General features: G+C 36.2%; 5 protein-coding genes and 1 non-coding gene across 11 annotated transcripts in view; 3 read left to right on the top strand and 3 right to left on the bottom strand.

The window, feature by feature from the left end:
* Positions 1-28813, bottom strand: part of LOC127801963 (protein CHAPERONE-LIKE PROTEIN OF POR1, chloroplastic) — a 37288-nt gene extending 8475 nt beyond the window's left edge. The window contains exons 1-2 of one of the 3 annotated variants that reach the window (XM_052337535.1): positions 28283-28813; positions 12866-13223 (exon numbers count right to left, since the gene is read on the bottom strand). In XM_052337535.1, the coding sequence (XP_052193495.1) occupies positions 12866-13223; positions 28283-28621 (697 nt within the window). In that variant the 5' untranslated portion in view covers positions 28622-28813. The remainder of the gene's footprint in view (positions 1-12865; positions 13224-28282) is intronic. The other 2 variants (XM_052337534.1, XM_052337533.1) reach the window with 2 other exon arrangements.
* Positions 28814-30183: 1370 nt separating this feature from the next.
* Positions 30184-37532, top strand: LOC127802736 (uncharacterized). Of its 2 annotated transcripts, none has more exons than XM_052338738.1 (13): positions 30184-30557; positions 30713-30797; positions 33343-33449; positions 33665-33733; positions 33848-33902; positions 34010-34057; positions 34143-34300; positions 35166-35404; positions 35868-35958; positions 36391-36519; positions 36609-36762; positions 36853-36947; positions 37102-37532. In XM_052338738.1, exons 1-13 carry the CDS (start codon positions 30237-30239, stop codon positions 37285-37287), a joined length of 1737 nt encoding a protein of 578 aa, XP_052194698.1. In that variant the 5' UTR covers positions 30184-30236; the 3' UTR covers positions 37288-37532. The 2 variants fall into 2 exon arrangements, with proteins under 2 accessions (XP_052194698.1, XP_052194699.1); XM_052338739.1 differs by having other exon boundaries at positions 30410-30557; positions 30713-30825.
* Positions 37533-60062: 22530 nt separating this feature from the next.
* On the top strand, positions 60063-90139 carry LOC127801103 (V-type proton ATPase subunit B2). 2 transcript variants are annotated; one of them, XM_052335959.1, is made up of 15 exons: positions 60063-60220; positions 60421-60485; positions 80995-81050; positions 81161-81259; positions 82289-82348; positions 83253-83364; positions 83471-83679; positions 84250-84378; positions 84512-84649; positions 86122-86272; positions 86365-86447; positions 86904-86951; positions 89252-89305; positions 89411-89494; positions 89584-90139. In XM_052335959.1, the coding sequence occupies exons 2-15, from the start codon at positions 60428-60430 to the stop codon at positions 89767-89769; spliced, it is 1467 nt and encodes a 488-aa protein (XP_052191919.1). In that variant the 5' UTR covers positions 60063-60220; positions 60421-60427; the 3' UTR covers positions 89770-90139. The 2 variants fall into 2 exon arrangements, with proteins under 2 accessions (XP_052191919.1, XP_052191920.1); XM_052335960.1 differs by having other exon boundaries at positions 60178-60306.
* A 615-nt stretch (positions 90140-90754) lies between these two features.
* On the bottom strand, positions 90755-114114 carry LOC127801102 (probable hexosyltransferase MUCI70). The gene is made up of 8 exons (XM_052335958.1): positions 113924-114114; positions 113639-113772; positions 113381-113560; positions 96197-96268; positions 95898-96097; positions 92302-92717; positions 91728-91912; positions 90755-91302 (listed from the first exon to the last, which is right to left on the bottom strand). Exons 2-8 carry the CDS (start codon positions 113718-113720, stop codon positions 90929-90931), a joined length of 1509 nt encoding a protein of 502 aa, XP_052191918.1. The 5' UTR covers positions 113721-113772; positions 113924-114114; the 3' UTR covers positions 90755-90928.
* Positions 114115-129440: 15326 nt separating this feature from the next.
* On the bottom strand, positions 129441-129514 carry TRNAT-AGU (transfer RNA threonine (anticodon AGU)). The gene has a single exon. It is a non-coding gene; the product is annotated as a tRNA-Thr (tRNA).
* A 5467-nt stretch (positions 129515-134981) lies between these two features.
* LOC127802862 (RNA demethylase ALKBH9B-like) lies at positions 134982-139606 on the top strand. Of its 2 annotated transcripts, none has more exons than XM_052338928.1 (7): positions 134982-135209; positions 135677-135830; positions 136945-137478; positions 138147-138232; positions 138323-138633; positions 138777-138848; positions 138964-139606. In XM_052338928.1, exons 2-7 carry the CDS (start codon positions 135677-135679, stop codon positions 139295-139297), a joined length of 1491 nt encoding a protein of 496 aa, XP_052194888.1. In that variant the 5' UTR covers positions 134982-135209; the 3' UTR covers positions 139298-139606. The 2 variants fall into 2 exon arrangements, with proteins under 2 accessions (XP_052194888.1, XP_052194886.1); XM_052338926.1 differs by having other exon boundaries at positions 135582-135830.
* Positions 139607-144179: the final 4573 nt, after the last annotated feature.

Below are 144179 nucleotides of genomic sequence, written 5' to 3'. Positions count from 1 at the left end.
GAGTCTTATAGGGCTGTCCCGCTTGAGTCTCAAGTCCTCAACAATAATTTTCAACCATAGCAACTCACATATACCCTGTGCCATTGCTCAAAATTTCGATTTTGCACTTGACCTATCCACAATAATATTCTTTTTACTCCAAATAACTAGATTTCCTCTCAATAAAATGCAATATTCTGTGGTAGATCTCCTATTAACCATTGAGCTTGCATAATATGCATTGATATAGGCCTCTAGGGTAAGTTTAGCACCCATTTTGAACAAAATTCCCTTTCCTAGGGTACCTTTGAGGTAGTGCAAAATTCCCTTTCCTAGGGTACCTTTGAGGTAGTGCAAAATTCTATAGACTGCTTGCAGGTGAAACTCCTTGGGTTTGTGCATAAACTGACTTACCATGCCCACCACATAAGATATGTCCGGCCTTGTGTGAGATAGATAAATCATCTTGCCAACTAATCTTTGACAGGCTTCTTTGTCGGTATCCTTGTCTCCCTTTGCTTCACCCAGTTTGTGATTAGGATCAATCGAGATGCTGGTTGGTTTGTAAGCCATTTTCCCTGTATTGAGATATGAATATCCCATGTCTGGATTGTGCCACTTCAATACCTAAGAAATATTTTAAATTCCCTAGTTCCTTGCTTTCAAATTCCATAGCCAAACATCTCCCCAAGTTGTGTCTCTCCTTCTCATCATTCCCTGTCACTATAATATCATCAATATAAATAATAAGGGTTGTAACTAAACTTAAACCTAAGTGTTTTATGAACAAGGTGCGGTCCCCTTGTCTTGGTTTATACCCCATGGTTTGCATCACCTTGGAAAATCTCCCGAACCAAGCTCTAGGTGATTGTTTCAGGCCATATAGTGCTTTCTTGAGTTTGCAGACTTTAGTTCCAAGTCTGTTTTCACTGAATCTTGGAGGTATATCCATGTAGATCTCCTCCTCGAGATTTCCGTGTAAGAAAGCATTCTTCACATCAAATTGCTGTAAAGGCCAGTTAAAATTAGCTGCTAGGGACAAAAGAATTCTCACTGTGTTCATTTTATCTACTAGAGCAAAAGTTTCCTGGTAGTGAATTCCATATGTTTGGGTGTATCCCTTTGCTCCCAACCAAGTTTTGTACCTTTCAAGTGACCCATCTGGATTATATTTGACTGTAAAAACCCATTTGCAGCCCACCGATTTATTTCCTTTTGGCAAATCCACAATTTCTCAAGTATTGTTCTTCTTTAGGGCCTACATTTCAACAACACTCGTAGCATTCTTTCACTTTTTACACTTTAAAGCCTCTAATAATGTGGTAGGAATGGATGTTGTACGAATGCTTGCAAGAAAGCTTTTATGAGCTGGAGAGCACCTTTGAAAGGAAAAAAAAAAAAAAAGGAGAGATAATGGATATAAGGGGTATGTTGTACACTCCCGGGTTCCTTTTCTTAGGGCTATGGGAAGATTTATTTCTGTCCTAGAATCAGTCTTAGAAAGTGAGTTGAGAGACCTTACCTCATTTCTAGAATCTAGTTCTGATGATAGGTGCAGCCTTGCTTCAGGCTTTGGATTAGTCCTTCTTGCGTAAATATGTGAGAAACAGTTGTTGGTAATGGTCTGTCCCTTTCCAAGGTCATGGGGTTCAAGAAGGTTCGATATAGGAGATTCTAGTTCAGGATAGGCAGGTTGAGATTGGGTTTCTGGTGCAAGGGTAAGGGCAGGTTTTGTAATTGTATGTTAAGGAGCAGGGTCTTCAGGATTTGCAGACTTAGGTAAAGGTTCTGGCATGGGATTAAGTGCAGCTTCAGGTTTCTGCACCTCCAGTGGAAAGGAGGTAAGGAGAGGCTCATCCTTATCTTCCATACTTAAAAGTCTCCCTTTGAAGATAAGGTTGAGAAAAATAGGATTCAATCTCTAACAAAGGTAACATCGATAGTGATTAGAAACTTTTTAGTGGGAGGGTGATAGCATTTGTATCCTTTTTGGTTAGAAGGATAGCCCATAAAGACGCATTTAACTGCTCGAGGATTCAATTTCCCTCTATTATGGCTGTGAACACGAACAAAAGAAATACACCCAAAGACTTTAGGGCTAAGGGGAGATATGGAAGAAAGACCCGGATAGAAGTGAGATAATGTGGCCATGGGCGCTTGAAAATTTAACATGTGGGATGGTAGTTGATTGATAGTGTAAGTTGTTGTAAGGACTACTTCCCCCCAAAAGTGTTTAGACACATTATGCTGAAACAACAAAGCCCTAGTAATATCTAGAAGGTGACCATTCTTTCTTTCTGCAAGGCCATTTTGTTGTAAGGTAGAAACACAAAAAGACTCATGAATAATACCCCTGTGGTGGAAATAAGTGGAAAGAGTATGGTTAAAATAATCCTAGGCATTATCAGACCTAAACCGTTTGATTTGAGCCCCAAATTGAGTTTGGATCATAAAGAAAAAATTTGGAAGGATGTCACTCATATCAGATTTAGATTTAAGGAGAAAGACCTATGTAACCCGTGTACAATCATCAATGAATGTGACAAACCAATGAGAACCAGAAATATTTGGAAAAGTTGGTGGACCCCAAATATCACTATGAATTAAATCAAAAGAAAAAGGGTTTTTGTTATTACTAGGACAAAAAATAGCATGCCTGTGTTGGCAAGTTCACAAATGTCTCAATGAAATTTACTAATATCTAGATTTGCAAACAAAGAAGGAAACATAATCTTGAGTGTGGAGAAAGCAGAATGTCCTAGCCTGTAATGATGTAGCCAAATACTGTCCTTGTGGGGTTGATACTGTTCAGAGAGGTAGGTCAAGGGCTGGTTCCATTTGGGAGCAGTTTGTTTCTCAAATTTGTCAAGGTAGTATAATCCATCTTGTTCCTTAGCACGCCCAATCATTAGCTATTGTGATTAACGAATCATCAGCAGTAGTTATTTTCCTATGGCTAGAACATGGAGTATATGAGTGAAAGAACTAAGAGAAAGGTGTCACATGGTTAATGGTGTCAAACTCTATGATCCAGGAATCTAGAGAATAAGAGAATAAGAATCAGAGGAATTTAAAGCATAAAAAATAGGAGGTTTACTTGAATCTATCAAGGAGCAGTTACCTGAGATAGATGGTTTGTCCAGGTAGTTAGGAATTGCCTCAACCTTTTAATCTCCTCCTGGTTGAATTCTTTTTGCTCTTTTGGTTCATGGATCTGTTCTTCCCCATGTGAAGTGGCCATATTGGCTAGCCCTTGACTCCAGTGCAGTTGTCCACCCTTATTTCCCCATTTTCTACTTGGTAACTTTCCATTTAACTTCCAGCACATCTCCCTAGTATGCCTAGGTTTCTTGCAAAGAGCACACCATAGGTTGTCACGGATCACTTCCTGTGTGTTCAGGAATTGTCTTACCATTGTCTCCATTCAATTGGTCTTTCTTGAATTCACAGCCTCGTCCATTCACCACCAGTGCTAAAGCCTCGATTGGTTTAGGGTGCAGCATTACACCCCTTCTGTTTTCTTCAGCCAGTATAATTGAAATAACTTTATTAAGTGAAGGTAAATCAGCTTTACCAAGGATTTGGATTCTTACCTGATCATACTCCCCATTAAGTCCAGCTAGAAAATCACAAGTTCTGTCTTTTTCTATGAAGGTTTTCAGTGTGGTTGTATTATCACCATTCATCTCAATAACCCGGTAGTGATCTATTTCTTGCCAAAGTCCTTTTAGGAGATTGACATATTCTGTGACAGACTTGTTCCCTTTTTTTGCAGCAATGATTTTGGTCTTCAATTCATAAATCCGGGTTGCATCGTTAACTTTTGAATAAGTTTGTTGAATAGACTCTCAAACTTCCTTGGTAATGGGTAGAAACATATAGGTGTCACTTATTTCGGGTGCCATAGAACTCCATAGCCATGCAATGATCATGGATTCCTCTTCATCCCATGCTGCATAGGCTGGATCTTCCTTCGTTGGTCTAGTCCCTATGATGTGACTTATCTTTCCTTTCCCTTTCAAAATGGTTTGGATCAGTTGGGAGCATTTGAAGTAATTTTTCCCATCCAATCTATAGGCTGCGTGAATCTACTGCAATTCTCCAGAAGGTAGGATCCCTAGAAGTGTCGTTGTTTATCTTGTATCACAAGAGCTAATCCCATTAGTATGAGTAGACATCTTGATTGAACAGAGAAACAAGGCTAAGGAAAGAATAAGAAAGAGCTACGAATCAGTAGGCGCGGTTGCAACAATGAAGGCCGCCACTCGCCAGAAATCGGTCGACAATGAAGACCGAAAAAAAGGTTGCTTTATGGAAGGTTTCCTAAAGCTCTAATACCATGTGGAAAAAAATGCGCACTTCATTCATTTACTTGATAGCCATATATATAGATTAGCTTCCTAAATATGAAAGTGGATTTCTCCTAATTGAGAGATCTTTCCTAATTAAGAATTCTTCTATTTACAGAAATATAGACCTAATTTACTGCTTTAACTTTACAGAATATTATTATCAATCTTCTTGATGTATCCTACCTTGATTTATTACAAATATTCTTGATTTTTCTGCCTTGATTCACAATAGTAACATCAACCAAAACAAAGGTTTTACGAGAGGAGGGGTGGTAGCACTTATAGCCCTTTTGAGTAGAGGAATACCCAATGAAGACACATTTGAGAGCTCGGGGGTAAAGTTTGCTACGATTGTGGGAGCGAAGATAGACAAACACAATGTAGCCAAAAACCCTAGTGGGCAAGAGTAGAAGCGGTGAAATGGGGATAGAACTGTGAGAACACTTGCCAAGGTCTTTGAAAACCTAGAGTATGAGAGGGTGTGCAGTTGATTAAATGGGCAAAAGTAAGAAAAATGTCACCCCATAGATAGTTTGGGACTTTGTTTTGAAACAACAAGGCACGCATAGTGGACAACAGATGGCCATTTTTCCGTTATGCCATGCCATTTTGTTGAAGGGTATCGACACACAAAGATTCATGGATGATGCCTTTAGTGTGGAAGTATGAAGATAAGGTTTGATTGAAATAATCTCGTGCATTATCTGACGTTATCGTTTGATTTTTATCCCAAACTGATTTTGAATCATATTGTGAAAGATCGGAAAAATAACACTCACATCAAATTTTTTCTTTAAAATACAAACCTAATTGACACAGGTGCAATCATTAATAAAGGTGACAAACCAAGTAGCTCCAATAATATTGTGCACATGAGAGGGTCTCCAAATATCTGTATGAATTAGAAAAAAAAAAGGGCTTGAAAGATCTTTTATTACTAAGAGAAAAATGCACACGTTTGTGCTTGGCAAGCTCACAAGTATCACAAAGTAAGTGTGTTGACATTAACATTTTTAAACAAAAACGATAACATGACCCAAAGAACCTTAAATGAAGGGTGACCTAAATGATGATGTTACAGCTAGAGTTGACTATTGGACAACAAAGAAGTAGAGCGAGAAACCTTATTGAACCCACTGATTTTATCTGCCTCTTCTAGATAGTAGAGCCCATTGCCTTCCTTAGCACGCCCAATTGTTCTCCCCAAATTTTGATCCTGAAAAATACAACAATGGGGAAGAAAGGCTAGGCTGTAATTTGAATCATGAAGCAGGTGGTGAACGGAGATAAGATTGGTGGTGAGTTTTGGAACATGCAAGGCATTTTTTAAGGTGAGGGAAGGTTAAGATGAATGTCACCTATCCCTACCACGGTGATGGAAGATCCATCAAATGTGATAATTTCTGAGAACTAGAACAGGGAGTATAAGTGGAGAAAGAGCTTGAGGAAAAAGCCATATGATCGGTCGCTACAAAGTCAATTACCCATGAAGAAGGTTGACTATAATTCACTATAACCATGGGAGGCGAGAGACATACTTGATTGTGCAAATGAGAAGACACTGGGGTTGGTGGAGGTTGTACCTAGAGTTTCGAGAAAGGCCTTCAACCTTTCGATATCTTGTTTATCGAGTCCCACTGTGTTGGAGGATTCCTGGGATCCCAACTCCTTTGATTGAGACATCTCCTTTGACTAGGACAAATTTACCTGCCCCTTTCGTTGTTCGCCATATCCACGATTAGCTTCTTAGGGTCTGCCATGAAGCTTATAGCATTCATCCTTAACATGCCCCCCCCCCCCCCCCCCCCCCCCTTCTTGCAGTAGTTGCACATGAGATTGTACTTGTTATTCTGCTTGGAATCAGATTTTTTACTCACTGGTAGCAAAGTAGTTTGCTTGGCTACAGAGTTATCCTTGTAGTCTCGTATGGTTAACGCTGATCCTTCTACCACTTGGTCTTTAAGCATCACCTCACTCCAACTCTCCTCAGCTTGGATAATGGCAATGGTCTCATTTAGCGACGGTAGTTCTTCCTTGCGAAAGATTTGAACCCAAACTTGATCATATTCCGGCCAAAGCCCATATCCTTTTCTATAAACTACTGTATAGTAGCAACAACATCTTGGTTTTTCATTGGACAGGATTCATAGTGATCCATCTCCTGCCATAGGTTCTTCAACATAGTCATTTACTCGGTGACAGAAATGTTACCTTGTTTGGCAGCCATTAGTTTGACCTTAATTTCATAGATTTGGGCTGAGTCATTCTTCTTAGAGTATGTATGTTGGATGGTCTCCCAAATCTCCTTTGTCATGGATAGAAACATACATGTATCATTGATTTCCGGTTCCACTATGTTCCAAAGCCATGCCATAACCATCAAGTCTTGTTCGTCCCACGCTACGAACATAGGGTCATTAGATTTTGATCTCGTACCAAGGAGATGGCTGATAGGGTTGTCGGTTAGAACTGGGTTCGCGAGACTACTAATGCCTAAGGATGAATGGTCAGACATAATGGCACAGGGAGGTTGATTGGCTAGATTCAGCTAATGAGGTTATGACAACAACAACACTGGGTGTCAATCGGTAACTTGGATGAGGATGGTACTTGTGACGACATTGGCAACAAGGGTTGGTAATGGAATAGAGTGCTTCAAACGGACCGAGCCTAAGAACGTGGCGATGGTGATCAAAGCCCTCTGTTGTTGCCACTTCGATATTGACGAACTCGACTTACAAGAGCACAAAAACCCTAAGAGACTCCTACTTTGAGGGTAGAACGGCCAGCAATGAAGGTCGGAGAGGTAGAACAAGCCAGTGATGAAGGCCAAACAAGAACCGGGCTCTGATATCATGTGAAAAAGGTAATTCCTCTATTGATTTTTCACAAGAACTATATATGCATTGTATATATATACACAAAGAAGATCTAATCACATCACTAAATTTGGAAACTCCTAAGAATCTGCAGTCAACCTTATCAAGAAAAGTTGGCCTAAGATAGGAGGATCTTGGCATATTCTGACAGAACTTGAGATATTCTGACACATACCATAAAGCATGGTTGGTTTCTCTAATTGTCTTGTAAAACATTTCCTTTTTAATCTCCTAGGTATAGAACAAAAAAGAAAAAATACCCCGGATTTTTGGGCATAGGGATGGGCAATGAACGAATACGCTAAGGAGTGGCTTGGTAGTCAACCAAGAGTTAACTTAAGGTTTGGCTGAAGAAAGGAGTGGCCTGTTTCTGTCACCACATGATCCAAAGTTAACTTAGACATCATTTGGAGAAGCAAGTATTCTGCCGATCCCAACAGTCAAGGTTGGCTGTCCACCCAATTGGAGAACTTCTGAATGTTGGCAGGGTAAAGTACCAACTTTGAAAGCCACTTTGGGAGACCAAATGAATGAGATTTGCACCATTTTTGGAAGCATTGAGGGGATTCCAGACTGTCTAATTTGATGAATCTTGGTTAAGATTTGAGTGGGTTTTAAATGGCTAAAGAAAGTGGCCCGAAGCAGCTGAAAACTTAGATTAGAGTTGATTAATCATGATTAGCCTAAATCATTCTAGATAAACCCAACAAGTGCTGCAACCTAGGAGAAGGTTCTAAAACCATGGGGATAAAGCTTGCATCAATTGAGGTGGCAGCCAATGGGTTGGTCATCAAGCAGCTGCTAAATAGCAGCAGGTATGGCTGCCAAAAAGCCATTTGCTTCACCTACGTTCTTAACCTGCTTAGTTAGCCCTATAAATGTCTCTTGCATGCCTCATTGGTGCATAATTGAGCCAGAGAAAGAATAACTTAGAGAGAGAAGGAAAGAAACTGAAGGAAGAAGAGAAGGAAGGCTGAAGCAGGGAAGTTCTGCTGAAAAATATGAAGGAAACTGAGAAAGAATAAATCCTCACTGGCATTAGGCCAGATACTGAGGAATGATGCCTTGCCCCTGCTCTTGTTGGATGATGCATGTAAATATGTTGTGGCAGCCCTTTAGTTGGATTAAAGCATGATTTTCTTAGCATACATTGTTGGTATGCAATGATGTGCTATTGACAATGTCCCAGCCAGTATTGTTTGTGTGGGGGGTTCAAAGCCATATGGTGAGAGGCCATGGTTGCGTTCCTAGTGACAGGCTAGCCTGTGTGAGGGGCTGTGTGGAAGGCCAACAGTGGAAGTGTAAGGCTTGATCCAAGGGGGGTGGCACCCAGGGGAATGACGTTTTGTACAGCGTGGTGGCTGCCAGCATGTTCTGTGTGTATGTTGTGTTCTCATGCGTTGGTATATATTTGTTGGAATTTACACACATGGACTGCTCTGCTCTTCTTACGGTGCATTCTTTCCTTTAGTGGCTGATATTATTTTATTGATTTGTTTCCTTTTCTGCTGCTCTGATTTGTTCTTGTTATTTGATTTATTTCCTTGTATTTCTAGTGGATTGTATCTTGTATAATCTTTCCTTATTGTAGATATTTCCTAAGGTTGTTTAGGTATCTTTCTCTTCTTGGAAGACTTCCTAAATATAGAATTATGGGCCTGTATATATCCTGTAACCTACAGATGAATAAAGTGAGATTGGATTATCAGTTCTTTCTTTCAACAATATTCCTATTGGGTGTCATACCCATGCACGTGTGCATGCTAACCATTTCAAAAGGCAAGTGAAGAAGCTCCAGGAGAGGAAGGAGGTTCCTAAGGGAAGCTAAGAGTCCTGCATTTTGAACTTGAAATTGTGTGCTGACCATGTTTGATACTCTTGTGGAGTTATAATACTCTCGTATTTTAATGGTTAAAGTGTGTAAAGTCCCATCATCATGCATGTCATGGATTCTTTATGATGCAACTGATAATGTTATAGTTGACTCTGCCATTGTTTGAAGTTGAAGTCTACTTTGAGGTCAACTTTGGACAAGCAGAGAACCTTGAAAATGGACCTGGAAGGGAGAAGTCAACTTTCAACTCAACTGCCCAAATCTGAGATCAAATTAGCTCAGATTACCAAATGACAAGTCAATTTTGGAGGTTGACTATCCCAACCCTTGATGGACCAACCTGAACCAGGGTTTTAAAAGCATGCAAAGTGCAACTCCTTCAGAGCTTTTTGTGAACAAAGCTCAGTGTCTTCAGTTGAGCACAGTCAAAATGCGGTCAAGTTTGAGATTTTATCTGGGTTGTGAAGCACTATAAAGCACGCTTTTAATACGGACTGTGGGTTTGTTTAAATTTGTGTTATGGTGTGGCTGTTTGTATCCTTACCCAGAAACAATTGCCATCAGTCTAAAAAGATCTTAATAAAATCAAATATATATTTAAAACATAGGCCTCCAGATTCCTAGAAATGCCTAGACTTCTGAGGGAAGATGAAAAGTTCAGACCTTTAATCTTTTCAATGAAGAGTCAGCATATTCAATGAAGAGTTCAAACCTTTCATCTTTTCTTTTTAATGATTGGTTTTCAATAGTTTTATTTCTTTTGCTTATAAAAGTTTATTCTTTCTTTCATTTATGTGCACTTCACTTCATTTATGCGTGGCTTGGGCTTTGTTGTGCTTCCGAAAAGACAGACCCAACCAACCAGAGGAGAGTCAACTGTGGTCCTAGAAAATCAATCAAGGATTGGTCATCAAGTCCAGTGAGAAAATTACCTCAATTGGCCTTAGGGAAAAGTCGATTGTAATGGTCAACTAACAGATGCCAAAAACACAAATGAAGAAGAGTTACTTAAAAGTCCTTGCTGGGGATGGATAACACAGAGACCAGGGCATAAGGAAAAATGCCAAGACAAAGGAAGATCGGGGTTTCCATACGCACTTAGTGGTGGCCTCAGAAACAATTGTTATGCACCCTAATTCTTGACATGGGCCAAGGAAGGTCATCCCGGACCCAGTGTCAAAGATTGATTCCCAGGTCATAAGAAGCCCCAAACACGCCACACCACCATGAACTGGGAAGTTATGGCAGCAACATTCAAGGTTGGGACAGGGCACCACACTGGAAGCACATTCCATTCAGTTCATCCTATCTTAATTTTATGGGCCATGTAAATGTTAATCTTCCACCCTTATATCTAAGGCATGATTGAAATGGGCCAAAAAGCAGTCTAAGGCAAGCTCACAATCAATACTCATAGCGACCATATGACGAATTTTGGACAAGTCAATTGCTTTGGACTCCAAATTAAGAAATTTGTCATTTTTGACAATCCTTGATTTGCATATTTTTTACCCTAAACAAACCAGATTTTAGCTCCCATATTCCAAGACATAAAATTAAAATATTTAATTTCACTACCATATACCCTTTAAAATACATGTGTTTCACAGAGAAAGCATTTTTACTTTCCCATAATTGTTTTGGCTAACATTTAAAAATGCTCAAAGGTAATTGAAAAATAAAATAATATGTGTTGAGCTAACTTACATAAGTTAAGCACAATAATTCCCAAGTCAAGTATGATAATTCCCTGAGTCATGTTTGATGATGAACATGACAAATCTTTATCAGTGAAGGACTAATAGTTTTGTGTAAAGAAAATTGAAGTTGTAGCTCTCTGAAGGCTTCAAGTGATGACATCAATAACCTAAGGAATCACTTGAAACAAACAAGTGATTGACCAAACATTAGGAGATGAAATTGCATTCTGGACACCATAAGGTGTTGTATCAGCCACCTGATGAATCAATTGAAGGTTCCTGAACAGAATAAAGCTAACTAACCAAGGGCCATACAATAATTTTTGGATTCTAGACTTCATTAGGCCCCACATCAGCTGTCTGTTGAGTCATCTGAAGAAATGAAGGTCAACCTAAGGCTAATGCCCTGTAGTCATCCAAGTCAAAGTCCCAGTCAAAGGAACTCTGCCTGACAATTTATTAGGTGATAGAATTTGGATGTTGGACTTGTTCAATCAACTCAGCCAACTAAAGTTTTATCAATATATGATTCAAAGATTTTGGAAAATTTTAGCCTAACTTGGGACAAACTCAGCTGATGCATCAGTCACCTGTTTGAGGTGCCTGATCCATCAGGCAATGGCTTCAGCCGCTCGCCTGAAACAAAAATTCACATTGGTCTGATGCCACCTACCCACTGAGATGCACTAAATACAAGGTAAGATGAATATTAAAGTTACTGAACGTTCAAATTGAAATCCCATACAAATAGGCAAGCATTGAAGGAGAAAACAAAAAGAAACTACATTCAGTTCAAAATCCATCTCAGTTCTCTCAAGAGGTAGGGCATTTATAGTGATTAGAAAATACCAGCAAAGAGAAAGGTAAAGTGCTCAAAGAAGCCAAATCTTTGTTCAACTTCAACCTCCTCAAGAGAGCACGATACGAAGTTATTACCACTTCAAATCAGAGATTTCTCTAGGAGTTCTTCAAGTACACATATTATTTGAAGAGATACATCTTTGAAACTGATTTGTAACATATAATATTTACTTATTTTTGTGTGTGCATTTTTATTTGGGTACAAATCTGCCTTATCTAGAGGAATTATCATTGTACTAAAAGAATACCACCATTAAGGTGTAGTGAAAGCAAGTGGTACCTTGCTCAAGTTGTTGGGTTTCTAGTGAGTCAATGAAATGCGAGGTTGGGTTTTTAGTTAGCCTGTGAAATCGAGTGGTTGGGTTTTTGGTGAGCCTATGAAAACCAAATTGTTGGGTTTTTAGTGAGCCCTAGGAAACTGAGAGTAAGGGTTTGTGGAGTGAACTAGTGAAAACTCCATTGGTGTGTTAATCCAGTGGAACTCAAAATGTGTTGTTTTAAGAAGTGGGCGTAGGTACATTGAAGTGTTGAATCACTATAAATATTGTGCTTCTTATGGAGTGCCGATGTTTATTCTTCATTGGTTTAGTCTTGGTTGCAAGACACTATTATTTTTGTGCACTAGTTTATCCACTAGAAAGTATACACCCTTTCTAGGTAGAACACACTGATTTTGGGGGGAAATTTGAAAATCAAGTGGTTGGGTTTTTGGTGACTCATGAAAACCAAATCGTTGGGCGTTTGGTGAGTGCAGGGAAACTGAGTGTAAGGGTTTGAGAAGTGAAGTAGCAAAAACTCCATTGGTGTGCTAATCTAGTGGAACTCGAAACATGTTATTTTGAGAAGTGGACGTAGGTACCTTGAGGTGTTGAACCACTATAAATATTGTGCTTCTTTTGGAGTGATGATGTTTATTCTTCATTGTTTTAATCTTGTTTGCAGCACTAGTATTTTGTGCACTAGTTTATCCATTAGAAAGTAGAACACACTGATTTTGGGGGAAAGTTGGAAAATTGGTTAAAATGTCCTAAGAGTCATCACCACAGTGTAAGGAACATACAACATCGACTAGATCATGACAAAGGGCAAACTAATTGATCAGCATAGGGAATCAGCTAAGATAAGCAATGACAATTCTCATATATCTTCCTTAAATCTAGGAAAGGAAAACATAGAAAAAAATCACAAACCAATCAACGACAAAATTCCCTCAAATCTCAATAAAATTTTAAAAAGAAAACCGAAACTTGGTTGCCTCACCTAACTTAATGTTCCTTTTGGTCATAAAGTATAAGGATGCTCCAAAACTAGTGGCCAATATTAGCCCAGGAACATCAGCTGCAGCATATGGTACTGTGGAAGTTGTTGAGGCTCCATTTACATAGCTCAAGACCATTAAAGCTCCATATACTCCTGCTTGTATACCCAAGTCACCAGTAGATGGTGTTTCAATTGAAATGGGTGAATTCTTAACTGTGGCCTGCAGCCATTGAGGAATTGATCCCATCCCAGGAGCATTTACTTTAACATCAGCATAACGTATGCTGCTACTCACAACTTTCCCAGCTCGGCGCTGGGATAAGCTTTGCATAAGCAACATATCATATGCAGCCTCTACCTGAAAAAAATTTAATCATGTTACTTCAACAGAACATATGCATGTCATATTTGAGTAAAAAGCTGACCTGCATGAACTGGACCCTACAATTGATTAAATGCTAAACAATCAGAAAGAAGTTGAAACTACAATCTTTACCAAGTTTGTTTAAATAAGACCATAGAGAAGCATGTGGCTTCAAAATAGAATCTGATATGATTAGGTGGTTACTTGAAGGTGGATCCCAATCACTGCATAAAGTGACAAATGGACATGAAGGTTCGTTTACAGGAGCAAAAGTCATAACAACAACAATCACTAGCTTTAATCCCACCAGGTGAGGTTGGCTACATGAATTGTAGCTCCCCAACCATATTTATCAATGGACATACCTTTTGGAAGCCATTATATCCCTATCCCATGTAGGTTCAATGGTCAATTCCTTGAAACTCTCCTACCCCTCCAAGTTTCTTAAGTAAAGGCAACAAAATTAATTAGAATCAATTCAACAGAAATTAAGATATAAACTACTATTAGGAATCCAGCTACCTTAAGAAGGTCAGACCAAAGAGAATGTAGCAACCTTAAGAAAGGTCAGACCATAGATTGATGAAAAAGCAATGTACCTATCTGAAAAAGACTTTCAAAAGAACAACAATCTTAGACCAAGAAGACATGTGACGTACTCCATGTTCTCCAAGCATGAGGAGCACCCTGAACCTCTTGACAGTTCTGTCCTCTCAAGAATTTAACACCATTACTAGTGGTGACATATACATCTCAAGTAGAGGAAGCCACACATTCCAGCTTATCCCTCTTTCATTAGCCAGACTCTGACCATGTCTGTGGTCCAACCCTTATTTTAAAGCTGAAATTTTACCTTCATCTTATAGGCACCAACCTGATTTCCATACTTCTGACATGAGGGCTCCAACTTTTTTCTCCACTTAGGTCCCCCCCCCGCGGGGGGCCTCCTCTTTCTCAGTCTCACCTAGCCCATAGTTACCAAGAATATCATACGTATCGGGTTGTGGTACCTAATTTTGTGGTATGGAGGGACAGAGGGAGTAGGCTCAATTGGTTCGTTATTTTGGGCCATGTCACACTTTATAGTTGGATTGGTCCTTTTGCTTATATATAAGCAGGCTTGTTTTGTTTTGAATTTGTTTCTTTTTACATGTACAACTTCTGCATTGTACATTTAGTTGGCACTATATAGTCAGACTTTATCAAATTGAGATTTCATTCACGGGAATTAGCTCTGAAATTTATATTATATATTTATTTTGATGTACAACTTATGCATTGAACTGGCTCTATAAATTATTTATTATATATTTAGTTGGCATTCTAGTGTCAAGAACAGAGTTGGCATTGACCATTTTTCCATATTATTATCGAATTAATTTCTGTAAGTTAAAATAAATAATTTGAAAATTTTAAGAAAAGAAAAAAGTACAGGAAATATCAACAGTGGCCTTTTAATCTCTTACAAGCTACTTCTCTTGCAAATAACAACAGGACTTTTAATCTTTACATCTTTCTCTGTTAACAGTTAACATTATAATTTATTATTGAATTAATTTCTATAACTTAAAATAAAGAATTTAAAGTTTTAAGAGAAGATAAAAGTAAAGAAAATATCAATAGTGACCCTTAGTCTACTAAAGGTTTCTTTGCTCGGAAATATCAACAATTATTATTATATATAATTATTATTGAATTAGTTTCTTTAAGTTAAACTAGAGAATTTATAAATATTAAGAAAAGATAAAAGGAATTGTCAACAAGCCTTTTAATCTTGTACAACTTTCTTCTCTTGGAAATATTAATGGACTTCTAATCTTGTGCATCTATCAGTGTTTTTAAAAGCCATAAGTGCACTTAAGTGAAAAGGGCCAACGGAACTTACGTGCAAAGTGCATGTTTAAGCAAAGTGAAGCACATATAAATAAAATAACAGTATAAAATTTTATAAGCATAAAAAATATAAACTATTAAAAAAACAATCATTAAAAAAGGGTTACAAATTTAACAAAAGATAAGATACCATTTTTCATATATATTTTATACCAATTTACAAGTTCATACAACTATAGCAAAAACACATAAGGGACGTATAAAGCGATACAATCTAGTCAGTTGTTGGTCTTCATGGAATTTGGCATACAAACTAGTCTGAACTCTCGGCTTAAAGGATACAAATATGCTAAGGCTTCTTTTTAATTTTTTATTTTAGTGAGTATTCTTTTGTTTTTGTAAAAGTTTGGCAAAAAAACTTATTTTATTTTATTAACACGATTTATAAAGAGGATTGGATAGAAGAATACAACATCAACATATCAAACATTTATCCCACTATGTGGGGTCAGCTACATGAATTCTAGACTTCTATGTGGATTACGCCCCAACAAACAGTTTGTCTAGAATTCATATTTGGATCCGACTAAGTTTTACGCTAGCTATTGGCTACCTAACGCAACCTCCTCCTTTATCTAGGCTTGGGACCGGCAATGGATAACATCCCCTGGCAGAGTAATGATAAAATGAAGTTTCAACACCATCTTCATATGGAGAAATTTCATCGGATAGAAGAATAAAGAAAAAAAATCATCCCTAATCTACAACAATCCCCAATTAATCAACAATCCCTAATTTATAACAATCAGGAATGAATCATCAATCCCTAATTTATAGCAATTCAGAATCAATCATCAATACCTAATTTACTGCAATTAAGAATAAATTATAAACCCCTAATTTACAGCTAATTACATGTTTCCTTCAATATTTTTTGCTTGGTAAATACAATCGAGTTTTCTTTTTTTCTTAAACAAATGTATATATGATTTTAATTAGATCTTTCTAAGATGTGATAAAAGCCTTTTTTGGGTAAGGATTCTATAAAAGCACATACACTATTGCAAAAATTATTAAAAAAAAATCAAGTATATTTCTAAAGTGCTCTTTTTTGCGTGTTGGAACTAGGTAAAAGCGCAACTTAAGTAAAGCAAAGTTTAATCGAGCTCCGCTAACACAGAAAAAGCCACAAGCATGTTGCACTTGATGCTTTGCACTAAGTGTGCTTTTTTAAACATCGATCTATCTACTCTTGCCCCTTCAAAGAATGTGTCAAATCCTAAATATTGATAAAAACTACCATTAATTCTTTATTTTCAAGTAAAACATGTCAAACCTTTCTATATTCCTCTATTCCTTTGGTCAAAAAATTCTCAACATCTTTGGTCAAGTAAAACATATCAAACCTTTCTATATTCTCTACCTTTACCCTTTCTCAAACTTTCTTCATTCCCTTGCCTGCCCATGCTTTGAAGTTTAAACAGAGGGAGAGACATATTCAGCATTATTCCTCAAAATAGTGACCCACACCATCAACAAAATAGAGACCTACACCACTAGAACATACAAATGCAATAGAGCATGCAAGAAAATGAGGCAGGCAAGCTTTCTTTTCTCGTATTTTCTTTAAAACTTATTTTTTAAGGTTCTTCCCTAGTTTTAAATTGTTTTAACTAAATTCATACACAGTATCAGATCCCCATTTTTGTGGATCCGAATTGCATTCCTAGCGATCTAGGGCCGCAAAAGGACCATAATCTGAATCACGGTTCTAGGGAGGACGAGCAAATCCGGTAACGATGAACTAGCCAACCCCATTGACATGGCCTTATGTTAGTAATCAAGGAACTTAACAGAAATCTCCTTCCACATACCTAATCCTCTCATTCTGCAGATTTTAACATTGTCTTAGAAGGACATCTCCATCTCCATTCCTTAGACACAAAGGCTCTGGTTGTATATCTCGACTAATGCCCCTCATCGCCTCTCTCATGCACACAACTAATATCAATTCACTCCTGTCCAGCCTACCGTGCTTATATAGTGTTTACTCAGTGATTGCTAAACTTAGTAGAAGGGCATAATGCTCAAACCAGTCAGAGCTTGCAGGCTATATGATTTCACATGAATGAAAACAGAATTTCTCACTAAACATAAAAATTGTTCTATAGTAGTGCATCTATAACAAGAAACCCAAGCTCTAAATGGAGTTTTCTACACGAAAGAAAATGAATGTGTGAGAAGAAGACAAAAAGAGGCTACAATGAGGAGAGCAGATGGGATGCAAGAAGTCTTTAACAAAAAAGGTAGAGGAATACTAGGAAAAACTTAGTAGATGATACTTAGAGATGCTATGAGTTATAAGGGTTTTATAGAAGATAAAGTTATAGATAGAAATGATTGTGAGCTAGAATTCATGTAGCAAACCTCATATAGCGGAATTAAGGATTGATGTTGTTGTGGTGTTGTTAGAGAAAATGATTGACATGTAATTTCCTAGTTGAGCAATGAAACATCGACTGGCACAAAAACTTTGTAACAAGTACCATCAAAATTTTTAGCATCAGCAATTAGTATCATAAGTTTAATTCTCCTTCAATTTTAAGAGTGCTGATGTGAGCTGGAATCATTTAGAGACAAAAGACTCAAAAGAAAAAAAGGATTGGCTTTGAAAAGGACCACATTCCTTTTGAACCTTCAAGTTTGTCTACTATAGGACATCTGCAAGAACTTGTCACGACCTCAAGGATATAGTAGTAATAATATATTACATGTATGATAGTAGGTTGTACCTTGCTGTATTGTAGTTGTTGTACCTTTCAGTTGTTATTGTAACTGAAAGGTAGACAAGCCTATAAATAGGCTAAATCTTAGAGGATAGAGGTATTATTGAATGATATCAGATTTCAAGTCTTCTCTCTCTCTCCCGATTTCTACCAATTCCCACTCAAAAACCCTAGGTTAAACCTAGTGTCACGAGCCCAAGGATGGATTAGTAATATGTATTATTGAAACAAGCAAAAAACTAAATGCTTGATTAATTAATTCCAGAAGAATAAGGAAGAATATATACACAAGAGTCCCTTATCTTATCTCCTAAAAACTAGGAACAAACCAAACTTAAAATACAAACTCTAAATATAAATTTACAACAACTACTCTACAAGGATAACGACTTATCCTTATCATATCACTCTCCTATTTTTGAATTTCAAATCTTCTTGATCTCGTCCAACACTCCCCCTCAAGCTTAGGAATAGATGCAAGTCATTCCTAGCTTGACTATTAGAGATTCGAACCCAGGATTCATCATAGCTTTGGTGAACACATCTGCAATTTGATACGTGGTTGGAACATAGGATAGAATTATTCCACCTTCATCAATTTCACGCTTTATAAAATTCCTGTCAATCCTTACATGCTTAATACGATCATGTTGCACAAAATTTCTCACAATACTAATAGTAGACTTACTATCACTATATACCCTTGTAGGTTGAGTCAAAGGTATCCTTAAGTCCTCCATTAACCTTTTTAACCAAATTACCTCACAAATGCCTTGAGATATTGCTCGGAATTCTACCTCAGCACTGTTGCGAGCCACCACTGATTGCTTTTTACTTCTCTAGGTCACAACATTTCCCCATACCTTGGTGCAATAACCAGTTGTTGACTTCTTGTCCTCTATAGAGCCTACCCAATCTACATCAACAAACCCTTCAATTCCATGTTCCTTGGTCTTTTTAAGCATCAACCCTTTCCCAGGTGTCCTTTTTAGGTATCTAAGCACATGAAACACAGCATTCATGTGCTTCTTTGTAGGAGCATGCATGTATTGACTGATATTGCTTACCGTGTAGGTTATGTCAGGCCTGATAAGAGACAAATATATCAACTTGCCCACTAGTCTTTGATATCTCTCTTTTTCAATTGATATATCATCATCCTTCTCTTCAAATTTTCAGCCTTTGTCTAATGGGGTACCCACTAGTCTGCATGTCAGCATACCTGTGCCCTTGAGTAAATCCACAATGTACTTTCTTTGAGAGATAAATAAGCCTTCCTTGCTTCTAGTCACCTCCATTCCTAGGAAGAACCCCATAAGTCCCAAGTCTTTCACCTCAAACTCGGCTCTCAGTTGCTCTTTTAGTATTTTGATACCATGTTCATCATCACCTGTTACAATGATATCATCAACATAGACAATTAGTATAGACTTTCTTCCAATTTCTGTGGTTTTGATAAATAAAGTATGGTCAGTCTGTCCTTGCTTATACCCAAGCCAGATTAAGGTTAGGCTAAATTTTTTAAACCAAGACCAAGGTGACTACTTCAAATCATATAGAGTTTTCTTCAATTTACAAACCTTTCCTTCACAGCCCATTTCATCTTCAAAGCCTGGTGGAATTTTCATGTAGATCTCCTAAACTAAGTCCCCACTAAGAAATGCATTTTTTATATCAAACTGAAACAAAGTCCAATCCAAATTTACAGCAATTGAGAGTATTACTCGAATAGAATTGAGTTTAGCTACAGGGGCAAAGATTTCTTCATAGTTTATCCCATAAATTTTAGTGAACCCTTGTGCTACTAACCTTGCCTTATACCTTTAATATCCATTTGCATCCCATGGTTCTCTTTATCTAGGGGTAATTCAACTATATCCCAAGTGTGGTTTCCAATCAAGGCCTTCATTTCTTCCATCACAGCTACTTAGGATCTCTCATAGTTACTTGAATACTTTTAGGGATTTCAGCACTGTCAAGCCTTGCAATAAACGCTCTAAGTTAAGGAGACACTTTTGCACAAGTTAAATAATTGGCAGAGGATATTTGGGATGTTTAACACAAGATCTTACACATTTTCGGAGAGCTATAGGTACTACCCAGTCTAGCCCATCATCTTGAATAGCACCACTGGGTTGATCCTCAGTTTCTTCTATTAATTCAGTCTCGTTCCTTGTTAAATCAGCACCTACTTTACTGTCTTCTAATAAACCATCATCAAGGAAGGATGATTGACCCTGCTGGACTTTAGATAGACCTTTAGGTCTTCGGGAATACACAAGCCAGGGAGGACTAGCAGGTTGTTGAGTTTGAGACTGAGGAGATAGAGGCTGCACAGGTTTAGAGACGGGTGATCGAACAGGAGTTGGAGAAATCAACTTAGGGCCTGCTGCAGCCAGCATCTTATTAGGGATTAAGTCTCCCCCTTGAGAAGATTTTGGCAGTAGGGAAGGAAAAAATGAAGAAACAAGAAGGGGATCAATAGGGTTGGTTTGAAAACCGGTGCGTGAATAATAGGCAAGATCCTCATAGAAAGTGACATCGGTAGAGGTATAAAACCGCCGATTAATGGGACAATAACACTTGTAGCCCTTTTGTGTAGGAGAGTAGCCAATAAAACACATTTTAGGGCTTTTGGATCTAACTTTGTTCGAGACACACTATGATTGAGAACATACACTACACAACCAAAAACTTTAGGCTCAATAGAAGGAAAGAAGGGTGTATTAGGATAGGATTCACAAAGGGTTTCAAGAGGGGTTTTGAATTTGAGTGTTTTAGAAGGGAGACGATTTATCAAATATCCATCTGTAAGAATATCCTCCCTCTAAAATGAATGAAGCACATGAGTGGTGAACTTCATAGCCCTTGCCATTTCTAAGAGATGCCTATTTTTTCTTTCAGCCACAACATTTTGTTATGATGTGCGGGGACAAGAACTTTGATGCAAAATACCATGCTCAAGTAAGTAGTTGGTCAAGTCATGAGAAAAATATTCTCGACCATTATCGGTTCAAAAGATACGAATAGAGGTTTGAAACATATTCAAAACAAACTTGTGAAATCTTTTGAATATGCTACTTGCTTCTAATTTATGTTTTGTAAGATCCACCCAACATGCTCTAGAATGGTCATCAATAAAAGTTATAAACCATCTTGAACCGGAAAAAATAGGATGTTTAGAGGGGCCCCAAATGTCACTATAGATTAAATGAAATGGTTTAGAAGGTTTATAAGATTGAATGGGGTGATGGGCTCTTGATTGTTGTGTAAGTGTACATTGTTCACAAGAAAGAATATGGTCTTTATTGATAAAAAAACTAAGGATACAAGAATCTGAGATAGGGAAAGCTAGGGTATCCTAATTGTTTATGCCATAACATGATTTTGGCATTGGAGGTAACAATTAGGATTGTTTTATTCAAAAGAGATGAGGCTACGGTATTCTTCATCAACCAATAGAGTCCATCTTTTGCTTCAGCACTGCCAATCATCCATTTCGATGCTTGGTCTTGAAACACACAACATGAGGGAAGAAATATCACTCTACAATTCATATCTTTGGTAATCCTACTCACTGATAAGAGATTATAGCTCAACTTAGGCACATATAAAACTGATTCTAGCTTTAGATTTGAAAGACAAACAGTCCCATAACCCACTGCGAGAGATATAGTACCATTAGCCATTGAAATATCAATTGAATCTTTACAAGAAATGTATTCGGTCATATGCTTAGTAGAACTAGACATATGGTCAGATGCCCCTGTGTCTATTATTCAAGCGTCCTTAGGCAGTCTGTGTGTTGTCAATGAGAGATAGGGATTACCTTGTAGAGCCATGGATGCAGTAGGCTAATGTGTAGAGGGGTTGGTAGGGCTAGTACCTTAATTTAGCAATTGATAGAGGGCTTGAATTTGTTCTTTTGACAGATTTAAATCTATCCTACTTCTGTCCTCACTGAAATAAGCTGATCGGGTATTGTGTAATATCCCAAAAGCCCAGAGAATAGTAATATATATCGAGAATAAGTAAGGAAGGAAACAACACCAGCTGGATACCTTTTAGGCTGAATGTAGGCAAGGAACTCCTGAATTAAGTGTGCTTGAGCTGGGGAAGCTCAAGGATGGGTTACCCCCTGAGAAGCTCGCGTAGGCCCATCAGGGTAAGTTGTTTTGGTCCTTCCTATCACTCGATGTGGAATGTTATAGGTGGTATCAAAGCCGACCCTTGGAGAAGGCGGTTCGATGAGGGTGGAGAGTGGCGCCGGGGCTCGAGGGCCTGAGCAAAGAGCGGCTCTTAGCAGGCTTCTAGGATGGTAGTCTCTAAAGAGGAGAAGATCTGAGACCAGTTGTAAGGTCGCATGATGAGGACGTCATGTGCTCAAGGGGGGGGGGGAGAATGTAATACCCCAAGAGTCCAAAAAATGGTAGTATATATCGAGGATAAGTAAGGAATGAAACAACACCAACTAGATACCTTTTGAACTGAATGTAGGCAAGGAACTCCCGGGTTAAGCGTGCTTGAGCTGGGGAAGCTCAAGGATGGGTTACCCCCTAGGAAGTTCGCATAGGCCCATCAAGGTAAGTTGTTCTGGTCCTTCCTATCGCTCAATGTGGGATGTTACATATTGTCTCTCTTGTTTTTAGGCTTCCAGTTTGCAAGTTTACCATGGATCTTCCAACAGGTATCCTTGGTATGATAAGGCCTTTTACAGTGGTCACACCACTATTTTTCCCTTTCTTCTCCTTTCGAGAAATTTTCCCTTGGTTTAACAGTTGCAAGAGCAGAATGTTGTTGGTTTATACTTAGATCACTGAGTTTATGAAGCATTACCTTTCATCGACTTTCTTCTCTTCTCACCTCGACAAAGACCTCCCTGAGAGATGGCAGGGGTTTTGTTCCTAAAATCCTGTCTCTTACTTCATCCAAATCAGTATTAAGTCCATGAAGAAAATCAAATATCCTATCTTTTTCAATCATCATGTAATACCTCTTATTGTCAGCAATACACTCCCAATTTATAGTATGAAATAAATCAATTTCATGCCATAACTCAACCAATATATTAAAGTAATCTATAACACTCATGTTACCTTGCCTTGTTGTCCTAATGGTTGACCTTATTTCAAAGCTTTGGGAGGAGTTCTCCAAGTTGGAATACATCTCCTGAACCGAATCCCAAATCTCTTTCGCGGTTTTGTGAAATAGGTAAGTCCTCCCTAGTCTTGGCTCCATCGAGTTGATCAACCATGCCATTATGGTTGAATTTTCTACTTCCTAAGTGTCGTAGGTAGCAGAATCAGTAGGAGGAGTAGGAATATCCCCCGTGAGATAGCAGGATTTTCCTTTCCCTTTGATCACCAATAAAACATACTGAAACTATTCCCTAAAATTACTACCATTTAACTTGTGGTGAGTAATTTGTATGGAAAGGTTATCGATTGAGGCAATTGGTAGATTCTAAGAAGAAGGGGCTGGAATAGAAGGAGGAAAAGGGTTTGAGGAGCTTGTAGCGGAGGCTTCAGTTAGGGTAGGATTTTGATGAATATCGGCCATGATTTTTGAGAAGAGAAGAAGAACAACGAACCCTTAATGTTGTTTGTCGAGCCTTAGCTCTGATACCATGAAACAAGCAAAAAACAGAATGCTTGATTAATTAATTCCAGAATAATAGGGAAGAATATATACACGAGAGTCCCTTTATCTTATCTCCTATAATTTAGGAGAAGATTTAGGATTCTTTATCTCCTAAAAACTAGGAACAAACCAAACTTAAAATACAAACTTTAAATATAAATTTACAACAACTACTCTACAAGGATAATGACTTATCCTTATCTTATCACTCTCCTATTTTTGAATTTCAAATCTTCTTGATCTCGTCCAACAATTATATGTGTTTCTCTTTTGGTTGTACTATTATGTTGTAGCTATTAGTACCTTCATTTGTTAAGCTATAAATAGGCTAAAGTAGTTAGAGAATGTATGTTTTGAATGATAATTGAATCCTAGGTTTCCCTCTCGAGAATTCTCTCTCAATTCCCTCTCTAATTTCTCTCCCAACTATTCTAATCTCTCTTGTTTCCTTCTTATTCCCTCTCTTTCTCTCTGTGTGTTTGCAATCCTCCCTCTATTCTTGTTATCTCCTCTCTTATAGTTTAATTCTCCCTCTAATTCTCTATGTTCTGATTATTTCTTCCTGATTCCTTCCTATTCAAGCCCTAGGTTAGCCCTAGGTACATGACACCTAGATCCTTGACATTTGGTATTAGAGCCAACAATTCTCAGCTGATTAATCTAAGTGATCCTTAGCAGTTGATCTAGAGTAGCCGATCCTTAGTTGTTGCATTGTGATCTACGCGATTCCAGCAAGCGGTATCAAGAGGCTGATTCAAAACCGATTGATTCACAAGAGTATATTTTTGAGCAGATTGATTATGCAGATATAGGCGATTCTTAACAATTGATCAAGGTCTGGATTTTGAAGGTGAAGTAGAGCTGTTCGATTCTTAGTTGAATTTAGGTCCAGGTGATTACTAGAAGCAATTTCAAAGGCGAATTCAGGCAATTATTGGAGGTAGTTTCAAAGGCGAGCAATGGAGAAAGAAATCAAGGAAGAATGCACTAAAATTAGCCAAAAGCTGGATGAAGTCATGATTATGATGGCCAAACAATATCAGATTAGTCTTCTAGTTGAATTACTTTCTAAGAAATATTCTGATCCAATTATTCAAAGAAAAAGACTAGTCCCTATGATAGTTGGAGATTCATACATTACTCATCCATGGAATCAGTATTCCATTAACAAACCAAAGAGTTCAACTAAAGAAGAAATAAGTAATAAGAAGGACATTGTGAACAATGTTTTTCAACCTGAGGAGCTTCTTCAAGTAAGGTAGTACCACGAGAAGTCAAAAGTCAAAATTGTGGAGAAACAATTCTTTGATTACTTCCAATCTTGAGAATGAGTGTTTTGATTTAGAAAGTATGGATAAAGGAGGATGACAACAATTACAGTGATGATATTGGCAGTGAAATTCATTCTCCAAATAAAAACAATAAGGTCCAAGATGTTCAGAAAGTAGATCTAAAGGAACAACCCGAAAGAGAAGTTTCTAAAGAAGATGCTTAAGATGACTATCTCAGAAGTTTTGATCATGAAATGATTGATTCAGACAATCAATCATTAGGATTGAAGGAAGTAAAAAATCATCCATGTCAAGCAAAAGACTTTACTAATCTTTTAGGCACTATCAAAGAAATCACTGAAATTTCTGTTGAGAGGAAAACAAACAGCATTTTGAGTTCTCCTCATAATACAGATCACTTGTAGAAGAGAGCTTTGCCAAAGAGATCTTTGAGGACCATATCTTACAATTGTAGGAAAATGCAAAAGAGAGAATGCAATGTTAGCTTTGTGTAATCTAATGGCACCTCACACCCAAGAATGGGGGTAAATTGGGTGTTTATAAATTTTAAAAATTTATGGAGGCTTTAAAGAGAAATATCAAAATAGTGAATTAGGAGCAAGAGAATATAAAACAAGGTAAGTAAAAGACACAAAAGATTTAGAGTGGTTTGACTCAATCCAGCCTACTCCACTACTCTAGCTCCCCACTAGAGATTTCAAAATCCACTATAACCTCCTACTTTACCAAATAGGCCCTCTAGCACAACCGCTAGGAATTACAACACAATTCACAAAGAGAATAATCTGAGAGTTAACACTCTCAGTTACAAAGATCTCTCAACAAGGCTTTAACAAGATATTACAAAAGATAAATAGCCTTGGTTGAGAGAAATATTGAAAGTACAAGCACAAGTGAGAAGAATAATAAAACTTGTAAGCTTCTATCACTTGATCAGCCTCTCTAGTGCATCCTTGGGTTGGTATTTATAGGCTTCTCTGGTGCTTTGAATTAAAGAGTCATTGCAAGAGCTGTTGGGAGCATTTAATGCCTATAAAAACTAGTTGTTTAAAAATGTCAGTGAAGAAACGGTCGACAATTTACCAAACCAATCGATAGTTTTCTTCGAGAAAATTGAACCATACTTACGGCTTTGGGCAAACGATCGACTTCTTTAGAAAAATAGTCGATTGTTTTAACAAGAAGTCGATAATATATAATGACGGTCAACATTTTTTGAACTTACGCAAGAACAACCGAGAGATGAAATTTTCCCTATCGACAATTCAAGAGAACGGTTGACTATTTTTGCTAAAAGATTAAAAATGGTCGACAATTGTAACAAACCGATCGATAGTTTTAGGCTTGATTTCATCAACCCATAACAAATAAACAAAACGATCAACAATTTTGCCTTTTAGGAGAGTGTTCATGATTTGGAAAATATTTTGACACTCTTTAACACATTTGATTTCAAAATAAATACAAAAGATTTTGCATACATTGAAAGCGTATATATCCTTTGGCATTGATTGGATTTTTCATTTTCGATTTCCAAAGATAAAATATAATTTATTTTCAAATGCCAAAAATATAAAGTTTTTCATTATCAAAACATCATCAAAGGCAAAACAACACATAACATAAGAGAGAAGAGGGAAAGGCCAAGAAGGAGAAAGAAAGAAAGGAGAAAGAAAGAAAGGAAAAAGAAAAGAGGAAGGAAAAAGAGATGGCAAAGGAACAGTCTAATAAGGATGAACCAGACAATGAAAGCAGGGATTGGATGACGAAATATTGGCACAATTGTTGTAATTTCTTAGGGATAAAAAATCTCTCAAGTAGAGGAGAATTGTCACAACCCCAGGGATATAGAAGTAATAGTATATTACATGTATTGTAGTAGGTTGTACCTTGTTGTATTGTAGCTATTGTACTTTTTAGTTGTTATTGTAACTAAAAGGCAGACAAACCTATAAATAGGCTAAATCTTAGAGGATAGAGGTATTGTTGAATGATATCAGATTTCAAGTCTTTCCTTTCTACAATTCTCCCCTGAATCTCTGTGATTTCTTCCTATTATTTCTCTCTTTGTCTATTCTTTCTCAATTCTCTCTATGTTCTTCCGAATTCTCTCTCCCTTTCTATTCTCTTTCTCGATTTCTATCAATTTCCACTCAAAACTCTAGGTTAAACCTAGATCCTTGACAGAACTTTGACATCATAAAAGTCCCAAAGAATTAGAAATTTGTTACAGGAGTGAGGAAAAAGTATGTCAATAAATATTCTAATCTTAGAACACAGAAGATGATAAAAGACTCTGGTTCAATAAGGGTTGACAATCAGGATCATACATCCCACAAACATTATGTTGGATGTTAAGATAGAACTTTAACTAATTAAGAAGGGAATTCATGGAAATAAAAAATGCACATAAAGAGGCAACTAAACAGAATCCATAGAGTAGTGAAACAACAAACAATTAAAAGACATAATCGGAATATCAAAAATAAAAAGTGTCATAGCATCTTAATAACTAAACACTTCTTGGAAAAATCTTAAGCTGTAGTGAGTCAAGCCTGACAAATTATATCAAGATATCTATTTTCTACCAATGGGGAAATTAAAATTCATTGCAACAACAGACATTTGCCCATCTAAGAAACCAGCTGGCTAAATACCCATGAGTAACTTCCTTGTCAAATAGATAGCACACCACAAAGATACAAATTATTAAGAAATGCTTCACTTTGGTCTCTCTCTTTATGAAGGGGAAAAGATGCTTTCAAGGTTGCATATTACTTTGGGAAACATTACGTTAACTGAATTTTTGTATAACATTCATAAACTGGAAAGGCAAAAGCCCCGCACAATAAAAAATAGTTGTAGAATGCCACAGTTAAGTCATTTTGTATGGATAGGACCATCATTTTCTATTAGTTTGCCCCGAACACTTCAACTGCCTCAGCACTGCATCAACAAAGAGGTAACATGATAAGCAAGGTCTCACCAATTGAGTGAACACAAAAAGGGCATCCCCAATAAATAAGGCTCCCACTTTGCAAGGGTTGGGGGAGTGTTTTCCCACACAATCTTATCCTTGCTTTGTAAAGAGGTTGTTTCCACAATCAAACCCATGAGATAGTCACAAAAAAGTAACCTTCCTGTTGCTACGAGAGGCTCACCCTAACAAATTGAGTGAAATAATTAATCCTTTGAGTTCTACTCCTAATGACAAAGTAGTCCTGCAATAAGCAAACCCGGAAGCAAGCTCCAAGCTTCTCGACCCTAATAGGGGTAACTTCTGCATTCTAGCTTAAATTCGGTATCTAATGTTTTGCCCGCAAGTCAAAAGCCAATAATGTTGTGCAGGTACTTCCATGGTTAAATTAACAATTCTACAGTTCCCTAAAGAGAAGTACGATAACCATCTATCACTCCTTAAACGATCAAACATAACACGAAATTCGCAGAACGAAAACGTCTAATTGAATACCCCAATAACCCCAAAATTCACGCATCCCACCTGTGCAATCGCCTCCTGGTCGTCTGTACAAGTCGCGAGAATCGAATTCTTGGCTCGAACTATATCCTCGAAGGAGGCTCCCTCCGAGACGCCCAACAGCTTCAGAGCGTTCTCCATGGACATCTCGAACGGCGCCGAGTCGTCGGCGCGTGAGCCGGCCAGGAGGACCTGCGATAATGCGCGGCGGGAGGGGGCCGCAGAAACCGCCCCCCACCACCACCGGCGGTCGGCCTTGATCATAGCCGGCGGCCTCCCGACCTGGGAGGCAGCTTCCGACCGGCGGGAGGGTACCGGACCGAGGACGGCGCGGTTGGGCCGGACCGGGAAAGTAGTGGCCATCAGGGGTTGGTTAGGTTGTGTGGAAATTGTGAGGTGGGTTTTGTTTGTGAATGGTATGTACGTGTCCGTTGCCCAGAGGACAATAAAAAGGAGCCGTTAATCAAACCCTCCGAAGCTGACGTTTGAGTACCGTAGCGTAGAAGGGATGAGCATGAGCTGAGCTGACGTCTGTCTGAACCCGAGTCAGGATGGGATGCCTTCCCTTGGCTTTGCAATTTGCACCCTCCAACAAGCACAAAAAATATCAACATGGGTGATGATGCTTGCGCTATCTCTGACAACAAAACATATCGTATCTTTATTATATTATAAATAATTTATTTATTATTTTAATTTTATTTCAAAAATTATCCCTATTTCAATAATACTGCCTATTCTTCTCTCTATTTAACTCTTTATTTCATTTATTTATTAAAATACTTCAATTCTATTTATTTTACCTTACACAAATCAATAATCAAATACACATATACAAAATCAATAATCAAATATATAAATTAATAATTAAATACACAAAATCAATAATCAAATAATTGCATATACAAAATCAACAACTAAATACATAAATTAATAATGAAATACATAATTTCACTTATATAATATAAAATTAATTAATTAATCACAAACCTAGATAGATCTGTTACAATAAAAAAAATACCATTATTGCTGAATCTTTTAATTATGCTCATCAACACCGGCGCTACTATTAGTTCTAGCTTTAATGGTCGTTGAGAGTGGATAAGAGATAATAAGAAGGGCTAGTTATAAAAGAATTGCCAAATGGCTATAGCTGAGTGTTGTTTGAGATAGATTTTTGGATTTATCTCCCTAAAATTGGCTTTCACGTGCAAAATTACTAACTATTGGAGATAGCCTTATGCGTTGGTGATTATTTATTCTCTTTTTCACTATTTATATTTATTATCATTTCCATCATATTTAAGAAAATTTTATGATACACATGAGTATGACTAATCATTATATCAACAACTTTATCAAAACTTAATCCGATGATTAAAATAAAATTAATTTAGTTATAAATATTTATTGAGTTTCGAACATTAATCTCTAATAATAAAAAAGAATAATAAACAATTTTACTCCAAAAGCTTGATTGAAAAGTAAGCATATATTACTCATTTTTTTGTTCTTTTATATTCTAATAAATAAATATATACTTCTGATTTTGTTTCTTCACTCACTTTCTTTCTGCACTATTTTCCCCTACTTTTATCTTTCTCATCGAGAAAGTAAAATTTGAAATATTATTATTAAATTAATTATAAAATGATAAAAATGAAATATCATTTTCACCATTACATATTATTTTATTTCCTTTATATTTTTAAAACCATTGTCAGTATCACTAGTATATTTCTTGAAAAATACTAGAGAGTCTGACGAGTTTATCGAAAGGGAGACGCGTAGAAAAAAAACAATAACCCACTTTATAATTTTACAAAATAGACGGGACAAAATCATCTTTTTTATCAGCTCTTTATAAATCGCTCGGATGACCCATCAAACCCTCCCATATTTCTCAGTTACTTCTCATTCTCTCAATCCCCCAGGGTATCTACTCTCACTTCATTCCCCCAGGGGGAAAAATTAAAAAATGGAGAACAAAAAAGATATTCTGCAAGGGGCCTCTGTGGCCAGAAATCTGGCACTTCATCAAAGACAAAATCTCTCTCGAGTAGCAGTTGGACCTTGTCAGTTGAAGAGCCCCAATAGGCGGCGGATAGAGCACAAACGCAAGATGATGGCCTGTTGGAGGATCACTCCTCCCTTTTCAAGGAAATTCAGAAGTGGGTTCTCTTGCAGGGCGGAGGAGCAGCAAACCCAGTTCAACGATGGAGTCCAGAGCAAGAAGAAGGTTCTGGTCGTTGGCTCTGGCTGGGCTGGCCTCGGTGCTTCTCACCACCTCTGCAAACAGGTCCCCCGTTTCTACTCACTAATTTTTCTTTTTTTTTTCCCGTTGTTTATGTTTGTGCGGATTTACATCTGTTTTTTATGTGATATGTTTGTATGTAAACCAAGTTTAAGTGTGGATGGTTAAAGGTATGAATGGGGAGTATTTTTGGATTTCAGGGATTTGATGTGACTGTTCTGGAAGGTGGGTATGAACTTGGACAAAATAGACTGGCCAGTAGTCCGGATGATTTTGGAATCAGAGGTAGGTGATCATGACTTGCATTCTTCAGGTATTGAATCCAAGTGGAAGCGTTGTTCTTCTAGATGAATATTCAGTAATGTATGCTGAACAAATATCAAATTGATGGGGCTGGAATAGGTGTAGGATGCGTAGATTCACTCGAAATGGGATATGAGCTGCTCGAAAATTGTCATTTGCAATACCTGAATTGTCATGAACAACAACAACAATCCCAAGCCTTAATATTGGCTGTTTGATTAGACGAGTTATATGCTAGTTGTTAGCTACCCAATACAATCCTTTATTTAGGACTAGCTGTAAATAGAAGGAACACCTTCAACACTATTGTGCTGAGAGAATTACTCAATCCACTGGTGGAGAATGCAATACCCAAATTGTTTTTATAATTATAAGAAAACAGTGATAGAGGAGTCTTTCTCACAGTAACGCATTTGTTGTCAAGGTTGATGTAGGAAAGTATAATTTTGATTTTGTAATGGTTGGTTTTCTAACACACGTCTTGTTCTTACACTAGTCAATTGCATGGTTAAATAAAGAGTAATTTATAAAGACGACCACCCCTAAGGTTTACTTTAATTGCAAAGACACCCCTGAGATTTTGGAAATCACAATGAGTACCCCTCTTTTAAGTCAAACGTTAGAAGTGAGATGAAATGACAAAAATACACTTGTTTTAAGATTATTGAAAAAATAAAAGACCACTGGTGGTAGTCAAACCCAATGATCTAGGGTTTCGGCATGAACTCGAGCAATTGTTGGAGTTCATGTCAGAAGAAATTAAGAGAGAGAAAGGGAGAGGAAAGAAATAAAAGGAAGGGGAGAGAGAGAAAGAGACGGGAGAGATTGTCGAACCTAGATACATTTGGGTTCGATGATCTCTCCCATTACAGTTTCGTCAAACCTAGATGTATTTAGTTTAACGAACCCAAATACATAGAGAGAGAGAGAGAGAGAGCTGGTGGTGAAGGTCAATGCTGGTGAAAGGACCCCATTAGCACTGTTTAGACCCATCCAAACCCATTGTGATTTGTGATGGTCCCAAACCCCATATTTGTTAGGGTTGTTGTAGAACCCCAATAGAAATGGGGTTTCCCTTTTTGCGATGGGGTTTTCTCCATCTCTACAACGATCCATAGGAAACGAGAAAGGAGCCTCTGTCACTAGCGATTCATCGGAAACGAAAAAGAAGAAGAGAAAGTAAGGGGGAAAGAAAAGAAAAGAGAGAAAAGTAAGGTGGTGTTCTATTCGTGTTTCAGTTTTGAGTTTTGAATTTATTTTTAGTTTTATATTTTAAGTGTCTGTTTTGAGATTGCGAAAAATATGTTATTTTTGTCATTCTGAAAAATTATTTTTCAAAATAGAAAATTAGAAAACGCATTTACTTTGAAATTTTGAGAAAAATTATTTTATGAGATTTTATTCAAAGTAAATTGTAAATTTGATTCAAAGGCTTTAAACTATAATACAAGAGATAACTGATAATCCAATTGTATGTATATAATGCATTGAAATTACAAAATCCTAAAAATGTCACTGGAAAGGAAAATTAATGGAGAAAAGCCATATTACATATTCAGTTTAGTATTCAAACCAAACAAAACAAAAAAACTTGCATACATATTTTGATTTCTCTTCATTGCTATTTCACAAGATTATTACAACCACATCAAGCTTATAAACCATCAAATTAAAACCAAACCTTATTCCAAAATTGAAACCAAACCTTAAATCTGAAACCTTGAAGAGGAGGAATCGTAGGAGAAAGAAATTGCAAAAGGAAGAAATGACTGGTGAAGGCGAGGTGAGGTAAGGCCAGAATTATAACAGCGACAGTGTCTAGAGGCGGACGACAATGATCGGAGGTGGCGGATCTGGGTTGTCGGTCGCGATGCAAGGGGAGTGATGGCGGGCAATTGAAGGCAATAGTTTGACAGATATGGGTTGTCAGTCGCAATGCTCAACTGTTCAAAGATCGACAGTGGCTCGCGGCGGTGGCAGGAACAGTCGACGACCAAGCCTTGAAGAGAAGAGAAGAGAGAAAGAATAAAAGAAAGAAGAGAGAATGAAGAGTCGAACTTGGATTCCAGTCTTCAGGAAGATGGAGAGCGTTTTCCGCATTTTGGATTCAAATAGTGTGTTTTGGTTGAAAACAGCCAAAACGTGATTTCAACGTTTTGAGTTTTGTGTACAATTTTTTTTGTGTTTTAGAAAATGCATTTTTGAAAATGGGTAAGTAAATGCGTTTTGAGTGTTTTGAAAAACTGAAAATGAAAAACGATATGAAAACAATAAAGAGAACAAGGTCTTAAGGTTTTTTAGTGCATGAGGGTATTTTGGTCTTTTCCAAATATTTAACTGTGATTAACTAACTGAGGGGGAAAGTGCAATGTTATATTAAAGTACAAGGGTATTCGTTGCATTTTCTCAAACGTCAGGGATACCGTTTACAATTATTGTAAACCTCAAGGGTACCAAACACATTTTTCCCTTGAATGAATAATTTCTTTCTGATTATTTTCATTTTTTATCTCTTCTTCATCCTTAGGTTTTTGGTATCCATATCGAAATATATTCAACCTCGTTGATGAGCTTGGTATTAAGCCATTCACAATGTGGACCAAATCTGCACAATATTCAGGAGAAGGATTAGAGGTAATTAATGCCAGTCTACTTTTTAATGCACCAGTCCCACTTCCAGCTAGGGATAAAGGTTATATCCATGCCTTTCAGGTTCTGAATGAGTTGCAAATCCATGCTTTATAAATACCTTTTTGCCAATACTTTTACACTAACTATATAGTTGGAGAATTTAAAAATTTTATACCTGCTATAAATTTAATATGACGAGAAGAGACTGTATTCTACAGGTTAAGTTTCCAGTATTCCAAGAGTTACCTCAATTGCCAACTCCGTTTGGGACTCTTTTCTATACTGAGGTATGTGTTGAATGGCAAACTTATACATCCATGCAAGTATTGCGCAGTGAATTCAGAGGAAAACCAAGTAGCCATCTGATAGATGATTTTGTAATCAATTAAATTGTTTTGCAGTTTGTTCAACTTCCATTGGTAGATCAACTTGCATCACTTCCATTAATGGCTGCAGGTATGCTCTGCTGTAATTTTGTTTTAATTCAGATGTGGTGGATGGGTATCTACCTCAGTACATGTGTTTCTTAAATTCTGTAACTCATTTACATGGTCTGATTGCAGTTGTGGATTTTGACAATACTGACTTATCATGGCAAAAATATGATACAAGTAAGAATAGTTTGGATGATTATACTTAATTCAATATTTTCAAGGATGAACCTTTTCTGGTCATCTAAAAGATTTTACTTTGTAGTTACTGCAAGGGAACTTTTCAGACAATTTGGTTGCTCAGGGAGGCTTTATCAGAATGTTCTTAATCCACTGCTTCAAGTGGGGTTGTTTGCACCGGGAGAGCAATGTAGTGCAGCAGCCACTCTGGGAATGCTATACTACTTTATTCTTGCTCACCAGGTTTGAGCATATACTCTTTCCTTCTTTTTTTTTATCTTCTTCAAAATACTTATAAAATGTTAGATTATATTTGTCTTTTGTTATGGATATATCACACCCTAATCATTTGCAATATGAATCTTGAACTACTGATGCAGCAGCAATATTTATCATGTCAAAAAAAAAAAAAAAAAGGAAAGAGAGAAATAGAGAAAGAAAGAATGAAAAGAATATTATTAATCTATCCAAATTTCATTTATGCAAACCAAGTAAGTTCAAGATTTCTTGCATGCCTTGAATTTTATTCCGCGTCAAATGTTAAATCATTCAGACAAATATAGGGTTTGTCTTTCTTCAGTTGTGAGACAGCTATCCTTTCCTATGGATTTATCTATGAGAAATTTTAAGACTTGCAGAGTGATAATTGCATGCTTACTGACTTAAGAAAGGCCTGGTCTCAATCATTTGGCTGGTTACGTTAATGCTGTACTGTCATTTCAAGAAATATGTTTACCCTTCAAAAGATAAAGAAGAAATTATCTCAAGCGACACAGGAAATAATGATTAATAATAGCAATCTCTATATTTATTTTTGAAAATTGTTTACTATATCTCACAAGAATATGAGAAGAAAACATCACTCATTTATGAGGATAGGAGCATGGATGAGACTAAGCTTTTTCAATAATACTACAAGGCATTAAAAAGCCCAGTTTGAAGTATATATTCGGGTAGGTTCCTAGAATCCATGGACTAAATAGTATCATTTCTATTGAACTTGTGGAAGTTGGAATCACCTTGAGTTGTTGCTTTTACAATCTCATCCTCTCTCTTATTGCTGGATCTTTTCTAGAGAAATTTATGAATTTTTTATTCTTGGTGACAGAAAGATTTTGATTTAGTATGGTGTCGTGGGACGGTTAAGGAAAAGATATTCGAACCGTGGATGGATTCAATGAGAAACGAGGGCTGTAAATTTCTGCAGGGCAGAAAAGTGACAGACTTCATCATTAACGAGGAAAGTGGATGTATTTCTGAAGTAATCTGTGGGAAAGAGAGTTTAAAAGCTGATGCTATAATTTTGGCTGTTGGAATCTCCACACTGCAGGAAATAATCCAGAGCAGGTCTGTTTCATCATGACCAATCTGCATCCAATTTTCCCTATTTGTCTGATAGTTTGCATGTGTGTTTTGAGTTAAAATTCAGAAGTCTTTCTTGCTTGCAATTGCCCAGGGCAAAGTGTACAACCTACACCTCATAGTTTATGAAAACATTTTCAAACTTCTGTATGCCCTCTTCTACTGTGGGCACCAATTAGAATTTGTGCAACATCCAGATAGATCTTTCCACTCTTCAAGTAGTAATTCTTATTTCTTGCTGGAAAAACACTGACATTTATGTTTGATTCTATCAACAAAGAACAACCTGTTATATCTCATCCTATCATAAACCCGCAATTGTTAATGTTTCATACCAAGTAAATTGGATTAATATCTTGGATATTCATCCCTGTTATAATCAACTTTATAGCTTCATTTATATTCTATACATGCTGTCTTCTTTTAACTCGCAGTGAGTTATGTTTAGTGCAGCATTATGTACAAGAGAGGAGTTTCTGAAAGTTCTGAACTTGGGGACCATTGATCTACTCACAGTTAAGCTACAGCTTGACAGGAAGGTGTGTGTAGCAATAAAATTTCTTTTGTCCTTTTTTCCTGGAGGTACTCTAGTTATTCCTCTTGGCATCTAGCAGAAGTATGAATTCAGTGTCTCCTAAATCAAATTAGTTGTTCAACTATAAGAGGACGAATTTCCCGTTAATCAGTTCAATTCCCTGCTCTGCAATAAGATCACATGATAATTGACGAGGATGAATAAAGTAATTGTTGTCTTGCCATGGTGATCCAAACCTTTTTCACCACGTGTGGAATCTATGACTTGTTATGGTCATTACCAGCACCCTGCAGCCATCTCTTGTCCATCAAAACAGCATCCTTGGTGTCTTCTGCTTGATGCTTGGACTCTTTACAGATCTTTTCCTGTTAGTTTGTGGTGTACAGTGCTTTTGGATAATAGAGCTAATTTATCATACGAACTGCATGAGAACCAGGTTAACATTCCATATGTGAGCAACGCCTGCTCTGGATTTGATAATTCAAATGGTTGGATTTTCTTTGATTTGAACATGATTTATGATGAGCATAAAGATGATCCAGCAACAGTCGTGCAAGCTGACTTCGTGAGTACGGCACCTTCTTTTCCAGTCACAAACAAGATATCCAACAAAATTTACTTCACTTGCTTGGCTTATTTATGCTGCCATTACAGTTTCATGCCAATGAGCTATTGCCGCTGAAGGATGAGGATATAGCTACAAGAGCGAGGTCTTACCTTTCAATGTGCATTAAGGACTTTGAGAATGCGACAGTGATCAATAAAGAAATCCAAAGATTTCCAAAATCCTTGACTCACTTTTTTCCAGGTACATATAGCTACTTGCAATCGTTTCCCCAACCATTGCTTTCTTGTTATATCTATCTCCAATTTATTGCCTTTCCATTCTATTTCAAAGGTTCATACAAGTATATGATGCGCGGATCCACATCTTTCCCGAACCTTTTCCTGGCCGGAGACTGGATAACTACCCGGCATGGTTCGTGGTTGCAGGTTGAAACCTACTTTGCATGCTTTCTTCTTTCAAAATTCTCATACAACATACAAGCATGTTGTAGTTCTCTTTTCCTTTGTTATGAGGAGAAATGCCGACCCACCTAGTGCAATTAAGGGTTGTGATTGTTGTTATTGTTGTTGTTATCATCAGGAGAAATCATTTGTCACGGGACTGGAAGCTGCCAACCGGGCGGTGGACTATCTTGAAGAAGGAAGCTTGGCAAAGATAATACCAGTAGAGGAGGATGAGCCTCACATTCAAGCACTGCGGAGCCTCAACAGAAACCTTAATGAGATAAGAGCTCAACTTCCATGGTCCAACTATTTCATCCCGTGAGGCTTAGCTTCCAAACCTGTGGGAATGTTGATCCATAGCATGTGCATATTGATTGGCAATTGTTTTGCAGCTTCATCTGTGACTGTAATTATGTGTTACTTGTTAACTTCCTGAAAAATAAAATTTAAAAAGCTTGTAGTGGTTCTCTCCACCTTAGCTGACTTGAATGTTGATTTTCCCCATCATTTCATTCTCAATGTCTGTCCAAAATTCCCAGACACTAATGGGGATGATTCTTTTCGTTAGCTTGGTTTACCTCCTTAATTAATCAAACACATCATTCTTCCTATCCTGACTCGTCTTAGTTGACCACATAATCCCCATTTAGTTAATCAAAGCGTGGACTATCTTAATTGACCAATCCTACCCTTAGAATAAGTGATTATTAATATCTTAATGACATGCCTTTAAGTCTTGATGGTGGAATTGAAGGTGGAAAAATAACAAAACAATGATGATAAAAAGTAAGCTTGAGGTGTGATGTCACTCTCTTAAAAGGTAGATTTTATCACGCATAATAATAATATTAAAGATGGTTAATCTTTAGGATATAATACTCTTCTCGTACTATAAGTTAAAAAGCAATAATAGTACAAGGTAATAGGAATAATAAAGAAATTAAACCTAATAATATTTCTCAAAATAAAAGAGATAAAAATGTGAGAAACGATGGGAGAATTGTTGATGGACTAGTGGGCTCAAGCTCTCACCATGAAGAGGTATTTATAGTGGAAAATTGGAACGATGGCATTGCATTTCTATTGTCAACAATTTTGTCACTTCGGTGAAGAGATAAGAATAAACAAAGAGGATAAATTGAAACCAACAATGAACTTGGACTTAAGGATGGCTTGCTTCAGCCAAGGAGAAATTCAAGAAATTTGGAAATGGTTAAAGCCAATGATGGCCTAGCTTGCAACAAATTCCAACATCAATAAGATAAGAAAAAATTGACTCAACCAATGGATATCTTCTTGACTTAGTCAATGTCGTATTATTGTTATTATTAAACAATAGTAAACATAAAATTTATAAAACTTTTGAAATATATAAATAAATTTCATAACAATTCTATGATCCAAAAACCAACAACAATTTGAATTTGGTCATTAAGACCTGTTGTTCAACATGCATCTATTTGATTGTTTGAATCCCTGATTTGATCGTCCAAAACCCCAGTTTTATTGACCGAACTCTTCCAGCGTGCAAGACAAATCTCAAACTTTTAGCTTCAATGAATCGAAACCCCAATTTGGTAATCCAAACTTGTCCAATGAGCATAATGAGTCTTAATCTTCTAATTTCGATAGACTAAAAACAACTTTCAAGATGTGTTGTCCTCTTTTTTTTCATGCTTTTCTTATTCTTGATTATCCTCACACCCATCTCTAGCCATGAATTGCCTTAGGTTTTCTTGCATGAAAACCCTAATGGGTCCATTTGATCCAATTGGACCCCACTTGATGATCTAAAACATTTCTCATATAGTCCTATATACTCAATTTTTCATTGAAAATTCTAATTAAAGAATTTAATTAATTAAAGAAAAATTACAAATCATTATAGCTATGGTCGTGAATACTAAAAATTGGTGTACAGAAAGAAATGGAGAACAAATATGAGAGAGAAAGAGAAAGGAATACGATTAAAAACAAGAATAAAATGGCCAATTTTCATGATAGGCTAATTGTAAGAGAGGTGGGTGTTTTTTAAAACACATTAATAATATTGGTATGTGTATTTTAATCAATAGAAATGATAGGTTAAATTTATCTTTTCTCAATATTCTTTTAACAATTTTGAGGATTTACAGTAGTCGTATTACAAATTTACTATCCTTAATTGTTTGTTGCCATCAACTGATACTATAACATTCAAAAATTTAGAGCAAAAGGAGATAAGTGCAATATTTATTATATAAGTTAAAAAAGGAAAAAATATTGATTTTGTCTATTTGTGGTAGAACTGAAAAAGGTAGAAGTGTCATCGATAGTGGCTATGGAACCTATTAATAGGTGGGCTCCTACGGCGATGGGATGGTCCTAATGTCTTCAAGGAACTTCAAGAGGTCTTTTATGGATCCATTTGACCATGGTGACGTAAGATACATTTGATAGCAAAAAGCGCTTTGTAAAAGATTAAAATTGAGTTGAATTGAAATTTTAAAGGACTATAAAGGACATGAAAACTATAACTATGTATAAAAAAGGTATAAACAAAGTTATATGTATATATATAAACTTGAAATTATATACATATATTTATTAAAATATATTTTCCAAATATATATAAATATAAAGAAATAAAAATGTTATATATATAAATATCTTGTATTTATAAATTAAAAAATAAAAAAAATTAAGAGGCATCGCTATGAATAATTTGTTGACAAGCCATTTGGTCATAGTCTTGTAGATCATGGTCCCATCTATGATGGTGTAAGGGAAATCTTTTTTTTTTTTATTCCCTTGGGATGTCTGAGTTTCGTCGGACTAATCTCCAGGATCATGTGACATTCCCCCTAATACATCATTGGATAAATTCGAATGCAAACATAATTTATATACATTTAGAGTTGGACATTCGGTACAATTCATGCAAAATTTGTCTTTCAGCGTTACTGCTACCTTTTAGCTTAATGTTATCTCTCAGCAATAAATTTATCTTTCAAATCGTCGCACTGATTCGAATCCTGATACTCCATGTAAAATTTCAAGTACTTTACTACTACACTATGCCCGTAGGGGCAAGTGCAAGGAAAATCTTCCTTTATACAAAGAGAAAGAAAGAGAGAGATTGGGAGGAAGAATAAAAACAATGGTGCAGATGGGGATTTTTACCTATGTCTACGATAAGTGTAAAGAGAGAGAAAGATGGGGAAGAAGAATAAGAGGTTGCAATCGATTAATGATTATTTTTTTTTAATGTTGGCAAAAAGCCTATCTCTTTTTAGTGAGAGAATGATTGATAGAAAAATGAGGAATAATTTTTTGTTAGGGACATGAAGAGAATTAAAATTTATATAAATTGTTTGAAAAAGGCATTTTGAGTATACTAAATAAATATATCCCAAAGTCAACACAGCGTTCAAACTTCTTTAACTCAACTAAAATGACTTGAGTTAAGAGGTTTGAGGTGTTATCAAATACCAAATTATACTGTTTGGTGTAAACATACCTTAACCCACCACACAAACTAAGGGTTAATGCATATTTGGGATTATCACCCTTGCGCGACCCCCTATGCTCGTGTTAGAAAATGGCGATCGTGCAATCGATGCCTTTGGTTCAATTTCTTTTCGATCCATAGAGGTGCAAACGCGAGCTCCTCTAAGATAGTTCACATGATCGACTTTTTTACGATGTCCCAAGTTGTGTTATCTACCTTTGGACGTCCTTGAGAGAGAACACGAAATTTTTCTACATTTTCATCTTATGAAGTCTCATATTTATAGATCAAAAACCCTAATCATACCATAACAAAAACCCTAAACGTTTTAGGTTGAGTCTTAATCATATTGAGCTGGTTCTCTCTTTTAATTGTGAATTAGGTTTGATCCAAGTGGGTAACCCCTTAGGTCCACCATTAGACTAGATGTAGGATCCAACTCTATTGGGCTACTTTAGGGCCTAACTTATTGGTTTAATTTAAACACATTTCATGGACTTCTTAATTAAACTCTTTAATTAATAGTTTTAGAATTAATAAAATTAATTCTAAAATCCCTACATATCATAGTTAACGCCTAGCAACATACCATGAATACCAAGCTAATAATGAAATAAATGCAAACCTTATCAATTGCAATTACCGTGCAATAAAATCTTTTCATCAGTCAATGTCTTGATTGAATTTAGGGTATGGTTTTATGTCAAACTCTAACTATTCAATAACTATGTATCCATTCCAAATTTATGACTTAATAGGTGAAATCAAAACACCTTTTGATTTTCACCTCACATTGGCCAAGGATTTCTACAATCATGAAATTATAGGAATACATAGGGCATCTTCTTATTTCGACGATAAGTGATGAATCATTTATTGACATTCATAAGCCTTCATATGTGACAAAGCCATGCCCAGTGACAGTATGTTAATGATTCTTTTAGAATCCAAACAGCACCAAGGCGTAACCAGTCAAATATAAGAATACCATGATGTCTCAAGTATAAGGACCAATCTTCATACTTACAACACAAGAATTCCAATTCGACATTGAACACTAACCATTAGGAATTCTATAACAGGTTAGTTCAGTATACTTATTCTTTTAATAACTATTCGCATATATGCATTAGTGTCCCCACACCAATGTCCATGAAATAAGACATTCTCCTGATTGAGCATGCATCATATGTGTTAGTCTATCCGAATTATTAGTGTTCATTCCTAATAACTCTATGACTAGGAACATTTAAGATCAAGGCTTTTAAGGAATATGTTTCATGATCGTCATTTCTATGCACAACCATATTCTATGAGTCTATTTGATCTATGGACTTTGTCAAGTTTAGATTGCAATAAATAATGATGACAATTATTAATGACAAATAAAAACATAATGCCTTTATAATAACAATTGATTGAATAAAAAGAATCACAATGAAAAGTACGATCCTTTACATAAAATATAATTGACTTGTGGGGCATAATACTAACAATCTCCCACTTGCCCTAAAGCCAATTTTTCATGTATTTCAAACCCATCTTCTCAAGATGACGTTCAAGCACTTGTAGTGACAATGGCTTTGTGAGGGGATCTGCTACATTCTCTGTTAATTCAACATTCGCCATTTGAATGCCACCTCGACTAATTATCTCGTGGATTAAATGGTACCTCAGCAATATGTGTTTGGATATTTGATGAGACCTCTGTTCCTTTGCCTGTGCAATTGCACCATTGTTATCACAATACACAAGAACTAGATAAGAAATAGTAAGAACCACTCCTAAGATTGAGATAAAGTTTCTCATCCAAGCTGCTTCCTTTGCAACATCAGTTGCTACAATATATTTAGCCTCAGTGGTGGAATCTGCAGTTGTTTCTTGTTTAGAACTCTTCCAACAAACTGCTCCACCATTAAGGGTGAATATATAACCAGATAGATTTTGTGTCATCCACATCAGATTGAAAACTAGAATCCATAAAGCATTTCAGTTTCAATTCACCTCCTTTATAAATCATGAAAGTGTCATTCGTTCTTCTCAAGTACTTAAGAATCATTTTCACAGCTTTCCAATGCTCATCACCTGGATTAGACTAATATCTGCTTGTGACACTCAAAGCATGTGTGACATCAGGTCTAGTACATAACATAACATATATTATGCTACCTATGACAGAAGCATAAGGTATAGATGCCATCTTTTTCCTCTCCTCTGGAGTCTTTGGAGACATTGACTTGGAGAGAGAAATCCCATGACGCATTGGAAGGAATCCTCTTTTAGATCCTTCTATGTTAAATCATTTTAACATTTTATCTATATATATCGATTGGGACAGACCAAACATCCTTTTGGATCTATCTCTATAGATCTTAATCCCCAAAATATAAGATACTTTGCCCAAATCTTTCATGGAGAAGTTAGTAGATAGCCATGCTTTTGTTTCTTGCAACATACCTACATCATTCCCAATGAGTAGTATGTCATCAACATATAGCACCAGAAAAGTGACTACACTCCTACTGACCTTATACACACAAGGTTCATCCATGTTCCTAATGAAATCAAACAATTTGATTGTCTCATCAAAATGCATATTCTAACTCTAGGAAGCTTGTTTTAGTCCATAAATAGACATTTGAAACTTACAAACTTTCTGCTCATCTCCATTGGATATGAATTCTTCTAGTTGTTCCATATAAATATCCTCCTTAATGTCACCATTAAGGAAGGATGTTTTCACATCCATTTGTCATATCTCATAGTCATAATATGTAGCTATGGCCTAGGTTACACGAAAACAAAAAAGAGAAACATTTCTGATATGAAATGGAAACATGGAAACGAATATTTTTCTAAAAAATAGGCATAAATAGAGTCCGAAACGGAAATCAGGTTCTCCGAGACATTTCCGTGCAACCTTGGCTATGGCAAGTAAAATCCGAATGGACTTAAGCATCGCTATTGGTGAGAAAGTTTCCTCATAGTCAATACCTTAGCTTTGAGTGTAACTCTTTGCCACCAAACGAGCTTTATAAGTATCTATCTTTCCATCAACTCCAAGCTTTCGCTTGTAGATCCATTTACAGCCAATACGTACAATACCTTCACAAGGATCCACAAAGTCCACACTTTGTTAGAGTACATGGAATCCATTTTGGATTTCATAGCTTCTATCCATTTTCCTGAGTCGATATCAAATATCGCCTCTTTATAGGTTCTTGGATCTACATCCAAGAGAAGGTTATCCTCATTACCCTCAACTAAAAAACCATACCTTTTAGGAGGTATTGAGATCTTTTGGGATCTTTGTGGAGATTGTGTACTTTGAGGTTCAATGATATTTTCTGCTTTCACTTGCTGTAAGATAGTAGTTTGTGATTCTTGAATTTCTTTAAGATCTCATATTCCCATTATTCCCATCCAATAGAAACTCTTTTTCTAGAAAAGTGGCATTCCTTAAAACAAACACTTTTTACTCAAGGGGATGATAGAAGTAATATCCAATAAATTCTTTTGGATATCCTGCAAACTTACACTTAATGGATCTATTATCTAACTTGTCTCCTACTGTTTTCTTGACATAGGTAGAACACTCCTATATTCTTAAATATTTATAACTAGGTGTCTTACCAAACCACATCTCATATGGAGTTTTAAACATTGATTTAGAGGAACTCTATTCAGTAAATGGGTAGCTGATTCAAGAGCATAGCCCCAAAAGGATAAAGGAAGATCAACGAAACTCATCATGGATCTAACCATATTCAATAAGGCTTGATTCCTTCGTTCAAAAACACCATTGAGTTGTGGTGTTCGCAGTGGAGTCCAATGGGAGAGAATCTCATTCTCTTTAAGATGATCAATGAATGTTGTACTTAAGTATTCTCTCTCCTGATCAGATCGAATGAGTTTAATACTTTTTTTTGTCTGTTTTTCTACTTCATACCTAAATTCCTTGAACTTTTCAAATGTTTTTGACTTGTGCTTCATAAGATACATATAGCCATACCATGAATAGTCATCGGTGAAGGTAATGAAGAAAAACCACCTCTAGCACTAACATTTAGTGGTCCACATACATTTGTATGGATGAAATCCAATAGATTAGATGCACGTTCCACTTGTCCCACAAGTGGAGATTTTGTCATCTTTCCTTTAAGACATAATTCATAAATTGGAAGTAACTGTAAGTCAAATAAGTTCAACAACTCATCTTTAACTAACTTGTTTATCTTATCTTTGGATATATGACCTAACCTTCGATCCCACATAAAAGCATAATTTTGATCATCAACCTTTCTTTTGTTACTTTGTTGTAAACATATCATGGAATCATTAGTTTGAATAGTATACAAATTATTTGGCAATGCACCAGTACCATATAAAAGACCATTTTAAAAATAAAACAAACTCCACTTAAAATTGTAAAACTAAAACCTTCCTTGTCCAAAACAGGAACGGAAATAATGTTCTTGATAATATCTAGTACATAAAAACAATAATTCAAAACTAACTTTATTCTAGATTCTAATATTAAATAAATTATCCTTATGGCTACCGCAACAACTCTTGCTCCATTCCCAATCCTTAGAGATGCCTCATCTTTATTTAATCTCTTGCTTCTTGTTATCAACTGTAAGTCATTGCAAATATGACTACCACATCCGGTATCTAATACCCAAGAAGCATCATTAACTAAAATGTTAATTTCAACAAATCATATACCTGAATCAGAACATTTCTGCTTTAGTTTTGCAAGATAAATCTTACAATTCCTTTTCCAATGCCCAAACTTTCCACAATGGAAGGAATTTCCTTTTTCAGCTAGACTTGGCTTTGGTTTCTTGACTCCACCTTTAAGCTTCATCTTCCCTTTCTGAGAACCTTTCTCTTTGCCTTGCTTAGACCAATTTTTCTTTGGTTTTGAAAAATGGGAGGAACCAATAAGAATAACAAGTCTTTCCTTCTTCATTGTCATCTTAGCAGTTTTCAACATGTTAAGAAGCTCGGGAAGTGAAGTCTGAAGCTCATGCATGTTGAAATTTTTGACAAACTGATCAAATGAATCAGGAAAAAATTGCAGAATAAGATCTACATATAAATTATTATCCATAACAACATCTAGAGACTCGAGCTTTTCTATTAAGTTGATCACTTTCAATACATGATCATTGATTGAATCACAGTTTGTCATAAGAGCTCTGAAAAACTCTTCTGAGATCTGATATCTCACATGTCGGGTTTGTTCACCATACAACTCTTGTAGGTGCAAATGGATTTTTGCAGCATGCATCATATTCTCGTGCTGCTTTTATAGCTCATTAGACATCGAGGGCATCATATAGTAATGAACATGTAGATCACCATCTTTTCACTTTTACCAAGTGGTCAGTTCCTCTGGGGTGGATTGCTCTAAAACCTTTTTAGGTGGAGACTTATCCAACACATATGTGATTTTTTCAGAATCCAAAACAATTTTGAGATTCTTAGCCAATCCAGATAGTTGGGACAGTCAATTTGTTTATGTTTAGTAAACCTGCAATTGGATTCTTGGCCATTTTGATTTCACAAATCTGTAAAGATAAACATGATCAAACATATAAACATTTAATCAATTTTATTCACATATGAACAAGGACTTTCGTCATAATTGATACTCTCACTATTTTAGTTAAACCTTAGCACCCTCAAGATAAGATTCATAAAGTTTTATTACATAGTCTTTCTAGTGGGTTTGAGATCCAATTAAATTTACTATAAACTCGAATAATATCATCGCTCTTATAGTAATTTTAAAAGGTAGATAACTCTTGTCGATTACATCCCATGTAACCCTCAAATTATTTTACCTTAGATTTACATAAAGTCAAATATTATTGATGCTCTTATGCATATCATGTTAAGTCAACCATCATTAACCACAAGTGTGACAAATAGAAATACCCCTAAATAATATTGACAGTAGTATTGCTATTTATTACCTAATGTGCATCACCATGCATAACATATAATATAGGTTTCCATACTTAGTATGCCCCAAATATTATTGGCGATGCATACCAAATATGGTAACTCCTCATATTATATGCCAATGATGGAAGGCTATGGTGAAATTAAACTCTTTTATTTTCCCACTTTCGACTTAATATTTATATACTTAAAACAACTTTAAGTGAGGGTTTTTAATCCTTCATTTAGAACACAAGACATGCATCTAACACATTAAGGAATTTAATTTATCATAAAACATGCATCTCATACATAATGATATTAACATATAATTAGCATGCATCTCAGAAATCATAAATCCAATTCATGCAATATTCATAGAATTGAATAAAATCTAGATTTGCATGCAATCATCAAATAACAACTTCTTGCAATATAATACCTTAAACAAATTATAAACCATACGATACGCTGCCCCTGGCTGGGGGCTCGGGGGTAATGCCCTCAAACTAAATTTTATAGAATAGAAAATGGCACAACCAGATTTGTGCACCATGTAGGTCATGTTACAGTAATTGATTGTACTTCGTAACCTAATGCAAAAACGATTGTTGTTTTGTGTTGATCATGTCAAAACGTTGTTGTTTGAACATACACAGAATGCTATTTGGTTTAAATCACATAAACCCAGCATTTAGATTGCATCAAACACAACAAACAAAATGCTGTTCGATTTAACTATTCTGATAAAAATTAATTTTACTATTATGATAAAAATGACCCCTTTATATGCATCGGTTTCAAATCTTATTATAAACCGATTACTGAACTTATCATATATGATCATATCACACTAATCCGATGCAAGAATAACCTATCTTAATAATGGTAGAATCGAAACAGTGACAGATTCGTTACTGGCATAAATAATAACTGAATCGAAAACACAGATAACGAAACTATTCAAGGTTCGAGATAACCTGAACACTCTGATACCACTATTAGAAAATGGCGATCGTGCAATCGATGCCTTTGGTTCAATTTCTTTCCAATCCGCAGAGACGCAAACGCGAGCTCCTTTAAGATAGTTTACACGATTGACCCTTCTACGACGTCCCAAGTTGTGCTAGCAACCTTTGGACATTTTTGAGAGAGAACACAAAATTTTTCTACCTTTTCATCTTATGAAGTCGCATATTTATAAAGCAAAAACCCTAATCATGCCATAACAAAAACCCTAAACGTTTTAGGGCCGGGCCTTAATCATATTAGGCCAGTTCTCTCTTTTAATTGTGAATTAGGCTCGATCCAAGTGGGTAACCCCTTAGGTCCACCATTAGACTAGATGCAGGATCCAACTCTATTGGGCTACTTTAGGGCCCAACTGATTGGTTTAATTTATACACATCTCATGAACTTCTTAATTAAACTATTTAATTAATAGTTTTAGAATTAATCAAATTAATTCTAAAATCCCTACATATTATAGTTGACGTCTTGCAACATGCCATGAATACCTAGTCAATGATGAAATAAATGCAGACCTTATCAATTGCAATTACCGTGTAGTAAAATTCTTTCATCAGTCAATGTCCCGATTGAATTTAGGGTATGATTATATGTCAAACCCTAGCTATTCAATAATTATATATCCATTCTAAATTTATGGCTTGATAGGTGAAATCAAATCACCTTTTGATTTCCACCTCACCTTGGCCAAGGATTTCCACAATCATGAAATTATAGGAATACATATGATATCCTCTTATTTCGACGTTAAGTGATGAATCCTTTATTGACATTCATAAGCCTTCATATGTGACAAGGCTATGCCCAGTGACAATCTATTAACGATTCTTTTAGAATCCAAACAGCACCAAGACATAACTAGTCAAATATAAGACTGCCATGATGTCTCAAGTCTAAGGACCAGTCTGCACAATTGCAATACAAAAATTCCAATTCAACATTGAACAATAACCATTAGGAATTTTATGGCAGGTCAGTTCAGTGTACTTATTCTTTTAATAACTATTCGCATATATGCACTAGTGTCCCAACACCAATGTCTATGAAATAAGACATTCTTCTGATTGAGGATGCATCATATGTGCTAGTCTATCAGAGTTATTAGTGGTCATTCCTAATAACTCTAACTCTATGACTAGGAACATTTAAGATCAAGGTTTTTAAGGAATATGTTTCATAATCATCATCTCTATGCACAACTATATTCTATGAGCGATTTATGGACTTTGTTAAGTATAGATTACAATAAATAATGACGACAATCATTAATGACAAATAAAAACATAATGACTTTATAATAACAATTGATTGAATAAAAAGAATTACAATGAAAAGTATAATCCTTTACATAAAATATAATTAATTTATGGTGCATAACACTAATAGCTCGTGCCCTCAATTACGCAGGGGGAGGTAAATCATAGGTTGGGTCTTTGGCCCTTGTGTAGGGGAGGAATCGAACTCATGACCCATTGGACTATACTGACATATCGCTCATCCTTTTGCCATCCGACCTATGCCCTGGGGGCAGGGCTGACGCATACTTGTCCTTGGGCTATGCTAAGCATGTTACTAAGTGTAACATCCCAGAAATTTATGAATGGTTAATAATTGTTAATTTAGATCGGGAATGATTAATAATTATTAATTATTGTATTGTGGTGAGTATTGAATATTTGTGAGTTTAAAGAAAATATTAATTTACTTTGTATTAAAGAGTTGGGCAAGTAATTATTGAAAATTTAGGGTATAAGAGTTATTAATAGTTAGTGTGTAAGTGGTAATTTCTGGAAATGTGTTGTCTAAATGTAAATTTTGGAAGTGGGAAGAAGGTTTCTTTAAGTTTAATTAATATAGTGTGTATATTGGTTGAGTGAAGGCAACTAACGTGGGTGGCACGTGCGCGCGAGGAGGAAGACGAGGTGGCGGGTTTGAGCTGAAGGCCAAGCGCGCGCGAGGGAGATTTTCCTAATTTTCCAGCAAGGAGACGCCCAAAACGGCGTCGTTTTTAGCTGGAGGCAGTGGTGCGCTAGGCTACCACGCGACAGCTTCTGGCGCCTTCTTCTTTTGCCATTTAAACCCCCGACTCCAATGGGTTTTGGGATGGTTTTTGCACAGTAATTTTGAGGGAAATTACAAAGAAGAATGAAGGTGTGGAGGTGAAGAAAATTGAAGGAAATTCAAGAGAAATTGCGAGAAAATTTAGGTGAATTGGAATATAAATAAACAAGTAAGTTGAGTAAATTATGCGAATAAATCTGTATGGTTGGAATTTAATTTAGGGTGTGATTTTACTAATTTTGGTTAAATTAAACTATTTTGCAGCGTATAGTAATCTAGCGACGTGTAGGCCTAAAAACCCTGAAATCTGCTAGTTAAAGGCAAGCTCTTTACTCCCTTGCTAGTCTCCTTTGATTTATGGATTTCATTTCCTTCCTTAACTTGATTTGGTTCAAAAAAATTATTTATATACTTTATGGACATTTATTGTGGGAATTTTATTAAGTTAAATTAAATATGAAACTTCCGGGGCTTAATTCGGTAAGAGCTTACGGGGTATTATATCGCTCCTACTTCCTTGGGAATGATGCTGAACCTGGTTGGGGCTAGGTTCCTAGTGAATCAATTGTGGTTGTAGGTACCTTTCGGCGTGAGTTGTTGTAACCGAGAGTCTCGAGATTTGCTCGTGTGAGTTATAGGGTGTGGGGTACAAAGCTATTGACTGTCTACCATTGGGTCATGGCCGTCGATGACTAGATGTATAGGCGCCAGTTATCAAATGTTATGATAGACTATAGATGGATTGGGCAAACTGGTACCGCCAGACACCCACCCTTGATGTTGTGCGTATCATGATATGGTTATAGTTTCCTGTAGGTGTGAGCGATAGTAACAAGCGGTGTGAGCTATCGTCCGGTGAGGTAACATGTTGACTATTTGGTGACGCTAGGGTGAACCGTCATCGGGCTGAGGGCTACTGTCAACTAGTTGTTCATAGTCACAGATTTTCGACTGGTACCTGGTCACTATCGACCAACTTTACCATTATGTGATATATTGCGTGACATTACAGTACATGAGATCGGGCTTGCATTCATTAGGGGTCATGCTTTGTGTATGGGAATGTGTGCGTACTGGCATAACTCGGTTGGCTTTTTGAGTGCCGACTTGGGTATGATAGGTGAGCATGTGGATTTAGAGCATGTTGCCTGTGTGGGTTCCCATTTAGGCGTAGCATGGCCTGATGTTTGGTTTATGAGGGCTTTGTCATCACGTTAATACTGCAAGAGCCATTGCATTTATTATTTGTTGCATTACATGGTTACTGTTTGATATGGATTGTGGTATGGAGTTGACCCTCGATAGCTATGAGTGGGAGTTGGGCTCCAAAAAGCTATAACTAGGGAACTCCAATATGTGGTGGTGATAGGAGCCTCGAGCTCGTGTGGATCGTGTTGTGGGAGCCTCGAGCTCATGGGCTTTATGCCAGCCAGTTCATGGTTGTGGCAGATTTGTATGCTGAGACTTGGGTGCCAGGATGTGCATTTCTTATGTAGGCCCTAAGGACCGTAATGTGCATTGGTATATATTTATATTGAGCATTGGACATCCTATTGCACGGTAGGGCATGGCATTTTCATATGCAGCATTGCATTTTGTGGGGTGTATTATGGGTGAGGGATGTATTCCCCGCATTACCATTGTTATGTAGTGAGGCGTATGCCGGGTATGGTTTATTTTTGATTTTATCTTTGCCTTGCCTACATTTGGTGGGATGTATTTTAGTGTGGGAGGTATATCCACAGTCTTACCTATATTCTTTTGTTATTCTTACTGAGCCTTGTGGCTCATTTTATTTTTACCATCATTCTAAGTGTGGGAGCTGACGCCGTAGCTAGACCGTTTGGCGTGTCAATCTTAGATGGCTGTGTGTATCGGGCAATCTCGACCGAAAAGATCTTTGAGATGCGAGTTGTGATCAGAGGCTCGGATATGGTGGTTTAACTTATTTGATTGGTTGTTGTGTTGTTATATATGATTAGCCCATGGGTGATATATTTCATGTTCATTTTGCTTCCGCTGTTGTATTATTTTGGGGTAGAACCCCGGCTCATGTATTTGGGATTTTAGCTAGTTGTAACTAAAAAAAAAAAAAAGAGGAAATTTTGGGTCGTCACACTAAGGCTACATTTGGTACGATGAAACGGAAGCAAAGATAAAGGAAAGAGAAAAAAGAATTTTATTGTTATTGTCAAGATACAATAATAAATTTATTTAACAAAAAACATCGTCGTCAAGTCAATTGAGCCTGCAAAAAAGAAAATAAGCAAAGGGTGCAGGGAGGTCCTCGTGAAAATACTTCAATATTAAAGTCAGACACTGAAGATGATGAAGATTGTATTGAAACCAGTATTAGAAGTGTACCTTTTTAGGAATGAATATCTACTTATTTATAGAAGGGTAGGAAGTAATCTTAAGTATTCAGAATTAGGATTCTCACAAATAACATCTATCTTGACCTTTCCTAATATTGTTAGGATTAGAATTCTTATATTTTAGAACTCATTATGATTTGAATTCTTACATTTTGGAACCCGTTAGGATTATGATTCTTATAAATGATATTTATCTCAATATACCAAAATCCTTTTAGAATTAGAATTCCTTATGGATAATTGCTTGTCCTTTTCTTAAAATATTCGGAGGGATTTTTTAATGTCAAAGTTATTTATTTTGCACATTTGCGCAAGACCCCTCCCGAGCAGTTATGGGTAAATTTACACCTTTTAGTCCAAAAAGTTTGTTGAGCTTATTCTTGAATGTTTTGATGATGATTATTGTATGCAAAACTTTAATTTAAGACATGTTAAGGATGCTTTGAGAATAACTCAAGAAATCTTGATATGATTATTTGTTAATATGGTTTATATATGTGAAAAATATTTTATCCTTCTTTAGGATATGATAAATTCTCATATTTCTTAAGAAAATGTTAAGGTTGTGTTGACAACCTTAACATGATATTACATTTTATCTATTTGCCAATAAGATTATTTTTATGTCTTATTTATGCTAATAGGTTATTCAAGTTTTTCAAGGGATATTCTAAATATCCATATTACATAAGTGTCTTATAGATCTTATGGTGTTTATGGTTCTTAAGGTAAACTTAGGATTTGTTAGTTCTATATAATGGCAAGTATATCCCAAGAGGGGGGGGTGAATTGAGATTTGGGTAAATTTTTCGATAACTTAAAAAATTTTGGCTTGTAGGACACTATGTTTCGAAACTTGGGAGTATGTTTCGAAACTAACCTTTCTGCTAAGTATATTTCGAAATATAGATGAGTATGTTTCGAAATCAAACTTATTGGCAGGTATGTTTCAAAACCTAATAAGGTATGTTTCGAAACCTTACTCACTGATTTGTAAATTTTGAAACTCTTTTAAATTTTCAAAAACGATTCTTTTAAAGACATGAACAAGGATAACAACAAGTAGGAATGAGAAATTAAGTATACACAAGATTTATAGTGGTTCAGCACTTGCCTACTCCACTACCTTCAAGCTTTTACCCACTTGAAGGATTTGCAAACCACAATCATTTTCACTAGTAATCAACGACATCAAGGGTTTTACCACGGTTCACCTTAAAACCTTACGCAATGAGTTTTTACGGATTCAACTCAAACCTTACAACAAGATAAATAACACTTTTCTTTTACAACCCAACAATTTGAATGTAATTAAAAATACCTTACCAAATATTTATAACAAACCTATTGGTATGGAGTGAGGAGAGCTTGAAGGAATGAGAGCTTTGGTTTCAACTTGCTTCTCCTTTTTGCACCACAATGTACACCAAGGAATGATTGAAAGGATCTTCCTTGAGAGTTCGTTAGAAAAGCTTCGTTTGCTTGTGCTCATGGCAAAAATATCTTGTAGATGTGTAAACTTGTGTATGCCTGTGAGAGAGTGTTTTCTTATCTTCAAAGAGATCATATATATACAAAAAAGATAGACTTTTGGCTAATTATAACCGTTAGAGACAAGATAAAAGAAGTAGATTTCGAAACATACTTATTAGGTTTCGAAACAACACATTTTTACACAGAGGTTTCGAAACATACTTAATATGTTTCGAAACATATAACCTTTAGAGCTGGATATGCACTGAGAGACAAAATGAGTAGAAAACATCTCTTTAAAAACAAAATGATTTGATTTTATTCTCCACTTAAAACATATTTGAAATTAAATCATCAGGGTATGGGTATAATTTCAAAAATGGGCTTTTAAAATAGCTTTTGAAATAAAGTGCAAAAGCATAATAGATTTTTCAAAATTCTTTTGACAGAGTCAGATGTTTCAAAATATGAAAAGTAGGTTTTGAAACATACTTTAGAAACATGTTTCAAAACATGTTGTACAAGGATACACTATTGACAGAGGTTTCGAAACATACTATATAGGTTTCGAAACATAAGCTTAGTTTTCAAATAGGTTTCGAAATACAACATATAAATTTAGCAAAACTTGAAACCTTTTCAATATATATCTTGAAACATGTTTAGAAACATGGCAGACTGATGTTTCAAAACATGGAAACTTTGTTTCGAAACATGATGCATAAAAAAAATTGAATTTATTCAAACATATCAAAGAGCATTTCAAATATGTATAGAAACATTACAGAATTATGTTTCGAAATATTGAAACATAATTTCGAAACATGATACTTTAAAAAATGGATTTTTAAAACATTTGACCTTTAGTGCCAAAACACTAATCATGCATGTTTCCAAATATGAAAAACTTATTTCGAAATATGAAATTTTCATATGGTTTTTCATTAAACACATTTTCTCATATACCAAAAAAAATGATACAACAAGATTAAGTTTGTTGTCCTAAGTGATCAACATTTATGTTAGGACTCAAAGAGTGTGGGTCACATCAAGTTCTTGTTGTAAATGATCATATATTCATGAGATGGTTCTTGATTTTTTATCCAATGATCTTGGACTGCTTATTTGATATTTAATATCAAATTCTTAAAGTTCTCATGTTTTGAAATTGAATGGAATAACACTTGAAGAACTTATAATGTTGAATGTTTGTTGATAGATAAGCAAAATTATTCAAATATTTGAAAGAATTTAAACTTTTTTGAATTTAGTAATATTTGATCAAGCTGCTGTAAATTCTTATGTCAGATGAATTAAAGTAATAATGCTTTGGATTTAAAATGAGTAATATTCATATGTGTGTATGATGGTTTATAGCTTATAGAATATAAATCATACATATGTTTTGTTCAACTTATATGTGGGTATAATTTTTACTGTAATCGAGTGAGCCAATTTTGTATAGCATATAATCCATTATAAGTTATAATGCATTCGAGTATGTAAAAGTTTGCACTCAACTAAATATACTTTTGTAATCGAGTAGTCATGTCATATCTCTAGTATAGCAAAAGCAATTAAGTACTCATGTTTATAATCAAGTAAATTTCTTTTTATACTTGAGTAATATTCTCTTGTAATCGAGTGAATATATGTTAGGATTTATGGGCATATTTTACCTGAGTGATTGATTTTTGTAATAAAGTAGTATATTTTTTATACTTGAGTAATTATTCTTTTTATAATCGAGTATTTATTGCAAGTTTCGACTAGATTAAAAGTAATTGAGTAATCGAATTTATAATCAAGTATTATTCTCTTATAATCAACTAATTTTCCTTTGTAATCGAGTATTTAATTTATGTTGCTGAAGCTGATTTGTAATTGGTTACAAAAGTTTGTGATCGAGTAAACATAAAAAAATACTCGAGTAATATTGGGTTGAAACTGAAAAATCTAGCCATTACAAGTGTTTTTAATGCACATTTTTTGACCATTAAGACTCTAAATTGACTTTAAATTTTTTCGCATTCTTTTATTTTAATTTTTAAATATTCTAATGATTATTTTATAAGAAAATAATACTGTACTTGAATATTTAATTCTCTTGACAACAAGTATAAAATGAGAAGATGACGAAGAACTAGTATTGGTTTTGAATTTTTCCTATTCCTAACTCAAGCAAAAGAGTCCTCAAAGCATACATCTTCTACTAGTAAAAAGAGAGAGAGTGTTTTTACTTTCACATTCTTTTCATCTCTCTTTTATTTATGAGAAGCTATTTTCATCCTTTGATTTCAATCGTGTAAAAGTTTCTCAAAGTGCTTAGTTTATATTTTTCTCTTATCTTGTTATGGCTAGTGCTTGATTCCTTAAAAAGCAAAGTGTAAAAGGTTTTAGCTACTCCTTATAAAAGTTATTTGTATTCAGTCACTACCGAGCCACTAAAAAGTAGAGGTTTTAGTTTATCTTGTAAAACTATAGTGGATTGTTAAAATCCTTAGTAAGAAGTCAAGGGATTGGAGTAAGCTTATTGAGCCGAACAATTATGAAATTTGTGTATGCTGCATTATATAATTTATTTTATTTCAGCAAATTTAAATTTTACTTTGAGCAAGTGTCATCTTTCAACAAAATTATTATCAATTTTAATACTCACAACAACAATTTTCTAAAACTTTAAAAGGATCAATATTTTTGTATTGAATTTATTTTACATTTATTACATATTATTTTATGTCAATGTTATATTTAAAGTATTAGTGTTCATAGTTTGAAAAAATCTAAATTGTTTTATCCAAAGATTCTTTAAAATCAAGATAAATTCAAATTCACCCATTTTTGGGTGCCTACTTTTTCTTACAAAGTTATTTTGGGCTTTTGAGTTTTTTTTTTTATTTTATCTTTTAATAGGTTTTTGTCTATGACACAACACATATATTCCTTAATTTAGTTATTACGAAGGAATGAATGGTCTATTCTTCCAAAGTGATGAAAAAGTTTCCATCATAAAATGGATGAAAAGGCTTTACATTGCATGGAATGAATAGGATAATGATAAATTCACCTCTCATGTTTTTCTCTTAATTATAAAATGCCACATAGATAAATCAAGACTCAATCATTTTTGGCCTTTCATCAAAGATCAAACCAAAAAGTTTATATGATTATCTTATCCCAAAAAGTTAATACTTAAAATATTCGAGTATGTAAGAGTTTGCACTCAACTAAAGATGCTTTTGTAATCGAGTAGTTATATCATATCTCTGGTATAGCAAAAACAATCTAGTACTCATGTTTATAATTGAGTAAATGTCTTTTTATACTTGAGTAATATTCTCTTGTAATCGAGTGAATATATGTTAGAATTTCTGGGCATATTTTACTCGAGTGATTGATTTTTGTAATTAAGTAATATATATTTTATAATCGAGTATTTATTGCAAGTTTTGGCTAGATCAAAAGTAATCAAATAATCAAATTTATAATCAAGTATTATTTTCTTATAATCGAGTAAAAATTGATATATAATCGACTGTATTTGATTGGTAATTGAGTATTTAATTTATGTTGCTGAAGCTAATTTGTAATTGATTACAAAAGTTTTTTAATCGAGTAAACATAAAAATTATTTAAGTAAGGATCAAAACTACTCGAGCAATATTGTGTTGAAACTGAAAAATCTAGTCGTTAAACTAGCCGTTACAAGTGCTTTTGATGCATAGTTTTGATCGTTAAGGCTCCAAAATGGCTTTAAATTTTTCATCATTCTTTTATCTTAATTTTTGGATATTCTAATAATTATTTTATGAAAAAATAATGATGTACTTGCATATTTAATTCTCTTGACAATAAGTATAAAATGAGAAAAGGGTGAAGAAACTGGTGTTGGTTTTGAATTCTTTCTACTCCTAGCTCAAGCAAAAGAGTTCTCAAAGTATACATCTTCTAGTAGCAAAAAGAGAAAGAGTGTTTTTACTTCCACATTCTTTTCATATCTCTTTTATTTATGAGAAGCTATTTTTATCATTTGATTTCAATTGTGTAAAGGTTTCTCAAAGTGCTTAGTTTATATTCTTCTCTTATCTTGTTATGGATAGTGCTTGATCCCTTAAAAAATAAAGTGTAAAATGTTAGTTGCTCCTTATAAAAGTTATTTGTACTTAGTTATTGTTGAGCCATTAAAACGCAGAGGTTTTATCTTATCTTATAAAAACTATAGTGAATTGTTGAAATCTTGGTAAGAAGTTAAGAGAGTGGAGTAAGCTGATTGAGTTGAACAATTATGAAATTTGTGTATGCTGCATTATTTAATTCATTTTATTTAAGCAAGTTTAAATTATACTTTCAGCAAGTGCTATCTTTCAATAAAATTGTTATCAATTTTAATACTCACAACAACAACTTTCTAAAACTTTAAAAGGATTAATCTTTTTGTATTAAATTTATTTTACACTTATTACATATTATTTTCTATCAATGTTGTATTTAAAATATTAATGTTCACAATTTAAAAAAGTCTAAATTGTTTTATCCAAAGATTCTTTAAAATCAAGAGAAGTTCAAATTCATCCCTTCTTGGGTGTTTACTTTTTCTTACAGCGTTATTTTAGACTTTTGAGGTTTTTTTTTTTATATCTTTTAATAAGCTTTTGCCTATGAAACAACACACATATTCCTTCATTTAGTTAGTACGAAAAAATGAATGGTCCATTCCCTCAAAGTGATGAAAAAGTTTTCTGTCATAAAATGGATGAAAAGGTTTTCCATTACATGGAATGAATCAGCTAATGATAAATTTACTCCTCTTGTTTTTCTCTTAATTACAAAATGCTAGATAGGTAAACCAAGACTCAATCATTTTTCACCTTTCATAAAAAATCAAACCATTATATGTGAAAACCTCTCCCAGTAACCGTTGCCTTCTATCATTTGTCTTTGCCTACTATTGTTGTATGTTGCCACTTGTGGTTGTCGGTCTAGTTTTCTGGCATGTTTCACCATCTTTCATCGTGAACCACAATCATCCTCCATTTTTCATCGCCAATTAGCACAACCCTTTTCCTCATTTGAACTAGATTTAGTCGAGAATCACCATTAACTACCTCTTTTCTACTAGTGACATTACCGTGACTTACTTTTTTCTCTTCCTTTGCTAAAACTCACCCACAACCCTCATCTTTGCAAACTTCTATATCCTTCTTATAAATATGATCGAACCCACCACAATCATTCCCTTATTTTTTTTTTTTTTTGGTTGTGGCACCGTGATCATTTACCTTTGTCAAACCAAATTTGCTTGAAAACCATTATTAGGCCTTTTTGTTATGCCACCAGCAGCACTGCAACCCACCCTCATTTTTTCCTTAGCCAAAAGTCACCATAAACCACATTGACTATAATCTTCCATCTTTTCTGCACAAATTTGATTAAACCCATTGCATCCCACCTTTTCCCTTTCGTTACTGACCACCACAACTGTTAGCCTTTTCCAAACCAAATTTGGTCAAAATCCACCCAAACCTATCCTTCCTCTACCGCCAACACCACAACAAACCACCCTCATCTCTTCCTTCTCCACTATCGACACCAACACGAACCACTCTTTATAGGTTACAATTAAATATTTTTTTTGAAAATTAAATAATTTTTAATTCAATTTTTATTGGTTACGTTTAGCTAAAATGGGGCAAAAATAAATCTTTCCACGTGTACTCAATAAATTACATGATTATTTGGAATTAAAAATGGTTTTTATAAGATTTTTTAATTTTTATAATAAAAATAAATTTTGTATCAAATGGTTGATTTGTATCATTCCATTTTATCAAAATGAATGCGTACTAAACATAATAATATAATAGAATGGATTAGTTATTCCTTTCATATTTGTACCAAATATGGAGATGAACGGAATGAGATTCCTTTCCCATTTCCTTAGTCTTATAGTATCAAACGTAGGTTAAGGAAGTTCCTCATTCATTCATTACAAATGTGATTTGACATAAGTATTTGGCAGTGACCACATCTAATGTATTGGGGTATTATATTTTGGGCCTCAAATTTCGTGTTCGAACACTGAACAGAAGATAATTTAGCAAATAAGGAGTGATCTTGAAAAATAAAAAATATTTGTCGCTCTCATGTTTGCGATTATACTAAGGATCAAAATCTGTACGCTGAATTCCTTGATTTATCTTTTTTGTTGAAATTGTAAGGCCAAACAGCGGGGACGCTCATAATGATGTATTAATAAAAAAAATATAAAGAGAATGAAATAAAAAAAAATAATAAAAATGAATAAAGATGAATATGGAAAAAAATAAAATAAATAAACTTATCGATTTAGTATGACCCATCTCTTATTTTTCTTCTCTATCTAGATTTTGCTAGAACCTAATGTGGGTTTTATTCTTGCTTGTCACAAAATGGTCTTTTTTTTTATTTTATTTTAATATGGGCAAATTGATGGGAAGGGCAAGGAGAGCCACCTCAAGATGACATGGGTGTGGTGGTCGTTTTATGATCTCCAAACCCAAATTGCTTTGGTTTCAAATTAATTTTCTCTTTTATTTTATTTCGCTCACGCCTCTCACGTGTCTTCTCGTTGTGGGCCCCAACAAGCCAGCTATACAGTTCGTGCACCGACAAATGTTATGCGTCCACGTAGGAGGCACCAAATTTATGTTGGCCCGCGACGTACAGGATCGCCACTCCACCTGAGATGCATACATCATACATCATCGCAAGAAATTTCCCCATTTTTTTCCCCTGTTCCACAAACCTATAATTTTAACTCTTATCATTAGATCTCACTTCTCTCTCTCTTCTCTCTCTCCCTCTCCCTCCAACGTTCCATCTCAGATCAAGAAAAGGTGCGTTCCTTTTCAGATCCACTCTTCGATTTGGGCTCAGTGCAATTTGATTTCATCAGTTTGCATGATTATTCGATCGAAGCCTGGTTCACCGTCTATCCTTTTCTTTTGCGGTTACTTTGCCCTAGCCGTTTCGATAACAAGGGCGTGTATATACGCCTACTCAATTGGTGATTTTGTTGTGAACTTTGTGCATTCAGGTTGAATATGGGTGCGGCCACAAACAATGTTGACATGGATGAGGGAACGCTGGAGATCGGCATGGGTATGTTGTTTAGTCTAAGCAAACATGTGCCTGTTTGTGATATTTACGTTATTATATGCGCTAACTTCAAGTGCTGAAGTCATAATTGGAGAGGGCGTATAAATGTGTTTGTTTAACTTTTGGATGGTTAGTGCTCTGTTTTTTTTTGGCTCAGAAGCAATCTATGTATTTGTAATGTTGACTGTGCTCAAAAGTTGGATATTACTGCAATTCACTGTTTAACCATGCGACCAAATTATGCTGGTACCTTGAATGATACCCACATGGAGAAACTACCAACATTTTAATATGTACTCCATAATACTTGGAGACGTCTAGTCACATAGTCAGTACTTCATTTTTTCTTGATAAAGAAAATCCCTGTTGAATTCATAAACCTTAATGCTTCTCAAGCATGGGATGTTTGGTAGTTTGCATCTTATTTGATACTTTATAAAAAGGCAAAACCACTATAACACATTTCTTATACCAACTGTTGTATTGGAAAGAGGAGATTGACACTAGTCCAGTCTATTTTTGTATTTGGATTTCAAACCTTCAGATCTGCATATAGGTTTCTTGCTCTGAGTCCTTGACAATTTCACCTTCATCAACAGGCGGATGAAGTGTTGGCCCAAGTGAAACTCTATCAAATATAGATTTTATAAGATCCCATTTCAGCTTGTGCTAATTCAAACTGTAGCATGCTTTCTTTTTGTTCATTGGATTCATCCATTGAATATTATATTTTGTAAGATCTCATTTCATCTTGTGCTAATTCAAACTGTAGCATGCTTTCCTTTTGTGCATTGGAGCTTGACCATAGTTGTCAAAGGCACAAGGCACATTGAGGTGCAGATTACTGCTTGGGGCCTAGGAGCGAGGTGCAAGCGAAGCACAAGCCTTAGGCACATGGGGCACGCATTTATTCGACATGCTCATAAAATACTTAATACACTATTTTTTTAAATATGTATAAGGTGGTAGATGCAAACTCATAGAGTCATAAGTGATAACCAACTAGCCCTATAATAGCAACTAATATCATTGAAAAAAAAAAACAATTAGTTTCTTCTAATTGCAAAAGATATTAGAGGAAAGAAAAAGTTCTAGCAAATCACACTGCAAAAAACAATTACAGGAAGACAATTAGTTTTTTTCTAATTTCTTTTGCAATTAGAAGAAACCAGTGTTCTAAAACGTGCTGGGCGCCAGTTGGGTGCTAGATTGGGGCTTAGAGCCTAGGTGAGGCCGTCAAAATGCAAGATCCCTCCAATTCAAGCCCTAATTCTGCCTCCCAAAGTATTCATAAACTTCTGACGATGTCCCTTGGGAACCCCTCTGGCGCCTTCGGGGCCGCTCACCATCGGCGAGCCCACTCCAAGGTGAACGTCCGCCTACCTGATGACTTGGATCTTGTCTCCGACCCCTTTAATGGCCCCTCAAGGAGCTTCGACGAGATCAGATCGAAGGATGATCTATTCTGCACTTATATGGATGTTGAGAAGTTCAGATCCAGCTCCGCTGACGGCGGTGATGGTCAGATCAACAATGCTAGTGGTAGCGGAGGCGGAGGGGGAGGGGGAGGGGGAGTGCAGCTTGATCGGGGTCGACGCCTAGGATGTCGATTGGCATGAATTCGCAGCAGCTAGGGGCAGCCTAACGCTTTGGCGGTGCCTAGGCCGCCTTTTTGAACATTGGAAGAAACAAAAAGAAAAAAAAAAAAAAAAATTATGGCAGAACACACAACACAAAAAGTTATAGAAAAATAATTAGTTTCTTTTAAATTGCAAGAGAAATTATAAGAGAGAAAAAAAAGCAGTAGATCACACAATGAAAACATTTGTTTCTTAGCAATTAGTTTCTTCTAAATTGTAATAGAATTAGAAGAAAGAAAAAAACCTTAGAGTAGAACACGAAGAAAAAAACAATTATAACATAAAATTAGTTTTTTCTAATTGCAAAAGAAATTAGAAGAAAGAAACAAAAATGAAGTAGAACACAGGCATGAGTAGTTCTCTAGGGAGTGAACATCACTGCCAGAGGATTTTGGAGAGTGGGAGATCTGGTAAACTCTCTGGCTTACACCGCTAGGTTTGCCTCTCATCGGTACAATAATATGTAATCAAATCAATAAGAAATCAGGTCTAAGATGACAAATGGACAAGAAATAGAGTTTTAACCCATTTATATATACAAAGAATGCACCTAGGCAGCACCTCAGTGGTGATGAGGCTCTGTGGCGCGCCTTTGATAACTATGAGCTTGACGTATGGTTTTGTCAATTTGTAATATACTAACAAGGAGCTCATTTAACTTGACTTGTTATCGATACATCAACGGAGGAAGCCCTAACATATAAATTTGGTGTAGTTAAAATACCTACTTTCTTTTCTTATTCATGTGATGCATCAAGAAGAAAGGTTTGATGATAATGGATTCAATCTTGCTTAGTATATGACAAGCGTCCTTTGAACCAATATATCCTTTGTTCATGTAAGGCTTGTAAAGCTTATATGTCGGCCATCTAATATACTTCGCCGTTGATAGAAGCAATTAAAGAAGTTCCTTTCAAGTGTATTCTACAGATGGCATGGCTGGATCATTGTCACACAACCAACTATTGCATGTACTTGGAATTCTTCTTCCTCTGCTCGATGAGCAGCTTTACTTGAGAATAGTGCCCTTGCACCTTTTAGTTCTTCTCTTTGTACACTTTGACGTTCCTAAAGTATTTAGGTTAGAGTAGAGAAAAGGGATGTTCAATATCCCATTCATACGAGTTCTTAGGGTCATATGTTTTGGTTGTTTATTGTTGGACAAGATTAGAAGATTTAAAGTTAAAAAAGGAGCATGATAGATGGATAGAGGCTGAGGATAAAGGAAGAAGCACACGTTGAAGTTTAAATCAAATAGATAATTCTAAAGTTTAAAGTTTTGTTCAAGTTTTAAAGTTTGATATGTTTCCTAATTTTTAGGAGATAATTCTCCCTAGTTGCTAGGGGATAAATGACCTAAATTTTCTCCTACTTTATAGGAGAAAAAGTAGGATGTAACCTGTATATATGTACCACACATATTCAATAGAAATTTATCAAGCTTTCAAGGTTTTTTAAGCTTGTTTCATGGTATCAGAGTTCTGTTTCGATCATAAATAGCATTGAAGTATTGGCTATTTCGATCATGGCTGAAGCCCAACAAAATCCATCCCTAACCGAAACCTCAGCCACAAGCTCTCCAAGCACCCTTCCTCCTTTTCCTTCTCCACAAATTTTTCCACAATTCCTATTGATAATCACCCTCTACAAATTACTCAACACAAGTTAAATGGGAGTAATTTTAGAGAGTGGTTTCAATCGGTGATGCTAGTGATTAAAGGAAAAGGCAAAGCAGGGTATCTAATTGGTTTTATCCCCACTCCACCAACAACTGTAGCTACTTATGGCATTTGGGAGGCGGAAAACTTAACTATCATGGCATGTGTTAAACAGAGAACTCTAATAAACCAAGAATCACTCAGAAACCTCACCGAATTCAATCAACATTCAAAACAAAAAAGTAAACAATTAGAACAGAATTAAAATAGAAAAAAAAAAGCAAACCATATTGCAACACACACGACATACCCTGGTTCATGCCATTTACATGGCACTACATCTAGCAATCCAAGAAGCAACCAATCCACTAGAATCGTATGCAAAACCAGTACAAGAATACCTCTCTTTCGCCTCTCCTTGCCTCTCAAATACAATACTCTAATAGAAGACAACAAGAACTATAATCACACAGCTCTTTCTCTCGCCTCTCATTGTATTTGATCACAAGGGAATGAAAGATACAATTGATTGATGATCGAACTGACCTCCACACCCAGCTATTTATAAACTAGAGGGGCGAAACTACCTAAGGGAAAATAACTAACTTATAAAAGTCAAAACTACCCTTAGAAATTACAATTAGTTACATTTAAATCCTGATAACTAACTGTTGCCGAATCATCTTTTATTTCTTCTTGATTTCTCCCATAATTCCAGCATTCTATTACTTTGGGCAAAACAGTAACAACATGGCTAATAAATTCTATGGAGCCAAGAATTGGCAGAACATACCCATTCTACATGATAGCAAAGGAGATATGGGATTCAGTCCAAGAGATATACTCGGACTTGGAAAACTCCTCCTAATGTTTTGAACTCAGGTTAGCCATTAGAACAACCAAACAAGGTAATCTCAGTGTTATGAAATATTTTAACATTTTAGTGAAATTATGGCATGAAAGGACATGTTTTATACTGTCAGTTGGGAATCCCCAGTTAATAGTAACAAATACAATAAGATGGTAGAAAAGGATCGTATCTTTGATTTTCTACATGGCCTTAACCCTGATTTGGATGAAGTTCGGGGAAGAATTTTGGGTACAAAGCCCTTACCATCCCTTAGAGAAGTGTTAGTAGAAATAAGGAGGGAAGAAAGCAGGCATAAGGTAATGCTTCAACAACTAAATGATCCTATTCTAAATCATCAGAATTTGGCTCTTGCTTCTGTCAAACGGGGGAGGTTTTATCAAAGAATCAAGGAAAGGAAAAATTGTGGTGTGACCATTGTAAGAAATCCTACCACACAAAGGAGGCATGCTGGAAGGTTCATGGCAAACCAGGTAATTGGAAGCCACAAATCAAGAAGGAAACCCCAAGATTAGCCTATGCTGCAGAGGTTTCTAATGAAACCAGAAACGACACAAATCTGAACCTATCTGAAGAGCAAATCCAAGCCTTATACATGCTACTCAGTTAAGGTACAACTTGATCAAGTTCTCCTAATCCTTAGTCCACAACATCCATAGCCTTGCAAGGTAACTCTCAATACTACTCCCTAATTTCAAAAAGGCTTCCTAAGAATGTGTGGATAGTGGATACTGATACATCGGATCATATGTCAAGTTCTGCAAATTTAATGACTGAATATACACCTTGTAACTCCTCTATTGATATCTCTATGACTAATGACACAACCTTCTCTGCCTTGGGAGTTGGAATAGTGCGTGTTTCAAAACTAAGACTAAAATCTGTCCTACGTGTTCTAGGATTGCAATGCAATTTTCTATCAGTTAGTAGGGTTACCAAGGATATGAACTGTAGTGTAACATTTTCCCCATCCTATTGTTTATTTCAAGATCAAGTATCGGGGAGGATGATTGCTAGTGCTAAGGCAAGGGATGGTCTTTACTATATGGCAGGGGATCTTCCAAATTCCTCTACAAATAAGGTTGTTCTAAACGTAACAACCAATGCCAAAGTCTTGTTATGGCATAAACGTTTAGGACACCCTAGCTTTCCTTACCTAAAATCCTTGTATCTTGAAATTTTCATCAATAAATAGCAAATTTTTTCATGTGAACAATGCACTCTTGCAAAACAGCCTAGATCTCACCACTCTATTCAACCCTCTAAACCCTCTAAACCATTTCATTTGATACATAGTGATATTTGGGGTCCTTCTAAATATCCTAATATCACTGGTTCTAGATGGTTTATAACATTCATTGATGATTATTCTATAGCTTGTTGGGTATACCTAATGAAGGAAAAGTCAGAAGCTAGCAGCATTTTCAAAAGATTTTACAAATTCATTTTGAATATGTTCCAAACTTCTATTCATATCTTTCAAACTGATAATGACCGAGAGTATTTTTCTCATGATTTCACTGACTACTTGTCCGAACATGGTATTTTTCATCCATACACACCCTAACAAAATGGGGTGGCTGAAAGAAAAAATAGACACCTCCTAGAGGTGGCTAGAGCTATGATGTTTACTACCAATGTTCCTCATTTCTATTGGGGGAAAGCTGTCCTTATAACTGCTTATTTAATGAATCATCTCCCATCTAAAACCTTATAATTCCAAACTCCCCTTTTGTGATCTATATCCAAATGCTCCTTATCTATCTTCAATTGATCCTAAGGTATATTTGGGTGCATTGTGTACATTCACAACAATAACCTCTCTCATACCAAATTCCCCAAGGCTCACAAGTGTATCTTTGTTGGGTATTCTCCTTTCCAAAAAGGATACAAGTGCTATTGTACTACCAACTGAAAATTCTTTGTGTCCACTGATGTCACCTTCTATGAGGATCTTCCATTTTATCACTCTAATGCTTCTCGAGAGGTAATTAATGATCCCAATTGTGATCCTCCCATTTCCCTTCCCCCTCTTGATCCTACACTACCAGTTTGTTCTCAAGGGGGAGCATCCTCAGCATCAATTCTTGGCAACACATTGGCAGAACCTATCCCTTCTAATTCTTCTGATCCTCATGCTCCTAATTCTTCTTTTGACTCTCCTATTGACTCTAAGCTTGAGATGACAGTTTCTATCCCCCATCATCCTCCACATTTAGCAGCCAACAACCCTTTGCAGTTTCTATCCCTCTTCATCCTCCACATTTAGCAGCCAACAACCCTTTGCTCGTCTATTCCAGACGACCTAAAGGCCATCAGGAACCTCAGCATAGTCAACCATCACTTCCAGAGGCTGTTCCATCAGAGGATAACACTGTTGTTCACAATACTGACAACAATACTACAAGGGGGGATGATTTGGATTGGGTTGTTCCTATAGCTCTATGAAAAGGGATAAGATCATGTGTTAAGTATCCTATTTCTAACCATTTGACTTATACAAAATTCTCTCCTCAGTTCAGAGGATTTGTTGCAAAAATTGATAGCATTGAAATTCCAAAAAATATTCAAAGTGCTATGAATGATCCTAAGTGGAAGGTTGTTGTTATGAAAGAAATGACTGCCATAGTTGGAAATGATACTTGAGATATTGTGAATCTGCCTCCAAACAAGAAGGTAGTTGGTTGTAGGTGGGTATTTACTGTGAAACATAATGTAGATGGAAGTGTTGAAAGATATAAGGCTAGATTGGTGACCCAAGGGTTTACACAAATCTATGGGATTGATTATGAGGAGCCTTTTGCTCTTGTTGCTAAGCTTAATTCCATTTGAGTATTACTCTCTATTGCTATTAATTTAGAGTGGCCCCTATTCCAATTTGACATTAAAAATGCCTTCCTCAATGGTGATTTGGATGAGGAAATATATATGAAGATCCCCCCAGGGTTTGAGCATGAAGTTGGCAGTGGCAATGTTTGTAAACTAAAAAGGTCTTTATATGAATTAAAGCAGTTCCCAAGGACTTGGTTCAAGAAATTCAGCATGACCCTAAACTGATTAGAGTATAAACAAGGACAAACATACCATACCTTGTTTATAAAACCCACAACAAATGGAAAGAAATCTATACTAATTGTTTATGTTTAGTGTTCTAAAACGTGCTAGGCGCTACTAGACTAACGCCTAGGCCGCCTAGGTGGGGCATAAAAAAATTATTTAAATAAAATTTATATTATCTCAAATACACATACATACATATATGTTCATATATATATATATATAAACAAATCATATATATATAGAGGCTGTATATATAAATCTATCCCTATTTATATATATATAAAGTTATAAATTGATATTATATGTATAATATTATGCATATATATATATATATAAAGTTATTAGCAAATCCTCGGCTCTCATCAGAGCCTAGCGGGGTGATCACTACCATCGTCCACTACAGTGCAACCACAACCCAAGCCGACCCATGCCAATTGGCCATCATCGCTCCTGCTTCGCCGCTGTTCCATCATCGTCTCCTTCTTGTAGCACCGCTAGATCTAGCTATTCCATCATCGCCGCTCAGATCTGGCTGTCAATTGTTAGATCCATCCATTTGATCTGAGATGGAGTCGAGCAACAGACGAGCCCAACCACAGTCACGAGAGGAGAGGATATAAAAGGGAGGGAGAAATCGGGCACAAAAAACACGTCTGGGAGGCGTTGCCTTGGCCGCATCGGTCGCCTAGGTGCCGCTTGGGCCCGATTAATCAGGCCCGACGCCTAAGGGGGTGATTTGAAGGTATTTGCAGTTGCCAGGGGCTGCCTAGCGCCTTGTCGACCGCCTTTTAGAACACTATTTATGTTGATAATATTATTGTGATAGGGGATGATTTGCAGGAAATTGAAAACTTGAAGAAACAGTTGATGGCTGAATTTGAAGTTAAAGACCTAGGAATCATGAGATACTTCGTAGGAATGGAAGTGGCTCGGAGCAAAGAAGGCCTATTTATTTCACAAAAGAAATATACACTTGATTTGCTGAAAGATACAAGAATGTTAGCATGCAGACCTGCTGGGACTCCCTTAGAAAAAGGCTGAAAATTTGAAGAAAAAGAAGATGATACTCCTGTAGAAAAAGAAAGGTTCCAAAGGAAGATTGGTTGGGAGGTTGATTTATTTGTCACTTACTAGGCCAGACATAGCTTATGCAGTAAGTGCAATTAGTCAGTATATGCATTCTTCTACTTGAAGGCATATGAATGCTATGTTTCATGTTCTAAGATATCTCAAAGGGACACTTGGAAAGGGATTAATGTTCCAGAAAAATGAGGAAAGAGGAATTGAAGGCTTTGTTAATGCAGATTGGGCAGGGTCTTGTGAGGACAACTAGTCAACTTTTGGTTATACCAAGCTATGGGGAAATGTGGTTACATGGAGAAGCAAGAATCAATCTGTCAGAACTCAATTTTGACAAGGAAATTCTCTCTCAATTCAGTGGGAATTGTGTGGGAATTGAGGGTTCGAGTGAGAGAATTAGAAGAATGAAGGTATGGAATTTAGAGAGAGAGAGAGAGAAATTTGGAGGGAAAACAAAATCAATACTTTTCCATTCATATCCATTCTGGTCGTAGGGCTTGGTTTATATACCCAGCCTCGGCGCCACATTTGAATTACAATCTCCATTTGAATTATTCCCTAACTACCTTTTGATCTTATTACAATAATACCATTCTCTAACTACCTCCTGCTTTTATTATAATAATACCATTCTCTAACTACCTCCTGCTTTTATTACAAGAATACCCTCCTCCTAATGCTCCCAACTACGGGACGATGACAATTGCCCCCTGCTTGAAATGCTACTTGTCCTCAAGTACGTTAAAGTAGCCCAGTTGCTTGGGGAAATTGCTATAGGAAATCTGGCAAGTACTCCCATGTATTGTTCTCTGGATGGAGGTTGGACTAGCGCACCAACACTTGCGTGATTAGTGCCTTCTATTTGTAGATAACTCTTCTCCCAACAATAGCTATAGGTTCTGCCCCTTGTTGGCTATTCTGGGCTGCTGGAGGTAGGGTGGGACCCATCGGGTTGTTGCCATGGGAAGGTTTAAGGAGTGACACATGGAATATAGGATGGATGGAGGACTCCTCTGGGAGTTGTAATTTGTAAGCAGCCTTTCCCACTTGTTCAATCACTTCATAGGGACCGTAGAACTTTGGGCTGAGCTTGTTTACCTTGTGGGGCGATATGGTTTTCAGCTGTGCTTGCCTCAACTTCAAGTACACCTTGTCCCCAACAGAGAAATCCCTCTCACTCCTTTTCTTATCAGCGAATTGTTTCATCTGGTTCTGTGCATTGGCTAACTCCTTCTTTAGAGTTTGCAACATCTATTGCCTTTGGACCAGGTAGTCATCCATTGTGGCCACTAAGTTATGGCCCCCGCCCAGTGGTAAAATAGGCGGTTGGTACCCAAAGAGTGCTTCGAATGGTGTCATTTTTAGGGAGGAATGATAATTGGTGTTGTACCACCATTATGCTAGAGGGAGCCATTTATGCCACCTGGTTGGGTACATTAAGCACACACACCTGAGATAGATTTCTAAGCATTGGTTTACTCCTTCGTTTGCATGTCGGTTTCCGGGTGATAGAAGGAAGACATATGCAGATGGGTTCCTAGTGAGCTTCTTCCACAGCAAGCTTGTGAATACCTTATCTCGGTCTGAGACAATCACCTAGGGTAGCCCATGTAGCTTACCCACCTGATCTAGAAACGCTCTAGCCACTTCTTGTGTAGTAAATGGGTGAGTTAGGCTCAAGAAATGAGCATACTTTGTAAATCTGTCAACCACAACTAACACACAATCTTTACCCTCTAACTTTGGCAACCCCACAAAGTCCATGCTGATGTTAGTCCACGCTTGGTTTGGTATAGGTAGGGGTTGTAGCAATCCGGGAGGGTGAATGCTTTCATGTTTGCATCTACTACAAATATCACATGCCTTCACATATTCTTTCATTGCCTTCTTTAGCCCTGGCCAATATAACATTTGTTTCACCATGTTATAGGTATTTAGGTCCCCCGAATGCCCCCCCACGGGAGAGTCATGTAGAGTCTTCAACATTCTTCTCTTGAGGGATTCTTCCTCCCCAATCACCAATCTTATCTTAACAACCTATTTTTAAGAGTGAAGCTCGGTCTGCTATCAAGGTCACGCCCCTTGACTATAACTGGAATTCACTTCCAAAAACCAATCAGGTGTTAAGGTAGTGATAGCAGCTGCTCCCCCATCCTCCAAGCACCTGGATAGAGCATCTGTAGCGTTATTCTCATACCCCTTTCGGTATTGAATTACATAATCCAACCCCATTAATTTTGACATACCCTTTCGCTTGAGGTGGGTATGGAGTTTCTGTTGTAACAAAAATTTGAGACTCTCATAATCTGTCCTTATTATGAATTGGCCCCTTTCTAAGTAATGCCTCAACTTCTCTATTATTATTAGGACAGCTAGGAGTTCCTTGTCATATACACTTAGACCCAAATGTTTAGAGGCTAAGGCTTGACTGATGAAAGCTAGGGGTCTGCCCCCTTGCATCAACACTTCTCCCACTCCAAAATCACTTGCATCTATCTCCAATACAAACGGCTGATTGAAGTTAGGGAGACCTAGCGTGGGTACCTCACTCATAGTTGTTTTCAACTTTCCAAAGGCTTCTTCAACTTTATCATTCCAATGAAATCCATCTTTCTTTAGCAATTCTGTCAATGGCTTGCTAATGAGGCCATAGTCCTTCACAAATCGCCTATAGTACCCAGTAAGGCCCAAGAACCCCCTTAGGGCTTTCACATTGGTAAATCTTAGCCTAACAGTCATGGCTGCTACTTTTTGGGGGTCTGTACTCACACCTGCACTAGAAATAATGTGGCCAAGATACTCTACTTGGGGTTGTGCGAATGCACATTTAAACTTCTTAATGTACAACTTATTGAGCCTGAGGACTTGTACAATGATTCTTAAGTGCTCTGTGTGTTGGGACAAGGTAGGGCTATTGTTATGTTATTTGTACTAGATTAGGATTTTCTGTTGGCGGATATATTTTGTATGCCTGCATGTGTATGTTTCTTTACTGTTTTATGGTTAGAATGTGTATTCTTCTAGAAGGCATGTTTCTAGAAGGGTGGCTGATCGGATTAGTTATTTGTTATTTCCGGTTAGTCGGGCAGTCAATTAGACTATTGTAACTCACGTCCCTATGGCCTATATATAGAGATCGTGAGGGTATGTAGGGAGTGATTATTCCGAGAAGGTTTTTTGTTTCTATCTTGTGGGTTGGGATTGATTGAGTGACTGAGAGTAAGGCTGGGGACAAGCTTTGTAATCTCAGGGAATCTAGGTAGCTTTTAGGGTATATGGGCTGGGTGTGGATTTGGGTATTCACTGTAATCATCCTAAAGTTTATATCAAGATAGTGGATTGCAAGGAGAAAGCATTAGTTTGGACGTAGGTCTCATATTTTGGGATTGAACCAGGATAAATCTCATTGTTCTCACTGTTTTCTTTTATTCTTGTTTACTTCTTTTATCATTTGTGTTCTTGGAGGTGGTGAGTGATTTCTATGTGTCATTGGGCTGAGAAAAACTAGAGGGATTGCCATGTTCTTACTCTAATAGATTTACACAAGAATGTCATTAAAGAATACCAAAATAAATTGGCGGAGGTAGGGCTCAAATATTTGGTTCATGAGGGCTTGAAAGATTGTTGGGGCATTGGTTAATCCAAAAGGCATTACCAAAAATTCGTAATGCCCTTGGTGGGTTTTAAATGTGATTTTGTGGATGTCATTAGGGTGCATGTTGACCTTAAGACTGCCACACACAGCAAACTATCCCTCCAAGACTCATTGAGTATACCCCCAATGCCAGACACAAAATCACTCGATAGAAAATACAAGAATAGGAATAGAAAATAGCAATAAAACACAACAAGAGACACAAGATTTTATCCTGGTTCAGTCTCATAAATGAGACTTACATCCAGACTACCTTAGGCCCATGAAAACTCCACTATCTTGAAAACCTTACGGCAATTACATGCACTAGGAAAATCTCTCTTTCCCTCAGTCTAAAACCTTAGACTAAACAGAGAAGAAAAAACCCCAAGAGAAATACAAAATTAACCCTTCTCTCGGCCTAGCACATTCGCTCAACTCTCTCAAGATAACCCAATGTTTTCATAAGCATTTCCAAGCCCTCCCTGCCCCTATTTATAGATCATAGAGGCGAGCAGAGCAGTTACAACTAACTGCCCATCCTGACCGGATTTAACCAACTACCGGACAGCTTGAAAACAAACTAACACACACATATTACAATTAAGAAAATTATGCTAACAGATTTCCTAAAAGGAAATACTAAGAACATAAACTAATCTAAAACAAATGTCTTCACAGTGCATATGAATCTGGTGATATCTAGATTTGATTCAAGCTTAGAAAAAATTGTCAGGACCCAAGGGCATTAAGGGGGTAATATAGTAATAGGCTTTCGATAATGATTAGGAGATATTTTAGCAAGTGGTTAGGAGCACATGGGTGAGTTGGGATGCTGTTTGAAATCTGATATGCCTATATAAGGCTGCTGTAAACAAATGTGATGGTTTTTATGCTTGAATTGAATGAATTCTTAAATTTGATTTCCCTCTACGTCTCTCTCCATTCTCCCTCTTGTTTCACTCTACTATTTCTCCCCCCTTTCCTCTTTATATCTCTCCCTCTTTCTACTGATTTCCCCTTTCCTTCAATTTTGATTTCTTCCCCAATTCCTCTTTTAACCTATCACGAACCCTAGGTTCGTGACAAATGGTATCAGAGCAGTCCTGTGGTTTTGATTCGAGTTGAAGATCAGTGAAATTACTTCCGATGGTTAAGGCCCCAAATCGAGGAGGCTGGAGACGATTCAATTGATTTTGACACACGAGGAAGGGAGTGTTGGCTCGGATATGAAGGAGAAGTAGGTGAATTGGTTGTGGAACGGAAAGGATCGTAGGAAGTGATCCTGGACACAACAAAGAATGGATTGAATAATTGAGTCAATCCATTCGAGAGGCTATGCTAGAGGCGACTTGGCCAATTGGTTTTGACAGTGCCGTTGATGACTCTTGGGTTGAAATTCAGTAAGTGTTGGTCGGAGATTGTGGACGAGCAGATAAGACGTCTCCGAAGCGAAGCTCTGACGATTCATAGAAGCGGAAGAGTAGGTTGATTTGTGACTAATTTTTTCGAGGCTGTTGTAGGTGCGTTAGTAAGGCGAAGAAAATATTCCTGCGAGTTCGATTGTCGATAAAGGCGAACTCAAGGAGTGCGATGGTCCTCTAGCCATGGTCGGTGATTAGGTGAGAAAAAGGAGGCGATTGTTGACTCCGCAACAATCGCGAGCAGAGCAATCATTCCTTAGCTGTGAGTTCGACAATCCAGTTAGTGTGTTCGACTTTTGAAGCGACAGAATTTAGAGAAGATAGTAGTGGCAGAATGGACACCAATCCATGGTAGGTTTTGACGCTAACCGGCGATCGGTGGCAGAAAGTAACAAGTCGCAGGAGGCGATTTCGAAAACAACACTGAAGTGACGAAGCGACCGAGTCGAACCATTTCGGTTGTGTGATTGGAGTCGATACATTTAGGAGTCTATTCTAGAAGCGACTCATAGAAGCAAAACCCGAGGCGGGAAGGTGATTAATGGCAGGTAAGTGGTTGCTTCCAATTTGAGTTTGGAAGGAGTCAGTGGGGAATGCGATCGTTGAATCCACAACGATTGCGAGCAGAGCAGATTGAAGAAGTTGATCGAGAAGATTGTTTTGACTTTTGGAGGCGAGAAAGAATCTGACTCTGTTATTGATCTCCAACGGTGATTTACATTAGTGATTAGGTGAAGCAATTTCGATAAATTACAAAATCAAGCTACTGGTCGCAGCCATGGGACGGTGATGAGTGTTGGTATCAGGACTCAGCGGAATTGAAGACAACACAACTAGGAGGTGCGGAATTGAAGACGACCCAACTAGGAGGTGTCGACAGTGATACCGAGTTGTTGTAGTTGATCAAGAAGGTGAGGTGAGTGTAGGAGACTTTTGGCAACAGACGAGCCAGAAGGCGGAATCGGATCCGTTGCCTAGTCGTTCAGTTTGCTGGAGAATTAAAGATCGCTAACGGTGGTGAGGTGATTGCTTGTCTGGGTAACTGTTGTGAAGCAGGTTGATTGCGGCTATTTTTCGAGGCTAGGCAGTGTGGATCAGCAAGCCGAAGCACAACATTCCAACGAGTTCAGGTGGTCTTGGTTGTTGAAATTTAGACCAATCATAACCAAAGGGGAGAAGCAACTCTCGGGTCAGAAGTTGCTGTTGGTTTTTGTCATGACCCAAGAATCTATAGAGGGTAATATAGTAATAGGTTAATAATAGTTGTTAGAAGATATTTTAGATATTTTAGCAAGTGGTTATAAGCACATGGGAGCATGTGCTAGGCTGTTAGAAGGCAAATAGGCTTATAAAAGGTTGTTGTAATGGTTTGTTTCCTTATCCAAGAAATTAATGAATTGAATACTATTTTCTCTCTAATATTCCACTCCTTCTCTCTCGTTCTTCTTCCTCTTTCTTCTATTCTTCTATTTCTCCCTCTCTTTCTCTTAATATCTCTCCCTCCTATTGATTTCCCCCCTCCTTCAATCTGATTTTCTTTCCCATTTCCCCTTTTAACCTATACGAACCCTAGGTTCGTGACAGTTTTATCGGAAATTGCAGACAACAATTGATTTAACAAATCCGAACTCTTGCTACTTGGACTTCGAAGTATACGGTTTGTGAAAAATCAGCCATGGAAAGCAGTGCACGCATGAGGCAATTGGAGCCGCAATGGCAGCAGAAGAAGGCTGCAATTTCGGCTAGAAACAACAGGGAACAGGAGAAGGGGATCAGCTAAGTTGACAAGGAAACAAGAAGTGTAATACATGATACAAGCAAGGATTTCGACCATATATTACATGAGCAACTGCAAGAGTTTGCAATGATACTAACTAAGAAATATCATTATAGCTTTCCGGCTGAATTCTTCGAAGATTATCGTGGGAGTTTTAACAAAGAGGAATTCCTAAAAATGGAGCAGCAGAAGGAGAAGTGTAACATCAAAAATGATATTAAAGGTGAATGGCATTATCCAAAGGGAATCTATAATGAATAGATTGATAGGGCAGCAAAGGCAAAAGGAGAATTAAAGGAACACACCGATTTCTTTGGAAAAGAAGTTCTCGATGGTGATGTTTTTGGGATTCTGCAACAAGATCAGTCCAACTTTAAGGAAGAGGAAGAAGAGGTGGTGGAAGAAGAGAGTGAGGAAAATGAATTGGAGGATGACACTCAATCAATTTACAGCCTCTCAAGCACTCTTACTAGTGCTGAGATACTTGGCCATGTGTCAATCATTGAGAAATTTGCAGTAGCTCCTAATGCTAATGTTCACAAACAGACTTGGTATGAGTATTCAAGGCAAGTCTACAATCCTCCATTACTGTGTTTTGAGGATGTTGTTGATATTTCTACAATGAAGCGTGGCTGTGGGTTGAAAAGGAAGACAATAACTGCAACTAAGGATGAAGGTCTACCATTCTTACTTGTATTGGATGGTAAATAACTACTAATGGAGGTCATGGACATAGATAGTCTTTACGTTGGACTCCAAGTTTCAGCTACTAAGTATGTCTGTCCGGAATTTGCTGATCATGTCCATAGATTGGAGATCAAGCTTGATTAGGCAGCTATTGTAAAAGGTGGGTGTATTGGATTTGAACGCTATCAAGTTGCTCCCATTGAAGTTCTAGGCCGAATTACACTTGGGATTGATCTCGGACACTTAAGAACGAGGAAGAAGAAGAGGCCTAGAAGGAGAAAGAAAGAAAGAAAGATAAATCAGATAGAGAATGCTGGAATTGAATGAAACAATGGCTACTTGCTGCAAGGTCTTGGGGACAAGAACTCTCTCAAGGAGGGGGGAATTGTCATGACCCAAGGGCATTAAGGGGGTAATATAGTAATAGGCTTTTGATAATGGTTAGGAGATATTTTAGTAAGTGGTTAGGAGCACATGGGTGAGTTGGGATGCTGTTAGGAATCTAATATGCCTATATAAGGTTGTTGTAAACAGATGGGATGGTTTTTATGCTTGAATTGAATGAATTCTTAAATCTGATTTCCCTCTATGTCTCTCTCTATTCTTCTTCTTGTTTCTCTCTACTATTTCTCCCCCCTTTCCTCTTAATATCTCTCCCTCTTTCTACTGATTTCCCCTTTCCTTCAATTCTGATTTCTTCCCCAATTCCTCTTTTAACCTATCATGAACCCTAGGTTCGTGACAAAAACCTTGGCTCCATGTAATTCATTCAATAAATCTTCAATAATCGGTATAGGAAATTTGTTCTTGATGGTAAAGGAATTGAGTTAGCGATAATCAATGCTAAACCTTCAACTACCATCTTTCTTTTTTACTAGAAGCAAGGGTGAGGCATAGGGGCTAGTGTTTAGCCGAATGGTAGAGGAGTGTAACATTTTTCTAACCATTCATTCAATCTCCTCTTTTTGTTTTGGGGGATACCTATAAGATCGGAGATTGACTGGCTCAACATTGGGTTTCAAATTGATGGTGTGGTCTGTAGGTCTCGGGGGTGGTAGAGGCCTAGTTTGCTCAAACAAGTCCCCAAACTCATCTAAGAGTAAATTAAGAGAGTCTATTTTAGTTACCTCCCAAGGAGTATGAGTTGCATCCATGGAATTAAGCAAGAACGACTCCTTCTTCCAGTGTCTCCTTCCAATTCCCAAGCATGTATGGAGAAAAGTTGTGCCACTTGCGTCCATTTGTTCTTAAGCAGCTTATGCAGCTTCTTGCTTGTAATCATCTTATAGGTCCTTGTCTCCATATTACTTGTAAGAATCATTTTCTTTCCCCCCTTCTCGAATGTGACTTCCATCTTATTAAAATCAAAACAAATGGGACTGACCTCCCTCATCCAATCAACGCCTAAGACCATGTCACAATCTCCCAATTTGAGAAGGCGTAAGTCAATCTCAAATTCTTCCCCTTGCATCTGCCAACAAAAGCTCACACACGCTGATTTGCACAACACCTTTTGCCCATTGGCCACGGTGACCAATAAGGGATGGGTCCCTGTGTGGCTGCACTTCAGCTTCTTGGCCGTTCCCTCATCTAGGAAGCTATGGGTGCTTTCGTTATTAATGAGAATCATTAGACTATTTCCCCTTGCTTTTCCTTCCACCTTGATGATCTTATTGGTGGTCACTCCCCTTGGAGCAGGCAGGGAGATCTCCACCTTCTCATCTCCTTCTTCTTCCCCTTGATTGCCTTCCACCTCTTCCTCCTCGACATCTTCTTTAGTGCCATCCAATAGCAGCAACTGTCGTTTACATTGATGGCCGAGTGTATACTTATCTCCGCATCGGAAGCAAAGTTCGGCCAACCTCCTATGTTCTCTCAAATTTCCCGCGAATGATTGGGAAGGTGCTGGAAGAGCCAACCCCTTACTGCTTTGTCCCCATGTGCCTCCCTTCTTAGTCCCTCCACGGTTGTTTTGTTTTGGGGCACCATCTACCACCCCTTGTTCATCCCTTTCTGCTTCTTGGCCAATGCTTCCATCGTCATTTCCTGCGACCTGGCACACTCTGTGGCCTGTTGGACTGTCGTTGGTCGGAACATCTTAACGGTGGGACGAATCTCTTCGTTTAAGCCATTGATGAAGCTTGACACAAAGTACCCCTCGATGAGAGTGGGGTTTGAGATCAGCATGAGGGCCTTCAATTCCTCCACAACGTCTGTCATCCCTTTCTCCCCGAATCTTCCACACAAACCTTCCACGAATTCCTCCCTAACACCCCTCCAAGTTTGGTACCATGCATCGCTCATGTCATTCATGTAGGTTACTGCCAATGACACCCTCTGATGTTCAACCACATTGTAAAGGCTGAACATCCTCTTGCAGTGTAGCACCCACCACTTGGGATTATGGCCCTTGAATAGAGGGATCTCCATCTTAGGCATCAACGAACTGATCGGATTCGATTCGATTACAATGCCTTGTCTCCTTACCCCTACATTCTCCTCCATCACCAGCTGCTCTGTTGCCAAATTTGTTGATCCCTCTAATCTAAGATTTCCTCCTTGACCATTGAGAATTGGCTCAGATTGTTCCCAAGGAGGGAACTTAGGTGAGATTCTTACTTGAGTTTGATGCAAAAGCATCAGCATGAACTGATGCATTTGATCCCTGAAAGCTTGACTCTGCTCTCTCATTTGATCCTCCAATAGAGTGGCATGTGCTCTACTCTCGTGCCACACACTTACTGCCCCGTCGATCCTTTGTTCTACCGAATTCTCAAACATCTCCATGCGATTTTTCATTTGGGACGCCGTGGACGTCACTTGCTGAAGTTGCACCTGCATCTCGGACACTATGGATGTCACTTGGGAATTGCGCAGGAATTGAGGGTTCAAGTGAGAGAATTAGAAGAATGAAGTGAGAGAATTAAGAGAGAGAGAGAGAAATTTGGAGGGAAAATAGAATTAATACTTTTCCATTCATATCTCTGGTCGCGGGGTTTGGTTTATATGCCCGGCCTTGGGGCCACATTTGAATTACAATCACCATTTGAATTATTCCCTAACTACCTTTTGATCGTATTACAATAATACCATTCTCTAACTACATCCTACTTTTATTACAAGAATACCCTTCTCCTAATGCTCCCAACTTCGGAACCATGACACAATCAGTGGTTATTCATAGCAGTGCTAAAGCAGAATTTCGAGCCATAGATCAAGGAATTTGTGAGCTGATTTGGTTAGAGAGGCTAATGGAAGACTTGATGATACCTTTATCTCAACCAACAAAGGTATACAGTGATGGCAAATTAGCTATCAGCATTGTGAAAAATCCAATTCAGCATGATCGGATGAAGCATGTGAGAATAGATCGAAGTTTCATAAAGAGGGAGATTGAGGAAGGAGGGATTAGTTTGTCCTATATTCCCACCACTGATCAAGTAACTGATGTGTTCACAGAAACTGTGGCAAGACCAGGGTTTGAATCATTAATTGGCAAGCTGAGAATGACTTAATTGGCAAGCTGAAAAATATAACAGGTAAGCAGCAATGAACATCAAGAAGAAAATACATGTATTAGATTATTCCTAATAATAGTATATCCTTGGGTTGTGACAATAGCACGCGTTGAAGTTTAAATTAGATAGATAATTCTAAAGTTTAAAGTTTGATCTGTTTCCTAATTTTTACGAGATAATTCTCCCTAGTTTCTGGATAAATGACCTAAATTTTCTCCTACTTTATAGGAGAAAAAGTAGGATGTAACTTGTATATATGTACCACACGTATTCAATAGAAATTAATCAAGCTTTCAAGGTTTTTTAAGCTTGTTTCATTTATAATTAGGTGTTTATTGATATTCTTGTCCACTCACGTAAGGAACTTAATCAAAAACATATGCAGATCGAGACAAAGGCATTCAGTGAGTTTTTTACCCCCCTTGTATGTGAGAAGCATGGCCACTGCCTTTGCCAACTTTATGACCTCAAACATCATACTATATGACTCAAAAACATATGCAGATCGAGACAAAGGCATTCAGTGAGTTTTTTACCCCCCTTGTATGTGAGAAGCATGGCCACTGCCTTTGCCAACTTTATGACCTCAAACATCATACTATATGAGTTTAGGTCATTAATTGAACGCTAAACATGGCATTGGGATGCCCAGTGAGTTGGTCCTATGGCCAAATCACTTCACATGAAGTGAACCTCCTCTTTATCTACAAGCAAACAAATTCATTCCTCATCTTCTGAGGCTCTAGTTCCTCTATTATTGCCTCCTCCACCTAGCTCTTCCTCCCTCCTAGCTAGCTGATCTTTTTTCATTTAGTTGATCCTCTTATATATCTACAATACTCCCCATAGGTCTGCTTTAGTCATCTAACGCACCTCTCCCACCAACCATTCTGCTATAACTTACTCATGGGCTATTATTGATGTCAATGCTGTAACATGTCCTTGATTTTGTACTAATCAAAGCAAAAATCTTGTCTATGATTGTTACATGTCCGTTCTTGTTGTAAGTAGCCCCTGCATATACAGATAGGGTTGGACAAAATAAAAGATTGGACAAGAGTTCATTAATTGGCTCTTATTTTTCTGTTCAGATGTTAAATTATGCCTGTATTATTGGAGTTCTCCATCATTGATCTATGGATCTTTTCTACTTGTGTGTTTTGCAGAGTACAGAACTGTCTCTGGAGTTGCTGGACCACTGGTCATCCTTGAAAAAGTTAAGGTAGGTACTTTCTTTGCATCTCTCGTGGAACCCCCACCTGCTCTGTTAATCACATATCAATTTTAGTTTAGAATGAAACTTTACTAGCATTTCATGCTTGACTATTTCAGGGACCTAAGTATCAAGAGATTGTCAATATACGCTTGGGAGATGGAACGATGAGGCGTGGCCAAGTCCTAGAAGTAGATGGGGAGAAGGCTGTTGTTCAGGTGATGACTTCTTCATTTTTTTGTCTTGATCATCATCCAGTATTAAACATCATCTAGAGGGTTCATAATTTTATATGACTTTAAAGTTTGATTTTGATTCAGTGTGTTTAGTGTTTTCCACTTATTCACAAATTTATTTCCTTTAAATGAAGTTATTTTAAGACAGGTGCCATTATGTGCATTAATGTTCTATACATTACCCTCCCAATTTTTTTCTTACCATTCCGACTTTCCTTGACATTTGGAGTGCTTTTAAGTTAAATGTCAATCTAGTTTGAAGCTTTTCTCAGATTGCCATTTATTTGACGTTGCTGATATAATAAATAATTTAACTGGTTCAGGTCTTATTAAATGTGCCTGATGCCTCACTAAATTCAAACAGAAAACGATGCTGTCTACTTTCTAATTTAATGGATGGAGTTGCCTATTTGATGTGGTTTGTCTTCAAAAGAGGTGTTATTTGGGTTTACTATTGTGCTTATATCTTTACTTTTTTACTTGTGAAAGTCCTTCTGTCTGTAACTGGAACTGTGTTGCATAGTCCTCATGAGAACATCCTTCATGTTGGATGCTTGGTTGTATATATCATAAGATTGTGAAAATCAGTAAGAAAATAAGTATCCAAAACCAATTTCCAAAGTATCTGGTGAGACTTTTTACATCAGAAAATTTCTGCAAGAATATCAGGAAATTAACAGATGAGTAAATAGGTAAAAAAATGTTTGTAGAAAGAATAAAAAAATATTGGGAAAATGGCCAAGAATTTGGATTTAACTGGTTGTGTATCAGAAAATTATTGCATTAGTAAGACATTTAAATGCAAGTGTTATAAAAAAAATGACAGCACATTTATCTGGTTCCCCTTGTACTTGCACCTGTCTGCTAGGTTTCAGATTGCTGCAAAAGCTGACATTTTAAAACCTTGGTTGGATTCTCCATTACAAGAAACCATCAGTCTTATCATTGTAAATGCACTGGAAAAATGACTGCAATGTTTTTGTGTTGTTTGTTGACTTTGTTTTTGACCAGGTTTTTGAAGGAACATCTGGAATTGATAACAAATACACAACTGTGCAGTTTACAGGGGAGGTATGAAGTTTTTCATAATTGTGCTTCCTGATTTCCTTCTTGGATCTTCTTCATGCCACCACTAGATTGTAATGGACATTGTATATTTCAATTCCCTTTGGATCTTGGATTATCTTTGGGCGTTAGTACAAAGAGATGGAAAATGGTCATCTTTCTGGTAAAGAAGTAACCTAGAGGGGGGAAATAATTGCCATCTGTTAATAACTAAACCTTATTGGATTTGAGCAATTGTGTCATACACAAAGGGAAAATTACTTATGATGGTTTGAAAATAACCAACTAAATGTCATTGGCAGCTTCTGCATTTTGCTATTGGTCTAACTTTTATATCTTAGACTAAATGATATTAAAAAAACACCAATAACAAAATTTAGGCATTTCCATTCACCCTGGCATAAATTTTCTGTACTTCTCCACTCTCTGCTAATTGGTTTCTTTCTTTTCACTTTTTCATTTTTCTAAGAACTGCCATGACTTGTCTGATTGAGTTCAGGGACCTTAGTTCTTCAATTCCACAGTTTATGGTGCACTGACATTCCAAAATCTAGATATTCATTCTCCTTATGGACTATTTTTCGGATAAAACTGATGATGTACAACAATCTATGAAATTCAATGATGTTATCTTATGCCATGTACCGAATGAATTATCAGGTTCAGTTGAAGGCTCAACTCACCTTGCATTAAAATCAAATAAAGTAAAACTTTGGTTTAGCGGCCATTTAGTAATAGTAGAATTGGAATTTAGCAGCATGTAGGATCAATTTCTTGGGCGTTAGTTCATTCAGTTTTTTTTGGTTGATATCCTAAAGAATAACGACAGTTGTTTTTGTTTTCTCCTAGATATGGACTGTCTCTGTAATGTGAGTTCTCTCTTTTCAAAAAGTTCAGTTTGTGTTTGCAGGTCTTGAAAACTCCAGTTTCATTGGATATGCTTGGACGCATATTTAATGGTTCTGGTAAACCCATTGATAATGGGCCTCCTATCTTGCCTGAGGCTTATTTGGATATTTCTGGTAATTATCATAAGAAATCTGTCTTTTATGTATTAAAAGTAGTTTTTACATGTCTTTGTGTAATTTATTTGCACATATCATGCCATCTGCTTCTTGTCTCATATAGGGAGTTCTATCAACCCTAGTGAAAGAACATATCCTGAAGAGATGATACAGACAGGGATCTCGACAATTGATGTCATGAATTCAATTGCTAGAGGACAGAAAATCCCTCTCTTTTCTGCTGCTGGTCTTCCCCATAATGAAATAGCTGCTCAGATATGTCGTCAGGCCGGGCTAGTAAAGCGATTAGAGAAAACCAGTAACCTTCTTGAGGTATAAATGGCATATCAATATATTGTTTGTCTGGCAATGATTCTATAATGAAAATCTTCTATATCTGATAGCTGGAAAATTGCACTCCCTGCATGTTTTAAGGTTATTCTGTAGATTAAAACCAAAATTTTCCATGGTTGGCCTTTTTCCTATGAAATTTATTTGGGATCATGTACTTTATGTTGGAGCCGAAAGCAAAGTTTGTGAAGATGACTTGTTTGCCTTTATTTCATAAACATATGTGGAGTATAACAGATAAGTTTGATTCATGATGGTATACTAACTAAATCAAATCCACACCATACTCTATATATTTGAATTAAGGATGAATTTCCATACATATTTATTCAGCTATTTGATGGTCGGTTAAAATTAGATGTGAGAAATTGAGGTGCAATTGGTTTAACTAGATGCTTTTTATAATTTTTGCTTATCATTGCTCAAGTATTTCCTCTATCTTACTCCTTGGATTGGTCATTGATTTTATTTGTACTTTCTTTCCTTTTCATGTTTTCTTGAATGATTTACTTTGTAGCAGACGATTCTTACTTCCTGAATTAAATTTTACAGGATCGGGAAGAGGACAATTTTGCCATTGTGTTTGCAGCAATGGGAGTCAATATGGAGACTGCACAGTTCTTCAAACGTGATTTTGAGGAAAATGGATCGATGGAAAGGGTCACCCTTTTTCTAAACCTGGTAATTTTGTAAATTATGTTTCTCGCATTTGTATGCTCGAGTGAATTTCTTGTGTTATTGTACCGGATATATTGTAAAGACAGGGAAAAATGCCAGTACTTCTAATTTTTTATTATGATATCTGTTTGTTCAGGCAAATGATCCCACAATTGAACGTATTATTACTCCCCGAATTGCTTTGACCACTGCAGAATATTTGGCCTATGAGTGTGGCAAGCATGTCCTCGTCATATTAACAGATATGAGTTCCTATGCAGATGCCCTTCGTGAGGTAATGATGTGTTAGTGTACTTTTTACTGTATATGGCTCAACTTGAAAACATTTGCCAATACAATAAAATAAGTGCAAATTGTTATAGTTTACACCTGGATGACGTAAGTTTGAAATGGCCCTTGTTTCAATTATTACAAATTAGACATTCAACTTTTCAATTTGTTTCAAATGAGTTCATCTGTCTTAAACCGTTACAAAACTGCAGCAACACCATGTTGGTTTACTTAAAGATGATTGTCGAGCTAGAAAGTTGCCAAACCCCTAGTGAGATTAAGGCTTTGTTTTTTATTGTTGTCATTTCCATTTTGGTTTACTTAGGATCCCTTGCATATGGGATCAGCAACAACTGAAACTAATTAAAAGAGATAAGGTCCACTTCATTGCACTTGAAGACCATATATGGTATACATATGGCCATCAATTTCTGTTCTGTTTTTTAAGGGCTAATGTGTGGTATTCAGTTGTGAAGGGTTGGGCTGAGATTAGACATGCAAGCTGTCCTGGTCAAATGAGCCTGCCTGTGGGCCCACAATGTTGAATTTCTAAAAAAATATTATTTTTTGTTTAATAATACAATAAAATTGTTGTATTGAATTTTTTAGTTATTTTACCAGACAATCATATATAATATTCCATAATACTGTTTTTTGTATTGAATAATAGCTCAAATAATTTTTATTATCTCAAATATTGACAAATAGCAATTTATGAAGTACATGTAAACTTATAATTTACAAAATACGATGTAAAATTTCAAATAACATGCTAAAACAATATCTGTTAAATTATACCTCAACAAATTTATTTCATAAATACAAAATTTTAGGAAATATTATTTTATATAACAGGCTAGTGGGCCATGCCTGGTGGTCCCTCAGCCCAGCACAGCCTGCAGTGCCTGGTGGGGTTAACTATGGACAGCCAGGTCATTTTTGCATGTCTAGGTGGGATAAAATTTCGGGCCAATTTATTTGTGCAGGAAAGACTAAAAATGAGCACATACAGCCCAACCTGTCCCAGAAATATTATATACTTTACATATATCGTCTCACATACTCTTGAATCCTTGATCTCTTTTGAATATAAAAAATGCATGATACCAATCTATTTGCATAATATTTTTGTATGTAACATATATTTTGACTCAAATTAGTCGAAGAAAATATCTTACAGGTTGGCCATATCAGGCTCAGGCCTCAGTCAGAAGAGCTCCAGACTGATGCTTACTGGAGATGTGAAATTTAATTTCTCAATGAGTAATCTTATACATGATCTCTTATTGTGGGAAATTTATGTGCCTATTGACATTCCTTGAACTTAAGGATTAGGGGTTTAAAAAAAAATTGTGTTTCTAACTTCAAAATATACAAAATGTTTGCATTTTCCTATTTTCTTATTTGGATTCTTTGTCATTCTATTGAAGTACTTTCTAAATCTATTAATATGACACAAATTAATTGCCTGAACAGGTATCTGCTGCCCGAGAGGAAGTTCCAGGAAGGCGTGGATATCCTGGGTATATGTATACTGATCTGGCAACAATCTATGAGCGAGCTGGACGAATTGAAGGAAGAACAGGCTCCATCACACAGATTCCAATTCTAACAATGCCTAATGATGGTAATGCAGCATTTGCAGACCACATCAGATGTCTTGGATATTATTCTTTCTGTTGTAGCATTTAGTATGAACTTACTTTGATTATTAATCAGATATCACACATCCCACTCCTGATCTTACGGGTTATATTACTGAGGGGCAGATATATATTGACAGACAGCTGCATAATCGACAGGTAATGTGCTGAAATTTAGTTATTAAAGGTCATAAATTTTTCATTGCCTAGGGTGTAAATATCATGCATGCTGTGATCGATGTAAACCTTGAGTCTGTTGAAATGCACACATGCATTAGTGAATTGCAACTGCTGGAAAAGTTCACTTGTGGCCTAGGGTGTACATGTTCCATGTCTTGGTATAGCTTTGGTGATTTTCAAGTGAGCTTGGTGGCACTGGGTAGGGATTTGCGAAAGCAGTTCCATTGACAATCTATAAGAATTGAGCATGACCCTGAAATTGTTTTTTTCCAAAATATAAAGCATTACCAAAAGAAAATGAAATTTCCATATTGGTTGAGGGAACTAGTCTCATATTCTTATTAATCACCCTTATTAACCTTTTAGCAATGATAGTTTGAGACTATAGTTTATAAATTTGTGAACTAAAAGTTTTTTTCCTTAAAATTTGAACAGATATACCCACCAATCAATGTACTCCCCTCCTTGTCCCGTCTAATGAAGGTAAGTTGCATCTTTATTTACTTTGTTTTCTTGGAACTGCGATTGTTTCTAGTAGTAGTAAAATGATTGTTTTTAGTAGTAGTAAAATGTGAATAGGTGGACCCTCTTTGTTGTTGCATGTCAGGAATAACATACAGTCCTCTCATTGCTATCAAAATTACAGGATCTACCCAGTCAGATTTTGTTGGGGAATGGTGCTATCATAATTCTATTCTTTTATCCTTGTCTATTTTTGGAACTTGGGTTTGTGGCCGGTTGGGTTGTTGGGGTTTTTGGGTTGTCCTCCTAGGAGGTGAAGACAGGCTTGGTGATGTGAGCACATGGAAAGAGAGAAAATAATGTTTGAAGAGATTGAAAGGCTGTTCCATTGATTGTAGGGAATCATTCATGTTACCCTCTGTTTGTGGTTTAGAGAAGATTACTGTTTTTGCCTTTTTAGATATTTTTTGGATGACTTCTCCATGTCTATAGCCAGTTAACTTGTATTTCCGTTTTTACTGGTTCTGGCGTTCTGCTTCCTTAAGATGGTATTTTGGCTTAATACATTACCCCTATAAAAAAAAAAAATGTAGTAGAGGTATCATATAGGAGAGAGATTATGATGTTGCTACATGTTCAAAGCTTTTAGCCTTAGCCAACGTTACCACTGCCCCCAAGCCTATCTATAATATCATGATCAATTGGGCAATACAACTTACCACCAGCACCTCCCCACCTCGTGACTACAAACCACCTTTTACTCATTAATAGCAATCTTTTAAGTCATTTAAACAATTTTTAGACTTCATTGTAATCAACTTTGTGATGGAACAAAACCATATCAATTATTATCATTCATTGCTATCTCATGAAACTTTTGAGTTTTTCATACGAAAATGATGTTGGAGTGATTCCTTTGCTAGAGGGTTGCTTCAAGAAGGGCATTTGGCGTAAAAAAATTTCACATTGTTCTTTTGTATGAATTTTTATTGTTAATATGACTTTTAAAGTCAATTGACACTATGAATGTTATACCATTGACCCTAACTTGGTTGGGATAAGGTGCAGTTGATGACGATGATGATTGATGATTGATGCGTATTCTGTTAACAAATAGTAATTTATTGTGTCATACATAGTGTATCATTTTTGAAGTCTTGTAAATAAAGTATATTAAGTTAATTATGTGAAGAACACATTTCTACAAGGATAGGATCCTTTTTTTATGTTTTGTTCTTTTAAATTCTAGTCTCACTATATCTAAGTACACTTGATTGTTTCTCCCAAGGAAAATATTAAGAACATGGAAAGTAAAAACTTGTGCTCCTAAATTCATTGTTTTAGAATGTACTTAAACAGTACCTTCCGGAAACACAATATGTTTTCCAGAACTGCGTATAGCCAGAGAATTGGTCTTTCCTTGCAACATCTTATGGATAACTGCTAAATATGATTAATTTCATTTCTATTATCTTTCCCTTCCATAAATGCTTGTTTCTCTCTCTAAATACTTCTGGTAAATACTCTATCTACACTGTTCAATGTTATTTATCCGCAAACCTTATCTACAGAATTCGTTCATGCACTCATGAATGTTAAATGTATCATATTTTCTCTTCTTTTGCTCTTTCTACACATTTGGGGAAACAAATGAAGAAGCAAGCGATTGGTTTTTTGTGGTGCTTTGCTCACGACGGTGTTTACTTACAAGAAATCAAACACCAAGACAACCAATCACCCACCATTCATGCAAAGTCACTTTATAAAAAAAAATCACCTTTGACCATAACTACAGTGGCCACCCATCTGGCCACAAAGTTGTCATAGTTTGGACCGGCTTACAACAATGAATCTACAAAAAAATGGAAAATAATCCCAATACTAAGATGGAAGGTACCCACAACACAGAAGGCCATGGGAGTGGTAGAAAGGACAATGGATGATATTTATTTATTTTTTGGTTAAGCAAATTATATCAAGAGATCAAGGCCTGGAAGGGGTAAAAGCTGTACAAAAAGAGGGGATGACAACCTGTAAGTAAGGGAGACCTTATATCTACAGGCAGGGAGATAAGGTTAATCAAATTAAAGACTCTTATATGTGGGGTAGTGTCAATATGTCAACCTCTTGGGATGAATGATATTAGCAATTTTGAACATGGTAACTAACCTCATTGGTTGGGGACAAACCAAAAAGAGGCATATGTGATTGTCATTTCAGAAACTATGGAATTATTACTTTCTTGCAATGAAGTCCTGTTAAAAGGGTGGTTTCCATAACTTACTCTGTTATTCTTAGATTTATTTGCGTTGTTATTGCAGAGTGCCATTGGTGAGGGGATGACTCGGAGGGATCATGCTGATGTCTCCAATCAGGTATGTAGCTATAATTAGTATATAAAATCTACGTCATCCACTTAAGCCGTGTAATTTATCTTTTTCTTTCATCATAATCCTTGTAACCACCCTTTTTGCTTTCAGTTATATGCAAATTATGCCATTGGAAAGGACGTCCAGGCGATGAAAGCTGTGGTTGGAGAAGAAGCGCTCTCTTCTGAGGATCTGGTCTGTTAAACAAATTTAACATTTTGATGAATAAGATATAAATGATTCTTGTAAAAACTAACCCAATTCCTCATGAATGAATGAAACAGCTATATCTGGAGTTCCTAGACAAATTTGAGAGGAAATTCGTCGCTCAAGGGGCGTACGACACCCGCAACATCTTCCAGTCACTTGACCTGGCATGGACACTGCTTCGGATCTTCCCACGAGAGCTACTCCATCGTATACCAGCAAAGACCCTCGATCAGTACTACAGTCGGGATGCAGCTAATTAATAAGGGAACAAACCGATTGTGGTTCAGTTTCCTGTTCGGTTGCTTGGCAAATGAGTTATAGGAAATGATTTTCACCCCCACTTGGTTTGCAATTTTTTTTTTTTTTATCCGTCAGGTTTACATAATAATAAAGGTGGTCTTTGTCTTTGGGGAGTTCCCCCCACAAACTGAAGCGCGTGATCTAGTTAAAAGAAGAAATTGCGGAATTTGTTTTAGAGGACCGCTTTGATCTTGTAATTCAGCTGTAATATCTTCGTTCTTTCGGGTTATTTATTTAGTTGTGTTACCCAGATGCGAGATTGTTTGGTCTTTAGGAACCGAGAAGCCCTTCATTTTATAATCCTTGCCTTCGCTCTAAGGCTTTGTTCCATCTCCAGCATTGTTCACGCTGTGTTTGCTTCTTATTCTTGTTAGCTTGCAATATGGTTTTTTCTCATGTTTGGGATGATCCTTGAGAAGAAATTATACGTATCAGACCCACCTTAAAGTTTATTAAATGTTGTGATTGAAAGGTCACTAATTCGAATTGTGAGAATACACAAAATGAGAGCTGCTTTTAGGGGATGTGCTGTTACGATTTTAACTTTTCTCTATGGGATGTATTGTACGACTAAGAGTATCTATTCCTTTTTTCTTTTGTTCAATTGGTTAAATTATTTATTTATTTATTGACTGACAAGCTCTCTTCTCTAGGCTTCACCAGGATTTATAATATGCAAATTTAAATAATGTGCCAATCACTGGCTGTGAAGGGCATATAATCCTCAAATTTTGAAGCGTGATTAGAGAATGCCCCCACCCCACGCTATTAGAGCCAAATTCTTTTGGTTCTTGAATCTTGAATATTGCGTAGGTTGCACAGATACAAAAACTCGTACACGACGGAAGAACTTCAAACCTAAACTCGGCAATGTTATTTAAAAGAGGATGATGCATGCTCATGCTTAAATGAGCAAAAATTTTGGGAACATAGAAGTGCAAGGTAAAAAACAAAAAATGATCCCAACTATTTCTTTAAAAAGTATTGCACAAAGACCTAAAAGAGACCAATTCATCCCCCCAACAAAGCGGGAAGAAGAACTGTACAGAGTTTGTACAAAAAAACAAAAACAAAAAACAAAAGCAGCGTGAGCCAAAAAAGCCTGATGGTTTAACAGACTCATCCGGCTTTTGATGCTCTTGCTACAGGGGGTAGTACTACTGAATCAAGATTCCCCGGGTAAGGAGTCCATAACCCCAATCCTCCCCTGCTCTCTTTCAGAGCACTATTGTTTCCCTTAAACTCATCCAAGGATTTCACCCATTCAACTTTGGAGGAGTGCTCCCGAGTGTGTGAGTGCAAAATAAAGAGCGAGTTGTACTCGCAATTTGGAAACATCAAGAATTTGAACATGCCCCTTAGCCTGTAAACAACATACCCAAAGCTTAGCTGATCTCTTGGCGTAAAGAGGTCGACCTCATTGAACCACAAGCAGCAAAACAAATTATTCAGAGCGGTATGTTCTCGTATTATGACTGCTCCCTCTGGCACATCTGCATTTCATAAAATCCACCAAAATATCACAAGAAGTAGAGTACACAACTATTGGGGGAGTTGTTTACGTTTATCAGCAATAAAATGCAACAATACAAGATGAGGCATAACGCCATTATATGATCCAGTGCTTGCAGTGGAAATTAGACCTAACATTTAGAAGGCAGGTGGCAAACTGAACCGTGTAAACGAACATGGAACAGAGGTAGTGTAGCAGTGCTTTGTGGGTGCACCAACAGGTGCATTGGATTATCCTTCTATTCCCTCCAAGGACACAAAAAGCAAAATCATATTGTAGCACAGGCGCCCTACTTCAAAAACTATAGTGAAGGTTCACAAATCTGACCTTAACCTTTATGGACTTTAAAAACCAAAAACTGAAGGAAACATTTGAACAAAAAATTGCTGGAGATGCCCTGCTTACCACTAACGGTTTTCTTATTTGGACTCCATGGCTTCATCCCTTCATAACGGTATATTTTCATGTGAAGATCAATAAGAGGCCTAGCATACCGCTTCCTCCTTTTGTTTGCATCAGCCTCCTCATATATACTGCGATGGTGTTTGTGCTGAGCAATGGCAAATGTGTGCTTCCCACGCCATAAGTATCTGCACAATAATGACAGAGCATATCTTAAACACAAGGCCCATTGCTAAAAGGTCGACTTGATTAGATCATCATAAAGCCACCACATTATTTCAGTTCTGACCAATAGACTAATGTTGAGGACAGTCAATAACATTTGTTCTCAACAACATAACTCTCAACTACACTCGTCCCAATGAATGCATATTCTTCTTCCCAATAATTCTTGTACTAGACACTTATCCTAATGGCAATGCTCCATGCATTAACTTCAATATGAGCGCCATCAAATGTATAAACAGTTTCACAAGCTATGCATCGATGAAATGGCTTTATGTTAACTTACAGCTTTATTAGAATGGGAAACAACAGATACAGTTTCTGCCTGTAGAAATTAAGTAGAGAAGATTACCTTTCAAGAATGAGCAATGGATCAACTAGTAGCTCCATTTTACCATCAATCCAGATGCTGTACTCTGCTTGGGGAAATAATCTATGGGTTAATATCTTGGGGACCTTTCCATTTCTCCTGGGTTCATCATATGGTGGGTGTTTGAGTAGAATAAGACGCCAAATACCAACCCACTGTCCCCCATCTGAGTCCACTCTGACAGTAACATTTTTCTTGATGAAGTCAATTGATATTTCATCTACCACCATCAGAAAGCAAAATAGCTTTTGAGAACGTGGGCTGACATTTGAAGGCTGATGAGGGACATCATATCCATCAAAAATGCCAGATGCAACAACAAATATACACTTCTTCACATAATTGACGTCTCTTGGATCCATTTCTGCTCCACCACCTTGTATGAAGCCACAGTGCACCTGAAAGATAGAATAAATAACAAACAAATAATCTTATACACATTCAGAAAGGAAAATTAAAGTGAAATGTATGATCATAAAAACAGAGTGCACAAGATAAAGTGCACTTGAACAACTTGAATCAAATATAAACTCAGGGAAAAAAGAAAAAAGAAAAGCAAGAGCTATAGTGTATATCTCAAATCTATTTACTCACGAAAAGTCCCTGGTTGCTTCTCGTGTTGTGCTTATTTCCCCTTTTTCCTTTTCGTTGAAACTTTTAACAGTTACATGCAATGAAATAAAAACTAAGAAATTAGGGAGAACATTTAAACTACTGGTCAGTAGATTCTTTCTTTTTCAAGTCAATATTCCTATCAATACTCTTAAATTAGAATTTTTCCAGTACTCGTTACACTTAAGCAAGCAACTCACTCCCCTGTGCCCCCCCCCCCAACAAACACCCTGCAGCGGCCCCACTTGGTCCCTGAGGAGACTTCATTTGTATCTGGTTATCATGAATTGAACTCCTACCAGGGGCTCCTTTTTTGTTGCAACCTTTCCAAATTCTCCATGCATGTTCACAAGGCTAACCTAGGGAAAACCTTTCTCAACGAAACCATTGGCTGTTTGATGCAGAGTCATATCAAAATGATGAGAAGAATGTTATTCTTTTATCTGCTCAAGGCAATATCATTAATATCACAAAGTTGATCAAGGAAATCTCAGACTTCTTAATATCTTCTCAAAAGAAAAATCAAATTGCTAGCAAGGAATGAGCAAATGATAAGGTGCCATCAGATCTTGGACAAAAACAACATGACAAGTCTTAATCTTAATAGGTGGAGAATGCTACATGAATCTAGCTCTCTACCATCATCCATTAACTTTTAAAGATAGAGGTAAATTACATTTGGTACCCCCAAAGTGTTGACAAATTACAAACAGCATCACTTGATTTTCAAAAATTAGACTAATCCCCACTGTCAAAGCTTGGTAGCTAAGACAATTGCAAAAAGACTAGTTTGCACTGATATTTAAAAGGAATGCTTTGTCATAAACTTTATAACTATACAGTTGAAGATAGGGAAAAATAATAAAAACTCTACAAAAAGTCATCAAATAGATCACCAAAAGTTTGGGGGGGGGGGGGGGGGGGAATAGAAAAGGTCAATTTTTGTTCAATGGAATATCCAGCAAGGGAAGCACTCAGAAATTCTCTCTCTCTCTCTCTCTCTCTCTCTATGTCCTCCTTTTCTTCTTATCAGGGTTCTGTCCTCTCTTCTTTCTTCCCCTTCTTGAGGTTCTCTCCCCCTGTGTTCTTTGCTCCTCCTCCTCCTCCTCCTCCACTACTTCTTCTTTCTTCTCCTTTTTCTCTTCATCCGGCATTTTGAAGAAGTGATCTAGGTTCTCCCAGATCTGAACTGGGTTCCAAGTCCAGATCAAGAAACCAAATCTGGGTTCTTTTTTTTTTTCATCATTGGTGAAACCGTTTTCCTGCACTGGGACTTGATCAACAATGATCACATGTGATTTTGCAATAATGATATTAATTAGTTTTTTAATTAATTAATTAATTTAGTAGAGGTATAAAGGGCATCCCTAGTACACGAGGCACTCCACTTTACAAGGGATATTTTATACAAAACCTTATACTTGTCTTGCAAAGAGTCTATTTACACAACTTAAACCTGTAACTAAGAGCAACCTTACTGTTGCTACAAATGCTCACCCTCTAATTTAATAAAGGTATAAGTTGATTAAAACATTTTATTAATCAATTATAAATTGGAGGGTGATTAGAAAATTATAAAAATCTAAATGTTGATTAATTAATTTAGTAGAGGTATAAAGGGCATCTCCCATACATGAGGCACCCCGCTTTAAGAGGGATATTTTATATGTAACCTTACCCTTGTCTTGCAAGAATCTATTTACACAACTTAAACCTGTAACTAAGAGCAAACTTACTGTTGCTACAAATGCTCACCCTCTAATTTATTAAAGGTATAAGTTGATTAAAACATTTCTTTGATCAATTATAAATTGGAGGGTAGATTAGAAAATTATAAAAATCTAAATGTTGATTAAAACATCCTCAGTCAGTCAACTAAATATTCCCTAAATAGGGGTAAACCATTACAAAGGATTCAGATTAAGGGAGGTAATCATCGTTTCGGAAAATTGATGTGTGTTGTGTGTAATTTGTCCATACCTTTGGGTGAATTGAGTGTGATCCTTTATTTTCCTTTTTGCTAGAAATATTTAGTGTGATTTATCCTATAGCTTTAGCTTTCTTGTTGCTATGTCACATAAAATCATATGGAAGAACTTGAGAAGCAAAACGCTGACAAAGGACCACCAATGACAAAAAGTGCTAACATTCCGCATTAGAAGCCAGGGGACTTTTGGCCCCGTATGGATTGCAACAGTGCTCCTGTGAGTAAATCCCCATGCATGTTACACCAGAATTGTTAGTAATTACTTGATTGTCACAGTCATCAATCACAAAAGCTGAAGCTCCATCATCGCTACTTCTAATCTATTTGCTTTGTTGAGAATTTAAAATTTAGAATCGTTAAGAGTCACCTAAATTGCCACTATCACAAAGGTAAAATATAAATAAAAACTAGAAACACAGAAGGTATAAGTATCAATGTAAGCACTCGATGCAATATTTTTTTTTATGTTAAAAGGTGTCATTTCTCTTCCCTTTACTTTTTGGTTTCCTTCCCTGAAGCAAGACCAGTTACAGTGTCTGTCCTTTTCAGGTTATTCTGCTGGAAAATACCTAAAATTGGCACATCAGATGTTGGAAAGTATTCTTGTTGAGAATTCTCCATAATCAGATTTCAAAATTCTTCAAAGGCAGACATGCTTGCATTTAAGGATGAAATTATGTCTCGTGATGGTACTTTCAGTTGTAAAATAAGGAAAAGTTGAACACGTTAAGCAGAGTGCCATAATCTTTAAGATAAAGGGGCCTCTAGGTTTCACCCAAGTGCTGATGAATCTTTACCATGATATATATACCCAAAAGGCAGAACATCGTCTCATTCAACATGCTCATAATATTTGGCATAACTTTGAATCAAGAACTGCAAGGAGTTTGGCTTCCAAGAAAAGTGATGACATGGAGATTGGCCAACAACAAAAATAATTAAGAGAAGAAACTAACAGTGAATTAGGGCAGAGACTCACCTTCATAGTCGATTTTAATTTAAAACTGTCCTCTCTTTGTGACCAGCTTTCGTGGCCTCCAAATAGTGGCGGTGATTGAGATCCATTATTTGCTACCTCATCCTCCATAACGTATGATAAATGCTTAATGACTTTTTCAGGACTTCGTTTCTTTGGAATAATTATTTTGTCTGGGTCATCCACAACAGGAATAGGACAACCTAATTGAGCACGCGGGGGTGGGGGGGGGGAACCAATATCATTCACCATCTTTAAACTGAAATGATAACTTCAAACAAGAGAAGTCACTGTGATCTCACGATGTTGTGGCTTTGGTACAAGTCCCATTGTGTCTAACATAAAGAATAACTTGCCCTCCTTATTACAAATAGCTGCAAATGAAGCAGAAAAGCATAGAACCATCATTTCAAACCAGTAAGAGATAAAATACATATACTCTAGAAGTAGGAATTTTGGATTGCCTTGAATTTCAAATTCTTCAACTAACATGCATAGCCTAATTAAAATGAATTAGTATCAATGCTTAACACACCACCATTATGCATATGGACAATTCCTATTTCATAGAATAGTTTTCAATATTCAGTAAAATTCCAAAATGTGGTGTGCATCTTGGTGTTTCCACACAAACTCTACCCTTCAAAAGCATTACTATAGGTTTCTAATCTTTGTTGACTTCTATAAATGTCATTGCATTTCAAATTACTTTGTCAAACATAAAGCTGGAATATGAGATGCAGCAGGAACTTTTGTTTAAACTAAAATTACTACCAGAGGAAACTACAAGTCTCATTGACTTGAAACAATCTACTAAAATAGACTGCCCTTAAAATGATTATTTCAAATTGAAGTCACTGAGAGAATTCATGTGGTTTATCTTTCTTTTCTTTTATTTTCATTTTTCAATTAAGAAGGATATATTCAAACTGAAATGTCAGTACACAGCAGTTTTATGCCATCATGTTAGGGCTTAAAACATTGGGGCAGGCTTTGCATAGGCCAGTCATGAATTGCCAATATCCAGTGTATGTAGAACAATTAGGTCAATCACATGTCTACAACCCTCCAAATTTCATTGGAAGGACAAACAAGTGCCACTCTTAAATCAAACCTCAAGGAAAAAGAAAAATACCATGCAAGGCATATGGTATGAGCATTTTCATTAAAAAATGGCATCCCCTGCCTTGCATGGGTTTGTCATTACCTAGATGAATTAGGAAGTTATTTTTATTCAGCTGATATTTACAGTTATGAATTAGGAGTAGTTGACTATTATTTACAGTTAATTGACTATCAATAGTCCTACGGTTTAGGAAAGGGATATTCATGTAATAAGGGCAGAAGGTAGTTAGAAAATGACACTATTGTAATAGAGAGGAAGAGGCAGTTATAATTCAAATGTAAATTCAAAATGTAGCGCCAAGGCTAGCTATATAAGCCAAGCCCGCAGCCAGGATGAGTATGAATGGAAAAGTATTGATTATATTTTCCCTCCACATTTCTATCTCAATCTCCCTCTCTTAATTCTCTCCCTCCATCCCTCAATTCTTCAGTTACACCCTCAATTCCTGCGCAATTTCCCATTGAATTGCGAGAAAATTCCTTCTCAGAATCGAGTTCTGACAATTTGGTATCATAACAGCTTCTGGGCGTTCGGATCGGGCCATGGTAGACGGGGCCAAGGATGAAGCAGATGGAGGTGTAGCTCTAGCAAGTTACGTCCACAGTCTCCGAGAGGCAGAATCGGATGGAGATGCTGGAGAATTCGATAGAACGGAGGATCGATGGGGCAGTAAGTGCGTGGCGCAAGGAGAGTAAAGCACAAGCCACACGATTGGACGATCAAATGCGAGAGCAGAATCAGGCCCTCCGGGATCAAATGCATCAGTTTATGCTGATGTTTTCGCAACAAGCTTAGGTAAGAATCACACCTAAGTTCCCTCCTAGAGAACGATCTAAGCCAATTCTTAATGACCAGAGGGGTCATCTTAGATTGGAGGGCTCGGCGGATCTAGCAACAAAGCAACCAGTGATGAAGGAGAACATAGGGGTGAGGAGACAAGGCACTACAACTGGATCGAATCTGATCAGTTCGTTGATGCCCAGTGTTCTAAAATGTGGCCAAGGCGACCGCCTAGGTGCCACCTAGGCACTAGGTGCCACCCAGGCGATTAAGCCCTAACCGGCACCCTAGGCGTCGGGCTAATTAATCCGACCCGATAGGCGACCTAAGCGACGCCTAGCCGCCTGGGTTGGGCATGGCATGGGCCGCCTATCTACCTGGGTCACACACGGTGGACGAAGTGTTCTCGCCTCTGAAGCTCAAGAACACACCATAACTGTTGCTGATCCGAGAAGCAGAAGAGGAGGAGGCGGGCTCTTTGCCTCTTGTAGTAGTAGTCATTGAACAGAGGGAGCAGAGAAGAATGGATCTATTGGAGAAATTTAGGGGAGACGAGTATGGAACTCGTTTGGGAGAGGGAAGCGAAAGCGGAGGAGGGAGAGTAGTAGGCTGGAACTCGTCGTCTGGGAAAGGGAAGCAGAAGAGAAAGAGTAGTAGTATGGAACTCTTCTGGGAGACGAGAAATTTAGGAGGGGGGGAGAGACCAAACACCAAAACAGTGGTTAAAAAGCACATTTTGAATGGGCAACAGCTGGAAATTTGGGAGAAATTTGTGAGAAAAAAAGAGTTAAGAAAATGATATTTTATGGGTTAAATTATTGTTAATATAATAATTTAATTTGTGTGATTTACTATAGATGAAAGCACAAAATAATGTAAGGAAACAACAAATGTTACAAAATAATGCAGGTTTATGTGCTGAAAATAGCAGTTTTTCTAGACCCTGCCTAGGCGCTAGGCCTCAGTCTAGCGCCCGACTAGCGCCTAGCGCCTTTTAGAACACTGTTGATGCCTAAGATGGAGATTCCTCTCTTCGAGGGCCACAATCCCCAGTGGTGGGTGCGATGCTGTGAGAAGGTATTTAGCCTATACAATGTGGTTGAACAACATAAGGTGTCATTAGCGGCAACTTACTTGAAAAACGTGAGTGACGCATGGTACCAGGGTTGGAGGGGTGTGTTCAGGAGGAATGCCGGTGGGAAGAATTTGTGTGGAAGATTCGGGGAGAAGGGAATGACAAACATCATGGAGGAATTCAATAAGCTCAGGCAAGGGGGATCAGTGCAAGCGTATAAACAGAGGTTTAAGGAATTGAAGGCCCTCATGCTAATTTTGAACCCCACTCTCACCGAGGGGTACTTCGTGTCAAGTTTCATTAGTGGCTTGAACGAAGAGATTCGCCCTACCATCCAAATGTTTCGACCCCTGACCGTCCAGTAGGCCATGGAACATGCCCAATTACAGGAGATGATGGTGGAAGCATTGGCCAAGAAGCAAAAGGGGGTGAATAGGGGATGGCAGATGGTGCCCCAACAACAAAACAATCTTGGAGGTACTAAGGAAGGAGGATCATGGGGACAGAACAACAAGGGGTTGGCCCTCCCAACACCTTCCCAATCATTCGCGGGGAATTTGAGAGAACATAGGAGGTTGACCGGACTTTACTTCCGATGTGGAGACAAGTATACAATCGGCCATCAATGTAAAAGACAGTTACTGTTATTGGATGGCACGGAGGAAGAGGGTGAGGAGGAAGAAGAGGAAGGCAGTCAAGGGGAAGAAGGAGGAGAAGAGAAGGTGGAGATCTCCCTACATGCTCTCAAAGGCGTAACCACCAACAAGATCATCAAGGTGGGAGGCAAAGCAAGGGGCAACAATCTGATGATCCTCATAGACAGCGGAAGCACCCATAGCTTCCTAGATAAAGCTACGACTAAGAAGCTAAAGTGTAGCCTCGCAAGGACCCATCCTCTATCGGTCACCATGGCTAATGGACAAAAGGTGATGTGCAAATTGGCTTGTGTGGGCTTTTGTTGGCAAATGCAAGGGGAAGAATTTGAGGCTGACTTACGCCTTCTCAAATTGGGAGGTTATGACATGGTCTTACGTGTTGATTGGATGAGGGAAGTTAGTCCCATCTGTTTTGATTTTAATAAGATGGAGATCACATTTGAGAAGGGGGGGAAGAAGATGACTCTCACGAGTAATGTGGAAGCAGGGACCTGTCGTATGATTACAGGCAAGAAACTGCACAAGCTGCTTAAGAACAAATGGGGAAAGGTGGCACAACTGTTCTCCATACAGGCCTGGGAAGTGGAAGGCGACAAGGGAAGGGGAGAGCCATTCTTACTTAATTCCATGGAGGCAACTCACACTCCTTGGGAGGTAACTGAACTAGACTCTCTTAATTTACTCTTAGATGAGTTTGGGACTTGTTTGAGGAACCTAAGGCTCTACCACCCCTGAGACCTATAGACCATACCATCAATTTGAAACCCAATGTTGAACCAATCAACCTCTAGTCTTATAGATATCCCCCAAAACGAAAAGAAGAGATCGAACGAATGGTTAAGGAAATGTTACACTCCTCAACCATTCGACCCAACACCAGCCCATATGCATCACCCTAGCTTCTAGTTAAAAAGAAATATGGTTGTTAGAGGTTTTGCATTGATTATCGCCAACTAAACTCTCTCACAATCAAGAACAAATTTCCTATACCTATTATCGAAGATTTATTGGATGAATTACATAGTGCCAAGGTTTCTTTTAAACTTGACCTCCGATCTAGATATCACTAGATTCGCATGCACCCCAACGACATTCATAAAATCGCATTTAGAACCCACCAAGGGCATTATGAATTTTTGATAATGCCTTTCAGATTAACCAATGCCCCAGCCACCTTCCAAGCCTTCATGAACCAAATATTCGAGCCATACCTTGGCCAATTCATTTTGGTATTCTTTGACGACATTCTTGTGTACAGCCCTACCCTACCCCAACATAGAGAGCACTTAAGAATCACTCTACAAGTCCTCGAGCTCAATAAGTTGTACATTAAGAAATCTAAATATGCATTAACACAACCCCAAGTAGAGTACCTAGGCCATATTATTTCTGGTGCAGGAGTGCGTACTGATCCAAGAAAGGTAGCAGCCATGACTGCTTGGCCCAGGCTTGCCGGTGTGAAGGCCTTGAGGGGATTCTTGGGCCTTACAAGGTACTATAGGCGATTTGTGAAGAACTATGGCCTTATTAGCAAGCCTTTGACGGAATTGCTAAAGAAAGATGGGTTTCATTGGAATGATAAAGTTGAAGAGGCCTTTGGAAAGTTGAAAGTAGCTATGAGCAAGGTGCCCACACTAAGTCTCCCTGATTTCTGCCAACTGTTTGTACTAGAGACAAATGCTAGTGATTTTGGAGTGGGAGCAGTGTTGACACAAGGGGGAGCCTTCATCAGTCAGGCCTTAGCCCCCAAACATTTGGGTCTAAGCGTATATGACAAGGAACTCCTGGCTGTCCTAATAGCAATAGAAAAGTGGAGGCACTACCTAAAAGGGGGTCGATTTATAATAAAGACAGATCATGAGAGCCTCAAATTCTTGCTACAACAGAAACTCCATACGCACCCACCTCCAGAGAAAAGGGATGTCAAAGTTAATGGGGCTAGATTACATAATTCAATACCGAAAATGGTATGAAAATAAGGCCGCGGATGCGTTGTCCAAATGTTTGGAGGAAGGGGGAGCAGCTGCAATCACTGCCATAACACCTGACTGGTTCTTAGAAGTGACCTCCGGTTAAAACCAAGGTGAGTAGATAAAAATGCTGATGGAACAACTCACCATTGACCCTAATAGTAGACTGGGTTTCACTCTTAAAAATGGAATGATAAGGAACAAAGAAAGACTGGTAACTGGGGAGAAAGAATCCTTAAGGAGGAGAGTGTTGAAGGCTCTACATGACTCCCTTGTGGGGGGCCATTCAAGGGAGCTAAATACCTATAACTGGGTGAAGCAATTGTTTTATGGGTCGGGGTTAAAGAAGGCAGTAAAAGAATATGTCAAGTCATGTGACATTTGCAACAAATACAAACATGAAAACATACACCCTCTAGGGCTACTACAACCCCTACCGATACCCGACCAATTGTGGACCAACATCAGCATGGACTTTGTGGAAAGGTTGCCAAAGTCAAAAGGGAAAGATTGTGTGTTAGTGGTGGTTGACAAGGTGTTCCTTGATCAGGGGGGTAAGCTACATGGTCTGCCCTAGGTGATTGTCTCGGACCGAAATAAGGTCTTCACCAGCTTGCTGTGGAAGGAGCTCATGAAGTCTCTGGGAACCCATCTGCATATGTCTTCCTTTTATCACCTTGAGATCAATGGGCAAACCAAGTGAGTGAACCAGTGCTTAGAAACCTATCTCAAGTGTGTATGGTTAATGTACCCAACCAGTTTGCATAAATGGCTTCCTTTAGCACAATGGTGGTACAACACCAATTATCATTCCTCCCTAAAAAGGACCCCATTCGAAGCACTCTTTGGGTACCAACATACTATTCTACCACTTGGGGGGGGGGGGCATAATTTAGTGGCCACAGTGGATGATTACCTTGTCCAAAGACAATAGATGTTGCAGACTCTCAAGAAGAAGTTAGCCAGTGCACAGAACCGGATGAAACAATTTGCAGATAGAAAAAGGAGTGAGAGGGATTTTTGTGTGGGGGACAGGGTGTATTTGAAGTTGAGGCAAGCACAACTAAAAACCATAGCGCCTCACAAGGTAAACAAGCTTAGCCCAAAGTTCTATGGTCCCTATGAAGTAATTGAAAAAGTGGGTAAGGCTGCCTACAGATTACAGCTCCCAGGAGAGTCCTCTATCCACCACGTATTCCATGTGTCACTCTTGAAACTTTCCCACAGCAACAACCCGGTGAGTCTTACCCTGCCCCCAGCAACCCAAAATAGCCAACAGGAGGCAAAACCTACAGCTATTGTTGGAAGAAGAATTATCTATAAACAACAGGCACCCATCACACAAGTGTTGGTGCGCTAGTCCAACCTTCACCCGAAGAATAATACGTGGGAGTATCGGTTGGATGTAACACCCCCTCTCCCGGACACCCCAACACCTAGGGAGTCCTAGACAGAGCATGTTACATGGGAGAATAGAAACTTAAACATTCACATCATAACATGCATAAGGGATACTAAAATAAACATTAGACTTTACATAGCATTCATTATACAACTGATGCGATCACCAATCAAGACTCGGCCCAAGGCCGACCCAACTAAACTGGAACAATATCACCAAAATAGTAGTGCCATAATGTTATTTTAATATTTCTTTAGTTTTAGAATTCTACTTGATTTAGGATTCTACTTTATATTTCTACTTGATTTAGGATTCTATTTCATGTTTCTACTTGATTTAGGATTCTACTTCATATTTGATTAGAGTTTTATTTTTATTAGGATTCTAGTTGACTTTTATTTAGGATTTATTTCTATTAGAATTCTAGTTGGATTTTGTTTTCCAAATATTAGATGGATTTAGATTAACCAAACACTATAAATATACATAGGATCTAGAGTTTGTAATCAAGTTTTAATCAATTAAATTTCAGCAACCTATTTGAGTTTTCTTAGCAAAACACTCTTGTTTTTGCGTCTTCTTGAAAGCCAAGCTTCGGCCATTGAAGTTTGCTCTTTCAAGGGTTTATTTTGGTGTGTTTTCTTCACACTCGCGCTACATGTTGCGTCAGGTGGTATCAGAGCGGTTAATCAACCAATCAGATGGCCAATCTTGAAGTAACGGTAGCAACCAGCCTCGTGACGGTGATCAGAGGTTGTATGCAGTTTGGAGAGCAATCGAAGAACAGCGGGAAGTAACTCGTACTATCCAACAGCGATTGGAGCAACATAGCAACCAATTGGGCACCTTATTACGAGTTGATGATGACAGGAACCTGAATAATGGGGTGAATCAAGCTGGAGCGGGAAGACCACCCATTAATCATGTCCTTGTTAATCCTAGAAGACCAGTGATTGAAGATAGCGATAAAGAGGATGATTTTGGTCGAGCAATAGCTAACCCTGGTGGTAGAGGGGTTAGGAGGAATGCACATCAGCACAACCACTGGGGCAACGATGAGTATAAACTAAAAGTTGATATTCCTACTTTTAGTGGAGATCTTGATATTGAGGGGTTCCTGGATTGGATCACTGAGGTTGACCATTTTTTCGAATACATGGAGATCCCAGATGAACGACAAGTAAAGTTAGTGGCTTACAGGTTGAAGGGCGGTGCATTTGTTTGGTGGGAACAATTAAGAGAAACGAGATTGAGGGAAGGCTGACGGTCGGTTCAAACATGGAGACGAATGAAGCAGCTGTTAAGAGGTAGGTTTTTGCCCCCTGACTATGAACAATATATGTTTGAAGCTTATCAAAGATGTGCACAGGAAATGAAGAGTGTGAATGAATATACCTTTGACTTTCTACAATTGGCGGAGAGAAACCAATTGTCAGAAAGTGACAATCAACAAGCAGCTCGTTACTTGAATGGATTGAAGCCTGCTATTCGTGATAAAATTGGGGTTCAGATGGTTCTGAGTGTGCAAGAAGCAAAGAACTTAGCTTTAAAAGCTGAGTTAATGTTGAGTGAGAGATCTCGTAATGACAACTATCGTCAGTATAGTGGGAATGAAAATAAACAACCAGCTTTTGATAAAGGTAAGTCGGTTCAAGGAGCGCAACCCTCCAATCCACCCCATACAGTCAACCCTAATAAGGCTACAACGGGGGGAAACATTCGAGGTACTACTTCTAATCTTCCAAAATACCCTAATCCTTATGCAAAGCCTATTCTTTTAAAATGTTTCATGTGCAATGAGGTTAGGCATCGATCTAGTGATTGTCCAAGGAGGAAAACAATTAATATTGTAGAAAAGGAAGAGGAAGATGTTGCTGAAGAGGAAGTATATTGCGGGCCTGATGGAGAGGATGACGAAGAAGATTATGGACACGGGCAATATACCTGTGTAGTGAGGAAGTTAATGCTATCTCAAAAGAATGAAGATACTACTCAACGACATAAGCTTTTTCGCACGAGGTGTACGGTGAAAGGAAAAAATTTTGAGTTGATTATTGATAGTGGAAGTCAAGAGAACATCATAGGAGGAGACGTGGTGGCAAAGATGCAGTTAACTCCTGAAAAACATCCGAGCCCTTACATGATTGGATGGATCAAAGAAGTTGGTGGCATACATGTGGATGAACGTTGCAGGGTGCCTTTCTCTATTGGTAAGTACTCCGACGAAGTCTATTGTGATATTGTTGATATGGATGCTTGCCATAATTTATTTGGGAGGCCTTGGCAATTTGATGTGGATGCTACGCACTCGGGTAGGAAGAACACATATCAACTTGAGAAAGAAGGTGTGCGTTATACTTTGTTACCCATAGTGGAAAAGAATCAAACCAAAGCTTCTAAAGTGGAGCTTGATTTCGAAGATTATGTTGTCCCAGCAACCTCAACGTTTGCAAACTCAAGTCTGATTTATGCTGCTAACATGACAGAAACTCCAAAGTTATTGACTCATACTGGGGTATTTTCCAGTCCCGATGGCTTAAGCATTGCTTCGCAACCCAAGGATGGTGGTGTTTCTTCTGATCGACTTGCGACTGTAAAGGAGATGGAGGTCATGGTAGCAAATCCTTCTACAGTTTATTCAAGATCTGGCATGGTTGAATCGAAGGCAATAAGATCTACTAGATTAGAGAAGCGCTCAAGATGGAAGGTTCAACGTCCTCAATCTAACAGTAATAATGCAATGGAGGCAAAAGGCAACAAACATGGCGATGATTGGACCCATGTCAATGCTGATATGGCTAAGAAGGGGAGGTCTTTGCTCATGTTCCCTTAGCCGAAAAGTTCAAGCGGTTCAGAAAGATGTCAAGTAAAAGTTGCACAAATAAGAAATATAAGGCGACAGCTGACAAGCATAAGAAGCACAAGGTATTTGAGATTGGAGATGAAGTTATGATCTTTTTGAAGAAGCAACAAATTCCAGCAGGAAAGCAGAATAAGTTCAAGCCAAAGAAGTATGGTCCTTACAATATTCCAAAGAAGACCAATGACAATGCTTATGTTGTGGATTTGCCTAATCATATGGGTATTTCTAAACATTCAAAGTGGCTAATCTCTCTTCATACTTATCGGATGTGGATTTGTCCAAACAGGATCAAAATTCGAGGTCGAATTTTTTCTCAAGTGAAGGTGAACGATGCGGTCACCAATCAAGACTCGGCCTAAGGCCGACCCAACTAAACCGGAACAGTATCACCAAAATAGTAGTGCCATAATGTTATTTTAATAATTATTAAATTTTAGAATTCTACTTGATTTAGGATTCTACTTTATATTTCTACTTGATTTAGGATTCTACTTTATATTTCTACTTGATTTAGGATTCTATTTCATGTTTCTACTTGATTTAGGATTATACTTCATGTTTGATTAGAGTTTTATTTTTATTAGGATTCTAGTTGACTTTTATTTAGGATTTATTTCTATTAGAATTCTAGTTGGATTTTGTTTTTCAAATATTAGATGGATTTGGATTATCCAAACACTATAAATATACCTAGGATCTAAAGTTTGTAATCAATCAAATTTCAGCAACCTATTTGGGTTTTCTTAGCAAAACACTCTTGTTTTTGCGTCTTCTTGAAAGCCAAGCTTCGGCCATTGAAGTTTACTCTTTCAAGGATTTATTTTGGTGTGTTTTCTTCACACTCGCGCTACATGCTGCGTCAACAACCAAAGTCATGCATGTGAACTTCCATCATTTAGCAAAACATACATCCTCAAAATACTACATTCACTTAGAGAAAGGAAAATTCTAAGGCACTAGCCTCCCAAAACACTCCCAAGACCTTTTGTTGAGGGCGTCCCAACACACCTGATTCTACCCAATCACCTTACTTGGACCGACATCCGCTACATCCTTGCTCTTACCTGGAATGGTGAGGAATACAAGAGTGAGCCACAAGACTCAACAAATAATACATAAAAGAAAGCATAGCTAAAAATAAGGCACTGGTTTCGAAACATATGGGTTAGGTTTCGAAATAAAACTCTTTGTTTTGCTATGTTTCAAAATCCCCATCCCCAAACGATTAACTACTCACCCACTCAATGCAAAAATGCTATGTAACATGCATACAGAAGCTCATAACACATACATGGCCACTTGGCCCACATAATACTCACTAGGCCCGTGATTGAAAACCTGCATCCAAAGAAACTGTAAAACTCTAGGACCATTGGTGCTATCACATCTGTGACTATAGCCAATATATATATACATATACTCTCGCCCGTGGTCGTCACCAATGGACGCACTCCCCAGTCATCACCGAATGAGCAAAAACCCCAGTCTAGCTAGTGCTCACTGGTTTTGGGGGATATATCCCAGCAGAATCCTCCGCACCACACACAATAATGCTCATGCAATGCAACAATTTTAGTGGCCACATTCAGATGCTCGTGCAACAGATAAAATCTATGCTCCATGCTCACTCATGCATAAAAATGTGAAATGCTCACACAAATCATGTCCATGATGCACAATTACTACTTTTTTCCAAATCATGCCATGCCAAAGCTTAGCACACATAAAATTAAAGACACCTACATTCCAACATCATGGCCACGTTTTCTTTCAAAATGGTCATTAGAAACTTGGGACATTTACAATTATAAAAATGCGTACTCTAGCATAGGTTCAACGCATTTTCGATCATTCAAGGCCATTTATGACAAGTATACACAAACACAAGGCAGGGGAGAAAACCAATTCTCTACCATGCTTAATTTCAAGGACACACCATTCCTTAGGAATTGTGGGGGGATACAAACCCCACTTTGGATCATAATAAACTTGCCCAATAGTTAGAGACCATCGAAATTCAAGAATTAACCAACATAAAGCTAAAACCCCTCTTTACCTAAAACTTGATTTCCTTTCCCAAAAACCACTACCAACACTTAAACACCATTTCTTACCACTTTTACATGCCTTCAAATTCTCACTTCAAGGCCTCAAATTAGGGGATTTGACAATAACCTAAAAACCCCCAAATCTAATCCCAAAAGGCAATTTAAATGATCATAGAGGAGATATGGGAGGAGGAACTTGCCTTAATTCTCTTCTAGTTTGGGCACTTGATGATTTTGGAGCCTTAAGAGAAAGAGAGAGATTTTGCTTCAAAATTGGAAGGAGAAACTTGAACTTTGAAGGAGGAGAGACCCACGAGAGCCCTTCACGGTTTGCTTCTCTCTTTCTCTTCAATTTTCAGATTTTCTATGCTTATATACTTCCCCCAATTTCCTTTTAATTCCCACCACATAAATTCCTTTAATTTTATTTATTTAATTGGCAACTTAAATCTCCAACCTAGCCTTTAAGTTTTGGACTTTTCTCTTCCCAAGTCCATGCTTCTAGAAGCCATCTTCAATTGCCTTTTTGTGCCTTCCGAGAACACTAGTGCCTCCATCCCAATTTGACCACTTTTTTTTATTTTTCAACTCTCCTCATACTTGACTTTTCCACTTCCCTCATTCCTACACTTGACTTAGACTTTTTCTCCAAGCCCACCATTTACTTTACTTTGAATTTTCAACCACAATTAGACTAATTCCCAATTTTCTATCCCCACATTATGCCCACATAATTTACATAATTTATTGAAAATGCATTAAACAAGAAATTTACCTACTCGACTCTTCTGATAAAAATCACCGATTTTTCCCTCGACAACCCATCGCTAACTCTCAATATCTGACAATGATTAGATTAGGCTTATTAAACCAAATATTCTAATAATTAAATTACCAAAGGAAAATCAAGGCGTTACAATCCCCCCCCCCCTCCCTAAGAATTTTGTCCCCCAAATTCATATCTGGTTGCTCAAACAATTGGGGATAAGTTCGCTTCATTTCTTCCTCTAATTCCCATGTGGCTTCTTCCGGGCTGTGATGATGCCATAGAATTTTCACGTATGGGATAACTCGATTCCTCAACACCTTCTCTTTGTGATACAAGATGCAGCTAGGGGATTCCCCGTAGGACATGTCTTCTTTAAGTTCTAATGATTGAAAATCAATAACATGTTAGGGATCAGGAGTATACTTTCGTATCATAGAAACATGAAATACATTATGCACATTAGCTAACTGCGGGAGTAACGCTAGTCGATACGCCAAAGGTCCAATACGCTCCAAGATCTCGAAAGGACCTACATAGCGCAGACTAAGCTTCCCTGTCACTCCAAATCTCCGAACTCCTCTCACTGGCATGACCTTCAAAAACACATGATCTCCACTAGAGAACTCCAAATCCCGTTGCCGATGATCCGCATAGCTCTTTTGCCTATCCTGCGTCGCTTTCTTCTTAGCTTTTATTTCCCAAATTTTCCTCGTAGTTTGCTCCACTATTTCCGACCCAAGGGACGCTTTATCCCCTACTTCTTCCCAACAAAGCGAAGACTGACAAGGTCGTCCATAGAGCGCTTCATACGGTGCCATGCCTATGCTGGAATGGTAACTGTTATTGTATACAAACTCTACTAGTGGCAAGTGGTCATCCCAGCTACCATGAAAATCCAGGACACATGCCCCTAACATACCTTCCAAGGTACGAATAGTACACTCCATCTGACCGTCTATCTGAGGATGAAATCCCATGCTAAACCTTAACTTGGTCCCCAAGGCGGTCTATAGCGCACCCCAAAAATGCGAAGTGAATCTAGGGTCATGGTCCAATACAATGCTGGCAGGCACTCCATGTAATCTAACAATCTCCTCTATGTAAATTCGAGCCAAGCGATGTAGAGGATATGTCTTCTTAACAGGCAAAAAATGGGCCGTCTTAGTTAACCTGTCAACAACTACCCATATAGTATCATGCCCTTTAGAAGTCCTCAACAACCTGGTCACAAAATCCATAGAAATATCGTTCCACTTCCATACAGGAATGGGTAATGACTGAATTAGTCTGGCAGGTCGCTAATGCTCTGCTTTCACCTGCTGGCATACTAAGCATATAGAAACAATTTCAACTACAAACGGGTTGCCCGGGAAAAAACCGGTGATTTTTATCCGAAGAGCCGGGTAGGTAAATTTCTTGTTTAATGTATTTCCAATAAACTATGTAAATTATGTGAGGCATAATGTGAGGATAGAAAATTGGGAGTTAGTCTAACTGTGGTTGAAAATTCAAAGCAAAGTAAATGGTGGGCTTGGAGGAAAAGTCTTAGTTAAGTGTAGGAATGAGGGAAGTGGAAAAGTCAAGTATAAGGAGAGTTGAAAAGTCAAAAAAAGTGGCCAAATTGGGATGGAAGAATTGGTGTTCTCGGAAGGCACAAAAAGGCAATTGAAGATGGCTTCTAGAAGCATGGACTTGGGAAGAGAAAAGTCCAAGACTTAAAGGCTAGGTTAGAGATTTAAGTTGCGAATTAAATAAATAAAATTAAAGGAATTTATGTGGTGGGAATTAAAAAGAAATTGGGGGAAGTATATAAGCATAGAAAATCTAAAAATTGAAGAGAAAGAGAGAAGCAAACCGTGAAGGGCTCTCGTGGGTCTCTCCTCCTTCAAAGTTCAAGTTTCTCCTTCCAATTTTGAAGCAAAATCTCTCTCTCTTAAGGCTCCAAAATCATCAAGTGCCCAAATTAGAAGAGAATTAAGGCAAATTCCTCTTCCCATATCTCTATGATCATTTAAATTGCTTTTTGGGATTAGATTTGGGAGTTTTTAGGTTATTGTCAAATCCCCTAATTTGAGGCCTTGAAGTGAGAATTTGAAGGCATGTAAAAGTTGTAAGAAATGGTGTTTAAGTGCTGGTAGTGATTTTGGGGAAAGGAAATCAAATTTTAGGTAAAGAGGGGTTTTAGCTTTATGTTGGTTAATTCTTGAATTTTAATGGTCTCTAACTATTGGGCAAGTTTATTATGATCCAAAGTGGGGTTTGTATCCCCCCACAATTCCTAAGAAATGGTGTGTCCTTGAAATTAAGCATGGTAGAGAATTGGTTTTCTCTCATGCCTTGTGTTTGTGTATACTTGTCATAAATGGCCCTAAATGATTGAAAATGCGTTGAACCTATGCTAGAGTACGCATTTTTATAATTGTAAATGTCCCAAATTTCTAATGACCATTTTGAAAGAAAACGTGGTCGTGATGTTGGAATGTAGATGTCTTTAATTTTATGTGTGCTAAGCTTTGGCATGGCATGATTTGGAAAAAGTGGTAATTGTGCATCATGGACATAATTTGTGTGAGCATTTCACATTTTTATACATGAGTGAGCATGGAGCATAGATTTTATCTGTTACACGAGCATCTGAATGTGGCCACTAAAATTGTTGCATTGCATGAGCATTATTGTGAGCGGCGTGGAGGATTCTGCAGGAATATATCCCCAAAACCAGTGAGCACTAGCCGGACTGGGGTTTTCGCTCCTTCGGTGACGACTGGGGAGTGTGTCCGTTGGTGATGACCACGAGCAAGAGTATATTTATATATATATTGGCTATAGCCATAGATGTGATAGCACCAATAGTCCCAGAGTTTTACAGTTTCTTTGGATGCAGGTTTTCAATCACGGGCCCGATGAGTATTATGATTATTATGTGGGCCGAGTGGTGGCCATGTATGTGTTATGAGCTTTTGTATGCATGTTGCATAGCATTTTTGCATTGAGTGGGTGAGTAGTTAATCGTTTGGGGATGGAAATTTCGAAACATAGCAAAACAAAGAGTTTTATTTCGAAACCTAATCCATATGTTTTGAAACCAGTGCCTTATTTTTAGCTATGCTTTCTTTTATGTAACTTGTTGAGGCTTGTGACTCACTCTTGTATTCCTCACCATTCCAGGTAAGAGCAAGGATGTAGCAGATGCCTGTCCAAGTAAGGTGATTGAGTAGAATCAGGTGTGCCGGGGCGCCCTCAACAAAAGGTCTTGGGAGTGTTTTGGGAGGCTAGTGCCTTAAAATTTTCCTTTCTCTAAGTGAATGTAGTATTTTGAGGATGTATGTTTTGCTAAATGATGGAAGTTCCCATGCATGACTTGGGTTGTATAATGAATGCTATGTAAAGTCTAATGTTTATTTTAGTATCCCTTATGCATGTTATGATGTGAACATTTAGGTTTCTATTCTCCCATGTAACGCTCCTTGTCTAGGGCTCCCTAGGCATTGGGGTGTCCAAGAAAGGGGGTGTTACACCGAATCTCCTCCAGCAGTTTCCCCGAGCGACAGGGTTACTTTGACCTACTTGAGGACAAGTAGCATTTTTAACCAGGGGCTAATTGTCATAGTCCCACGGTTTAGGAAAGGGATATTCGTGTAATAAGGGCAAGGGGTAGTTAGAAAATGACACTATTGTAATAGAGAGGAAGAGACAGTTATAATTCAAATGTAAATTCAAAATGTAGCGCCAAGGCTGGCTATAAAAGCCAAGCCCGCGGCCAGGATGAGTATGAATGGAAAAGTATTGATTATATTTTCCCTCCACACTTCTATCTCAATCTCCCTCTCTTAATTCTCTCCCTCCATCCCTCAATTCTTCAATTACACCCTCAATTCCCGTGCAATTCCCCACTGAATTGCAAGAGAATTCCTTCTCAGAATCGAGTTCTAACACCGATAGCTATGGAGTAGTGGGAAAGTAGTGGAGTAGTGGTAACCACTCTAAAATAACTGTCGGATAGCTTCTATATAGGCTATGCCATAGTTCCAGGAATCAAAAAAAAATTATTAGAATATCATAACTCAGTTTCTCTCTTATTCCCAATTCTCTCTCTATGTTCTCTCTGTTTCTCCCTACATTTCTGTCCATTTCCACCTCATTTCTGTCTGTCTCTCCCTATTATTTTGTCTGTTTCTTCCTCAATTCGTTCTATTTCTCCCTCACTCTTGATTATATCTTCATGGAAACCCTTAGTTAGGACTGGGGTCTTGACATTTGGTATCAAAGTACATCGGTTTTGGGCTGTGATCTAGGCAATTCTAGAAGCAGAGATGACTGCATGATCAGAGACATCATCTGGACACTAATCCTCTTTTGAGAAAGTCCAACAGTCACTATAGCAACTCCCAAGTCATTAACCGCACAAACAGTAACATAATTTCATAAAGGGTGTAAAACCATCACTGATTAATTCAACGTAACTTGAGCCATCAACCAAGCACCCACTTGACCACATTGATATTGGTAGTTCATATGTCTTTTTTCACAATAGTAGGATTAATCTAAGAGTCACCGTGGGCATAGAAACTACTGGCACCTGTTAAGGGAAAAGAAGAGGTGCTAATACTTCACAAAGAATAAATGAACCAAGGACTCTGCAAAATCCAAAATTAACAGAAAGATTGGGCCAACAACGCTTGAAGGCCATCCATACAACGAATGTTCGCAAGTCCTAACATCCTGACTCCGTGTTCTTTAACAAGAGTAGAGAAAGAGCTTTAGTGAAGAAGAGTCAGAATGCCATCTCAGAAATACCTGAAAAGAAGGCTACTGACGACTGGCAAGACCAAACGTGAAACAGTAGTGCAAGGAGAATGAGCAGCATCCACAAGATGCCCCCCACAAGAACCAGACGAATAAAACCCCTCTTCCAGATAATCTTCATCGGGTAATCTTGAGGCAACCTTCCCGGCGAAAAGAATCCACCTTCAGTATCTGCATAATTTTACCATCATTTTCACATACACAATCACAGTAACAAAAATATTCAGGATTTTTGAATAAACAAGTTACCTTTAGCTCTATACTGTAGATTATTGCGTTCTTGCCTCCGACTTGCCCGTACAGAAGCGGAACGCTGAAAGTCCCTTTCCATATTCACTCTACCTCCGAGTAATCATCACAGCGACAAAGAAACCGCAAGAATCCTACAAAAAGGACGAATTACAATCTCTCTTGAACCAATACATTGAGAAGATACAATTAAATGTAGCAAGTCCTCCCAGATCTAGATCCAAAGAGTAAATAGGATCGCCATCAATCTCAATCTCTAGTCCTGAATCGAAATATGCAAATTACCAAATCGTTACGAATTGAAGTGCGCCGGAGCATCTGGCAAAGTGTTTATACGAGTAGTTGTAATGAGAAAGAAGAATTTGAAGAACGAATTCTCAGTCTATGGGAAGCCAGAGAGAAGAAATCGGGAAGCGGGCTGAGAGAGATCTGCTGCAATTGCAAATGTCATTCGCGGTCCGGTCGAGACGATGATAACCGAACCGCTCCTTCAAAGTTCAAATAAATGAAAAATGCTATTAGTACACCCATTTTATACATCTTGAACTACATAAGGGGGTATTATGACAAAAAAAATCCTCATGAGACGCATGTGAGGTACAGGGTATTTTGGTTATAATACCCCCTTATGTAGCCCAAAATGTACAAAATAGGTGTACATCTAGTATGATTTCAAATAAATACCCTTCCTTCGGCCGGTGTATCCTCTTCTGTAGGTAAAAAAATCAATTCTCAAATAGCATAGAAGAAATGGGTTAATCTCACTTTATCAATTCTCGAATATAGAAGAAAAGAATCACGCTACTTGTATATTATTTTCGTACATCTTAAACTATATAAAATAATATTATGACTAAAATACACATCGCCTCCATATGCCTCATGCATCTCTATAGGTTTCATGAAAGACTTTTTTGTCATTAGTATATATTTGTGTAGCTCAAGGTGTACATACATAAATGTGTACCAATAGCAATTTTTCTAGAAAAAATGGATTAATTTCACTTTTTTTAAGGTTCTTAGTTAAAAAAATTGATTTTGTATCTGTATTTTGAAATATTATGCACCTCTCATGTTATTAATAAATTATTTAATTTACCTATTTTACTTTTATTTTTAAACCCAATCATCCCTATCTTCCTTCATTTTTTTCTCTATCATCCTTCTCACATTGACATTTTTAATAGTTCCATTCTCTCTCTATACATATTATTTTTCCCTATTCTCCGACTTCTCTCTTTCTTGTTTAGCATCAATTAAAGTTGTTGTTGATTTGATCCCATCTTAGGAGAGGGTATCAATGCACAATGATTAGAAAAATAGCTACAATAATTTGACAATTATTCTATGTATGTGTACATTTCTCTCTTTTGTCTTATTATTAATGGATTATAGAAACCACATTGCTAAGAAGGTTAAGAAGGCACCCCATCATTGAAGGGCTCTCTCTCTTTCTTATTACTAGTCTTCCATCCCTCTTGTGTACATTTCCTTGTTAACCTCAATAGGGTAATCATTGATTTAAAAATTCTTTACATCAAAATTTTATGAGCTTTTTACACGAGTCAAGTTGACTAAAGTGCCATGTCACAAAATTCAAATACCATTAGATATCACAATCGACTTAAACCACCCAATCAAAACCCTAAAATCCCAATTAAAACTCCTATCTTCTCTTTGTGCAAAATCATTCCTTCATTTCTTTATCACAACACTAGTAGGCTAATATCTCTTTTCGATCATCTTCTCCATTTAAATCACCATAAGTGCATCCCATATCTCACTTATCTCCATCAAGAATTCTACAAACTGTGCCTTTAAAGACTCATGGAAACTCAACCTTGTGTACCAACACAACACAACACCAGGACTCTTCGTTAGTGATACAATAAAACTCATCAAGATGATGCTCGTTTAGGGATCTACTCTTCTCAATGAACGCCTTTACAACAAAAATCAAGTCTAAGAGGAATCCCTTGGACTATCAAACTTGTTGAAACAAAGGTCTAAAATACCCTAAGACTATGGCTAAAATCTTCATATTTGCTAAAGTTGTGTCAAAGTTCTATGGTTTGGCAAATCAAAAGATTTTGAATGAAGGACATGTTTATTTCATTGAGTTCCAAGGAGAAAGATTTCTTTTACTCAACTATCTTAGTAAGTGGGAACCTATTTTCAACATGGATAAATTGACTTTCGCTAGGTTAATCAAAAGACTCAAAACCTTCTATGTGATTTTACTAGTTACTCATAACCCATTTGTCTTATACACTAGAGTTAATGGGAAAAACTTTGAATTTGGGCCCTACAATCTGAACAACATTTTCAATATCCATCTTGTCATTGACAATAATGAACTTGTCATAAAAAATATTAGTGTTAGTCTAACAAAATCCCCAATTTCAATCCACCTGAGGCCATTAAGGCTTTAACCCATGATCCAAATTTCCTAGACCAACTTCCCATGGCAAATAAGCTTGATGTCCCCATATGCTTACTTCATTTAATCATTGCACATTACATAGTGCTTAAAAATGGATCATTTGATCACATATCCTACCTAAATTTTGAAATTCAATTGTGTTTGCTTAACCACAATCCTATAAAGGTCACTTGATCATGAAACATACGGGACTATGTAATATTTCTCGCTTTGCTTCTTTTCCTTAAGTGATGGTCGTCTCTCATATCATCTCATGCTTTTTGGTTGAATACAATAATTAAAATTTTTATTGGGGAAAAAGCTCTAGAAGTTGATAAAACTTGGTAGAAGAACAAACCAGGAGAAACCGATTGCTGCTATTAAGGGGCTCGATCCGTTGCTCAAAAGAGCTGGATTTTCCCTAGAGAAAGTTGCTCGAGAGAAGCTTCTACAAGACAAAGCAGTTAGAAGGCAAGCATGGATTTCTCCCGCGTGGGCCCTCCGATGCTTAAGTTAAAAGAAGTCATGGTGTAGCAATGATGCAAATGGAAATATGTAGTGATGAGTATGCTGTGGAAGTCATCCGGGACAAATAGATTTCTTCAGGAGAAGTGTGGTTGTGTGGGAGTAAGAAGTCCAAGGGTCTGAAAGAAGATGAAAAGTCCAAAATGTGAAGGGTCAGAGGTTATTTATACTCATTGATCGTGATTGGGATGTTAGAAAATTATGATTTTATCATACACAACGGAAACAAAATCTGATTTTACAGGTATCACATTTTTCAAAAACATAAGGTTTAAAATCAAACACATAAACGAAAAGTTATCTCAAGACGAAAACAAAATTTGTTGTAGATAACCCACCATATAATTTACAGGTGTGAGATGCCGAGTCAGTCCACCTGAAATTGTTAAGACTCCAAGAAACTTTAAGAGAAAAAGACGCAAAAAATTTTCTCTAAAATTTCTGTCTAATCTAGATACAACTGATTGCGTTGTGTTATGGATTCAAGGGCTTAATGTCCAATTTATAGGCAAACCCTAGAAACCTCAAGTGCAATTGGACTGGGCTTGATGTGCTAGCAAAATGTCCAATCCAACTTGATAATTAAATAATTAACCCATTAATCATTTAATTACCTTTATTTATCTTATAAATAATTACACCATTATTTAGTAATTCCATAATTATTGAATTATTTTTTTCTCTTTAAAACAAATTCTTATTGGGTGAGACTTTCTGGGTTCATAATTAAATTGACAACAAAAATTAATTAATTATTAATTTTCGTAAATCATGAGTGACATCTAGTAATATGTTATGATTACCAAAATTAAGATGAAACAGATAATGTGAACCTTACACTATGATGCCATGCAATACAATTCATCTATCATCCTATATTCCAACAAGATATGAGATCATGGTCAGCAGGTCAAATCTCTTAATCTTGTCATATGACCAAATCTAAAATCAATCTTGACTAATATGATACAACCTTTATGGAACACACATTTCATCATCATATTACATTGATCAAGGATTTATCGTCAAGTGATTACTGAATCACATAGGATATCCTCCTCATAAATCTCAAGGTAATAGATTTCATGTTTGATGCATACATACCTCATGCATCACTAAACTAGGCACATAGATACCTATGATTATCCCTGATTAGAACAACCATATAGTATTTCTGATAACCTAATCCATCAATGTACAAATATCTATGTCATATCAGATCTAAGAATTAGTTGCACATCCATAGTTAACATTGAATCATTGACCCGTGAGATAAAACCCATGTGATTCAATGTTTACAGTCTCGTTTAGTGAATTTGTTTTTATAACAAACGCCCACTCATTTTCCTTTTGTATCTCATACAGAATTGCACGAAACTCACCAACCTTATCTTTCAGTATCTCATATTGAACAAAGAGTAAGATGATGTGCCAGCCTTTGCAAGTTGTTAATATATGGGTTAGGAAATTTTATGGCTAGAAACATGTTTATAGTATAACGAACTGTGGATTATCCGTCACACATATTCTTAATACTTAAGAATGGTATACACTCCTTATTATACTAAAAGATATATATATATATATATTTATATGTTTGACTTAAACCATATTGCAATTTAAATAAAACATAAACTTGTCATTAAATAAAATTTAAAAAGTTATTAGATCAAGCTCATTTGTGTCACTAAAACTAGTCTTAAATGCGTATATCTAACATGGGACATATGGCACGCACGTGCGAGGGGCGTGGTGTTCTTTTGATCGTAAGACACAGTGTAGTCCTGGCCGTATGTGGAACGACGCTTGAAAATAAAAGTCAGAAGTGCATTTTCCTTAGACATAGAGAAAACTTGAGAGGCTACAAGCTCTACAACCCAATTACAAAGAAAATTGTGTGGTCAGTAGATGTTAAATTTGATGAAAAAGGAAAGCAAGTTGTGGTGGAAAAGGAAGACAAAGAGTCTACCACCCAAACCAAGGATCACCTTGAAGTCCATCCTTAGGTTGGAGAATCAAGTAGTTTACCCATGAAGAAAAATAGGGAATCTACAAGACATCTACAACATTAGCCCAGGAATTAAGGAAGATGAAAAATTGTTTTTGTTTTTCCTATTTGTAGATTATGATCCATTGACATACGATGAGGCATCTCAAGATGAGAAATGAAGAAGAGCCATGGAGGAAAAGATCCAAGCAATAAACAAAAACCAAACCTGAGAACTGGTTAAACTACATGAGGGCACACGGCAATTGATGTCGAATGGGTGTTCAAGACAAAGAAGAATGTGCAAGGAAATGTGGAAAAGCATGAGGTAACGCTAGTGGTTAAAGGCTGCAGACAAAAACCATGGAATTGACTATGATGAAGTGTTTACTCTAGTAGCTCGCCTAAACACAATCAAATTAATGATCTCGATGGTAGCTCAAAAGAAATGGAAGCTATACCAAATGGATGTCAAGTCATTCTTCCTAAACGGGTACCTTGAGAAAGTCTATGTGAATCAACCCCTCAAATTCAGACAAAAAAAAAAAACAAGAAGACAAGGTGTGTTGATTGAGGAAAGCTTTTTATGGGTTAAAGCAAGCACTGAGAGCATGGAATGCAAAGATCAATGCCTACTTCATGTATTCTAGATTCTCAAAATGCCCAACTGAACACGCCCTGTATATGAAGACAAACCCCAAAGGTGACATATTACTAGTTTTCCTTTATGTGGATGGGCATAGTCTTCATTGACAATAATTTGGCCATGATACAAGAGTTCAAAAGATTGATGGGAAAAGAGTTCGAGATGATAGATTTGGGACTCATGGCGCACTTCTTGGGATTTGAGGTAAAACAAGATAATGATGGAACATTCGTATCTCAAACAAAATATGCCTATAAGGTTTTGGAGAAATTTGGCATCTTGGAATGTCATTCAAAAGATACCCTGATGGAGTATGGAGTCAAATTAGCCAAAGAATGAAAAGGAAGGGTAGTGAATCCAACATACTGCAAGAGCTTGATTGGCAATCTGAGGTATTTGACTTGCACAAGGTCGAATATTCTATTCGAAGTTGGCTTGGTAAGTTGATTTATGGAGAAGCCAAAGGGCTCACACCTAATGGTAGCAAAAAAGGGTGCTTTGATATATTAAAGGTATAATCCAGCATGGCATGTTTTATGATTTGGAAAACTTGGAGTTGGTTGGATACAGTGATAGTAATTGAGTTGGAAGCCCTGATGAGCAAAACAGCATGATAGGGTGCATGTTTTACATCGAGGAATTGCATTTATACGATCGTCAAAGAAGCAATCTATCGTCACATTATCGACATGTGAGGTTGAGTATATCGCATCTTGTAACATCCCAATATTTTGAAAAAAAAATAATTGATTTATGTATTTGAAATGATTTATTTATTGGAATTTGTGGATTGAGAAATTTAACGGAGGAAATTAATATTATCGTGTTTGTGAATTGAGAGTTGGTTGGAAGTTTTTGGAAATTTTCGAGATCTAAGCATAATTTTGTAATCTGATAGTTGGTTTAAAATTAATCATTGCATATATGTAAATAAGAAGTCTTGTAGCTTAGTGGTTATGTGTGCACAAGTGATCCAGTAGATCGTGGGTTCGAACCTTAGGAGTATAATATTGGAATTTAATTTTTATGAAGAGAATCTGGGATTAGTATATAATTAATTTGCACATATATATTAATAACCGAACCGAACCGACTGCCAACAACGGTATAATCGAACTAATCGAAATTGAATAACTGAACTCTAAAATATCCTAACCAAACCGAAATGATAACCGAAGTTTTCCCTAAACTTTTAATCGAATCGAGACCACTAGAAAACTCTGCATGTCATTTACACACTCGTGCACACACACATATATCTCCATGAGCCCATAAAATAAAATAGTAGCAGTTCCACTTCCTTGAACATAGCCAGCTCACTAGTATTAAAATACGATAATATATAGTACCCTGCTACAGAAGGCAAAGGAAGACCAACTCGCTTGTGGGTAAAGATCAGAGGTCCCCAATTCCTTCACTGCCAAAGGTAATCTCTCTCCATCAATAACCTGAGATGAAAATTGAAGACTGAATTTCAATGTCACATTAAGCAAAAATTATTGTAATTTATTGTAATATGCTCCAACACTCTTAATGTTAATAGTCTGTCCATGTGATTTTTCCACTATTGTCCATACTAGCTATAGGTATGTGTATCATATTAAAGTAGCAATAACTCGATAAGAAGGCCAATGTGATGCAAGCATTTGTATATACTTTTAGTTGGAATCAATCCCAAAAAGAGTAACAAGTCCTATAACAAAATAACCACACACAAAAAAAGGATGAATGTGATCTCAATTAAGTCTGTTTCTAATTACTTTGGCTGGTAACATTGAATCTCTTTGTCCATTTTCTTCTATCGATGGAATAACTTCAATTAGACCATGTGTTTTAATTTGTCCTCTCTCGTCCCTAACATTAAGCATTAGACCATGTGTTTTCATACTATGGATTTGATTACTCTAAACCCCTTTTTTTCCAAGTTATATTTCAAGCATAACATTCCCATCTCAATTGCATCTATTTTCTAACATGTTTTTACTTGTCTAACAACCCCTATCATAGAACATGGTTAGAATTTTTTTTTTAATAAAATAATTACAACCTTAAGGGGGTGAATCTTGAATGCAAAACATTGGAAATGGATGCATTCCTTACAAAAGATAAGCAGGAAACAAAAAATTCCTGCTATGATTTAAGCAACAAAAAACAGGTCACCCAAAAATTGCACAATGGATGGCAAGCAAAAAAGGGTGTCCAATCTCAACCAAGAAAATGAAGTACTAATGATGTTACTTTTCATGTGCAAAACCAAACTCTCCAAGTCATCTAAGACCTTCCTACCTCTCACCCTCCAAAAACATCACTAGATGCATTAGGATAAAACATGATTAGAGTTATAGTTCTCTAATGAATTTCCTTTTCACCTCATCAGTATGAACAATATACAATTAGAGCTTACAAAGATTGGGGGTAACTATTCACCATGCCTGTTAATAGTGATAAACAAATAAATACATGATCACAGACTGGAAAATCTAAAGACAGGAAATTGAAGATTCTGAATGAAACAAGCTCACAAATGTACCAGTAAAACAATTTCACTAAATTTCAAATTTGCAACATATCACAATTAGAATGAACCCCCCCTCCCAAACATATGGGTAGGAAAATAAAAAGAAAGGGAAGCTCACCTGCGCGAACATTTCATATATCCAATAGCCCAAACTCTTTCAAAACCATAATTCAGAGTGTTCTCAAGGCTGCAAATCAATAAAACAATTTAGAAACATTAGAAATAGCAGCAAACATTCCAAATACTCATAGAGTGATAGAAAATAAATACAAATTTTCAAAACAAGTTATGGCATATAGTGCTGGCAATTAAAAAAAATCTCAAACACAGTCAACCAAAGCAAACCAAATAACTAATCGATATTGAAATACTGAGAGGTTCAAATTCTCTTACTTACAAATGCATGAGTATTCAAAATCTAAATTTCTATTGGTGTGGGGCTGTCAACAATAACCTTTACCAATTCTAAAACAATACACAAAATTAATTAAATAATTTAAAAGTAAAAAGTATTGAACTAGAATTAAAAAAAAAAAGTAACAATGAGTTTACCTTCTTCAAGTTGTTCGACATGATCCAAATATTCTTCAACAATCATTAGAGTGGTAGATGACCGAAGTCAATCTTGCGTACAAATCAAACTTCCAACCACTTTAGGAGAAAGAGAACTCTTAAATGGATCAAGTACTCAACTCCCTGTGCTAAAGGCAAACTCGGACGCAACAGTAGAAACTGGAATTGCCGACACATCTCGAGCCATAGAAGATAGAATAGGAAACCGATGACAATTAATTTTCCACCAATTCAAAATGTCAAAGTCATCAGTTTCCTCCTCACACACTTCACTTAAATACTTATCCCATTTTGAAGGCACAGTTGTAGACCCACTACCAGTGGCATACTTATACTTTTTAAAACGAGAACTAAACAAGTTTGGTCTGCCAGATTTTTCCTTCTCGACATTCTCCACAATAGGTGGAGTTGACACTTGAGACCGCTCTCTTACTTCACTTTGAGGTGCCAATTTTTTCTTATATTCTTTATACAAAGTATATATGACATTTTTTAAGAACAAAACTAAAGCAACCCCTTTCTCATATGAATACATCTCCTGAAGTGCATACTCCATAAACTCTAACTTGTGCCTAGGATCAAGCATCACAACATTGTAAAGAAGGTGATTTATTTTTTCTAGATCCCCCCAATATTTATCAATTTTTTCTTTCATTTTTCCAGTGATCTCACTCAACTCAAGATCGTCACCCTCTGAACACTCATGTAAGAGACAATGAACAGTACTAATCTCATGGAAAAAAGTGTTAGAGGTGACATATGAAGTACCCAAAACCCGCAAAGTAAGCTCATAAAATTGTTGCAACACTCTAACAAACATTCTGACCCTCGTCCAATCCTTTAGCTTGGGTCTCCTATCAGTAGTAATAACCTGTTGTGGGTCATTATTCCAACTACTTGTACCAAGATTAAGCATAAAACATGGCTCTTCCTCATCAAATCTCTCAAAAGCCCTCTCAAACTTTTGAGCAGACTCTAACATCAAGTATGTGGAGTTCCATCTAGTTGCAATATCCAGCGATAATAGGCCCTTAGATTCTATTTTTTTCACTTCCACACATTCTTTGAATTTTCTTAGTCTTGCTAGAGATTGTTTAATATATCTGACTGTATCCCTAACTCTTGTTATTGATTCATCTAGCTCTTTCAACCCATGTTGCACAACCAGATTTATTATATGAGCCACGCACCTGATATGTAAATAATTGCCACTCATAATGCTAGCAACCCATTTTGCCATTTTTTTCCTGAAGTTACCCACAACAATATCATTTGAACTAGCATTATCTACTGTCAAAGTCAAAACTTTATCAAATTTCCATCCCATTAGACACTTCTCAATTGTCATAGCAATGGCATCACCCTTGTAACTATATATTGGACAAAAATTTAAATTTTTTTTCTTCAATGTCCAATTATTATCAATATAGTGCATCGTCAAGCACATATAATTAATCATTTGAATGGAGGTCCATGTATCAGTGGTTAAGCAAACTCTTTCACGTGAATTTTTTATCTTATTCATCAATTTCAATCTCTCTTTATTAAGTAATTCAAAACAATCATGTGAAATTGTCCAACGTGAAGGAATCTGAAATTTTGGACAAATCACATTAATGAGGTGCTTAAACACCTCACACTCAACAAATTTGAAAGGCATCTCATCTACCATCATCATGCAAGCTAAAGCCTTTCTAGCAAGCACTTGATCAAATTTTTAATTTACCAATCCCATACTCTCTCCCAGCCCCCATTGTCGTTGAAGTTGGTTGCAAGTTTAATTGTATTTGGTGAGTTTCCAAAGCATGAGTGTGTTTTTTACATGTTCCCATATGATTCTTTAGAGCCGTAGTCCCATTTTTTTTTTTTATCACAGTGGAACTCTCTAGAATAATAGTTGCATCTCCTTTTAATTTGACCCTCTGCATTTGTAAACTTAGTAAAATAATCCCACATATCTAACCTAACTCTTATTATTTTTCTCTTTGCCTTTCCTAGTGATGTTGCACCTATATCAGCTTGAGATTGACTACCTTGACTTGGTACTATTGGTGTAGGTTTTGAACTATCATCCATACTACTAGGGATGTTTGTGGCGTGACTGGTGTCTTCTTATCTAGCCATCTAAAATTAATACAATTGTAATTGATATGTATTAAAACAGTGAGTTAAAATGTCTTCTTGTGATTAACTTACAATCTTGTAATTTAAAAGAAAAATTAAGGGGCTGCAATTAAAATTCTATCACTCATAATTCTGTCCATTTCTACTAATTATATGAAAATGAATACTAAAAAATTAAGGGGTTGTAATTTAAAAGAAAAATTAAGGGACAGAATGGGACATGGTATCCCATTCTGTCAACTTCTACTAATTATTTGAAAATGAAAATGTGTTTGGCTTATAATTTTTCCTTTATTATAAAGAAACTGATTCAACATGGAATCCACTTCTACCACATTACACAACTAAATAATGTTGGGATAAAAATTACATGCCTGGAATTTTGCAAAAAGAACAGCAAGTTCAACAGCCTCCTTTCCTTATACAACTTGAGATGTTTCAAAAAAAAATAAGTAATGAATCCCAACATAATAAAGAATGGCAACAACAAGAAGTTAACAAGAAATGAGAAAAATAATGGCAACAACAACAAACAAAAAAAACCCCAAACCGGTAACTAAAAGTCCAAAAAATTTTAAAACTCCAAAACCCTAACCTAACGAAAATTTGAAAACTAACCTAACTTTTGTGTTGGTCGTAGGTGTGGCCGTGTGGGTCAATCGTCGATGACTAGGTGTGGTCTGGGTCTAATCGATTATGATTTAGGTTTAGGGTTTCGGTTAGGGTTAGGAGTAGAACGAAATGAGTCAAGGACCTAACCGACGACAACGAATCGACGGACGGTAGGGCTTCTCTTTCTCTTAGTTTCGGTTAGGATGGATTAGGGCTCGAACGCTCAAAGATACAAAGTCACTAACGAACAGGAACTCACCTCACCTCTATCAACGTCTGACGATAATGGAAAAGATGATGCTGCGACGAAAGGAATCGGCGGCGACAGTTGGAAGCAACAACAACACTAGGGTTTCGGTTTCCCTCTCTCTCTCTCTCTTTCTCTCTCTCTCGTACAATGGATTGGAATGGTCGGGATGGATGCGTGCGTAGCCCTCCTCCTGTTCTCCACGTGATATTCTTCTTTGTGCAGGCTCGATTTTTTACTTCAAACGACGTCATTTTTATCATATACAAAACAACGTCGTTTTGATTAACAGTCAGTTCAGTTAATGGAGTAAACCTAACCAGTAAAACTGAATCGATTTTTTATAAACTGAAATTTGACCCACCTTAACGGAACCGATAACCAATTCTAAACTAACCGAACCTAACCGGTCGGTTCAGCTTGGTTAGTTCAGTCTAACCGAACCGCCGCACACCCTAATTAATAAGGAGGCTTGCAGATCAGGCGATTATGCGTGTGCAAAGGAAGGATGAGGTCGCAGGTTTGAAGTTTGGTAGAGGCATACAAAATTATTTATTTTAAAGGCATGTGCGCGCGAGTGTGTGTGATGTGACAAGGGGCCGAGTAAATTGTTTGCCATTATAGCTTGGATAGATGAAAGATGACTAAGTGGGAAGATTAAATAAATAAATAAGACTAAGTAAAGGAAATAATGGAGAAAATAAGACTAAGTGGGTAGATTAAATAACCAAAAAAAAAGACTAAGTGGAGAAAAGAAGTAGAATAATTAAATGCGCAACAATAGAGAGATTGGGCATACGAGAGAGAGAGAGAGAGAGAGAGAGAGAGAGAGAGAGAGAGAGAGAGATTGGAGAAATTAAGCTTGAGAGAGAGAAAGAGACTTTAATTGAGAGATTGGAGAAATTGAGTATGAGATAGAAACATTGGAAGAAACAAATAGCAGTGTGAGCTTAAGCAGTAAGGTAAGTGCTTAAGCAATAATATTTTATTTTGTCTTATTATGTTTAATTTTTATTAAAGAAATTTTGAGGAGTAATATCACTGATTTCAACGTTGTGGGAAAATATTTCAAAGGGGCTATCAAGGCAGCAAAAACTAATACAGTAAGGGTTTAATATGTTTTTTGTGCAAATTATTTTGTCATGATTTGCATATGATGATAGATGAGTGCCTAGGCATAAGGCTATGATTTTGAGACTAACAAAGCTTGTGTTAGGGCCTGGGAAAAGTCGTATGAGGTCACTAAGAGTCCGAGATGGATGAGGTGGACGACCGACATGTATGATTCATTCCATGTTTTTCTATGTTTGTCATGAATTTATGATTTGCTATTTTATATTGCTTTTATTGGTTTTAAAACTCACCCTTTATTACTAACAATACAAATGGCTCGGGTTCTAAAAAGAGGAAAGCAGTAATGGTGGATGTATCACCAATAGATGCAGTTGATGAGTCGTGAGAGGATTTTTTTTATGTTATGGGTTTTATGAATAAACTATTCTAGTTTGTATTTTATGTGTGTAAAACAAGCGAATCCTATGGTGAAATTAAAATTTTTACTATTTACTAGTAAATAATGGATTTTATGTAAATTTGCTCTCATGATCTCATCATGCTTCTGTAATAGCTTTGAGAGTCTAATTGTGTAGCCGTATTGAGTTTCTAGTGCCCTCTGTTGCTATTTTCTCTTGGAGTTCAAGTTCTTAGAGAGCGAATGCGGCAAAACCTGGATCCTACCCAAGGCGCCCTAACTTGGAGAGTAGGGTTGAGCATAAAATCGGTTTAACCGATTAAATCAAACCAAACTGATTGAACCATTCGGTTCGATTCGATTAGCCAATGTGAGCTATTTGGGTTCGGTTAGTATTTTATAAATATTTCGGTTAATTGGTTTGGTTCAGGTATTTGGGCAAAAATGCCCACAAAATCGAACCTGACCGACTCGGGTAGCGACACTACCTCACTCCAACCAAGTCCATGTTCTGTGAGTTCTATCCATTGCTTTTCTTCTTCGTTCTTACGCAGGCGTAGCACACTCGAGAAATCGCCTCACTCGAGTCACCCCCCACCCGTTGTCAACCTTCATCTCGTAGTCGACTCATCGGCTTCTCCCTTACCCAACACCCAGCCCTCCTGCACCTGATAACCCAAGACCCAGCCCCCTTCCCCTCGTGGTTGAAGCATCGACTCTAGCCCCATGTCATCGGTGGCTAACCCTCACATCGTCGTCACCGTCAAACCCAAACTCCTTCACCATCGGCGACGGCTTCTCCCCCACCCAACCCCCATGCACCTAATAGTTCAAGACTTAGCCCACCCCTCACCCCATCGAAAGCCACAGCAAACCCTGAGCCATTTCACCCTCCTCACCTCACCGTTAACGATCTTGCGGGTATCACCATCATCAATTTGAGAAGGTAATACAATTTTGACAACTTAATCATCTTGTGGTTTTGATTGTCATATCCGATCTGGTTGGTTTCCTTTGCTGTTTGTTTAATCTTTCGATGCTTTGACTTGGCTTTGCGAATTCGTTGTTTAACTTGTTTCTGTTTTTTTATTTGGTTTGTTGTTTACTTCTTGTTGTTTTGTGTTTTGTGATTTGGTTCTATTTCAGTGTTTTGTGATTTGCTGTTTGTTTAACCTATAGATACCTTCCATGTTTCTATTAGCTTTCTTCCATGTATCCAATGTTGGGATATCCGTGTACTGAATGTTGAATTGATCACAAAATTAAAAAACATGAAGTGATTGCAATCTCGGGGGGCTGTGATGGGTGAATATGGCAATCAATTTTGGAACATAAAGCTTTTTATTGGATGATGATGATGAGGCTAAGGATGATGCCCCCCACTTTTGTCTAACTTTGAGCAATTAAGTTTTCCTTAGCGTATGCTTTATGGAAAATGAATTTGAATTTGGTTTCTTAGTGTAGTACGAACTTAGTAATCCACTGTAATTGTCCTGAGTCAAAATCAAAAATCATCCTATGTTTTTTGTTTTGTTAGTTTTTAGTGTTTGCTGTTACTGATGATAGGGGGTTAGAAACTTAGAAATCAAGATATATTTGGAATTGACTTGGAGGTAAATTAAATTAATATATCATGATGTCAAGGAATTGAATCAAGATGTATTCGGTTAAATTTTTGGGCTGTTTTTTGGTTTAGTTTTTGGTTCGGTTAGTTTAAAGGTCAAATTGGTTAATTCAATTCGATTTTTAGGTTATTTTCCTGATTCGGTTTTCGGTTCAATTAGTTCAAAATTCAAATTGGTTAATTCGGCTTCGGTTATTTCAATTAGTGTATCAAGTCAATTCGGTTATTTTCAATGGGGCAGTTCGATTCGATTAGGTAAAATGGGACGATTTGGTTCGATTATAACCGAATACACACCCATATTGGAGAGTTATACACGTTAGCGCACATTTCCCCCCTAATGTCCACATCAGCATGTATGCATATCAAATGCACCTCATATGATGTGAAATTGACTAATTAAAGAATGTAAATGAAACCAAGTAAAATTGATGGTGCTATAATTAAAAAAAAAAAGTGAAAGTTCAGGGATGCATACCACCCCAAAAAAAAAAAAAAAAAACACTTGTTGGGGCAATATTTTTAGAACATTTTTTTAAAAAATGTCCTTTAAAATACTATTTTAATGCATAATTTAAAAAAAATATCCCAATAAACTACGTATTGTGGCGTTTTTAAATGTATTTTAATTACAACATTATTGTAGTGGCATTTATCCATTCGGCCAAAATAAAAATATGACCCCTTACAACTTTTTAAAGACTAATATCAAAGTTTTTAAATTAAGTAGTATTTTAGCTATTTAAATCTATCCAAACACTTTAAATTGTTAAGACGCTAATGGCTAACTTCAAAATTGGTGTTGACCAACTTTAGCTAAGTAAACACCCTTTTAATTTACTAAGATAAACTATCACAATTTTAAATTTATTTTTAACTTAAAATTAAATTAAGAGTATATAAAAATTTGGGATCTGGAAGATTGGAGACAGAACGGGTCAGCCCGACCCATTTTTTGAAAGGAGCAGTATCCCAGAACGGACAACTACCAAAAGCTTAATTTAAAATAGATGAGGTTTAAAATCAAGGGGGCAGCCATCAAAGCACAGCAATTGCTTTCGTTGAGAGTCGAACTCAAGACCTCCCGCTTACTAAACGGGTGCTCTAACCAACTGAGCTACGAAAGCTATATTATGTACGCACCGCTATGTTCTATATAACATAAAACATTTTCTCTTTAATCTTCAATGTTCTTCAAGTAAGTTTTTTAATAATAATTTCAAACAAATATACATTTATTATTTACTTAATATAAATCAAATATATATATATTTATATATCACAACAACTTATATTTATAAAGGGATGGATTATATTATTGGTACATAAATTTTGTATTAATTAATAAATTGATCGTTATACTTTAATTTTTATAACTACGATCACTAAATTTTAATTTTTAGTAAAATTTAATTTTTTTTACCAAATTATGTTATTGAATTATAATGTATTATCCATTAACAAAAACTCCAAAATCATTTGAGAAAAATTACAATATGATAATTAATTTATTGTAAAATACAAAATAGAATAATTAATTTGTAATTTAATAACAACATTAAATATCAATATGATATTACTATAAAAAAAAATTATAGGAAAAAGAGAGAAAACTTTCCTAAGCCAACGTATAGGAAACTTGAATATGAACTTCATATGGTTTTACCAGTTGAATTGCAATTAACTTGTTTGCTTGGAAAATACATACCAATTGCTTGTAAAGAAGAAAGTAAGGTGTGAAATAAATTATTGTATTTTAGTTTCAAGACTAAATTAGATGGATTATTGTACTTTAAAATGGTCAAATAAACTATTGTATTTGTAGACAAGGGCTATATTATTCATTATGATAAAGATTATCTTAATATCGTCAATAGTGTTTTAGCTCTTTAAATGACATTAACTCTATTCTCAATCAAATTATAATTCAAAAATTAAACTCAAAATTATATTCCAAACATGTTGGACAAGAAAGTATTCATGATCTCGATATAGGGCTATTGCTCTGAGAGGCATATACAATTATGTGATTGATAATCTACAAATTCAATCACCAATATATTTACAAAAAAAAATAGTACTAGATGGCAAAAAACTTACACTTTAGGTCCACAATTGTTAATAGACTACAAAAGAGATACAATGAGATTGTCATGAGTTGGCCAAGAAAGTCATTCCGATATTTAAATTAGGCATAGAGCAATAAAAAAATAGGACAAAGAGCTACAGATAGCTTAAAATTGATACTAAGCATGAATACTTACCCCGAATGAGGTATTATCATTTTTTTATAACCTTATAGGGATAATCCCTTTCTTAGGATTAGTCTCCTTGTTCAACTACATTTAGGAGGAGTTATCCTAGAAGACTCTGAGGGATTTAAGATTACCTTTGCAAATCATCTTCCAAAGTTTTTGGATAGAGGGTTTAATCCAAGTTTATCAGAGAATGCAGCAGATCCACTAACTAGGGCCATGAACCAAAAGTAACTAGATCTCATCTAGATAGATGGGGTATGAGATACCATTTAGAATAGTTTTAGAGCTAGTGGGGGATTGTTAGATATAAACCCTTAAGACTAATTATAGTGACACAATAGGGTTTGATCTTATAATTCTTTAAACACTATTTAATGGCAAGTTTTATCTTTAATTTAAATTGCAATATAGTTTGAATTTAACATACAAATATCCTTTAGTATAATAAGAAGTGGATACCATTTTTAATTGTTAAGAATAATCGAGACGGATAATCCACAATACGTTATACTATAAATATGTTCATGCTCATAGAGTTCCTAATCCGGATAATTAGCAACTCGCAAAGCTCAGCACATCGTCTTCCTCCTTGTTTGGTATAAGATACCGAAAGATAAGATTGGTGGGTCTTGTACCACTCTGTATGAGATACAGAAGGAAGATGAGTAGGTGCTCATTATAGGAACGAGTTCACTGAACGGGACTGTTAATATTGAATCGCATGGATTTTATCTCATGGGTTAGTGATTCAATATTAACTACTGATTTGCATTAGTCCTTAGACCTGAGATGACATGGATATCTATGTATTAGTGGATTAGGATATCAACAATATTATATGGTTTTCCTAATCAGGGATAGCCGTACTTATCTATGTGCCTAGTTCAGTGACACACAAGGTATGTGTGCATCAGACATGGAATCTATCACCTCAAGATATACGAGGAGGATATCCTATGCGATCCAGTGGTCACTTGACGATAAATCCTTGGCCAAGGTAATATTACGACGAAGTTTGGATTCCGTAGAGGTTGTGTCATATTAGTCAAGCATGATTATTAGATTTGGTCATATGACGAGATTGAGAGATTTGACCTACTGATCGTAATCTCATATCTCATCGAGATATAGTATAATAGAGGGATTGTATTACAGGGCACCGTATTGTAAGGTTCACATTCCCGTTTTACATTAAATTGAGTAATCATGACATATTGCTAGATGTCACTCATGATTTACGAGAATTAATAATTGATTAATTCTCGTTGCCAATTTAATTGTGAACCTAGAAAGTCCCATCCAATGGAAATCGTTTTAAAAGAAAAATGGGGCAAATTTAGTAATTATAAGTGTAATTATTTATTAAGGAAATAAGAATAATTAAATAAGTAATATGATTATTTATTTAATTATTAAGTTGGATCCAGCATTTTACTAGCACCTAAAGCCCTGTCCAATAGCACTTTGTGTTTTTTTTGTCTATAATTATAACATTAAACCCAGAATCCAAAAATCAATCAATTGAATCAAAACGAAAATTTTAGAGAAAATTTTTGTGTCCTTTTTCTCTCAAGTCTATTGAAGTCTTGACGGTTTCGAGTGAACCAACTTGACATCTCACGCGTGGGAGATATCAAGCGGGTTATCGGCTACGAAATCAAATTTCGTTTAGAGGTAACTTTTCATTTTGTGTATTGTCTTTAAACTGTAAGATTTGAAAAACGTGACACCAATAAAATCAGATTTTATTTTTCCGCTGCATATGATCAGATCATGTTATCTAACAATATTAACATTAAATATTTCTAATTTACTGAATAATCAAATTTATCAAATAAAATATCTTTAAAAAATTATTTTCAAAATTTCAAAGAGAACATATTTTCTAATTTTCTGTTTTGAAAAATAATTTTTCAAAATGAGAAAAAGAACGTGTTTTCAATTTTTTAAAAACAGATTATCAAAATAGAAAATTGAAAATGAATTCAAAACTCAAAACTAAAAATTGAAAAGTAAAGAGAATGCAGCTTAAGTTGCTTGCAGCATTTAAATACATAAGACGAAAAACAAAACTCTGCTATGCTCTAACCCTATTCTAACTGCTAGCTACTACCAAACATATAACCAATTAACCAACTAAGTGTACAATACAATAAAATAGAAAATACAATAGGGCAAATATCAACAACACCTATTATGATGGTCTAAGTTGATGTCTTTTATTACCCTCAAGGCATAGGTGAAGTGGTCAGATGAGTAATATGTCAGTGTCAATTCGGTAGGTTATGAGTTGAATTCTTACCCTACACAAGGGTTAAAAACTTAACTTACAATTTATCTCTCCTGATATAATCAAGGGCATGAATATCGAAAATCACACAAAAATGTTTATCCCAAATATATGTCGTTTATTCCTTCTCATTTTGTTTGTTAATCATTTATTAATCACAAAGGCAAGGGAATCGCATTGCACAGAGGCTAACCTTGGTGTTGTTTTCATTCCCCATTATTATGTTTTGGACTCCAAAATGGCCTTCACGTTTTTATGTCTTTCTATTCCTTTATAAAAGCAAAGACAGCCAGACAATGGTCATATTACAACTTTTCATTTCACACACACACACATATACATATATATATATATATGAATTAAATTAAGTCTACATGCATGTCACCTAAATAGTGATTAATTTTAGAATAATCATGATAGGCTAAAGAGCAATGTTGTTAAAATTGAAATTTTACAGTCAAATCAAATAAGGGTCCATAAAATTAAATCGTAAACTCATATAGTAAAATTGTACGATTTCAGAAGTAATTAAAAATGCCCTTTAAGTTTTATTTTCAAATTAAAGAAACAAACAAACATTTATTTCTTTAAGTAAACTAACAATAATCAAATTAATGATGGCTAATAAAGAAGAAACAAACAAAGCTATGGTAGACAGAAATCATCAAATTAGACCAAAAATTTGCAAAAGAAGAAATAGACAAAGTTGTATATCCTTTTAAGTTGAATCGACAGTGGCACCAAGTAAGCAAGCAAGCACTGAAATGTTGATTCGTGATTGTGAATTGACGACAGCTTAGTCAGCAGTTTGTGTTTGTGAATCGACTGTAGCACCGAGCATCGAGCCAAACTTGAACTCAGTAAAACTTGACTCGATAGTTCACAAACTGACTCAAATAGAGGCTCGTGAGGTAACTTGATTATAGGCTCGCAAGTAGACTTGATTAGAAGATTGCGAGTTGGTTTGATTAGAGACTTGCGAATTGGATCGTTTAAAGACTCACAAGTGGATTCAATTATTGGTTTGTGAGCAACTCATGAATAGGTTGTTTATAAATATATTAATAATTTTATTTATAATTTTATTAAAATATTACTTAACATAAAATTATCAAACTTTAAATTATTATAATAATATCATTAATACAATGTGTTGATAATAAAATATGTTGTGACTTAAAAATTAATTAATTAATATACGAGCTCAATAAAGTAATTATCATTTTAATTAGATAAGAAAATGTTTAGTTGACTAACAACTAACAAGTATTGTATTTGACTGATTTTTTCTTTTAATCAAGTAAAATCTAGACATTTAAATAATCAATCAATTATATATTTATTTTACTCGAATATACAATAGAATAACATTATTTGAATAACCAATGAGTCAATTAACTAAATGGGACATTAGTTGAGTAACTATAACATTTAACTGAATAATAAATTTGGATAAAAATGACAAATCTCTATACTTGTATCATTAATCAATTAAGAATAAATATTAATTATATTTATTTTTAAATATAATACATATTTATTCTTAATATAAAAATTAATATACCAGGCAAAAAAGATCATATATTAATTTTTAAATAATATATATTTATTATATCTTATTTTTTAGGTCTAACAATTTATTTATGCTATTTATATTGGTAAAGATATAGTGATTCATCAATGTTATATTATACTATTTTGTTAAAATTTTACCACCTTATTTTGCCTGATATATTAAGAACAAATTAAATTATTTCCAATACACCCTCTATTAATTTAATAATAATTCTATATTTGCTTATAAAATTTTTCTTTGTTATTAAATAGTTTCAAAATTAAAAAGATCTATTTGTATGATCATCAAAATAAAATAAAAATTATATTATAATATATTTAATTTAATTATAAAACTTTTCAATTGCCGTTATTAATTTACATTATTAAGAAATCACATTGCCCAAAATTTAGAGTCCAATTTGACCCAGTTGTGTTGTGAACCAGTGGGCAGGCCAAGGCCCAGACATATATAACGAAGGAAACCTCGGGTTCCTGCCCCATTCTGCCGACTGTGCTTTCCAGTGAGGCGCCGTTGGTCTCTCAGCCGAAGGCAGGTTTACCCGTCGTACTCGCCGCTGCTTCGCCGCTCTCGCCGTCTCGTCGCTGCCTCGCCCCTTTCGCCGCCTCGCCGTCTCAGAGAGAGAGAGAGAGAGAGAGAGAGAGAAAGAGACAGAGGTTTCTTCTTCTTCTTCTTCAATCCGCCCACTGTGCACATTGGTAACACTTCTCTTCCGTTAATCTTCAATTTTTTATGTGTGACTGCTTGTCATTTGTGCAAGTGTTCTTCAATCTTTTTGGACAATATTTGTTTGATTCAACACAGAATTTGATCTTGTTTTGTTCCTTGGAAACCCTAAGAAAGCTGGAATGTCTTGCTGTGAAATCTTTTGTTCCTTCGAACTCAACACAGAATTTATCTTTAATCTTAAAAAAATACGAATTATCATTTATTTTAAAAAAATAATTAGAAACACTTATCTTCCGCCATCCAAACCAAGTTTGGTAAGGAGGTGGAAACCGCGTTCTTCAAGACTTGGTCTTTGGAGTCCTTCTATAAATAGAGACAAATACTGATGGTTTTCAATATAGATTTGGGCTCTGCTCTTTCAGTCGCTTTCTTCAGATCGCTAGAATCTGTTTGATTTCTTATTTTGTCAACCGACTTGTTGCCGTAACGTGGGAAGATGACTGGAGACTCTTCTGGCGCGGGAGATGACTTGATGGGGCTACTGAGTACTCTGGATCGTGCTGAGATTTTAGAGGTTTTGAGCGGGAGTGAAGGGTTCTGTCAAAACTGCCAAGCACTCTTGCAGAGTCGCATTCACACTTTCATTCATGGTACGGGTCCCCCTTCATCTATACACCTTTCTTTGTTTCAACGAGTTTTTATTCCTTCTGTTTAGGGAAAGTTCTGTTTCTTTTTTGTGCTGCATGTTTGGGTCTTTAAGGAACGGCAACCGGTCATCAATTTGTTAGAGCTAATTAGGGTTCTGAATTATTTTTCTAGCTACGTGTACCATGCTTATATCACCTATAGATATATATATATATAATATTCAAGGGCTTTTTTTTTTCTTTTTCTTTTTCTCCTTTTTTTTTCTTTTCTTGGATTAGGTTATGATCGTGTTTCTATGTTATGTTTTTGTTATGTTGTTAGGACTTTATTTCATTTACTCCTTAACTTTTAAGATTTTTTTCATTTATCTCCTATACCTTTAAAATTTTAAATTTATCCCTTATACTTTTCAAGATTTTTCATTTATCTCCTATACCCTACAAGATTTTTTCATTTACCGCCTTATACCTTTCAAGGTTTTTGCATATACTCTATGGTTTTTTGGATGACGTTTAAAATTTATTTATAGTTTTTGTAAGAATGACCTCCCAATATTTTATATACTAAGAAATAAAAAGAATAATTGTAATAGTTTTGTAAAATAAGAGGTACATATATTTTCTATTTGTTTTTTTATTTTATTTTTAAGCATTATATTTTAATTGTCTGTGCTAATATATATGAATGCATATAATTACAATTATATTTATATATCCACCCCTGGTTTTACTTATTTGGACATTATGAATACTATGTTTCTTTCCTACTTTTATGTTTGAATTCATAATATGTCGAGGCATCTCAATGCTTATGGACTTTGTCCAAGAATTACATAACATAGGAGGAAGAAAAAGAATGAACCTCCGTTGACTTCTCTTCTGCTTTACAAAAATTTGAGGGTCTTCGAGTTTATTTATCTTTCTTAGCATTATTTTCCGAGAGATCAAAGTTGCCTGTTTTTTACAGGAGGAAGTATTTGTAGGCTATAACTTGTTTCAGATAGCCTATGACTATTGACAATGGCATGAATAACTAAAGGCCTCTGATTTTAAATTTTCTGTATGTTGCAATATCAGGCAGGAATTTGTTTTCACACTTTTTATCTTCTTTCTGCAGGAAAGTTCAGTAAACCATCTGTATCAAATGAAAATGGCAAATGTTCTGTAGAGGTGCTGACAAAAAAATCTTCTAGATTGAATTTATCAGATACAAGTCCAGAAGAATCTACAAAGACAACATCATGGTATTCTGGCCAAACTCCAAAATATTCTCCCTCAGGGGGATGGACCAAAAACAGCCCTGAATCGGTTTGTTCAGGAACTAGGAAAGGATCTGTTGATGAATTGTCAGAGGATGGACCAAAATATTCTCCCTCAGGGGGGTGGACCAAAAGCAGCCCTGAATCGGTTTGTTCAGGAACTAGGAAAGGATCTGTTGATGAATTGTCAGAGGAGCAAAAAGAGCATGTTAGGTTAGCTCAAATTGGGAGGAGGAAGGATTTTGTTCATGTGGAGCGAGTTAATGGCAAGGCAACAAATGTGCTTCAAGGACTTGAGCTTCACACAGGAGTGTTTAATGCCGAGGAGCAAAAGATGATTGTGGAGTGCGTCTACAGTATACAACGCAAGGGGCAGAGTGGTCAGCTTCGAGGTATGTATGCCAAAACCTCAGTTTCTGTACGTATCTGAGTTTTGCCCAATGGACAGCAAAGCTAAAGTACAAATGCAACATAATCTTATTTCAAATGTTTATATTATTCTATCACCTTGTGATCTAGTACATGCAAAGTTAGTTAGTGAAAGAGAAACGGCAAAGGAAAGTGGGGAGCTGGTTTGACTTGCATTCATAGTATTCTTTATTTCAAAAAATACAAGATGGATGCCGAAGAAGTTTCTATTTAGAGACATATATGTCATGCATACTTGCTTAGCTAGCATAAATTAAAGAGACCCATCCATTAAATACATTGCCTTCTCTAACAACTAGTTGAAATAAGCTTCTAAATGATGTAATCATTCAATCTTGAATGTTGCCTGGAAATGAAATAAATAGATGGATGTTTTTCATAGGAGGTATCATTTTTGGTAATAGAATAGACATGCGAGGGGTCAATAAACTAATAAGATTTGAGTATTTAGAAAATGACATCATATTATTTGGGACAAGGTTAGTACATTTACTCCCCTAATGCTGCTACTTGTGTCAATCTATTAACTGTCAGATGGACAACTGCATCTTACTATACATATTACTCATGTTTCAGAACGTGAATTTGCGTTCCTTCTGTTTGTTCATTTTCCCTTCTATACATGTTGCAGCGAGAACATATTCGGAACCACATAAGTGGATGCGAGGTAAAGGGCGCGTGACAATGCAATTTGGTTGCTGTTACAACTATGCACTGGTAATATTTTGGATCTTTATTACTCACTCTTCCTGTTTGCTGTTAAACAGTTATTATGTTTAGCTGATGTGTGCTTCATCCTTTTCACAGGACAAAAAAGGGAATCCCCCTGGTATAGTTAGAGATGAGGAAGTCGATCCTCTACCTCCCCAATTCAAGGAAATGATCAAGAGGCTGGTCAGGTGGCATGTTTTGCCTCCAAGCTGTGTCCCAGATAGTTGTATAGTGAATATCTATGATGAAGGGGATTGCATCCCGCCTCATATTGACAACCACGACTTCCTTCGACCCTTTTGCACTGTGTCATTCTTGGCAGAGTGCAATATCCTCTTTGGTGTAAAATTGGACATTGTTGGCCCGGGGGAGTTTGTTGGCCCGATATCTATACCTTTGCCACTCGGGTATGGCATCTGATGCTCTAATCTTGGACTCGGGAATGCTAGTTTTTTCTTGTCATGTTCATTGCTGACTTGAATGCACGTGGACTTCCTTGGTATTTTTTCACGGCTGACATAAATTTTTCATGTAAATTATTTCATTTCAGGTCGGTGCTAATTCTAAATGGGAATGCAGCTGACATAGCAAAACACTGTGTTCCGGGTGTCCCGGCAAGAAGGTATGGTATTTTCTTGCTCGTGACTAAAATTGAGTATATGTTGTTGCGTAGGACCTGTAAAAATGAAGATGATGATCCTTGTATTTCCCAATTATAAATATTCTGTTTGGGGCAGGATCTCCATCACCTTCAGGAAAATGGATGAGAGCAAACACCCGTACAGCTACTCACCAGATCCAGATCTCATAGGTATAAAGCCGCTTGGAAATCATTCGTCAACCAAGTTCAAGTTGTCCGTCCAGCAAGAGGAATGGGAGAAGAAACCAAGGATGATGGGTCGGAATGCCTCTATGATTGACACTACTACTACTGCTACTACTACTAGTACTAGTAGTACTACTACTACTAGCACTGATAGTTATAGTTATAGTGATTTCCCTCCACTTGGGAGCTCCAATCCAGGGAATAGGCAGAAGGCAAGAGGAAGTAGGAGTAGTTTGAGACGATGATGATGATGAGCTGCTGCTGCTGCTGAGACTTTGGAGATCAGCTATCTATTTTGGGATTCACTAAATTTTAGGGGGGGCTGGGGGAACATACAACCCCATGTAAAAAAAATAAAATAACATTTTGTTTGCTTCGTTATAGTTCTCTTTATGAAAACTATAACGTGAACAGCCAACACCTTCGGCTTTCAACCAACTTGCAGTGAATCAGCCAACTCATCCGCATCTGGTTCTTGAGTCATGCAAACTGAAGTAAAATGCACTCAACACCACCTGTTAAAATTTGACAATAAAATTATGTGCTTGTGTGTTCGGGTCGTGTGTTATGTGATGGTTTAAGTTGTTTGCTACTACTAACCTGAAGCATTTTATGTCTATATATACTAGTGGTCTCCCGTGTACCACACGGGAGAATTTAATTTAAAAATAAAAAAATAAAATTGTTATTTTAAATAATTTTAATAGAATTGATAATTATATATTTTTTAATTTTTAATTATTTATTAAAATTTAAATTTAATTAATTATTTGCTATTCAGGAAAACATTTTTAATTCAATGTATTGTCATTCAAATGTAGTAAATAATAATTAATATATTAAGTAAGTTACTTGATAAAATATTTATAAATTTTTTTATTTATTATATTATATTTATTTATAAATAAATATTATAAAATTTATAATATAGTCCGTTATTTTTTATTTATTATATTATAATTATAAATATAAATTAAAATTCTTAAATATGAGTAAGAAAAAAAATTCAATAATAATAAAATTTTAAAAATAAGTATTTTGATTTCTTCCATAATCTTAAAATTGTGATACCTTAAATATTAATTAGTATTGAAAAACTTTAGCATTTGACAATCTTAAATGATTTTTTATGAATTTGTTCAGATATCACATTTTTAAGACTATAATATAATTATTAAAGTAATTAATAATTAATTAATCATTACTTTTGATTTAATGCAAATTTTTGAGAGAAAAAATTCACTATTGATTGACACTTGACAAAATACTTTAATATTTTAATATTATATAAATATATATATAGAATAAAGTTATAAAGATAATATTTTAAATAAATGGACAATTTTCTATGACTTAATTAATAATTTAAGTTGTCTATTAATATTTCTTACAAAACCCATGCGAATTTAATACAAATTTAAGAGACAAAAAATAGCTTGGCAGATTTTTGGAGGGAACAAAAATTTGCAAACTATTATACTTTAATATAATATATTATATATTATTATATTATACAAAGATAAAATTTTATTTAATGAATAATTTTCCACAACTTAGTTAATATTTAAGTGTCTATTCATATTTCTCATAAATAATATTTATTTTTGATTGATTGATGAGAAAATCTAACAGAAAATATTTTTTTTTGATTAATTAATAGCATTGAAAAATTCATACAAATTTAATACAAATTTTAGATGTAAAAAATAGTTTGGTAGATTTTTAGAGAGAATAAATATTTACATACTATTCTACTATATATTATACTATTCTACTATAATATATAATATTTATATTATATTATATAAAGATAAAATTTTATATAAATGAGTAATTTTTTGTAACTTAATTAATAGTTTAAGTATCTATTTATATTCCTCATAAATAATATTTATTTTTGATTGATTGACCGATTAATTAAATATTTAATATTTACATAATAATGTATTGAAAAATCTATGATTAGTATTGAAAAACTCGTGTATTTAAAATTTATTATTAATTTTATAATAATTAGTACATATTATTTCAAAACAATTGAAAGATTTAAATTATTAATGCAAATTATAAAATATAAATTATTAATGTAATAAGTACTAAATGTAAATCATTAATGCAAATTTTGGGAGAAAAATTTATTACTACTTATTATTTCAAAGCAATTGAAAGATTTAAATTATTAATGCAAATTACAAAATGTAAATTATTAATGCAATAAATATTAATTACAAATTATTAATGCAAGTTTTGGGAGAAATTTTCTTTTTTCAAGACTATCTTACTTTTATATACATAAAGATTATTTCAAAACAATTAAAAAATTTAAATTATTAATACAAATTACAAAATCTAAATTATCAATACAATAAGTATTAAATGCAAATCATTAATGCAAGTTTTGGGAGAAAATTTTATTACTTCTTATTATTTTAAAGCAACTGAAAGATTTAAATTATTAATGTAAATAACAAAATATAAATTATTAATGCAATAAATATTAATTAGAAATCATTAATACAAGTTCTGGGGGAATTTTTTTTTTTTCAAGACTATCATACTTTTATATATATAAAAATATTTATATTATATTATATAAAGATAAAATTTTATATAAATGAATAATTTTTTATGACTTAATTAATAGTTTAAGTATCTATTTATATTCCTCATAAATAATATTTATTTTTGATTGATTGACGGATTAATTAAATATTTAATATTCACATAATAATGTATTGAAAAATCCATGATTAGCATTGAAAAACTTGTGTATTTAAAATTTATTATTAATTTTACAATAATTAGTACATATTATTTCAAAACAATTGAAAGATTTAAATTATTAATGTAAATTACAAAATGTAAATTATTAATGCAATAAATACTAAATGTAAATCATTAATGCAAGTTTTTTGAGGAAATTTTATTACTACTTATTATTTCAAAGCAATTAAAAGATTTAAATTATTAATACAAATTACAAAATATAAATTATTAATGCAATAAATATTAATTACAAATCATTAATGCAAGTTTTGGGATAAATTTTCTTTTTTCAAGACTATTCTACTTTTATATATATAAAGATTATTTCAAAATAATTAAAAAATTTAAATTATTAATGCAAATTACAAAATGTAAATTATTAATGCAATAAGTATTAAATGCAAATCATTAATACAAGTTTTGAGGGAAAATTTTATTACTTCTTATTATTTCAAAGTAATTGAAAGATAAAAATTATTAATGCAAATAACAAAATATAAATTATTAATACAATAAATATTAATTACAAATCATTAATACAAGTTTTGAAGGAAAATTTTATTTTTTTAAGACTATCATATTTTTATATACATAAAAATTATTATTATCATTATTATTATTATTATTATTATGTTTGGGACTCCAAAATGGGCCTCACCTTTGTATGTCTTTCTATTCTTTTATTAAAAAAGCAAAGTCAAGACACACAAACAATGGTTATATTACAACTTTCCATTTCACACACACACACACACACACACATATATATATATATATATATGAATTTAATTAAGTCTGGGTACATGTCACCCAACTGGTGGTTAATTTTAGAATATATTTTGGAGTTAATTTAATTATTTTCAAAAGTAATATTTTGTTTAATTGGTCTAATATTTGTAAGATTAAACATGTAACAAAATACACAAATATAGAAGTGTTATATTAAATGTCACTTCTAGTGTCTAAATATTATTTTTTATAAATCATTGTTTTAAATATGTTTTGCAAACTTATAAATTAAATAAATAATTATATAATACTAACTTTTTTTTGAGATATAATTAAAGAATAAAACAATACAATATTAAATGAAAACTGTAAAAAATTTAAAAAAATAAATAAATCTACGTATAATAAACTGAAACTTCAAACCAAAGGAAATAATTGAATGCAGATTTTTTTAAATTTTTATTATAAGTAGATTTATTTTTTATTTTTTTTTCTAATTTTCTGTTAGTATTTTAATGCTTTATTCTTTTAATTATATCTGAAAAAAATTAGTAGTATTATATAATTATTTACTCAATTTATAAGTTTGCAAAACATATTTAAAACAATTATTTATAAAAAAATAATATTTGAACATTTTAAAATAATATTTAATGTAATACTTCTGTATTTATATAATTTGTTACGTGTTTAATAAATAGAATATTACTCTTAAGAATAGGTTAAATTCATTTAAAAATACATAATTTAAGAGTATTATCGAAAACAACAAAAAAATCGAATGTTTATATGATAGAAGATCAAAGTATAAGAATTAAATTAACTCAAAATTATATAATTTAGAGATATAATTGAAATATAAAAAATTTAAATATCTAAATAAAAAGCGTGTAATTACATGAGTAAAAATAAATATTTTGCCCTTTAGAATTCTCACCACCGTCGTGTGAACTATGCAATCGCCGCACCGAATCCCAGCCCCCTTTCCCAGCACGACAGTTATGCTTTACGTGGCAGGTAGTTAGTTCAAAGGCGGCCTCATCGTCTATAGCCCGTACCACTGCTTTCGCTAAAGCCCCACCCAATCAATGGCTGTCCGATCCTGATCTGTCCCCTCTGGGCCTTCCTTGCCCATTTTCCCCTTTTCGGATGAGCATTTACAGCGATGGTACAGTAGCGGGGCGAGAGAGTGAGGAAGATTCTAGAGAGAGAGAGAGAGAGTCAGATTTTTGGAGAGAGAGTTGATAACTGCTGCTGTCGGTTTCCAAACGGATTCGGACGCTGTCGTTGGCCAATTCTAGGGTTTTGAATCTTGTATATTTTCGGTTCATCTGATCAGTAATCTATTGCAGGTGAGCTGGTGTTTTCTATTCTCTGTAATTTTGAATATTCTGATCATTGTATTGAACTGGAATAAGATAAAAAATTGAAGCTTGACAAATTTTACCGAATTGATTCGGTAATGAGTAACATCATCACTGTTCAAAATTTACCGAGAAGCTTGGTCGATTGCTTCTTGCTCCTCTCCATTGCTGTGAGCTTCTGCTTCTTCTTGCTCCAAGCTAAGCTTCAGCATCTCCTTCTTCTTCTCCTTTTATTGATCCGGCTGTGAGACAGCCACGGTGCAACTGA

The sequence above is a fragment of the Diospyros lotus genome, chromosome 5 (assembly GCF_014633365.1).
Source record: "Diospyros lotus cultivar Yz01 chromosome 5, ASM1463336v1, whole genome shotgun sequence".
NCBI classification, from domain to species: Eukaryota; Viridiplantae; Streptophyta; class Magnoliopsida; order Ericales; family Ebenaceae; genus Diospyros; species Diospyros lotus.
The sequence above is the reverse complement of the archived record's forward strand: the minus strand, read 5'-3'. Positions and strand labels throughout refer to the sequence as shown.

Bases quoted from the DNA above. Each gene is read 5' to 3' on its own strand.
- LOC127801102 (XM_052335958.1), bottom strand. From the start codon at position 113,720: ATGGAAAGGGACTTTCAGCGTTCCGCTTCTGTACGGGCAAGTCGGAGG. The intron at 113,561-113,638 runs GTAACTTGTTTA...AAAATTATGCAG, and splicing joins TCTACAGTATAGAGCTAAAG to ATACTGAAGGTGGATTCTTT. The intron at 96,098-96,196 runs GTGAGATCACAG...GTGCTCAATTAG, and splicing joins TGTACCAAAGCCACAACATC to GTTGTCCTATTCCTGTTGTG.
- LOC127801103 (XM_052335959.1), top strand. From the start codon at position 60,428: ATGGGTGCGGCCACAAACAATGTTGACATGGATGAGGGAACGCTGGAG. The intron at 81,051-81,160 runs GTAGGTACTTTC...TGACTATTTCAG, and splicing joins TCATCCTTGAAAAAGTTAAG to GGACCTAAGTATCAAGAGAT. The intron at 89,306-89,410 runs GTATGTAGCTAT...TTTTGCTTTCAG, and splicing joins ATGCTGATGTCTCCAATCAG to TTATATGCAAATTATGCCAT.
- LOC127802862 (XM_052338928.1), top strand. From the start codon at position 135,677: ATGACTGGAGACTCTTCTGGCGCGGGAGATGACTTGATGGGGCTACTG. The intron at 138,233-138,322 runs GTAATATTTTGG...TCCTTTTCACAG, and splicing joins GCTGTTACAACTATGCACTG to GACAAAAAAGGGAATCCCCC. The intron at 138,849-138,963 runs GTATGGTATTTT...TGTTTGGGGCAG, and splicing joins CCGGGTGTCCCGGCAAGAAG to GATCTCCATCACCTTCAGGA.
- LOC127802736 (XM_052338738.1), top strand. From the start codon at position 30,237: ATGGAGAACAAAAAAGATATTCTGCAAGGGGCCTCTGTGGCCAGAAAT. The intron at 33,450-33,664 runs GTAATTAATGCC...TGTATTCTACAG, and splicing joins ATTCAGGAGAAGGATTAGAG to GTTAAGTTTCCAGTATTCCA. The intron at 35,959-36,390 runs GTGTGTGTAGCA...CATGAGAACCAG, and splicing joins AGCTACAGCTTGACAGGAAG to GTTAACATTCCATATGTGAG.